This window comes from Anomaloglossus baeobatrachus, chromosome 10 (assembly GCF_048569485.1).
Source record: "Anomaloglossus baeobatrachus isolate aAnoBae1 chromosome 10, aAnoBae1.hap1, whole genome shotgun sequence".
Lineage (NCBI taxonomy): Eukaryota > Metazoa > Chordata > Amphibia > Anura > Aromobatidae > Anomaloglossus > Anomaloglossus baeobatrachus.
The window spans coordinates 25,801,649-25,933,625 of NC_134362.1; the positions used below are offsets into that span (position 1 = coordinate 25,801,649).

The window sequence follows — 131,977 nt, forward strand, 5'->3', positions numbered from 1 at the left end:
TTGAAAAACTACTTCCATATATAAAATCTGCATAATTATAATTTCCGCTGCAGTTTTGGGGCATACTATCTATTTTCATGCAGAAGCTGTAAATGTGACAAACCTTAGGCCACGTTCACACTGAGTATTTGGTGAGGGTTTTTTTTACATCAGTATTTGTAAAGGCAAAAATCAGGAGTGGAAAAAGAGGAAAAGTACAATGCGACTTCTGCATTTATAAGGTTTTTGCATATAAATATGGAGTTAAAAAAATAAATAAAAACCAAATACTCGTGCGCTTGTGGTCTTAGGCTACAGTTCATATTGGCCGCTTTCGCAGATTTATTGCACAGCTGTTGTATCCCAACATTAGTGCCAAAATGCAGCAGAGCTACCACAGTCTGTAGCGTGTAACGTAGAGGACGCCGGCGCCCCCTTATGGAGCTGGGTTAAAGCACCAGGCCCTTAGCATTTTAGTGCACGAGGAGAAAGCATGTCCCCGCAGATCTACACCCACGTTGCAGCGCCCCCTAGGTCCGTGTGCCGCACAGCACATGACACTCTCCGCAGCTGCAGAGACTCAAGGCAGATTGTATAAAGCACTGGATGTGGGGGCACTACAAGTACCACAATCCCTCCAGCACACCCCTGCGGCACAATGCAGTGTATCGCAGAGCGGATCTTGTAGGATTAGCGCACAGCCACGGCTTTATCCATTCATCCTGCACTTTTTGTCTGGAGCCGGATGAATGAGCTCCACTCCCTGGATAACCTCAAGGTACAATTGATGCTCTGTCCTATTCATGACAAAAAAACCAATATTTTCCTCCCCCGGCTCATTACAGACTTTCCTGCAGGTGCAGATTCTGCCATCTTACCTATGGGATCAGCTAGTGATCACTTTAACCCTTGTGTGACCATAGATTGGGTTATGGGGTGCAAGAAAAGAAGATACCTAAAATAATAAAGTTCCCTCCCCTCTATTTACCAGACAATGGGCAACTACCTCTACCAGTCATTACAGGGCCAAGAGGGGCTGTCACCCAGCTTTCCACCTGCCCTGAATGGTATATACAGTGTGTCCACCGCCATTAACTTGAGAACGGCGGCAGCTATAGGCATAAAAGTGGTGTCTAGGTATAGTAAAGCAGCCATGCAATATGCAATGAAACCACCTATAGCGCCAACTGGTGGAAAACAACGGAGTTAGCATTTTTATCTCGAAAACTGAATGAGATAGAGAAAAAAAGTGAATTACAAAGTTGTAGGGCATCATCAATTCAATACGAATCGACACCGTGCATACAGAAATGCTAGGATTAGAATGTGTAAGGCTATGTGCGCACGCTGCGTTTTTTTGACGCTGCGTTTGTGCGTTTTTGGCCGCTAAAAACGCACCTGCGTCAAAAAACGCATAAAAAACGCATGCATTTTTATTGCGATTTGGTGCATTTTGCTGCATTTTTGATCTCTGCGTTTTGCTGCGTTTTTCCAATGCATTGCATGGGCGGAAAACGCAGAAAAACGCAGGAAAGAATTGACATGTTCATTTTTTTTTTTTCCAAGCTCAAAAACGCAGCTTAAAAACACAGTTGTGTGCGGACAGCAAAAATGAAAACTCATAGACTTTGCTGGGGAAGCAAAGTCATGCAGTTTTGAGGCCAAAAACGCACCCGAAAAACGCGCAAAAACGCCGCGAAAAACGCACTGTGCGCACATAGCCTAACACTCACAAGGTTGCGGACGTGAAGCGATACCTCATGGAGACCTTCCTACAAGTCATTGGGTATGGAGCTGTGTGGAGTGGCCTCCGCTCACCTGACCTGACCCCATTGGACTTCTTTCTGTGAGGTCACATCAAACAGCAGGTGTATGCGACCCCTCCACCAACATTGCCTGACCCACGACGACGTATCACAGATGCTTGTGCAAACGTGTCACCTATCATATTGCACAATGTGCAGCAAGATACAGTATGCTGTGCAGAGTCCAGATGTGCATTGCAGCTGACGGGGGCCACTAATGAGCGCCATATGCGTGACCAGCGTTCAATGTTTGGGGGGGTCATGGGTTTCATATCGTAGCATTTCTGTATGCAAGGTGTCGATTCGTATTGAATGGATGATGCCCTGCAACTTGAGAAAAAAAGTGAATTACAATCTCGTTCTGTTTTTGAAATAAAAATGCTAACTCAGTTTTCCACCAGGTGGCGCTATAGGTGGTTTCATTGCTTAGCGCATGGCTGCTTTACTATACCTAGATACCACTTCTATGCCTATAGCTGCCGCCGTTCTCAAGTTAATGGTGGTGGGCAGGATATGGGTGGACACTACATGTATATATAACTGTGCTTGGTTGAATACATATTCTTTTCCATTTCTCTACACACAATTGTATGTGTTGCTTCTTGATATGGAGCCACTATAGACCCCAGAATTACCCCTTTCTGCTACTTTAAACCCCCCCCCCCATTTATTAATATAAAGGGTGCCAGTAGGAACTAACAGAGGAACGATCCGCCAGCGTCTTAGTCATTAGAAGCGCTCTGATTGGCTCAACTGATAACGATGGGAAGGGAGCTGCGGTTTCCAGTAATCACCAGCACACAATGCGGCCAGGAAAGGGCTCCGCCTTGTCCGAAAACAGGATTAAATGAAATGTTATGGTGCGGCCTATTTACATATTGATCTTACAATTACCCGTCTGATGAATTATCGCAAAGCCTTCTGATCAAAAGCGTCCTCCTCCCATCAGTAATATTTATAAAAGGGGGAAACATTATAGCAGTAGATCAGATTGGCGACTGATCACTCGCCCGTCCCCAGGAGCTTACAATCCCTCGAACACTATGCACAGATCTACATCTATGCAGCGCCATCTAGTGTCTACAACGGAAACTGCATGTTTGTGTCTACACATTGCATGGTCAGTGGAAGTGAACCAATTGTAGGGACTTAAAGGGGTGCCATGGTGTATTTTAAAACTCTGACAGTGGGAAGCAATGATGGTAAGGCTGAAGTCACACTTACGAGTAGCGCATCACATCACCCGACACGGGCTGCTGTTCTCCGGCCAGGAGCGGGGTAGCTGGATGCATTTCTATGCAGATGACCTGCTCTTGTTTGGAAACAAGCCATGTTGGGTGATGCGATGAGGGTCCCTCACAAGTGTGATTCAGGCCTAAAAGATTACTGCCCCCTGGAATCTGCTGCAGTGTCTCCTTCAGACTGGAAGCAACGATGTCTCGACAACCAGTCTTCTGATCGTGCAGCCAATTCAGAGGCGAGGAGACCGGTAGTTGTCAGGCCACCATTTCTGCTCCGGCGGAGCAGATTTTAGGATTAACTATCTTATTGTTATATACCCTCATGCCTCTCCTTGTTGCAATGATACAAAGTCTACAGGAATTCTGTAATGAAAGCCACACAAATTTAGAATTTTATTTTTTATTTTTTTTGGGGAGGGGAGGATCCCAGATTTGAAAATTTATCCCATGATGAGCAATGGTGACCAATTTAAAAATTATTTAATTTTTTTTTTTTTTTTTAAATGGTCACCATTGCTTATGCATCATGGGATAATCACTTTAAAATCTTGGTTCCCTATTCCTCCCCAAAAAAAGGGGAAAAAAAAAAAAAGTAATTCCAAATGTGTGGCTTTTATTACAGAATTCCTGTAGAACACATACACATACACAGTGCCTTGCAAAAGTATTCAGCACCCTTGAATTTTTCTCCCTTTTACCACATTTCAGGCTTCAAACAAAGATAAAAATGTTAATGTTCTGGTGAAGAATCAACAAGTGGACACAATTGTGAAGGTGAACAACATTTATTGCTTATTTTAAACTTTTATAAAAAAAGGGAATTTTGTTTACTTACCGTAAATTCCTTTTCTTCTAGCTCCAATTGGGAGACCCAGACAATTGTTTTTACAATTGGGTGTATAGCTATGCCTCCGGAGGCCACACAAAGTATTACACTAAAAGTGTAAAGCCCCTCCCCTTCAGCCTATACACCCCCCGTGCTGCCACGGGCTCCTCAGTTTTGGTGCAAAAGCAAGAAGGAGGAAAAAATTATAAACTGGTTTAAAGTAAATTCAATCCGAAGGAATATCGGAGAACTGAAACCATTCAACGTGAACAACATGTGTATACAAAAACAGGGGCGGGTGCTGGGTCTCCCAATTGGAGCTAGAAGAAAAGGAATTTACGGTAAGTAAACAAAATTCCCTTCTTCTTTGGCGCTCCATTGGGAGACCCAGACAATTGGGACGTCCAAAAGCAGTCCCTGGGTGGGTAAATAATACCTCATAATAGAGCCGTAACGGCTCCGTCCTACAGGTGGGCAACCGCCGCCTGAAGGACTTGCCTACCTAGGCTGGCATCTGCCGAAGCATAGGTATGCACCTGATAGTGTTTCGTGCCAAGATATGTCAGCGATTGGACCGGTGTCAGATTTGACTTTGGAAAATTGATGATCCACCCGAAACTCTGGAGAGTCTCCAGAGTAACGTTGAGGCTGTGTTGGCATGCCTCTTGAGAGGGTGCCTTGACCAGCAGATCGTCTAAGTAAGGTATCACCGAGTGACCCTGAGAGTGGAGGACCGCAACTACTGTAGCCATGACCTTGGTGAAAACCCTTGGGGCTGTCGCCAGGCCGAACGGCAGTGCCGCGAACTGAAGGTGTTCGTCTCCTATGGCGAAGCGCAGGAAGCGCTGATGCTCTGGAGCAATCGGTACGTGGAGATAAGCATCTTTGATATCAATCGATGCTAGGAAATCTCCTTGGGACATTGAGGCGATGACGGAGCGGAGGGATTCCATCCGGAACCGCCTGGTCATTACGTGTTTGTTGAGCAGTTTTAGATCCAAAACAGGACGGAAAGACCCGTCCTTCTTTGGAACCACAAACAGGTTGGAGTAGAAACCGTGACCCTGTTGCTGAAAAGGAACCGGGACCACCACTCCTTCTGCCTTCAGAATGCCCACCGCCTGCAGAAGAGCCTCGGCTCGCTCGGGAGGCGGAGATGTTCTGAAGAATCGAGTCGGAGGACGAGAGCTGAACTCTATCCTGTAACCGTGAGACAAAATGTCTCTCACCCAACGGTCTTTTACTTGTGGCAGCCAGGTGTCGCAAAAGCGGGAGAGCCTGCCACCGACCGAGGATGCGGTGTGAGGAGGCCGTAAGTCATGACGAAGCCGCCTTGGTAGCGGCACCTCCGGCGGTCTTTTTAGGGCGTGATTTGGACCGCCATGCGTCGGAGTTCCTCTGATCCTTCTGAGGCCTTTTGGACGAGGAGAATTGGGACCTGCCCGCCCCCCGAAAGGACCTAAACCTCGACTGTCCCCTCCTCTGTTGGGGTGTTTTTGGTTTGGCCTGGGGTAAGGATCTTTCCTTTCCCTTGGATTGTTTGATGATTTCATCCAATCTCTCACCAAACAAGCGGTCGCCAGAAAATGGCAAACCAGTTAAGCACTTTTTGGAAGCCGAATCTGCCTTCCATTCCCGTAGCCACAAGGCCCTGCGTATTGCCACCGAATTGTCGGCTGCAACCGCCGTACGGCTCGCAGAGTCCAGGACAGCATTAATAGCGTAGGACGCAAATGCCGACGTTTGAGAGGTTATGGACGCCACCTGCGGCGCAGACGTACGTGTGAGTGCGTCAATTTGCGCCTGACCAGCTGAGATAGCTTGGAGTGCCCATACGGCTGCGAATGCTGGAGCAAAAGACGCGCCGATAGCTTCATAGATGGATTTCAACCAGAGCTCCATCTGTCTGTCAGTGGCATCCTTGAGTGAAGCTCCATCTTCCACTGCAACTATGGATCTAGCCGCCAGTCTGGAGATTGGGGGATCCACCTTGGGACACTGAGTCCAGCCCTTGACCACGTCAGGGGGGGAAGGGGTAACGTGTATCCTTAAGGCGCTTGGAAAAACGCTTATCTGGACAAGCTCGGTGTTTCTGGACTGCCTCTCTGAAGTCAGAGTGGTCCAGAAACATACTCATTGTACGCTTAGGAAACCTGAAACGGAATTTCTCCTGCTGAGAAGCTGACTCCTCCACTGGAGGAGCTGAGGGAGAAATATCCAACATTTGATTGATGGACGCAATAAAATCATTCACTATGGCGTCCCCATCAGGAGTATCAAGGTTGAGAGCGGCTTCAGGATCAGAATCCTGATCAGCTACCTCCGCTTCATCATACAGAGAGTCCTCTCGCTGAGACCCTGAACAATGTGATGATGTCGAGGGGATTTCATAGCGAGCTCGCTTAGTCGGTCTGGGACTGCGTTCCATGTCAGAGACCTCACCCTGGGATCCATGAGACACCCCGGGAGGACATTGTTGTTCCAACTGAGGGGAACCAGGGGGCAATGATTCCACAGTGCCCATGGCTTGAGATGCCGGCCTGGACTGCAAGGCTTCTAATATCTTAGCCATAGTCTAATATCTTAGCCATAGTCTCAGAAAGTCTTTCAGTAAAAACTGCAAACTCCGTCCCTGTCACCTGGACAGTGTTAACAGGTGGTTCTCCCTGGGCCACCCTTAGCAGAGGCTCCGGCTGAGAAAGTGCCACAGGGGCCGAGCATTGCACACAATGAGGGTCAGTGGAACCTGCCGGCAGTATAGCCGTACATGCTGCACAGGCAGCATAGTAAGTCTGTGCTTTGGCACCCTTGCTATTTGTGGACGACATGCTGTTGTCTCCTCTGAGCAATACAGGAGAGTATATAGCCAAAAACAACCGTGCACCATACAGTGTAAAGTATAGCCTATAATCATATAATCTATAAGTACACTTCTGCACCAGTGGGGCCAGCACCTAGGTGCTGCTTACCGCCCGCGCAATGCGGTTGTGTGGTCACCAGAATTCCTGCCTGGGTCTCCCTGAGCTTGTCTCCCTTCTCCAGCGTTAGAGCTGACAGGAATGGCTGCCGGCGTCCTGAGGAGAGGAGGGGGCCGTGGGCGTGCCCTAGAAAGTGCGGGAATCTGGTGCCCCACTGTGCACAGTGAGGGGGGTGGAGTATGCAAAGCATGCTCCAGCCTCAGTTGCTGACGTCCTTTACAGCGTCCCGCCCTTCCCCTGACTGGCAGGCCTGGGGGCGGGAAAAGAATGAGACTAGGCCGCAAAAGCCGGGGACTAAAGTTATAAGCGCGGCCGCCGTATAAGCGCGGTCGGCGCGGAAGTCCCCGGCGCACTAACAGTCCCAGCCGCGCCACAGTGATAACAATGGCAGCGGCGGTCAGCGCGGCAGTCCCCATACACTAACACACTCAGCGACGCTGCAGTGTGTAAAGGCACAAACGCAGTCAGCGCCGCGGTCCCCGGTGCACTAGCACACCCAGCAATGCTGGAGTGTTGCTGTGCGCGGTCCCCACGGGGACACAGAGTACCTCAAAGTAGCAGGGCCATGTCCCTGAACGATACTCGGCTCCTATCCAGCAGAGTCCTCAGGAGCTGTGGATGGAGCACGGTCTCATGTGCCTGGAGACCGATAGGATCCCACTTCACCCAGAGCCCCGAGGGGGATGGGGAAGGAAAACAGCATGTGGGCTCCAGCCTCCGTACCCGCAATGGATACCTCAACCTTAACAACACCGCCGACAAGAGTGGGGTGAGAAGGGAGCATGCTGGGGGCCCTGTTATGGGCCCTCTTTTCTTCCATCCGACATAGTCAGCAGCTGCTGCTGACTAAGCTGTGGAGCTATGCGTGGATGTCTGCCTCCTTCGCACAAAGCATAAAAACTGATGAGCCCGTGGCAGCACGGGGGGTGTATAGGTTGAAGGGGAGGGGCTTTACACTTTTAGTGTAATACTTTGTGTGGCCTCCGGAGGCATAGCTATACACCCAATTGTAAAAACAATTGTCTGGGTCTCCCAATGGAGCGCCAAAGAAAATAAAGACTTCAAAGTGGAGAGGGACAAGGGGTTAAACCCGCGCAATCCGCCAGTAATCCAGAAGGAGATGTTGATAAATTTTAACAATCTTTTATTCCATGGGTCCCATGGAATAAAAGATTGTTTAATTTATCAACATCTCCTTCTGGATTACTGGCGGATTGTGCGGGTTTAACCCCTTCTCCCTCTCCACTTTGAAGTCTGAAACACGTGGGGCCGCTGCAGCTGCCATTATCTTATGCTATCTGTGGTGGTTGTGACCTCTCAACCTCAATCGGGGAGTGCATTTACCATTTGCTAACCGTGTGTTTTATCTGGTAAAACCCTATCAGCGCTTCTCTTTTCTAGTTTATATAAAAAAAAAATAAATAAATAACTGAAAATTGGGGCGTGCAATATAATTCATCCCCTTTAAGTTAATACTTTGTCGCACCACCTTTTGCTGCGATTACAGCACAGTCTCTTGAGGTATGTGTCTATCAGTTTTGCACATGGAGAGGGTGAAATTCTCGCCCATTCTTTGTAAACAGCTGGAGCTGAGTGAGGTTGGATGAGGGAGTTTGTGAACAGCAGTTTTCAGCTCTTTCCACAGATTCTCAATTGGGTTCAGGTCTGGACTGTGACTTGGCCATTCTAACACCTGGATACGGTTATTTGTGAACCATTCCATTGTAGATTTTGCTTTATGTTTGGGATCATTGTCTTGTTGGAAGACAAATCTCTGTCCCAGTCTCAGGTCTTTTGCAGACTCCAACAGGTTTTCTTCAAGAATGGTCCTGTATTTGGCTCCATCTTTCTTCCCATCAATTTTAACCATCTTCCCTGTCCCTGTTGAAGAAAAGCAGGCCCACACCATGATGCTGCCACCACGTTTGACAGTGGAAATGGTGTGTTCAGGGTGATGAGCTGTGTTGCTTTTATGCCAAACATATCGTTTGGCATTGTGCCCAAATAGTTATTTTGGTTTCATCTGAGCAGAGCACCTTCTTCCACATGTTTGGTGTCTCCAGGGGCTTGTGGCAAACTTTAAACGCCACTTTTTATGGATCTCTTTGAGAAATGACTTTCCCCTTGCCACTCTTCCATTGATTTGTGCAGTGTACGACTGATTGTTCTCCTATGGACAGACTCTCCCACCTCAGCTGTAGATCTCTGCAGTTCGTCCAGAGGGATCATGGGCCTCTTGGCTGCATCTATGATCAGTCTTCTCCTTGTTTGAGATGATAGTTTGGATGGACGGCCGGGTCTTGGTAGATTTGCAGTGGTATGATTCTCCTTCCATTTCAATAGGATCGCTTGCACAGTGCTTCTTGGGATGTTTAAAGTTGTGAAAATCTTTTGTAACCAAATCCGGCTTTAAACTTCTCCACAACAGTATCACGGACCTGCCTGTTGTGTTCCTTGGTCTTCATGATGCTCTCTGCGCTTTACACAGAACCCTGAGACTATCACAGAGCAGGGGCATTTATACGGAGACTTGATTACACACAGGGGCTTATATTTATCATCATCAGTCATTTAGGACAACATTGGATCATTCAGAGATCCTCAATCAACTTCTGGAGTGAGTTTGCTGCAGTGAAAGTAAAGGGGATGAATAATATTGCACGCCCTGATTTTCAGTTATTTATTTTTTTACACAGTTTAAAATAATCAATAAATATCATATCATTCACAATTGTGTCCCACTTGTTGTTGATTCTTCATCAGAACATTAACATTTTTTCTCTTTATATTTGAAGCCTGAAATGTGGGAAAAGGTTGAAAAATTCAAAGGGGCTGAATACTTTCACAAGGCACTGTATTTTGTTCTCCATTTTTTATATTTTGTGAAAATAAAAGCAAAGACGCACACAATTAAGTCATTTCTGGTTTTGCTTTATTAATATTTTGACATTGTCCTCGAAAAAAAACAAATGTAAGAAACCGACTGATCAATAAATAGTGAAGCCTGCAAAAAAAAAACCAAACAAACGATGAAACTGTGTCCTGGAAGCATCATTTTATAAGGGGCTGAAGACAACGCCCCTCAGTGGAGAAATGACCCACATAAAAGGAGAACCCAACACACAGAATGTATGATGAAGCAGACCCCCGCCCAGAGAAGGAACTCCACAAAATGAAGGAGTTATGGAATAATATCGGTGACCTAAAGCCAATAATCACACGCTGATTGCACTGGATGTGGTGTGATCCATCCCAAAAAAAAACCGCCCCTGCCAGTCCGAGACCGTCAATTGGCACCTAAAGTGGATTAGGGAGTTGTGCTCCTGTTTTAACCCTTTTTAGGCATCCTATAAAAGGCCCAGAAAGAGTTTAGTGTCACTAATTCACAGTCCCTTCTTTCTGCTAGGTCACATAGGACTCCGGCCCAGAGCATAGAGGGGCAAAAAAGGTTGGAGGTCCGCAACGGCCGGCTCAAAGTTGCAGTGGGTTGTAAGTTTTGGATGGACCACTAATTAGGGGGAGAAAAAAAAAACCCCACAACCCCTCACAAATCAATAGAAACCTCCTCCATGTCATTGAGGGGAACAGGTTGCATTGCTTTTCTCACCCGATGCTTCATACAGCACGGACTTTCCTCATGTATATGGAGTTCAATCAGTTTCTCCCGACTGCCCTAAGTTTTATTCCGTCCTGAGCTGCATAAATCTGAATGGGATCTACTTTTCCTGAAACAGCGCCCCCACTGCCTATAGGTTGTGTCTGGTATTGCAACTAAAAGTTTCACTTTGTAAGGCCCCCTTTACAAGTCAGTGATTCTGGTACGCATGTTGCTCTTTTTATACGTACCAGAATCACGGACATACGCCGACCCATTAAAATCAATGGGTCTGCATACACATCAGTGATTTCTCACTGACTTGTTTCTGTGCGGCGCACATGCGTGTCCGTGTGCTCCGTACAGAGACAAGTCCGTTTTTTCCTGGCGCACTATGGTGTGGTATATGAATCGTGTACCAGAAAAATCACGTACATAAAATAAAAAGCTTTTTAAACTCACCCGTCTCCAGCGCTGCTGTCTTCAGCCGCTGCTCTCTCCTGTTTCCAGGCCGGCTAATTATGCTCATACATATGCACTGCACAGCCGACCCGGAAGTAGCTGCAGAGGGGAGACAGCGGCGGCCGGAGACCGCATCACGGGAGACTTCAGTACCAAGGACAAACGAGTATAAGTGCCTGATCTCCATGCATTATCACGGATAGTACACGTGTGCCACAATTACAGCACACGGAGGTACATACGCACCTTTAAAACACATCCGTGAAAAAGGTCTGTTTTTCACGGACGTGTAAAAGACGGCCTAACAGTTGTAATCCCAAACACCTATACAGAAGTGAGGCTGTTTCACAGACAAGTCAACCCCGATCCAAAAATTAAACAAAAAGGCTGCCAGGTAAACCATAACCTGGATAAACTATCATTCTGTAACAGTGACCTAAATATATATCTCCGTATGCGACAGGTTCAGCCATTCCGTTTTTATTGCATCTTAAATACACTATACAAAGTTAAATAAGTAGAATATTTAGAACCTAAACGGTTTCAACCTTAACTTTTTTTTTTTGTCCTAGGTTACCCTCCACGGAGGACGCCATATTGGGGGAAGAGGGGGAAGAATAAGCCACGTGCCGACTCGTTTATGTTCGGCACAGGACTGTACAAGTCATTAATACAGCAGTGAGAGAAGAAGTTGCTTAATTCCCATGAAGGAAGAGTCCAAAAAGTAAACTTTGGCCAAAAGGAAGTACACCCCCACCCTTTGAAGGACCAACGGGACACATGTGTCAAGGGGATACTCCATTGTCATTCACTGTGCACCCAACGTCAATGGTGCCGTTCACTTTACTGATGCAGAAGTGAACGGTTCCGCTGTACCCCTTTAATACCCCACAGTGGCTCATGAGCTCCTGGGTGAGATTAGGACCCTCTCTTGGGATGCAAATGATCGGCGCTTGCTCACAATTGCAGTGAAGCAAATTAGAAGCCGGTCATTTGCAAAGTAAGACTAAAGTCTAGGACATTCAAATCTGCAGATGTGAGAACCAGTGAACACAACAGGAAAGAAGAAATAATCCAAAAACAGGATTTTTTCTTTGGGATATCACTTGGTGAGCACTAAATTAGGCGCCTCCATGTTGCAAAAGGTCAATGGTCTGCAACGTGTTGGGAAAACTACAACTCCCAGCAAGCCCTGACGCTTTACGAAAGAGGCTGAACGGCTGCAGACCAGTGCTGGGAACAAATGAACACCAATGCTGCTTAACTTTGTCTTTTTATATCATTCGGTTAGTTCAGAAGGTAGCTGTGTATCCGAAGGAAAAAAAAACAAAAAAAAACAAAAAAAAACAAAAAAAACCACCGCGTGTAGACACTCAGACTGTGCTTCTGCTCTTCCTGAATCCAAAAAGATCCAAAAGTCCTAAGAAATTATCAGAAGATATCAGGCTAAAAAAAAAAAAAAAAAAAAAAAAAAAAAAAAAAAAAAAAGGTGAGAAGAAAACAAGAGGAAGAGGAAAAAAAAAAAAAAAAAAAAGAAAAAAAAAGTAGAAACCATGCATAAAAAAGTGAAGCCTTGACGTAAAAATATGCTGCAGCACAGTAGAATCCTGAATATTTGGAAAGGTTTCCTCTAGAATTGCATCCGTCTCCGGTCACTGCTGTTTGCACTCGGCAGGCTGGACGGCTTCTTTCTGCCCGGAGGAAAAGGAGAAATATGGACGGCAATTAGATACAAACGTCATATCATAAAGAGCAATCTATAGACACGAGCGGCTCCAGTCACAGTAAAAGGGTGCACCAGCAACACAGGAGGGGATTTGGAAGATAGGACCCCACCCCCTCCTCCCAATAGACTTTGTATAATTAAAAAAAAAAAAAAATTATAAAATTCTCAAATTCTGATTTATTCGATGGCACTTGCACAGTAAATTTTGTATTAATATGTTACATTGAAATATAAAAGGATTGTGTTGGGAAGTCGCAGGTCATGAATTGGCATCATTTGTGAATTTTTGCTGCAGATTTGAAATCTAGTTAAACTCTTTCTCCCTCCTCCCCAAATGGAAGCTTATATAAGGAGGGGGGCAAAAAACAAAACAAAACCACGCAGCACTGATCCTGAGTGCTGTCCTGTATTATACCCCAGAGCTGCACTCACTATTCTGCTGGTGCAGTCACTGTGTACATACATTACTGATCCTGAGTTACCTCCTGTATTATACTCCAGAGCTGCACTCACTATTCTGCTGGTGCAGTCACTGTGTACATACATTACTTATCCTGTACTGATCCTGAGTTACCTCCAGTATTATACTCCAGAGCTGTACTCACTATTCTGCTGGGGGCTCAGCTTTAGGTTGCATTTGAAAAGACTATATTTTACAGTCTATGCTCAGATCACAATATCTGGCTGTACTGCAGGTGTCCTTTGGGCTGTCATTTCCAGGTCAGGAGACCCTCAGTCCGGCCTTGCGGTCACAGCATGGACAGTAAAATACTGTGTGAATACAGCCTTCTATGCAGATTACACTGTGTGCGTGCTGTAACAAGACACAATGAAGCACGGAGAACATAAGCAGAACACGTACAGGGCGTCAGTAAGGGCTGGAGAAATCAGCAGACAAAGCAGTCTGTTACAGCAGATCAAGTAGTAAACTAGTGAGGCCGACAACCCCTTAAGCACGTGTGCACAACTCCTATGTCATGACCTGCTCCTACTGCGCTTAGTGGGGGTCCCGGCCAGGTTACCATGTAGTGTAGATGCTGCATTCTTTCCACTAGAATAGGGTACCATGAAAGAAAAAGAAAAAGAAAAAGAAAAAGAGAAAGAAAAAGAGAAAAAAGAGAAAAAGAAAAAAAGAAAAAAAGAAAAAAAGAAGGGAATTTTGTTACTTACCGTAAATTCCTTTTCTTCTAGCTCCAATTGGGAGACCCAGACGATTGGGTGTATAGCTACTGCCTCCGGAGGCCACACAAAGCATTACACTAAAAAGTGTAAGGCCCCTCCCCTTCTGGCTATACACCCCCCGTGGGATCACGGGCTCCTCAGTTTTAGTGCAAAAGCAAGAAGGAGGAAAGCCAATAACTGGTTTAAAAACAAATTCAATCCGAAGAACATCGGAGAACTGAACCATTTAACATGAACAACATGTGTACCCGGAAAAACAAAAAAACCTAAGACAACAGGGCGGGTGCTGGGTCTCCCAATTGGAGCTAGAAGAAAAGGAATTTACGGTAAGTAACAAAATTCCCTTCTTTATCGCTCCTAATTGGGAGACCCAGACGATTGGGACGTCCAAAAGCAGTCCCTGGGTGGGTAAAATAACACCTCGTGACAGGACCGTAAAAAAACAGTCCCTTCCTACAGGTGGGCAACCGCCGCCTGAAGGACTTGTCTACCTAGGCTGGCGTCCGCCGAAGCGTAGGTATGCACCTGATAATGCTTGGTGAAAGTGTGCAGACTCGACCAGGTAGCCGCCTGGCACACCTGCTGAGCCGTAGCCTGGTGCCGTAATGCCCAGGACGCACCCACGGCTCTGGTAGAATGGGCTTTCAGCCCTGAGGGAACCGGAAGCCCAGCAGAACGGTAGGCATCAAGAATTGGTTCCTTGATCCACCGAGCCAAGGTGGATTTGGAAGCTTGCAACCCTTTACGCTGACCAGCGACAAGGACAAAGTGCATCCGAGCGGCGCAGGGGCGCCGTGCGGGAAATGTAGATTCTGAGTGCTCTCACCAGATCCAACAAATGCAAATCCTTCTCACATTGATGAACTGGATGAGGACACAGAGGGTAAGGAGATATCCTGATTGAGATGAAAGGGGGATACCCCCTTAGGGAGAAACTCCGGAATCGGGCGCAGAACCACCTTGTCCTGGTGAATCACCAGGAAGGGAGATTTGCATGAGAGCGCTGCTAGCTCGGACACTCTCCGAAGCGAGGTGACCGCTACTAGAAAAGTCACCTTCTGTGAAAGTCGAGAAAGGGAAACATCCCTCATAGGCTCGAAAGGCGGCTTCTGGAGAGCAACTAGAACCCTGTTCAGATCCCAGGGCTCTAACGGCCGCTTGTAAGGAGGGATAATATGACAAACCCCTTGCAGGAACGTGCGTACCTGAGGAAGCCGTGCTAGTCGCTTCTGAAAAAATACAGATAGCGCTGAGACTTGGCCTTTAAGGGAGCTGAGCGACAAACCTTTTTCCAAACCGGACTGTAGAAAGGAAAGAAAAGTAGGCAATGCAAATGGCCAGGGAGAAACTCCCTGAGCAGAACACCAAGATAAGAATATCTTCCACGTCCTGTGGTAGATCTTGGCGGAGGTTGGTTTTCTAGCTTGTCTCATGGTGGCAATGACGTCTTGAGATAATCCTGAATACGCTAGGATCCAGGACTCAATGGCCACACAGTCAGGTTCAGGGCAGCAGAATTCCGATGGAAAAACGGCCCTTGAGACAGCAAGTCTGGTCGGTCTGGTAGCGCCCACGGTTGGCCTACCGTGAGATGCCACAGATCCGGGTACCACGACCTCCTCGGCCAGTCTGGAGCGACGAGGATGGCGCGGCGGCAGTCGGACCTGATCTTGCGCAGCACTCTGGGCAACAGTGCCAGAGGTGGGAACACATAAGGGAGCCGGAACTGCGACCAATTTTGAACTAAGGCGTCTGCCGCCAGAGCTCGGTGATCGTGAGACCGCGCCATGAAGACTGGGACCTTGTTGTTGTGTCGGGACGCCATTAGGTCGACGTCCGGCGTCCCCCAGCGGCGACAGATCTCTTGAAACACGTCCGGGTGAAGAGACCATTCCCCTGCGTCCATACCCTGGCGACTGAGGAAGTCTGCTTCCCAGTTGTCCACGCCTGGGATGTGAACTGCTGATATGGTGGATGCCGTGTCTTCCACCCACGTCAGAATTCGCCGGACTTCCTGGAAGGCTTGCCGACTGCGTGTTCCTCCTTGGTGGTTGATGTATGCCACCGCTGTGGAGTTGTCCGACTGAATTCGGATCTGCTTCCCTTCCAGCCACTGCTGGAAGGCTTGTAGGGCAAGATACACTGCTCTGATTTCCAGAACATTGATCTGAAGGGTGGACTCTTGCTGAGTCCACGTACCCTGAGCCCTGTGGTGGAGAAAAACCGCTCCCCACCCTGACAAACTCGCGTCCGTCGTGACCACCGCCCAGGATGGGGGTAGGAAGGACTTTCCCTTTGACAATGAGGTGGGAAGAAGCCACCACTGAAGAGATTCCTTTGCCGCCTGAGAAAGGGAGACGTTCCTGTCGAGGGACGTCGACTTCCCGTCCCATTGGCGTAGAATGTCCCACTGTAGTGGACGCAGATGAAACTGCGCGAAAGGGACTGCCTCCATTGCTGCTACCATCTTCCCTAGGAAGTGCATGAGGCGTCTCAAGGGGTGTGACTGGTCTTGAAGGAGGGATCGCACCCCTGTCTGTAGTGAACGCTGTTTGTCCAGCGGAAGCTTCACTATCGCTGAGAGAGTATGAAACTCCATGCCAAGATATGTCAGCGATTGGGTCGGGGTCAGATTTGACTTGGAAAAGTTGATGACCCACCCGAAACTCTGGAGAGTCTCCAGTGCAACGTCCAGGCTGTGTTGGCATGCCTCTTGAGAGGGAGCCTTGACAAGCAGATCGTCTAAGTAAGGGATCACAGTGTCCCCGAGAGTGCAGGACTGCTACTACTGCTGCCATGACCTTGGTGAAGGCCCGTGGGGCTGTCGCCAGACCGAAAGGCAGAGCTACGAACTGAAGGTGTTCGTCTCCTATAACGAACCGTAGAAAACGCTGATGCTCTGGAGCAATCGGCACGTGGAGATAAGCATCCTTGATGTCTATTGATGCTAGGAAATCTCCTTGAGACATTGAGGCGATGACGGATTGGAGGGATTCCATCCGGAACCGTCTGGTTTTTACGTACTTGTTGAGAAGTTTTAGGTCCAGAACGGGACGGAAGGATCCGTCCTTTTTTGGCACCACAAACAAATTGGAGTAAAAACCGTGACCTTGCTCCTGAAGAGGAACAGGGATCACCACACCTTCTGCCTTTAGAGTGCACACATGCCTGCAGAAGAGCATCGGCTCGGTCGGGAGGCGGAGACGTTCTGAAGAATCGAGTTGGAGGACGAGAACTGAACTCTATCCTGTACCCGTGGGACAGAATGTCTCTCACCCAACGGTCTTGGACCTGTGGCAGCCAAATGTCGCCAAAGCGGGAGAGCCTGCCACCGACCGAGGATGCGGAGAGAGGAGGCCGAACGTCATGAGGAAGCCGCCTTGGTAGCGGGTCTTCCGGCTGTCTTTTTTGGGCGTGACTGAGCCCGCCAAGAATCTGAGTTCCTCTGATCCTTTTGAGTCCTTTTGGACGAGGAGAATCGGGACCTGCCCGAGCCTCGAAAGGACCGAAACCCCGACTGTCCCCTCCTCTGCTGGGGTTTGGTTTGTCTGGGCTGAGGTAAGGATGAATCCTTACCCTTGGACTGTTTAATGATCTCATCCAACCGCTCACCAAACAGTCGGTCACCAGAGAATGGCAAACTGGTTAAGCACTTTTTGGAAGCAGAATCTGCCTTCCATTCCCTTAACCACAAGGCTCTGCGTAAAACCACAGAGTTGGCGGACGCCACCGCCGTACGGCTCGTAGAGTCCAGGACAGCATTAATCGCGTAAGACGCAAATGCAGACATTTGAGAGGTTAAGGATGCCACCTGCGGCACAGATGCCAGTGTGACAGTGTCAACCTGTGTAAGACCAGCTGAAATAGCTTGGAGTGCCCATACGGCAGCGAATGCTGGAGCAAACGACGCGCCGATAGCTTCATAGATGGATTTCAACCAGAGCTCCATCTGTCTGTCAGTGGCATCTTTAAGTGCAGCCCCATCCTCCACTGCAACTATGGATCTAGCCGCAAGCCTGGAGATAGGGGGATCCACCTTGGGACACTGGGTCCAGCCTTTGACCACGTCAGGAGGAAAGGGATAACGTGTGTCCTTAAGCCGTTTGGAGAAACGTTTATCTGGATAAGCGTGATGTTTCTGGACTGACTCTCTAAAGTCAGAGTGGTCCAGAAAAGAACTCAATTTACGCTTGGGATATCTGAAATGGAATTTCTCCTGCTGTGAAGCTGATTCCTCCACCGGAGGAGCTGGGGGAGAAATATCCAGCATTCTATTGATGGACGCTATAAGATCATTCACTATGGCGTCCCCATCCGGCGTATCCAAGTTGAGAGCAGTCTCAGGATCAGAATCCTGATCAGCTACCTCCGCCTCATCACACAGAGAGCCTTCCTGCTGGGACCCTGACCAGTGCGATGAAGTCGAGGGCCGCTCATAGCGAGCTCGCTTAGGCTGTCTGGGACTGTCGTCCGTGTCCGAACCGTCCCACTGGGATGCATGGGACACCCCCGGAGCCCGGGGCTGTTCCAACAGAGGGGGACCAGGGAGCAATGATTGAACAGTGCCCATGGTCTGAGTTACTGGTCTAGACTGCAACGTTTCTAGAATTCTAGTCATAGTCACAGACAATCTATCAGCGAAAGCTGCAAACTCCGTCCCCGTCACCTGGACAGTATTCACAGGTGGTTCTCCCTGGGTCACCTCTAGCAGAGGCCCCGGCCGAGCAGTTGCCACAGGGGCCGAGCACTGCACACAATGGGGGGTCAGTGGAACCTGCCGGTAAAGAAGCCTCACATGCGGTACAAGCAGCATAGAAAGCCTGTGCCTTGGCACCCTTGCTTTTTGCGGATGACATGCTGTTGTCTCCTCTGAGCAATCTAGGAGGGTATATAGCCAGGAAGCACCAGCGACCGTACAGTGCAATGTATAGCTTACAAGCATAAAAATACAAATGTACACTTCGGCACTAGTGGGTTCAGCACCAGAGGCGCCGCTTACCGCCCGCTCAAACGCGGGTGTGTGGTCGCCAGAATCCCGTGTCTGGGTCTCCCAAAACTTGTCTCCCCTCTCCAGCTCAGACTGCACACAGGAATGGCTGCCGGCGTTCTGTGAAGAGGGGCGGACCGTGGGCGTGCCTCAGACAAAGTGCGGGAAACTGGTGTCCCACTGTGCCCAGTGTGAGGGCTGGAGTATGTAAAGTAGACTCCAGCCCTCTGTGCTGACATTCTGCACAGCGTCCCGCCCTTCCCCTGACTGGCAGGCCTGGGGGCGGGAACGAAACTAGGCCGCAAAAGCCGGGGACTCGAGTAATAAGCGCGGCCGTCATACATGCACGGCCAGCGTGGAAGTCCCCGGCGCACCACAAGTCCCAGCCGCGCCGCAGCAAACTGACAGCAGCGGCCGGCGCGGCAGTTCCAAATACATATACTCCTTCAGCAGAGCTGTAGTGAGCAGTGGCACAAGCGTGCGCGCTGTTGTCCCCGGCGCACTAACACACCCAGCAATGCTGCAGTGTGTCTGCGTCTGTGTGGGGACACAGAGTACCTTGATGAAGCAGGGTCCTGTCCCTGACGATACTCAGCTCCATATGCAGCAGATCCTTTCAGGGGCTGTGGATGGAGCACGGTCTCAGTGCCTGGAGACCGGTAAAATCCCACTTCACCCAGAGCCCTAAGGGGGATGGGGAAGGATGCAGCATGTGGGCTCCAGCCTCCGTACCCGCAATGGGTACCTCAACCTTAACAAACACCGCCGACAAAAGTGGGGTGAGAAGGGAGCATGCTGGGGGCCCTATATGGGCCCTCTTTTCTTCCATCCGACAAAGTCAGCAGCTGCTGCTGACTAAACAGTGGAGCTATGCGTGGATGTCTGACCTCCTTCGCACAAAGCATGAAAACTGGAGGAGCCCGTGATCCCACGGGGGGTGTATAGGCAGAAGGGGAGGGGCCTTACACTTTTAAGTGTAGTGCTTTGTGTGGCCTCCGGAGGCAGCAGCTATACACCCAATCGTCTGGGTCTCCCAATTAGGAGCGATAAAGAAAAGAAAAAGAAAAAGAAAAAAAAGAAAAAGAAAAAGAAGAAGAAGGTGGTCACAGCTCTTCTGCGTCAGTGATACTGTAGGCTCAGGTGGGTGGGGGGGGTTTGGAGGGTGTCGCCGCAGTATGTGCCATTGATCTTCCGGCAGACTGCGGGCTCCATTGAATCGCCCGCAGTTGACAAGAAAATAGCTGTGGAGGCAACGTGTGTGCAGATTGGCCTCCACAGCCATTTTCTTGCCGTCTACTGCGTCAATCTGTGCACACGCTGCCTCCACGGCCATTTTCTTGAAGTCCATCGCATCAACTGTGGACGAATCAATGGAGCCTGCAGCCCGCTGCTAGATCAATAGCGCCTGCCGCATTGCCGACCCCCCTCAAATCACTCCAATGCAGTGACACCCCCTCCTCCGAGCAATCAGTATCATCGACCCGGCCTCCTGTGACCCCACTCCACCACAGTCGCTCCAATAAGCTATAACCGAATTATAAAAAAGGTACACCTAGTCTTTTTTGTGTGCTTACCTACACCCCTCTTCCCACTGTGGGCTATTTTTGCATTTTTTTTTTTTCCCTCCACTTTTGCAAAGAGTCATCATTTTTTCTATGTATACATCAGTCATGTGATGGATTGATTATTTTTATTTTTTTTTTGGAACACAGTGTTGCAGTGTTTACCATATAAACTTATTTTATACAGTTGAGCTTTCCAGTTTATTTATATATTGAAGCTTTTTGTAGAGAAAGTTGCAGCTTTTACTGCAGTTCTTTGGGGATGCATACAATTTTTTTTTTTTATTTTTTTTTGAAAGGTGGGGCAACTGAAAGGGGAGGGGGTTAGAGAAAAAAAAAATAAATAAATATTTTCACGCACTCTTACACATTGAGGCTATTGTACCTTATAACTATCACATTATTGCCCATTTAACCTATGCCGCAGGTCTCCATATCATGAACTGGAAACTACACAAATAAAAAAATAAATAAATAAATAAAAACAAAAAACAATGTTTTCCCTTCTCTAGATGTTAACAAGAGTGTTCCCATCCACTGACAGCCAGCAGAGATCTTAAAAATGATAAACAGATATTACACATTACTTTTCTACAAAGCAACAGAAAGCAGCAGGCGTGGAAAAAACAGAAAAGAAAGTTTGTGCCACTAGACCCCAACACAATAGGGGATTAGTGAACATGACCATTAGAGAAAAGAAAGAAATGAGCGATGGAGGGAGGGATGACAGGAATGGCGTCCACCTTACCTAGGATTGTATGAATGACAAACAAGAAAAAAAATTACACCTAAACAGAAAAAAAATGGAAAAGATCAATCAAGGCCAATATGGAATAGAAAAAAAAAAAAAACAAAAAACCCCCAAAACTGATCAGACACGATTCTAGTCACAGGCGTAGATACACTAAAGAAAAAATATACTAATTCAGCAAGTTTACAAACAAATTACATTAGTTTTTTTTTTTTTTTAAATCAGATACTTTATTAACACAGAATACATACAACAGAATAACAAATCGGCATCCAAATTAAATTTATCACATCTATTACCCCTTTAACTCCCCCTCCCGCCCCCCTCCCCCACCCCGGCAGCAACACTTCTCCCTGATACTACATCCCATATAGTACACACTTATAATACCCTCCAACTGTAGTATAGCAACCATCCCGTTGTGCAGGAGGAACAACTAGTAACACAAATAAAACAAAACACACACATCAGAGGTCTCAGACGGCCATCCCCGTCCCATATCAGTTTACTGGTCCATCACTCGTCCTATCCGCATTGCAGCCAAGGAGACCATAGCTTCTCAAACATTTTAACATTCCCCCTTCTTTCATACACTCCCCGTTCCAGCTGAAGAATACACTTCACCCTTTTAATGTACTCTCCCCTGGTCGGGGGGTCTTTTTTAATCCAGGACCTGGCGATTAGCTTTCTTGCCGCATACAGCAGCCTAGCAATGGCAATTTTCATAGTATTTTCCACCCCAAGCTCCTCAACATATCCCAATAGGCAGATCACTGGTTCCCTGGGGAGGACACACCCATATGTTCTTCCTATCTTGTGGATAACCTTAGTCCAAAAGGAGACCAGTCTCGGACAAGACCACATCATGTGAAAAATACCTGCGTCAGATCCCTGACACCTTGGACACTCCGAATTCCTTTTCAACCCCATTTTAAACATCAGTAAGGGAGACCTATATACCCGGTGAATCACGTATAGGTGAGATAGTCTGGCCGGTTCGCTCATGGAAAGTTTAGGGACATACTCTAAGATACTCTCCCGCACCTCCCACACCTCCTCTGTTATCGGCCCAACTTCCTCCTCCCATTTAGATTTAGTTTTAATTGGGTAGTCTAAAAGAAAGGTATGTAGTATATCTTTATAGGTGCCAGAAATGATCCCTTTAGTGCTTCCTCCGCCCTTACACACATACTCCAGTACCAGGTCAGTCTGTATACTCCAGTACCAGGTCAGTCTGTATACTCCAGTACCAGGTCAGTCTGTATGGCCACACTTCGTTTAGCCGCTTGGGCTGCAATCGCATGTTTTAATTGACTGTAGTGGAGCCAGCCGGACGCCGGTAACTGAAACTCACTCTGTAACTGCGGGAACGATTTCAGAATTCCCCCGTCCAATATCTGATGCATGTATATTACACCCTTGCGTCTCCACTCCTCAATATTCCCCATTTTCTGAATCTCCGGGAGATTACTGTTATCCCAGATAGGTGTAAACTTAGTTAACCGGGTCACCCCTCTCACCCTTTTCAGCCTATCCCAGGTCTTATTTATAAGTGCCATTGTAGGAGATGTTCTACCCAGGAGCCCCACCGCACCATCCTCTAGTCCCATTACCAATGGACTTCTACCCACTATGTATTCCAGTACTTCTTTAATGCCCCCATCTTTCTCTCGATCAGACCAACCCCTGAGGTGTTGACATTGCGCCGCTATATAACACAATTCCGGATTTGGGATTGCTAGACCCCCCTCATCCTTCGGCCTTTGTAAAGTCTCTAATCGCACCCTAGGCTGCTTTTTACCCCACACCAGGTCCCTAAACAGCGAGTTTATCCCTTTAAATCTTTTCCTTGAAATACAAACAGGGGCATTGTGCAGTATGTATAGGAGTTTAGGCATTACTACCATCTTTAGTAAATTAACTCTTCCAACAACTGACAAATGTAGCTTGTTCCAGGCATCCACCTTGGCTCTCAATTTTTTAAGGAGAGGCCATAAGTTCACCTGTATGTATTTTTCTACTGGCAGAGATATCTGGATACCTAGATATTTAAATTCGTCCACATTCTTCAATTTGTTAGCCCCAGTATCCTCATTTGTCCAGGCTACTTCCCCATCCACTTTAAAGAGGCTTGATTTAGACCAATTAATGGTCAGTCCCGAAACTTCTCCAAATTTCTCTATTATCTGCATGGCATGATCCAATGAGGCTGATGGATCCCCCAAGAAAAGTAATAAATCGTCAGCATAAAGAGCTATTTTCTCCTCTAAATGCCCATACTTAAATCCATGGATCTCCTTTGATTTCCTAATGGCCGCCGCCAGAGGCTCTATTGCAATAGCAAATAGGAGCGGCGATAGTGGGCAGCCCTGTCAAATTACATTAGTTATCTCGTATTATACTCCAGAGCTGCACTCACTATTCTGCTGGTGCAGTCACTGTGTACATACATTACATTACTGATCCTGTGTTACCTCCTGTATTATACTCCAGAGCTGCACTCACTATTCTGCTGGGGCAGACACCAAATACATTACTGATCCTGTGTTACCTCCTGTATTATACTCCAGATCTACACTCACCATTCTGCTGGGGCAGACACTGTAAATACATTACTGATCCTGAGTTACATGTATTATACTCCAGAGCTGCACTCCCTATTCTACTGGTGCAGTCGCTGTGTAAATAGATTACTGATCCGGAGTTACATCCTGTATTGTACGCTGGAGCTGCACTCACTATTCTGCTGGTGAAGTAGTTACTGTATACATACAATACAGATCCAGAGTTACCTCCTGTATTATACTCCAGAGCTGAACTCCTCCAGCATTCTTTGCCTGCTAAGGGTCTGCGCTGGTGATTTACATTATTGTATAGTGTTTGGATGACCCTTTCCATAAAGGGTCAACTTAAATGTTGTGTGCTGCACAAGATACTTGCTGACAGTTGCTAGAAACAACCAAGATTCTATATGTATCCCTAGAATATAACGTGATGAATGTAAGTAAATGCAACATGTTTGGAAAGTTGTTGTATATGAATTTATAATGAAACATAAATAAATAACATAAATAATGCTGGTGGTTCTGCCAGTTATAATATGCGCTCAGGTCCTCCGTGCACTACACAATCTATACATGGCAACTACATAAATCCTGCAGTGATCAGAAGAGCTGAGCAGTCTCAATATACATATATTTTCTGTGTGTAATTCCGCTCTGACAGATTACAAAATTTTGAGATTTCGGAAATCAGACAGCGCCCCCTTATGGACAAGGGAGTAAACAGCTCATGCAGTACACAGACCACACAGGAGCAGATTAGCCGGATTAGATTAAGACATTTGCAGACACAGTTTGCAACAGACAAATGCAATCGCTGCAGAGACCATCACAAATGTAATCTACATTGCAGTCTGTACATTACGGTCAGGCTATGGAAAATCGTGCTGAGCGCAAGAACCTAAGGTTATTGTTAACTCTGAGCCTCCGTCATTAAGGCCGGAGTGCCACTTGCGTATGACTCGTGCGAGTCTCACACTGCAACACCCGGCACGGCCACAGTGACTCAGCTGCATAGAAATACATGCAGCCGACCCCGCTCCTGTCAGGCGAGCGTGCTGCCGTGCAGAGTGATACCGATGCGAGACTCACACCAGAACACCGGCACGGCCACAGTGACTCAGCTGCATAGAAATACATGCAGCCGACCCGCTCCTGTCAGGCGAGCGTGCTGCCGTGCAGAGTGATACCGATGCGAGACTCACACCAGAACACCGGCACGGCCACAGTGACTCAGCTGCATAGAAATACATGCAGCCGACCCGCTCCTGTCAGGCGAGCGTGCTGCCGCGCCGAGTGATACCGATGCGAGAGTCACACGAGTCACTCGCAAGCGTGACTCCGGCCTAATTTTTGCCTTATCAGTTTGGAATGAAATAATATATTAATGTGGCAAAACCTACTTTATCAGCATTTGGCTCATCATCATCTTCCTCACATTCTTCTTCACCCTCCATTTCCTTTAAGTGAAAAATCAACATTCAGAATAAAAATATATAAATAATTGCTCACAGCTATAAATCACTAATAAGCTTATATATGCCAAGGGGGTAGTGGAGACCTAGCCTTGTATTAATATATCAGGAAGGGTTAACCAATGTCCAACTAAGGGGTCCCACCGCCTTCTTGTTGACTGTTGCAGAACAAGGATGGCCCTGCTACGTGGTCTACATATGGTTTAGGCCAGTCGCATCTATAGGCACTTTGGCTATGAAGGTCATTGTGTTCCTATATGGCAGCATACAAGGTAGATAGGAGTAAGACAATGCTCCAAAGCGCAGCTCAAATGTGTACACCCCAAAACACCGGGTGGGGGATTTTTTTTTTTTTTTAAATATTTCCCCCTGCAATCAGACATTTATAGATTTCAATGGGTGCACAGTAGTTATGCCTTATGCTTGACAAATACCAGCGCATAATTATTCTCTCTAATGTTCTTCAAACCCCGGAGAAACGATGTCTCATCCTACGGCAGAACAGGGGGTTCTCCTTTAAAGTAGAAATACAGTGTGAACTCACCTCCTCTTCTCCTTCCTCTCCTTCTTCAAACTACAAAATAAAAAAAAAAAAAAAAAAAAAAAATCATTTTTAGAGACGCTGTTACAGCACCACGACTTAGGGCCGTTTCACACATCCGGCATTTTGCCGGATCCGGCACGCATGCAGTACAGTAGATTTACAGTGGAAGCGCAACACCATGCGGTTGTGTGCTTCATGCACAACCACATTTGTCCACATGGTGTCGCACTTCCACTGTAAATGAATCTACTCTACAGAATGCGTGCCGGCGAAATGCCGGATGTGTGAAGCGGCCCTTAGGATTCTGGGGTTGGATGCATTCTTAAAAAGGAAGTCATTTCGGATGAGACAACCTCTTTGTAGTACTAAACATTAGGTGCAACAAACGTACACTGTCCTCATCCTCAATGGCTTCTCCTGTGAAGTACAGAACAGCTCGAGGGACTATTCTTTCCCGGAAAAAGTGTCCGAGCTCAAAATCAGCAGCTAAAGAATTCATCTCTTCCTCCTGTAAAGAAAAAAAAGTAAAGAAAAAAACAGTCAAAAAAGGGGAGGGGAAAAAAAAAAAAAAAAAAAAAAAAAAGAAGGACAGCCCTCTTTGACGAGTAGATTACAAAGTATGGTTTTTTTTTTATTGTTTAGGGGAGCAATTAACCCCTTAACGACCGATGACGTACTGGGTACGTCATGGATCGTGTGCCGGTAAGCCCCGCCCCCTGCCACGCAGATATCAGCTGTTATCAACAGCTGACATGTGTGCCTGCTTGCCGCGGGTGGAAATCGCTTCCACCCGCGGCCATTAACCCCTTACATTTCGCTGCCAAAATCTGGCAGAGATATGTATATGGGTGCCGCCATGACAGTCACTTACCCCGCCCCTGCCGGAAGTCACGTGACATGATCACGTGACTTTCGGTGGTTGCCATGGTAGCACAGGGTCATGTGATGACGCCTGTAGCCAACATGACTCACTTCCTCTCAATGCCGGAATACAGCCGGCATTGAAAGTGAAGCAGCAAATCTGCAGTTCTCAGCTCTGTAGCTGAGATCTGCAGATAGAGCGAGCGATCTGATTGCTATAGCCCCCTAGGGGAACTAGTAAAATAAAAAAAAGGTAAAAAAAAAAAACCAAAAAAACCCCTAAAAGTTCAAATCACCCCCCTTTCACCCCATTGAAAATTAAAGGGTTAAAAAAATAAAAAATACACACATTTGGTATCGCCACGTTCAGAAATGCCCGATCAAAATATAAAGAAGGGAATTTTGTTACTTACCGTAAATTCCTTTTCTTCTAGCTCCAATTGGGAGACCCAGACAATTGGGTGTATAGCTACTGCCTCCGGAGGCCGCACAAAGTACTACACTTAAAAGTGTAAGGCCCCTCCCCTTCTGGCTATACACCCCCCCGTGGGAGCACGGGTCCCTCAGTTTTAGTGCAAAAGCAAGAAGGAGGAAAGCCAATAACTGTTTCAAAAACAAATTCAATCCGATAACAATATCGGAGAACGTAACTTATCAACATGAACAACATGTGCACCCGAAAAACAAATACCCTAAGAAAAAACAGGGCGGGTGCTGGGTCTCCCAATTGGAGCTAGAAGAAAAGGAATTTACGGTAAGTAAACAAAATTCCCTTCTTTTTCGCTCCTAATTGGGAGACCCAGACAATTGGGGCGTCCAAAAGCAGTCCCTGGGTGGGTAAAAGAATACCTCGTGATCGGGCTGTCAGGCAGCCCTTTCTTACAGGTGGGCCACCGCCGCCTGCAGGACTTGTCTACCTAGGCTGGCATCCGCCGAAGCGTAGGTATGCACCTGATAATGCTTGGTGAAAGTGTGCAGACTCGAGCAGGTAGCCGCCTGGCACACCTGCTGAGCCGTAGCCTGATGCCGCAATGCCCAGGACGCACCCACGGCTCTGGTAGAATGGGCCTTCAGTCCAGAAGGAGTCGGAAGCCCAGCAGAACGGTAGGCGTGAAGAATTGGTTCCTTGATCCACCGCGCAAGGGTGGATTTGGAAGCTTGCGACCCTTTATGCTGACCAGCGACCAGGATAAAGAGTGCATCCGAACGGCGCAGAGGCGCCGTGCGGGAAATGTAGATCCTGAGTGCTCTCACCAGGTCCAACAGATGCAAACCCTTTTCAAATTGGTGAACTGGATGCGGACACAAAGATGGTAAAGTGATATCCTGATTGAGATGAAAGGAAGATACCACCTTGGGAAGAAACTCTGGAATTGGATGCAGTACTACCTTGTCTTGGTGAAACACCAGGAAGGGAGATTTGCAAGAGAACGCCGCCAGCTCTGACACTCTCCGAAGAGACGTGACCACCACCAGAAAAGCCACTTTCTGTGAAAGCCGAGAAAAGGAAATCTCCTTCATAGGCTCGAAAGGTGGCTTCTGGAGAGCAATGAGAACCTTGTTCAGATCCCAGGGTTCCAATGGCCGCTTGTAAGGGGGAACGATATGACAAACCCCTTGCAGGAACGTGCGTACCTTAGGAAGTCGCGCCAGGCGCTTCTGAAAGAATACGGATAGCGCAGAGACTTGTCCTTTAAGGGAGCTAAGCGACAAACCTTTTTCCAACCCAGACTGCAGGAAGGAAAGAAAAAAAAAGGCAATGCAAATGGCCAGGGAGAAACTCCCTGAGCGGAGCACCAAGATAAGAATATCTTCCACGTTCTGTGGTAGATCTTGGCGGAGGATGGTTTCCTAGCCTGTCTCATGGTGGCAACAACATCATGAGATAAACCTGAGGTCCCTAGGATCCAGGACTCAATGGCCACACAGTCAGTTTCAGGGCCGCAGAATTCAGATGGAAAAACGGCCCTTGAGACAGCAAGTCTGGACGGCCTGGTAGCGCCCACGGTTGTCCTACCGTAAGATGCCACAGATCCAGGTACCACGACCTCCTTGGCCAGTCTGGAGCGACAAGAATGGCGCAACGGCAGTCGGACCTGATTTTGCGGAGCACTCTGGGCAACAATGCCAGAGGTGGAAACACATAAGGTAGTCGGAACTGCGACCAATCCTGAACTAAGGCGTCTGCCGCCAGAGCTCGGTGATCGTGAGACCGTGCCATGAAAACCGGGACCTTGTTGTTGTGCCGTGACGCCATCCGGTCGACGTCCGGCATCCCCCAGCGGCGACAGATCTCCTGAAACACGTCCGGGTGAAGGGACCATTCCCCTGCGTCCATGCCCTGGCGACTGAGAAAGTCTGCTTCCCAGTTTTCCACGCCTGGGATGTGAACTGCGGATATGGTGGATGCTGTGTTTTCCACCCACGTCAGAATCCGCCGGACTTCTTGAAAGGCTTGCCGACTGCGTGTTCCCCCTTGGTGGTTGATGTACGCCACCGCTGTGGAATTGTCCGACTGAATCCGGATCTGCTTGCCCTCCAGCCACTGTTGGAAGGCTCGCAGAGCAAGATAGACTGCTCTGATTTCCAGAACATTGATCTGAAGGGTGGACTCTCTCTGAGTCCACGTACCCTGAGCCCTGTGGTGAAGAAACACTGCTCCCCACCCTGATAGGCTCGCATCTGTCGTGACCACCGCCCAGGATGGGGGTAGGAACGACTTTCCTTTTGACAATGAGGTGGGAAGAAGCCACCATCGGAGAGAGTCCTTGGCTGCCTGAGAGATGGAGACATCCCTGTCGAGGGACGTCGACTTCCCGTCCCATTGGCGGAGAATGTCCCATTGTAGAGGGCGCAGATGAAACTGCGCGAAAGGGACTGCTTCCATTGCTGCCACCATCTTCCCTAGGAAATGCATGAGGCGCCTCAAGGAGTGGGACTGGTTCTGCAGGAGAGATTGCACCCCTGTCTGCAGAGAGCACTGCTTGTCCAGTGGAAGCTTCACTATCGCTGAGAGAGTATGAAACTCCATGCCAAGATATGTTAGTGATTGGGTCGGGGTTAGATTTGACTTTGAAAAGTTGATAATCCACCCGAAACTCTGGAGAGTCTTCAGTGCCACGTCCAGACTGTGTTGGCATGCCTCTTGAGAGGGTGCCTTTATAAGTAGATCGTCCAAATACGGGATCACGGAGTGACCCTGCGAGTGCAGGACAGCTACTACTGCTGCCATGACCTTGGTGAAGACCCGAGGGGCTGTTGCCAGCCCGAAAGGTAACGCTACGAACTGCAGGTGTTCGCTTTCTATAACGAAGCGTAGAAAACGCTGATGCTCTGGCGCAATCGGCACGTGAAGATAAGCATCTTTGATGTCTATTGATGCTAAGAAATCTCCTTGAGACATTGAGGCTATGACGGAGCGTAGAGATTCCATCCGGAACCTCCTGGTTTTTACGTGTTTGTTGAGCAACTTTAGATCCAGGACGGGCCGAAAGGACCCGTCCTTCTTTGGCACCACAAACAGATTGGAGTAAAAACCGTGACCTTGTTCCTGAAGAGGAACGGAAGTCACCACTCCTTCCGCCTTTAGAGCGGCCACCGCCTGCAGCAGAGCATCGGCTCGGTCGGGCGGTGGGGAAGTCCTGAAGAAACGAGTTGGAGGACGAGAGCTGAACTCTATCCTGTACCCGTGAGACAGAATGTCCTTCACCCAACGGTCTTTGACCTGTGATAGCCAAATGTCGCCAAAGCGGGAGAGCCTGCCACCGACCGAGGATGCGGAGAGAGGAGGCTGAAAGTCATGAGGAAGCCGTCTTGGTAACGGTTCTTCCTGCTGTCTCTTTTGGGCGTGACTGAGTCCGCCAAGAATCTGAGCCTCTCTGATCCTTTTGAGTCCTTTTGGACGAGGAGAATTGGGACCTGCCTGAGCCTCGAAAGGACCGAAAACCAGACTGACCCCTCCTTTGTTGGGGCTTGTTTTGTCTGTGTTGAGGTAAGGATGAGTCCTTACCCTTGGAGTGTTTAATGATTTCATCCAAACGCTCCCCAAACAATCGGTCGCGAGAAAAAGGCAAACTGGTTAAGCACTTCTTGGAAGCAGAATCTGCCTTCCATTCTCTCAACCACAGGGCTCTGCGCAAAACCACGGAGTTGGCTGACGCCACCGCCGTACGGCTCGTAGAGTCCAGGACAGCATTAATCGCGTAAGACGCGAATGCAGACATTTGAGAGGTCAATGGTGCCACCTGCGGGGCAGATGTACGTGTGACCGAGTCGACTTGTATAAGCCCAGCTGAAATGGCTTGGAGTGCCCATACGGCTGCAAAAGCTGGCGCCAACGACGCTCCAATAGCTTCATAGATGGATTTCAGGCAGAGCTCCATCTGCCTGTCAGTGGCATCTTTAAGTGCCGCTCCATCTTCTACTGCAACTAAAGATCTAGCTGCAAGCCTGGAGATTGGAGGGTCCACCTTGGGACACTGGGTCCAACCCTTGACCACGTCAGGGGGAAAAGGATAGCGTGTATCTTTAAGCCGTTTAGAAAACCGCTTCTCAGGATAAGCGTGGTGTTTCTGGATTGCATCTCTAAAGTCAGAGTGGTCCAGAAAAGTGCTTAATTTACGCTTGGGATATCTGAAATGGAATTTCTCCTGCTGTGAAGCTGCCTCCTCCGCAGGAAGAGCTGGCGGGGAAATATCTAACATCCTATTGATGGACGCTATAAGATCATTCACTATGGCGTCACCATCCGGTGTATCCAGATTGAGAGCGGTCCCAGGATCAGAATCTTGATCAGTTACATTCGCCTCATCACCCATAGATTCGTCCCGCTGGGATCCTGACCAGTGAGACGAAGTTGAGGGCCCCTCATAACGAGCCCGCTTAGGTTGTCTGGGACTGTCGTCCGAGTCAGAATCGTCACCCTGGGGTGCATGTGACACCCCCGGAGCTTGGAAGTGTTCCAGCTGAGGGGGACCAGAGAGCAATGATGCCACAGTGTCCATGGTCTGAGTTACTGGTCTAGACTGCAATGTTTCAAGAATCTTTGACATGGTCATAGACAATCTGTCAGCAAAAGCTGCAAACTCCGTTCCTGTCACCTGGACAGCATTCACAGGTGGTACACTCTGGGTCACGTCCAGCAGAGGCCCCGGCTGTGCAAGTTGCACAGGGGCCGAGCACTGCACACAATGGGGGTCAGTGGAACCTGCCGGTAGAGCAGCCCCACATGCGGTACAGGCAGCATATAATGTCTGTGCCTTGGCACCCTTGCGTTTTGCGGACGACATGCTGTTGCCTCCTTGTAATCTAGGAGGGTATATAGCCGAGAATCACCAGCGACCGTACAGTACAAAGTATTTGCAAACACAAAATACTCAGTATACAAACGGCACAAGTGGGGGTGAGCCCTTGAGGGCTGCTTACCGCCCGCTGAACAGCGGGTATGAGGCCGTAGAATCCAGTGTCTGGGTCTCCCCGTCTCCCCTCTGCAGCTCAGCGTGCAGGCAGGAATGGCTGCCGGCGTTCAGTGAAGAGGGGCGGACCGTGGGCGTGCCACAAACAAAGTGCGGGAAACTGCGTCCTACTGTGCCTGGTGTGAGGGCTGGAGTATGTAAAAAAGACTCCAGCCCTCAGCGCTGATGCTCTGTACAGCGTCCCGCCCTCCTCCTGACTGGCAGGTGCGGAGGCGGGAACGAACGAACTAGGCCGCAAAAGCCGGGGACTGTAGTAATAAGCGCGGCCGTGATATATGCATGGCCAGCGCGGAAGTCCCCGGCGCACCACAAGTCCCAGCCGTGTCGCAGTCCCAGCGGCCGGCGCGACCGTTCTCCCTGAGTCTACCCACTCAGCTAAGCTGAAGTGAGGAAATGGCACAAGCGCAGCAGCGCTGTTGTCCCCGGCGCACTAACACACCCAGCAATGCTGCGGTGTGCGCGCGTATGCACGGGGACACAGAGTACCTTGACGGAGCAGGGCCATGTCCCTGACGATACTCAGCTCCATATCCAGCGGCTTCTCCAGGGGCTGTGGATGGAGCACGGTCTCAGTGCCTGGAGACCGGTAAAATCCCACTTCGCCCAGAGCCCTAATGGGGATGGGGAAGGAATCAGCATGTGGGCTCCAGCCTCCGTACCCACAATGGGTACCTCAACCTTAACAAGCACCACCGACAGAAAGTGGGGTGAGAAGGGAGCATGCTGGGGACCCTGTATGGGCCCTCTTTTCTTCCATCCGACATAGTCAGCAGCTGCTGCTGACTAAATAGTGGAGCTATGCGTGCGTGTCTGACCTCCTTCGCACAAAGCAAAAACTGAGGGACCCGTGCTCCCACGGGGGGGTGTATAGCCAGAAGGGGAGGGGCCTTACACTTTTAAGTGTAGTACTTTGTGCGGCCTCCGGAGGCAGTAGCTATACACCCAATTGTCTGGGTCTCCCAATTAGGAGCGAAAAAGAAATCAATGAATCTGATCAGTAAACGGCGTAGCGGCAAAAAATTCCAAACGCCAAAATTGCGTTTTTTTGGTCGCCGCAAATTTTGCGCAAAATGCAATAACAGGCGATCAAAACGTAGCATCTGCGCAAAAATGGTACCGTTAAAAACCTCAGGTCGAGACGCAAAAAATAAGCCATCACAGCCTCAGATCCTGAAAAATGAGAATGCTACGGGTTTTGGAAAACGGCGCAAAACGTGCGCCACGTTTTTTGGACAAGCTTGTGAATTTTTTTTAACCCCTTAGATACAAGTAAACCTATACATGTTTGGTGTCTACAAACTAGCTCCGACCTGAGGCATCACATAGATCTCAGTTTTACCATATAGTGAACACCGTGAATAAAATATCCCAAAAACTATTGTACAATCACACTTTTTTTGCAATTTTTCCACACTTGGAATTTTTTTGCCGTTTTCCAGTACACCATATAGTAAAACCTATGGTTTCATTTAAAAGTACAACTCGTCCTGCAAAAAACAAGCCCTCATATGGCAAGATTGATGGAAAAATAAAAAAAAGTTACGCCTCTCGGAAGAAGGGGAGCAAAAAAACAAACGCAAAAACGGAAAGTGCCCGGGGGCTGAAGGGGTTAAAGAAAGCCAATATCTGTATTACACAACAGTTATATCGCTCACTTACCAGCTCTCCTCCGTCTACAGATGCTGAAGGAGAAAAAATAAAAAATAAAAAACAGGATCAACACATGCAGATAATATCTGGTGCAGACATCATACCATAAAGGTAATGCAAGGGGCAAAGATACCAGGGAATCAGATGTACTACAGCTACACATTTATAATGAGGCAATAGTGACAGAATTAAAAAGGGGTTGTTCACTACTAAAACAATCCCTTCTGATTTGCCAGGTTTTCCCTAGGTAAAATAAAGCCTATACTCCCCTCCCTGGCCGGTGTCAGTCCAGCGGGTCTGACGTCATGCGAGCCCCGGGTCCAAATTAGACCTGGTTTCCTTATTCCTGCCCTCGCACCAAATGAGTTAAACAGGAAGCGAGTACTGCGACTGCTCACTTCCTGTTGACCCCAAAGCGGGGAGAAGGAAGCCGGCGCTGATTGGACATGGGGCTCACGTAATGTCACAACCTCACGTGAGCCCCCGACACCACAATCTGGACACTGCTGGAACAGTGCCAGTACAAAAGGGGAGTATAGGCTTCATTATTTTACCTTTGGTGAACATGGGGAGTCAGAAGCGGTTGTCCTAGTAGTGGACAACTCCTGCAACATGTGCGGACACTGCTCCAATAATCCTGCTCCCAGGCCAAGTTATGGCCATATTCCATGTTGTGGATTTTGTCCATAACTCCAGCCAGGGGTGGAGCAGTGCTCCCTCTGAGGTCACTAAGGTAGGAGGGGACCTGGATTTGCCCAGGTTGATAACCCTACTTCGGCCATTTTCCAGTGTTCTTTTGCTCGGGGGCCTGGTTGGGAAAGACCTGTGAGGGAGTTCCTGGAAACCTGGTCTACAGCGCCCCCCTGTGGCCAGACGCACAAGGTAACTGCTGGAACTGTGTATGCCTGTTTGTAACCCATGCTTTGATTGTAACTGTACTCTGACATGTGTATATTCTGTAGATTCCCTATTGTATATATTGTAGTTTCTAGTGTGGCTCTAGGCCGATTAAATTATATAATTAATCTTGGGCTGTTCTGTTATCTCGATCTTGAATCCCACGTCTGTGTGTTCGGCTAATAGTTACCGTGAAGCGGTTGGTGGCAGCGAGTGTGAGGCAAACCCTGGGATATGAAGATGAATTATGACTTCCAGTCATAATCGCTCTCATCACTCCATGGCAGTGCCCCCTCCCTTCTTGTTCTCAGATGTCCAGCATCTGTGAAGGTGTCACATCCTAGCAACACATCCCATGGCCATCTCCTGTGATATGGAGATTAGGTGATGTGGGAACAATGGACACAGGATGACTCCCTGCCGTGACCCTGTAGTAGGGGCTGCTATCTAGTTAGCAAGCTTGGAAGTATCCAGACAGGACGACTCCAGTAAAAAATGGTTCATATCTCGCAAGCCATATTTCCGATAAATATGGCAACCATAAAAATGGTGTCTCCGCATGCGGACGATGCTGGCACACCCTTTTTATGGGAGCAGGACCTGGGGAAATACCCCAGGCGTGATATCAGCCAATGGGGAACTAGTAGACAAGTCATGAGTCCTCTCGTTCTGTAGCTAAATTCATAGCTGTCACAATGAGAGCGTCGGCGTCCGCCTACGACGCTCCCAGGCCAAGTTATGGCCATATTCCATGTTGTGGATTTTGTCCATAACTCCAGCCAGGGGTGGAGCAGTGCTCCCTCTGAGGTCACTAAGGTAGGAGGGGACCTGGATTTGCCCAGGTTGATAACCCTACTTCGGCCATTTTCCAGTGTTCTTTTGCTCGGGGGCCTGGTTGGGAAAGACCTGTGAGGGAGTTCCTGGAAACCTGGTCTACAGCGCCCCCCTGTGGCCAGACGCACAAGGTAACTGCTGGAACTGTGTATGCCTGTTTGTAACCCATGCTTTGATTGTAACTGTACTCTGACATATGTATATTCTGTAGATTCCCTATTGTATATATTGTAGTTTCTAGTGTGGCTTTAGGCCGATTAAATTATATAATTAATCTTGGGCTGTTCTGTTATCTCGATCTTGAATCCCACGTCTGTGTGTTCGGCTAATAGTTACCGTGAAGCGGTTGGTGGCAGCGAGTTGTGCCAAGGATTATTGTGGGGAGGCCAGTGAGATTCGGGGAGGTTTTATATATTCCGCCCGCGGAGGTCGGGGGAATATATACCCTACTCTCACCGGGGACCCTTCAATAATCGGCATAAGTAGTATAGCGGCCTCCTTGCTTATTGTCGGGCAATTCCATAATTGGCCTGACTATAAGAGGGGCGCTAGAGAGCGCGTCACGTGCTCTGTCTGTCGGTCGGGAGGTATAAAGGAGGGGTGACCCCCACTTGTTACCCCCCGATTGTGACGTACTGGTAGCCAGCGCGGGGGATTTCTGAGTGACCCCCCCGGTGGTTCGTGACACCTGCCCTCGCACCAAATGAGTTAAACAGGAAGCGAGTACTGCGACTGCTCACTTCCTGTTGACCCCAAAGCGGGGAGAAGGAAGCCGGCGCTGATTGGACATGGGGCTCACGTAATGTCACAACCTCACGTGAGCCCCCGACACCACAATCTGGACACTGCTGGAACAGTGCCAGTACAAAAGGGGAGTATAGGCTTCATTATTTTACCTTTGGTGAACATGGGGAGTCAGAAGCGGTTGTCCTAGTAGTGGACAACTCCTGCAACATGTGCGGACACTGCTCCAATAATCCTATTGTTCATTTGGTATACGCTAATGTTTCAAAGATTCACTTTATGCTTCTGAACTACTTTATTGGATCCTCTGACCATTCTTGAACCCCCCATAAAATTAGTCAATGGCTTATGCAATTTTGTTAATCCTTAAAATTTTGGGAAACAAATTAATTTTGATCAAAAGACATACTGCAATTTAGGGAGTAGGGACAAAAATCTGCACTACTGAGATGAAGGGAATTTTGTTTACTTACCGTAAATTCCTTTTCTTCTAGCTCCAATTGGGAGACCCAGACAATTGGGTGTATAGGCTATGCCTCCGGAGGCCACACAAAGTATTACACTAAAAGTGTAAAGCCCCTCCCCTTCTACCTATACACCCCCCGTGCTCCCACGGGCTCCTCAGTTTTGGTGCAAAAGCAAGAAGGAGGAAAAAAATTATAAACTGGTTTAATGTAAATTCAATCCGAAGGAATATCGGAGAACTGAAACCATTCAACATGAACAACATGTGTACACAAAAAAACAGGGGCGGGTGCTGGGTCTCCCAATTGGAGCTAGAAGAAAAGGAATTTACGGTAAGTAAACAAAATTCCCTTCTTTGTCGCTCCATTGGGAGACCCAGACAATTGGGACGTCCAAAAGCAGTCCCTGGGTGGGTAAATAATACCTCATAATAGAGCCGTAACGGCTCCGTCCTACAGGTGGGCAACCGCCGCCTGAAGGACTCGCCTACCTAGGCTGGCATCTGCCGAAGCATAGGTATGCACCTGATAGTGTTTCGTGAAAGTGTGCAGGCTCGACCAGGTAGCTGCCTGACACACCTGCTGAGCCGTAGCCTGGTGCCGCAAGGCCCAGGACGCTCCCACGGCCCTGGTAGAATGGGCCTTCAGCCCTGAGGGAACCGGAAGCCCCGAGGAACGATAAGCTTCGAGAATTGGTTCCTTGATCCACCGAGCCAGGGTTGATTTGGAAGCTTGTGTCCCTTTACGCTGGCCAGCGACAAGGACAAAGAGTGCATCCGAGCGGCGCAGGGGCGCCGTACGAGAAATGTAGAGTCTGAGTGCTCTCACCAGATCTAACAAGTGCAAATCCTTTTCACATTGGTGAACTGGATGAGGACAAAAAGAGGGTAAGGAGATATCCTGATTGAGATGAAAGGGGGATACCACCTTAGGGAGAAATTCCGGAACCGGACGCAGAACCACCTTGTCCTGGTGAAACACCAGGAAAGGGGCTTTGCATGACAACGCTGCTAGCTCAGACACTCTCCGAAGTGAAGTGACTGCTACTAGGAAAACCACTTTCTGTGAAAGGCGTGCGAGAGAAATATCCCTCATTGGCTCGAACGGTGGTTTCTGAAGAACCATCAGCACCCTGTTCAGATCCCAGGGTTCTAACGGACGCTTGTAAGGAGGGACGATGTGACAAACCCCCTGCAGGAACGTGCGTACCTGTGGAAGTCTGGTCAGGCGCTTCTGAAAAAACACAGAGAGCGCAGAGACTTGTCCCTTAAGGGAGCCGAGCGACAAACCCTTTTCCAATCCGGATTGAAGAAAGGACAGAAAAGTGGGCAAGGCAAATGGCCAGGGAGAAAAACCCTGAGCAGAGCACCACGACAGGAATATTTTCCACGTCCTGTGGTAGATCTTGGCGGACGTTGGTTTCCTAGCCTGTCTCATAGTGGCAATGACCTCTTGAGATAACCCTGAAGACGCTAAGATCCAGGACTCAATGGCCACACAGTCAGGTTGAGGGCCGCAGAATTCAGATGGAAAAACGGCCCTTGAGACAGCAAGTCTGGTCGGTCTGGTAGTGCCCACGGTTGGCCGACCGTGAGATGCCACAGATCCGGGTACCACGACCTCCTCGGCCAGTCTGGAGCGACGAGGATGGCGCGGCGGCAGTCGGCCCTGATCTTGCGTAACACTCTGGGCAACAGTGCCAGAGGAGGAAACACATAAGGGAGTTGAAACTGCGACCAATCCTGAACTAAGGCGTCTGCCGCCAGAGCTCTGTGATCGTGAGATCGTGCCATGAATGCCGTGACCTTGTTGTTGTGCCGGGACGCCATTAGGTCGACGTCCGGCATCCCCCAGCAGCAACAGATCTCCTGAAACACGTCCGGGTGAAGGGACCATTCCCCTGCGTCCATGCCCTGGCGACTGAGAAAGTCTGCTTCCCAGTTTTCCACGCCCGGGATGTGAACTGCGGAGATTGTGGAAGCAGTGGCTTCCACCCACATCAAAATCCGCCGGACTTCCTGGAAGGCTTGCCGACTGCGTGTTCCGCCTTGGTGGTTGATGTAAGCCACCGCTGTGGAGTTGTCCGACTGAATTCGGATCTGCTTGCCTTCCAGCCACTGCTGGAACGCTTTTAGGGCAAGATACACTGCCCTGATCTCCAGAACATTGATCTGAAGTGAGGACTCTTGCTGAGTCCACGTACCCTGAGCCCTGTGGTGGAGAAAGACTGCTCCCCACCCTGACAGACTCGCGTCCGTCGTGACCACCGCCCAGGATGGGGGTAGGAAGGATTTCCCCTTCGATAAAGAAGTGGGAAGAAGCCACCACCGAAGGGAAGCTTTGGTTGCCTGAGAGAGGGAGACGTTCCTGTCGAGAGACGTCGGCTTCCTGTCCCATTTGCGTAGGATGTCCCATTGAAGAGGACGCAGGTGAAACTGCGCGAAAGGGACTGCCTCCATTGCTGCCACCATCTTCCCCAGGAAGTGCATGAGGCGCCTCAAGGGGTGTGACTGACCTTGAAGGAGAGATTGCAACCCTGTCTGCAGTGACCGCTGTTTGTTCAGAGGAAGCATCACCATCGCTGAGAGGGTATGAAACTCCATGCCAAGATATGTCAGCGATTGGACCGGTGTCAGATTTGACTTTGGAAAATTGATGATCCACCCGAAACTCTGGAGAGTCTCCAGAGTAGCGTTGAGGCTGTGTTGGCATGCCTCTTGAGAGGGTGCCTTGACCAGCAGATCGTCTAAGTAAGGGATCACCGAGTGACCCTGAGAGTGGAGGACCGCAACTACTGTAGCCATGACCTTGGTGAAAACCCGTGGGGCTGTCGCCAGGCCGAACGGCAGTGCCGCGAACTGAAGGTGTTCGTCTCCTATGGCGAAGCGCAGGAAGCGCTGATGCTCTGGAGCAATCGGTACGTGGAGATAAGCATCTTTGATATCGATCGATGCAAGGAAATCTCCTTGGGACATTGAGGCGATGACGGAGCGGAGCGATTCCATCCGGAACCGCCTGGTCTTTACGTGTTTGTTGAGCAGTTTTAGGTCCAGGACAGGACGGAAAGACCCGTCCTTCTTTGGAACCACAAACAGGTTGGAGTAAAAACCATGACCCTGTTGCTGACGAGGAACCGGGACCACCACTCCTTCTGCCTTCAGAGTGCCCACCGCCTGCAGAAGAGCATCGGCTCGCTCGGGAGGCGGAGATGTTCTGAAGAATCGAGTCGGAGGACGAGAGCTGAACTCTATCCTGTAACCGTGAGACAAAATGTCTCTCACCCAACGGTCTTTTACCTGTGGCAGCCAGGTGCCGCAAAAGCGGGAGAGCCTGCCACCGACAGAGGATGCGGTGTGAGGAGGCCGTAAGTCATGAGGAAGCCGCCTTGGTAGCGGCGCCTCCGGCGGTCTTTTTAGGGCGTGACTTAGACCGCCATGAATCGGAGTTCCTCTGATCCTTCTGAGGCCTTTTGGACGAGGAGAATTGGGACCTGCCCGCACCCCGAAAGGACCGAAACCTCGACTGTCCCCTCCTCTGTTGGGGTATGTTTGGTTTGGCCTGGGGTAAGGATGTTTCCTTTCCCTTGGACTGTTTGATGATTTCATCCAGCCTCTCACCAAACCAAGCGGTCGCCAGAAAATGGCAAACCGGTTAAGCACTTTTTGGAAGCAGAATCTGCCTTCCATTCCCGTAGCCACAAGGCCCTGCGTATTGCCACCGAATTGTCGGCTGCAACCGCCGTACGGCTCGCAGAGTCCAGGACAGCATTAATAGCGTAGGACGCAAATGCCGACGTTTGAGAGGTTATGGACGCCACTTGCGGCGCAGACGTACGTGTGAGTGCGTCAATTTGCGCTTGACCCGCTGAGATAGCTTGGAGTGCCCATACGGCTGCGAATGCTGGAGCAAAAGACGCGCCGATAGCTTCATAGATGGATTTCAACCAGAGCTCCATCTGTCTGTCAGTGGCATCCTTGAGTGAAGCCCCATCTTCAACTGCAACTATGGATCTAGCCGCCAGTCTGGAGATTGGAGGATCCACCTTGGGACACTGAGTCCAGCCCTTGACCACGTCAGGGGGGAAGGGATAACATGTATCCTTAAGGCGCTTGGAAAAACGCTTATCTGGACAAGCTCTGTGTTTCTGGACTGCCTCTCTGAAGTCAGAGTGGTCCAGAAACACTCGTACGCTTAGGAAACCTGAAACGGAATTTCTCCTGCTGAGAAGCTGACTCCTCTACTGGAGGAGCTGAGGGAGAAATATCCAACATTTGATTGATGGACGCGATAAGATCATTCACTATGGCGTCCCCATCAGGAGTATCAAGGTTGAGAGCGGCCTCAGGATCAGAATCCTGATCAGCTACCTCCGCTTCATCATACAGAGAGTCCTCCCGCTGAGACCCTGAACAATGTGATGATGTCGAGGGAATTTCCCAGCGAGCTCGCTTAGGCGGTCTGGGGCTGCGGTCTGTGTCAGAGACCTCACCCTGGGATCTATGAGACACCCCGGGAGGACATTGTTGTTCCAACTGAGGGGAACCAGGGAGCAATGATTCCACAGTGCCCATGGTCTGAGATACCGGTCTGGACTGCAAAGCTTCTAGTATCTTAGCCATAGTCTCAGAAAGTCTTTCAGTAAAAACTGCAAACTCCGTCCCTGTCACCTGGACAGTGTTAGCAGGTGGTTCCCCCTGGGCCACCCTTAGCAGAGGCTCCGGCTGAGTAAGTGCCACAGGGGCCGAGCATTGCACACAATGAGGGTCAGTGGAACCTGCCGGTAGTATAGCCGTACATGCGGCGCAGGCAGCATAGTAAGCCTGTGCTTTGGCACCCTTGCTTCTTGTGGACGCCATGCTGTTGTCTCCCCTGAGCAATCCAGGAGGCTATATAGCCAAAAATCAACCGTGCACCATACAGTGTAAAGTATAGCCTATAATCATAGAATCTATAAGTACACTTCTGCACAAGTTGGGCCAGCACCTCAGGTGCTGCTTACCGCCCGCTCAAAGCGGTTGTGTGGTCACCAGAATCCCTGCCTGGGTCTCCCCGAGCTTGTCTCCCCTCTCCAGCGTCAGAAGAGCTGACAGGAATGGCTGCCGGCGTCCTGAGGAGAGGAGGGAGCCGTGGGCGTGACCCAGAAAGTGCGGGAATCTGGTGCCCCACTGTGCACAGTGAGGGGGGTGGAATATGCAAAGCATGTTCCAGCCCTCAGTGCTGACTTCTCGTACAGCGTCCCGCCCTTCCCCTGACTGGCAGGCCTGGGGGCGGGAAAAGAGTGAGACTAGGCCGCAAAAGCCGGGGACTAAAGTTATAAGCACGGCCGGCGTATAAGCCCGGTCGGCGCGGTAGTCCCCGGCGCACTAACAGTCCCAGCCGCGCCGCAGTGTAAAAATGGCAGCGGCGGTCAGCGCGGTAGTCCCCATAAACTAACACACCCAGCCACGCTGCAGTGTGTGATGGCACAAGCGCGGTCAGCGCTGCGGTCCCCGGCGCACTAACACACCCAGCAATGCTGGAGTACCTTAAAGTAGCAGGGCCTTGTCCCTGACGATACTCGGCTCCTTATCCAGCAGAGTCCCCAGGAGCTGTGGATGGAGCACGGTCTCAGTGCCTGGAGACCGATTAGGATCCCACTTCACCCAGAGCCCTAAAGGGGATGGGGAAGGAAAACAGCATGTGGGCTCCAGCCTCCGTACCCGCAATGGATACCTCAACCTTAACAACACCGCCGACAAGAGTGGGGTGAGAAGGGAGCATGCTGGGGGCCCTGTTATGGGCCCTCTTTTCTTCCATCCGACATAGTCAGCAGCTGCTGCTGACTAAGCTGTGGAGCTATGCGTGCATGTCTGCCTCCTTCACACAAAGCATGAAAACTGAGGAGCCCGTGGGAGCACGGGGGGTGTATAGGCAGAAGGGGAGGGGCTTTACACTTAGTGTAATACTTTGTGTGGCCTCCGGAGGCATAGCTATACACCCCAATTGTCTGGGTCTCCCAATGGAGCGACAAAGAAATCCGATTTCTGGCAGTTTCTACTGCCAAACCAAGTGGGTCAAGCTGAGGACACCAGCAGATTTCAGGTAATGGGACTTTGTGATTTACCTTTGATTGGACCGAAGAAGTTGAAGAAAGACTCATTGGGAATTTGTTTGGTTATAGTCCGTACGGTGCCGCGTCCCTTGTGCTTCTGCTTCTTTTTTATGGTTTTAACTGTAACATTCTTGCCTTTTTTCCAGTCGATAGTGCATCTGTTATCAGAACAAAATATATATTCTCATGGATGAAAACTATCAGATTGATCCTGTGCTGAAACATCTCCCACACTCCCTTTAAAATGGATCCATCAGGTGTCTTAAGACAATCTGCAGGTGGTGTTAAAGAAAGCGGAGATGCTGAGCTCAGGATGCATCATTTTTAGGTTGCCCACTACTTTTGCATTGATGGCTTATGCCTAGGATAGGTCATAGTCAATGTCTGATCGGTCGGGGTCCGGACCCCTACTGTACAGCTGTCTTTGGCGCTCGCAGCTGGAAATGCTCAGCTCCGGATCTGCTCAGTCTTCTGATAGTGGTCGGGTACAGCACATCCACCTCCTATTGATTTGAATGGGAGGCATATGTGCAGCAACCCAGCCGCTATCAGTTGACGGGGCAGCTCTAGAATGGAGTATTTCCAGCTGCCGCTGAAAACAGTCAATTAGTGGGGGTGTCAGTTGTCGGACCCCAGCCAATCAGACATTGACCTATTCTTAGGATAGGGAATCAATGTAAAAGTAGTGGACAACCTCTATGTATTTTATTTGAAATGCTGACAGTATTAACAAGCAAGAGTCAAGAATTGCTCCTCTCACCCAATTTGGGAAGTTGAAAGCAGGACTTTCAGGCCCCCTGTGTATACACAGGTAGTAGACAATATAAATCAGTGGCCTCAAACAACCTTACCCATCACAATCCACAATTTCAGGGCCTTCAAATGAAAAGGGATCTGCAGAGTCCGGCTCAGACTTCATCTTGTAAGTTTTAGTCAGTACATCGTTAGTGAAATACTCATTTGGGTCAAAGTGGAACTCTAATGTGAAAGACTGCAAAATAAAGAAAAAAAAAAAAAAGTATTAATCATATATAATAATATAATATATAACATACTTAAGTGTATTATTAATCATTTAGACTTCTAGAAATTTGTGACTGAGCTGTAACCGCACATGGGTGATCTAAGCACAAGCAACATATGTATTTTGTATGTAACCCCCGTCTCATGTACAGCACCATGGAATTAATGGTGCATAATAATAATAATAATAAATAATAATAATAAAAATAATAAATAATAAATAGCTGACATTACCGGCATTATCAATGGCCTATACACTAGAAATCAGCCGAGTAAAATCCCAAAGTACTCACCATCGGCTGCCCTGGCTCAGAGAACTTCACTTTTACATCCTGCAAGTGCTTTAATATTGGCTCATCGTATTCCTGAAAAAAAAAAAAAAAAAAAAAAAAAAGAAGAATACGTTAACACAGAAGTCAAAGAGTTAAAAGGACTTAATGTTTCCCATCACATGGACAAGAAGTCAACCATCATTACCAAGATAGTCCATGTGTCATAAGCCTTCAGTGATAAACACCCATAAACAGTAAAAGCAAAAGATGTGTATGTGCGCGCGCACACACACACTTATTTTTCGTATTCTGAAACGCGCCAGATTATGACGCTCCCAATATTTAGACATGGAGGTTGCTAAAAAAAAAACAAAAAAAACAAAAAAATAAAAAAATAAAAATTGAGTCAGTCTTATACTCCGCAGTGGTGTCTTATATCTTACCGGAGGCAGCAACAGAGCAGGAAGGGGTGGGTGAGGGGGGGAGGAGATCTCGACTAGGGCGATTCTTCAGGTGCTGTGGTAGGGCAGAGTGATGCAGAGAGTGTCCCAGGTGCTGTCTGTCGGCGGTGCGGGCTTCAAAGAAATGGCGCCCAGAGGCAGCGTGTGCACAGATGAGATCTTGAGCCCCATCTAAGCAGGCGCCGACTCCGGGCGCCATTATTTGAAGCTAGAGCATCTGGGACACTTGCTGCCCGCATAGCCCCCACCACCGCGCCCACTCTCTACCTCCCAGTAAGCTACATTGGATTTTAAGACGAACCCCCTAATTTTACTCCCAAACTTTTGGGAGGAAAAGTGCGTCTTATAATCCGAAAAATCCGGCATATTAGAAATAATTCTATATTGTTCCAAAGAAGGGAAATTTGTTTACTTACCGTAAATTCCTTTTCTTCTAGCTCCTATTGGGAGACCCAGACAATTGGGTGTATAGCTTCTGCCTCCGGAGGCCACACAAAAGTGTAACCCCTCCCCTCTGCCTATACACCCTCCCGTGGACCACGGGCTCCTCAGTTTTGGTGCAAAAGCAGGAAGGAGGAAACTTATAAATTGGTCTAAGGTAAATTCAATCCGAAGGATGTTCGGAGAACTGAAAACCATGAACCAAAAGAACAATTCAACATGAACAACATGTGTACACAAAAGAACAACAGCCCGAAGGGCACAGGGGCGGGTGCTGGGTCTCCCAATAGGAGCTAGAAGAAAAGGAATTTACGGTAAGTAAACAAAATTCCCTTCTTTGTCGCTCCATTGGGAGACCGAGACAATTGGGACGTCCAAAAGCAGTCCCTGGGTGGGTAAAAGAATACCTCGATAAAAAGAGCCGACACGACTCCCTCCTACAGGTGGGCCACCGCCGCCTGAAGGACTCGCCTACCTAGACTGGCGTCTGCCGAAGCATAGCTATGCACTTGATAGTGTTTCGTGAAAGTGTGCAGACTAGACCAGGTAGCTGCCTGACACACCTGCTGAGCCGTAGCCCGGTGCCGCAATGCCCAGGACGCACCCACGGCTCTGGTAGAATGGGCTTTCAGCCCCAAAGGAAGCGGAAGCCCAGAAGAACGGTAGGCTTCGAGAATTGGTTCCTTGATCCACCGAGCCAAGGTTGACTTGGAAGCCTTCGAGCCCTTACGCTGGCCAGCGACAAGGACAAAGAGCGCATCTGAACGACGCAGGGGCGCCGTGCAAGACACGTAGAGCCGGAGTGCTCTCACAAGATCCAAAGAGTGCAAATCCTTTTCACACTGGTGAATTGGATTAGGGCAAAAGGAAGGCAAGGAGATATCCTGATTGAGATGAAAAGGGGATACCACCTTAGGGAGAAATTCCGACACAGGACGCAGAACCACCTTATCCTGGTGAAAAACCAGGAAGGGAGCTTTGCATGACAGCGCTGCAAGCTCAGACACTCTCCGGAGTGATGTGACTGCCACTAGAAAGGCCACCTTCTGCGAAAGACGTGAGAGAGAGACATCCCTCAGCGGCTCGAAAGGTGGTTTCTGAAGAGCCATTAGCACCCTGTTAAGATCCCAGGGATCCAGCGGACGCTTGTAAGGTGGGACTATGTGGCAAACTCCCTGCAGGAACGTGCGGACCTGCGGAAGCCTGGCTAGGCGCTTTTGAAAAAACACGGAGAGCGCCGATACTTGGCCCTTGAGAGAGCCAAGTGACAAACCCTTGTCCATTCCGGATTGAAGGAATGAAAGAAAAGTGGGTAAGGCAAACGGCCATGGAGTAAAACAGTTATTAGCGCACCAGGATGAAGGGAATTTTGTATACTTACCGTAAATTCCTTTTCTTCTAGCTCCAATTGGGAGACCCAGACAATTGGTGTATAGCTACTGCCTCCGGAGGCCACACAAAGTATTACACTCAAAAGTGTAAGGCCCCTCCCCTTCTGGCTATACACCCCCAGTGGGATCACTGGCTCACCAGTTTAGTGCAAAAGCAAGAAGGAGGAAAGCCAATAACTGGTTTAAAGACCAATTCAATCCGAAGAAACATCGGAGAACTGCAACCATTCACATGAACAACATGTGTACCGAAAAAAACCCTAAGAAAACAGGGCGGGCGCTGGGTCTCCCAATTGGAGCTAGAAGAAAAGGAATTTACGGTAAGTATACAAAATTCCCTTCTTTGTCGCTCCATTGGGAGACCCAGACAATTGGGATGTCCAAAAGCAGTCCCTGGGTGGGTAAAAGAATACCTCGTGGTAGGGCTGTCAAACAGCCCTTTCGTACAGGTGGGCAACCGCCGCCTGAAGGACTTGTCTACCTAGGCTGGCGTCTGCCGAAGCGTAGGTATGCACCTGATAATGCTTGGTAAAAGTGTGCAGACTCGACCAGGTAGGTGCCTGGCACACCTGCTGAGCCGTAGCCTGGTGCCGTAATGCCCAGGACTCACCCACGGCTCTGGTAGAATGGGCATTCAGCCCTGAGGGAACCGGGAGCCTAGCAGAACGGTAGGTTTCAAGAATTGGTTCCTTGAGCCACCGAGTCAGGGTGGATCTGGAAGCTTGCGACCCCTTACGCTGACCAGCGACAAGGACAAAGAGTGCATCCGGGCGGCACAGGAGCGCCGTGCGGGAATGTAGATCCTGAGTGCTCTCACCAGATCCAACAGATGCAAATCCTTTTCAAATTGATGGACTGGATGAGGACACAAAGAAGGTAAGGAGATATCTTGATTGAGATGAAAGTGGGATACCACCTTAGGGAGAAAGTCCGGAATCGGACGCCGAACCCCCTTGTCCTGGTCAAGACCAGGAATGGAGATTTGCATGACAGCGCTGCTAGCTCGGACACTCTCTGAAGAGACGTGACCGCTACTAGAAAGGCCACTTTCTGTGAAATACGGAAAGGGAAACAACTTTCAAAAGCTCGAAAGGCGGCTTCAAGAGAGTCATTAGAACCTTGTTCAGACTCCAGAGCTCTAATGGCCGCTTGTACGGAGTGATGAGAAGACAAACTCCCTGCAGGAACGTGCATACCTGCGGAAGTCGGCTAGGCGTTTCTGAAAAAATACAGATAGCGCTGAGACTTGTCCTTTAAGGGAGCTGAGCGACCAACTATTTTCCAACCAAGATTGTAGGAAGGAAGGAAAAATAGGCGATGCAAATGGCCAGGGAGAAACTCCTTGAGCAGAGCACCAAGATAAGAATATCTTCCACGATCTGTGGTAGATCTTGGCGGACGTTGGCTTCTTGGCCTGCGTCATGGTGACAACCACTCCTGAGATAATCCTGAAGACGCTAGGATCCAGGACTCAATGGCTACACCGTCATGTTCAGGGCCGCAGAGTTCAGATGGAAAAAAGGGCCCTTGAAACAGCAAGTCTGGTCGGTCTGGTAGTGGCCACGGTTGGCCTACCGTGAGGTACCACAGATCCGGGAACCCCGACCTCCTCGGCCAATCTGCGACCAATGTTGAACTGAGGTGTCCGCCGCCAGAGCTCGATGATCGTGAGACTGTGCTATGAAGCCGGAACAAAGTTGTTGTGCCGTGACGCCATTATGTCGACGTCCGGCATCCCGCAGCGGCGACAGATCTCCTGAAACCCGTCCGGGTGAAGAAACCAGTCCCCTGCGTCCATACCCTGGCGACTGAGGAAGTCTGCTTCCTAGTTTACCACGCCTGGGATGTGAACTGCGGATATGGTGGATGCCGTGTCTTCTACCCACGTTAGAATCCGCCGGACTTCCTGGAAGGCTTGCCGGCTGCGTGTTCTTCCGTGGTGGTTGATGTATGCCACCGCTGTGGAGATATCCGACTGAATTCGGATGTGCTTGCTTTTCAGCCACTGCTGGAAGGCTTGTAGGACAAGATACACTGCTCTGATTTCCAGAACATTGAGCTGAAGGGTGGACTCTTGCTGAATCCACGTACCTTGAGCCCTGTGGCGGAGAAAAAACTGCTCCCCACTCTGATAGACTCGTGCCTGTCGTAACTACCGCCCAGGATGGGGGTAGGAAGGACCTTTTTTCTGACCATGAGGTGGGAAGAAGCCACCACCGTAGAGATTCTTTGGCCGCCTGAGAAAGGGAGACGTCTCTGTCGATGGGCGTCGACTTCCCGTCTCATCGGCGGGGAATGTCCCATTGTAGTGGACGCAGATGAAAATGCGCGAAAGGGACTGCCGCCATTGCTACCATCTTACGTGAGAAGTGCATGAGGCGTCTCAATGTGTGCGACTGATCCTAAGGAGAGATTGCAGCCTTGTCTGTAGTGAACGCTGTTTGTCTAGCGGAAGCTTCACTATCGCTGAGAGAGTATGAAACTCCATGCCTAGATATGTTAGTGATTGGCCCGGGGTCGGATCTGACTTTGAAAAGTTGATGATCCACCCGAAACTCTGGAGAGTCTCCAGCGCAACGTTCGGCTGTGTTGGCATGTTCCTTAAGAGGGTGCCTTGACAAGTAGATCTCCCAAACACGGGATCACAGAGTGACCTTGAGATTGCAGGACTGGTACTACTGCTGGCATGACCTTAGCGAAGACCCGTGGGGCTATCGCCAGCCAGAAGGCAGGGTTACGAACTGAAGGTGTTCGCGTCTTATAACAAAGCGTAGAAACGCTGGAGCTCTGGATCAATCGGCACGTGGGGATAAGCATCCTTGACGTCTATCGATGTTAGGAAATTTCCTTGAAACATTGAGGCGATGACGGAGCGGGGGATTACATCCGGAACCGCCTGTGTTCACGAGCTGGTTGAGCCGTGTTAGATCCAGAACGGGACGGAAATACTCGTCCTTTCTTGGCATCGCAAATAATTCGGAGTAAAAACCGTGACCTTGTTCCTGAAGGGGAACGGGGGTCACCACTCGTTGTGCCTTTAGAGTGCCCACCGCCTGCAGAAGAGCGTCGGCTCGGTCGGGAGGTGGAGAAGTTCTGAAGAATTGAGTTGGAGGACGAGAACTGAACTCTATCCTGTACCCGTGAGACAGAATGTCTCTCACCCAACGGTCTTTGACCTGAGACAGCTAAATATCGCCAAGGCGGGAGAGCCTGCTACCGACCGAGGATGCGGAGAGAGGAGGCCGCAAGTCATGAGGAAGCCTCTTGGAAGTGGGTTTTCAGGCTGTCGTTTTTGGGCGTGACTGAGCCCGCCAAGAAACTGAGCTCCTCTGATCCTTTTGAGTCCTCTTTGGACGAGGAGAAATGGGACCTGCCCGAGCCTTGAAAAGACCGAAAACCCCGACTGTCCCTTGGTATGTTGGGGTTTGTTTTGTCTGGGCTGAGGTAAGGAAGAATCCTTAAGGCCCCGTCACACTAAGCAACATCGCTAGCAACATCGCTGGTAACGAACAACTTTTGTGACGTTGCTAGCGATGTTGCTGTGTGTGACATCCAGCAACAACCTGGCCCCTGCTGTGAGGTCGTTGGTTGTTGCTGAATGTCCTGGGCCATTTTTTAGTTGTTGCTGTCCTGCTGTGAAGCACAGATCGCTGTGTGTGACAGCGAGACAGCAACAACTAAATGTGCAGGCAGCAGGAGCCGGCTTCTGCAGAGGCTGGTAACCAATGTAAACATCGGGTAACCAAGAAGCCCTGTCCTTGGTTACCCGATATTTACCTATGATACCAGCCTCCTCCGCTCTCACTGTCAGTGCCGGCTCCTGCTCTGTGCACATTTAGCTGCAGCACACATCAGGTAATTAACCCGATGTGTGCTGTAACTAGGAGAGCAAGGAGCCAGCGCTAAGCATTGTGCGCTGCTCCCTGCTCTGTGCACATTTAGCTGCAGCACACATCGGGTTAATTAACCTGTGTGCTGTAACTAGGAGACTGGGGGCTTGTCACTGGTTGCTGGTGAGCTCACCAGCAACTCGTGTAGCCACGCTCCAGCGATCCCTGCCAGGTCAGGTTGCTGGTGGGATCGCTGGAGCGTCGCAGTGTGACATCTCACCAGCAACCTCCTAGCAACTTACCAGCGATCCCTATCGTTGTTGGGATCGCTGGTAAGTTGCTTAGTGTGACTGGACCTTTACTCTTGAACTGTTTAATGATTACATCTCACGCACACTAAACAGTCGGTCAGCAGAACAAGGCAAACTGGTTAAGCCCTTTTTTGGAAGCAGAATCTGCCTTCCATTCAGTTAACACCCAGGCCCTGCGTAAAACCACGGAGTGAGCGGACGCCACTGCCGTACGGGTCGTAGAGTCCAGGACAGCATTAATCGCATAAGACGCAAATGCAGACATTTGAGCGGTTAAGGATGACACTTGCGGAACAGATGTACGTGTGACCGTGTCCATCTGTGTAAGACAAGCTGAAGTAGCTTGGGGTGCCTCTACGGCTGCTGGAGCTAACAGCGCGCCGATAGCCTCATAGATGGATTTCGACCAGAGATCCCTCTGTCAGTCAGTGGCATCTTTAAGTGCAGCCCCATCCTCCACTGCAACTATGGATCTAGCTGCAAGCTGGAGATTGGAGGATGCCCCTTGGGACACTGGGTCCAGCCATTGCCAACGTCAGGGGGTAGGGATAACGTGTATCCTCAGCCGTTTGGGGAAGCGCTTAACTGGATAAGCGTGGTGTTCCTGGACTGCCTGTGTAAAGTCAGGGTGGTCAAGGAAAGTATTTAATTTACGCTTGGGATACGTGAATGGAATTTCTCCTGCTATGAAGCTGACTCTTCCACTGGAGGAGCTGGGGGAGAAATAACTAACATTCTATTGATGGACGCTATGAGATTATTGACTATGGCGTCACCATCAGGTGTATCCAGATTGAGAGCGGTCTCAGGATTAGATCTTGAGCAGCTACCTCCGCCACATCACACAGAGAGTCCGCTTGCTGGGACCCTGACTAGTGTGATGAAGTCGATGGCCGCTCATAGTGAGCCTCTCAGACTGTCTGGGACTGTCGTCCGTGTCAGAGCCGTCACTCTGGGAAGCACATGACCCCTCGGAGCTCAAAGTTGTTCCCACTGAGGGGGACCATGGATAATGATGAACAGTGGCCATGGATTTGAGAGACTTGTCTGGACTGCAAGGCTTCTAGTATCATAGCCATAGTCTCAGAAAATCTGTCAGTAAATACTGCAGGCACCGTCCCCATGTCCTGGACGGTTAGCAGAGACTCCGTAGTATACAATGGGGGTCTATGTACACTGCCGGCCATATAGCCATACATGCTGTACCGGCTGCATAGAAAACATGTGCTTCTGCACCTCTGTTTTACACAGACAATATGCTGTTATGTCCTCCGCACAATCAAGGAGGGTATATACAAAAATGCAGCTAAATAGTGCAATGCATAGTGAATAAGCATATATGTATATGTGCACTTCGGCACTAGTGGAGTCAGCCCCACAGGTGCTGTTTAACGCCTGGTCACAGCGGTTGTGTGACTATCCGAATCCCTGCCAGGGATTCCCAAACTTGTCTCTTCTGTCGCTACAGAAAACACTGACAAGAATGGCTGCCGGCGTCCTGTGTAGAGGAGGAAGCCGTGGGCGTGCCTGAGAAAATGCGGGAATCCGGCTTCACAGCGTACACAGTGAGAGGGGTGGAGTATGCAAAGCATACTCCAGCTCTCAGCGCTGCCGGATTCACCGTGCACACAGTGAGAGGGGTGGAGTATGCAAAGCATACTCCAGCTCTCAGCGCTGCCGTGCTGTGCAGCGTCACGCCCCTACCCTGACTGGCAGGTCTGTGGGCGGAAACGAAGTGAGACTAGGCCGCGCAAGCCGGGGACTCGAGTGATAAGCGCGGCCGGCATATAAGCCTTGGTCGGCGCGGAAGTCCCCGGCGCACCACAAGTCCCAGCCGCGCCCGAAATAAAAATGGCAACGGCGGTTAGCGCGGTAGTCCCCTAAGACACTAACACACCCAGCAAGCTGTAGCGTGCGATGGCACTAGTGCGGGCAGCGCCGCCGTCCCTGGCGCACTAACACACCCAGCAATGCTGCCGTGTGTCCGTGCGCGGTCCCCACAGGGACACAGAGTACCTTAACGTAGCAGGGCCATGTCCCTGAGGATACTCCGCTCCATGTCCAGCAGATTCCCAGGAGCTGTGGATGGAGCACGGCCTCAGTGCCTGGAGACCGATAAGATCCCACTTCACCCAGAGCCCTAAGGGGATGGGGAAGGAAAGCAGCATGTGGGCTCCAGCCTCCGTACCCACAATGGGTACCTCAACCTTAACAAACACCTCCGACAAGAGTGGGGTGAGAAGGGAGCATGCTGGGGGCCCTTTAGTATGGGCCCTCTTTTCTTCCATCCGATATAGTCAGCAGCTACTGCTGACTAAACAGTGGAGCTATGCGTGGATGTCTGACCTCCTTCGCACAAAGCACAAAACTGGTGAGCCAGTGATCCCACTGGGGGTGTATAGCCAGAAGGGGAGGGGCCTTACACTTTTGAGTGTAATACTTTGTGTGGCCTCCGGAGGCAGTAGCTATACACCAATTGTCTGGGTCTCCCAATGGAGCGACAAAGAAAGGAATATTTGCCAAGACCTATAATAGATCTTGGCGGACGTAGGCTTCCTGGCCTGTCTCATGGTGGCAATGACATCCTGAGATAACCCCGAGGACGCTAGGAGCCAGGACTCAATGGCCACACAGTCAGGTTCAGGGCCGCAGAATTCAGATGGAAAAACGGCCCTTGAGATAGCAAGTCTGGTCGGTCTGGTAGTGCCCACGGTTGGCCGACCGTGAGATGCCACAGATCCGGGTACCACGACCGCCTCGGCCAGTCTGGAGCGACGAGAATGGCGCGACGGCAGTCAGACCTGATCTTGCGTAACACTCTGGGCAGCATCGCCAGAGGAGGAAACGCATAAGGCAGTCGAAACTGCGACCAATCCTGAACTAACGCGTCCGCCGCCAGAGCTCTGTGATCCTGAGACCGTGCCATGAAGGCCGGGACCTTGTTGTTGTGCCGTGACGCCATGAGATCGACGTCCGGCGTTCCCCAGCGGCGACAGATCTCTCGAAACACGTCTGGGTGAAGAGACCATTCCCCCGCGTCCATGCCCTGACGACTGAGAAAATCTGCTTCCCAGTTTTCTACGCCCGAGATGTGAACTGCGGAGATGGTGGAGGCTGTGGCTTCCACCCACTGCAGAATCCGCCGGACTTCCTGGAAGGCTTGACGACTGCGAGTGCCGCCTTTGTGGTTGATGTATGCGACGGCAGTGGCGTTGTCCGACTGGATACGGATCTGCCTGCCCTCCAGCCACCGATGAAAAGCCAATAGGGCTAGATACACTGCCCTTATCTCCAGAATATTGATCTGAAGGGAAGACTATCGGAGTCCAGGTTCCCTGAGCCCTGTGGTGGAGAAAAACAGCTCCCCACCCTGACAGGCTCGCGTCCGTGGTGACCACAGCCCAGGTTGGGGGTAGGAAGGATTTTCCCTGCGACAGAGAGTTGGGAAGGAGCCACCACTGAAGTGACGTCTTGGTTGCAAGGGAAAGAGACGTTCCTGTCGAGGGAAGCCGAACTCCTGTCCCATTTGCGGAGAATGTCCCATTGGAGTGTCCGAAGATGGAATTGCGCAAACGGGACTGCCACTATAGCTGCCACCATCTTCCCCAGGAAGTGCATGAGGCGCCTTAAGGGGTGTGACTGACTCCGAAGAAGGGATTGCACCCCTGCCTGCAGAGAAAGCTGTTTGTCTCTCGGAAGCTTGACTAACGCTTGCTGGGTATGAAACTCCATCCCAAGGTACGTCAGTGATTGGGTCGGTGTCAACTTGGATTTCGGGAAGTTGATGACGAAGAGGATTGGGACTTGGTGGAGGGACGAAAGGACCGAAATCTCGATTGAACCTTTCTCTGTTGAGGTCTCTTAGGTGTGGCCTGGGGTAAGGAGGAATCCTTTCCTTTGGATTCCTTAATAATCTCATCCAATCGTTCGCCAAAGAAGGGAATTTTGTTTACTTACCGTAAATTCCTTTTCTTCTAGCTCTAATTGGGAGACCCAGACAATTGGGTGTATAGGCTATGCCTCCGGAGGCCGCACAAAGTATTACACTTAAAAGTGTTAAGCCCCTCCTCTTCTGCCTATACACCCCCCGTGCTCCCACGGGCTCCTCAGTTTTGGTGCAAAAGCAAGAAGGAGGAAAAAGAATTATAAACTGGTTTAAAGTAACTTCAATCCGAAGGAATATCGGAGAACTGAAACCATTCAACATGAACAACATGTGTACACAAAAAAACAGGGGCGGGTGCTGGGTCTCCCAATTGGAGCTAGAAGAAAAGGAATTTACGGTAAGTAAACAAAATTCCCTTCTTTGTCGCTCTATTGGGAGACCCAGACAATTGGGACGTCCAAAAGCAGTCCCTGGGTGGGTAAAATAATACCTCGTAAGAGAGCCGTAAAACGGCCTCTTCCTACAGGTGGACAACCGCCGCCTGAAGGACTCGTCTACCTAGGCTGGCATCCACCGAAGCATAGGTATGCACCTGATAGTGCTTCGTGAAAGTGTGCAGGCTCGACCAGGTAGCCGCCTGACACACCTGCTGAGCCGTAGCCTGGTGCCTCAAAGCCCAGGACGCGCCCACGGCTCTGGTAGAATGGGCCTTCAGCCCTGAGGGAACCGGAAGCCCAGCTGAACGGTGAGCTTCGATAATTGGCTCCTTGATCCACCGAGCCAGGGTTGATTTGGAAGCTTGTGTCCCTTTACGCTGGCCAGCGACAAGGACAAAGAGTGCATCCGAGCGGCGCAGGGGCGCCGTACGAGAAATGTAGAGTCTGAGTGCTCTCACCAGATCTAACAAGTGCAAATCCTTTTCACATTGGTGAACTGGATGAGGACAAAAAGAAGGTAAGGAGATATCCTGATTGAGATGAAAGGGGGATACCACCTTAGGGAGGAATTCCGGAACCGGACGCAGAACCACCTTGTCCTGGTGAAACACCAGGAAAGGGGCTTTGCACGACAACGCTGCTAGCTCAGACACTCTGCGAAGTGAAGTGACTGCTACTAGAAAAACCACTTTCTGCGAAAGGCGTGAGAGAGAAATATCCCTCATTGGCTCGAATGGTGGTTTCTGAAGAACCATCAGCACCCTGTTCAGATCCCAGGGTTCTAACGCCCGCTTGTAAGGAGGGACGATGTGACAAACCCCCTGCAGGAACGTGCGTACCTGTGGAAGTCTGGCTAGGCGCTTCTGGAAAAACACAGAGCGCTGAGACTTGTCCCTTAAGGGAGCCGAGCGACAAACCCTTTTCCAGTCCAGATTGAAGGAAGGACAGAAAAGTGGGCAAGGCAAAAGGCCAGGGAGAAATACCCTGAGCAGAGCACCACGACAGGAAAATTTTCCACGTCCTGTGGTAGATCTTGGCGGACGTTGGTTTCCTAGCTTGTCTCATAGTGGCAATGACGTCTTGAGATAACCCTGAGGACGCTAGGAGCCAGGACTCAATGGCCACACAGTCAGGTTGAGGGCCGCAGAATTCAGATGGAAAAACGGCCCTTGAGATAGCAAGTCTGGTCGGTCTGGTAGTGCCCACGGTTGGCCGACCGTGAGATGCCACAGATCTGGGTACCACGACCGCCTCGGCCAGTCTGGAGCGACGAGGATGACGCGGCGGCAGTCGGCCCTGATCTTGCGTAACACTCTGGGCAACAGTGCCAGCGGAGGAAACACATAAGGAAGCTGAAACTGCGACCAATCCTGAACTAAGGCGTCTGCCGCCAGAGCTCTGGGATCTTGAGACCGTGCCATGAACGCCGGTACCTTGTTGTTGTGCCGGGACGCCATGAGGTCGACGTCCGGCACCCCCCAGCGGCAACAGATCTCCTGAAACACGTCCGGGTGAAGGGACCATTCCCCTGCGTCCATGCCCTGGCGACTGAGATAATCTGCTTCCCAGTTTTCCACGCCTGGAATGTGAACTGCAGAGATGGTGGAGGCCGTGGCTTCCACCCACATCAAAATCCGCCGGACTTCCTGGAAGGCTTGCCGACTGCGTGTGCCGCCTTGGTGGTTGATGTATGCCACCGCTGTGGAATTGTCCGACTGAATTCTGATCTGCTTGCCTTCCAGCCACTGCTGGAACGCTTTCAGGGCAAGATACACTGCCCGTATTTCCAGAACATTGATGTGAAGCGAGGACTCTTGCTGGGTCCACGTACCCTGAGCCCTGTGGTGGAGAAAAACCGCTCCCCACCCTGACAGACTCGCGTCCGTCGTGACCACCTCCCAGGATGGGGGTAGGAAGGATTTCCCTTTCGATAATGAAGTGGGAAGAAGCCACCACCGAAGGGAAGCTTTGGTCGCCTGCGAGAGGGAGACGTTCCTGTCGAGGGACGTCGGCTTCCTGTCCCATTTGCGTAGGATGTCCCATTGAAGAGGACGCAGGTGAAACTGCGCGAAAGGAACTGCCTCCATTGCTGCCACCATCTTCCCCAGGAAGTGCATGAGGCGCCTCAAGGTGTGTGACCGACCTTGAAGGAGAGATTGTACCCCTGTCTGTAGTGACCGCTGCTTGATCAGCGGAAGCTTCACTATCGCTGAGAGGGTATGAAACTCCATGCCAAGGTATGTCAGCGATTGGGCCGGTGTCAGATTTGACTTTGGAAAATTGATGATCCACCCGAAACTCTGGAGAGTCTCCAGGGTAGCGTCGAGGCTGTGTTGGCATGCCTCTAGAGAGGGTGCCTTGATCAACAGATCGTCCAAGTACGGGATCACCGAGTGACCCTGAGAGTGGAGGACCGCTACTACAGTAGCCATAACCTTGGTGAAAACCCGTGGGGCTGTTGCCAGGCCGAACGGCAGTGCCACGAACTGCAGGTGTTCGTTTCCTATGGCGAAGCGCAAGAAGCGCTGGTGCTCTGGAGCAATCGGTACGTGGAGATAAGCATCTTTGATATCGATCGATGCAAGGAAATCTCCCTGGGACATTGAGGCGATGACGGAGCGGAGGGATTCCATCCGGAACCGCCTGGTCTTTACGTGTTTGTTGAGAAGTTTCAGGTCCAGGACAGGTCGGAAAGACCCGTCCTTCTTTGGGACCACAAACAAGTTGGAGTAAAAACCGTGGCCCTGTTGCTGAAGAGGAACAGGGACCACCACTCCTTCTGCCTTCAGAATGCCCAGCGCCTGCAGAAGAGCCTCGGCTCGCTCGGGAGGCGGGGATGACCTGAAGAATCGAGTCGGAGGACGAGAGGTGAACTCTATCTTGTAACCGTGAGACAGAATGTCTCTCACCCAACGGTCTTTTACCCGTGGCAGCCAGGTGCCGCAAAAGCGGGAGAGCCTGCCACCGACCGAGGATGCGGAGTGAGGATGCCGAAAGTCATGAGGAAGCCGCTTTGGTAGCGGCACCTCCGGTGGTCTTTTTAGGACGTGACTTAGACCGCCATGAATCGGAGTTCCTCTGATCCTTCTGAGGCCTTTTGGACGAGGAGAATTGGGACCTGCGCGCGCCCCGAAAGGACCGAAACCTCGACTGCCCCTTCCTCTGTTGGGGTATGTTCGGTTTGGGCTGGGGTAAGGATGTATCCTTTCCCTTGGATTGTTTGATGATTTCATCCAAACGCTCGCCAAACAATCGGTCGCCAGAAATTGGCAAACTGGTTAAGCGCTTTTTGGAAACAGAATCTGCCTTCCATTCCCGTAGCCACAAGGCCCTGCGGAGTACCACCGAATTGGCGGCTGCAACCGCCGTACGGCTCGCAGAGTCCAGGACAGCATTAATAGCGTAAGACGCAAATGCCGACGTCTGAGAGGTTATGGACGCCACCTGTGGCGCGGACGTGCGTGTGGCTGCGTCAATTTGCGCTTGACCTGCTGAGATAGCTTGTAGCGCCCATACGGCTGCGAATGCTGGGGCAAAAGAAGCGCCGATAGCTTCATAGATGGATTTCAGCCAGAGCTCCATCTGCCTGTCAGTGGCATCTTTGAGTGAAGCCCCATCTTCCACTGCAAGTATGGATCTAGCTGCCAGTCTGGAGATTGGAGGATCCACTTTGGGACACTGAGCCCAACTTTTGACCACGTCAGGGGGAAAGGGATAACGTGTATCCTTAAGGCGCTTAGAAAAACGCTTATCTGGACAAGCATGGTGATTCTGGACTGCCTCTCTGAAATCAGAGTGGTCCAGAAACATACTCTGTGTACGCTTGGGAAACCTGAAACGGAATTTCTCCTGCTGGGAAGCTGACTCCTCCACCGGAGGAGCTGAGGGAGAAATATCCAACATACGATTGATGGACGCAATAAGGTCGTTCACTATGGCGTCCCCGTCCGGAGTATCAAGATTGAGAGCGGCCTCAGGATCAGAATCCTGATCAGCTGTCTCCGCATCATCAACCAGAGCTTCCCCCCTCTGAGACCCTGCACAATATGATGATGTCGAGGGAAAATCTAAGCGAGCTCGCTTAGTCGGTCTGGGGCTGGGGTCTGTGTCAGAACCCTCAGCTTGGGATCCATGAGATACCCCGGGAGGACATTGTTGGTCCAGCTGAGGTGGGCCAGGGAACAAAGATTCAACAGAGTCCCTGTGCTGAGATACCGGCCTGGACTGCAAGGCTTCTAGTATCTTAGCCATAGTCTCAGAGAGTTTTGCAAACTCCGTCCCTGTCACCTGAACAGTGTTAGCAGGTGGCTCCCCCTGGGCCCCCCCTAGCAGAGGCTCTGGCTGAGCAAGAGCCACAGGGGCCGAACAGTGCACACAATGAGGGTCAGTGGAACCTGCCGGTAGCGGGGTCGTACATGCGGCGCAGGCAACATAATAAGCCTGTGTTTTGGCACCCCTGCCTTTCGTGGACGCCATGCTATTATCCTCCCTGAGCAACACAATAGGGTATATAGCCAGAAATCAACTGTGCACTACACAGTGTAAAATATATATACCATAAACATAATGTTACACTACTGCACAATGGGGCTAGCACCACAGGTGCTGCTTACCACCCGCTTAAAGCGGTTGTGAGGCCACCAGAGTCCCTGCCTGGGTCTCCCAGACTTTGTCCCCCTCTGCAGCGTCCGAGGAGCTGACAGGAATGCGTCCTGAGGAGAGGAGGGAGCCGTGGGCGTGACCTAGAAAGAGCGGGAACTGGTGCCTGCACTGTGCACAGTGAGGGGAGTGGAGTATGCAAAGCATGCTCCAGCCCTCAGTGCTGCTCGTTCTGAGCAGCGTCCCGCCCTTCCCCTGCCTGTCAGGGCTGTGGGCGGGAGGAAAGGAACTAGGCCGCAAAAAGCCGGGGACTCTAGTAATAAACGCGGCCGCCGTAAAAGCGCGGCCGGCGTGGAAGTCCCCGGCGCACTACAAGTCCCAGCCGCGCCGCAGTGTTTCCGTGGCCGCGGCGGTCAGTGCGGCAGTCCCTATACATAAACACACTCAGCAACGCTGAGTGTGTAATGGCACATATTAACCCGGTCAGCGCCGCGGTCCCCGGTGCACTAGCACACCCTGCAAAGCTGGAGTGTTGCTGTGCGCGGTCCCCACCGGGATACAGAGTACCTCCAAGTAGCAGGGCCATGTCCCTGAACGATACCCAGCTCCTATCCAGCAGGCTCCACAGGAGTTGTGGATGAAGCACGGTCTCAGTGCCTGGAGACCGATAGGATCCCACTTCCACCAGAGCCCTGAGGGGGATGGGGAAGGAAAACAGCATGTGGGCTCCAGCCTCCGTACCCGCAATGGATACCTCAACCTTACAACACCGCCGACAAGAGTGGGGTGAGAAGGGAGCATGCTGGGGGCTCTATATGGGCCCACTTTTCTTCCATCCGACATGGTCAGCAGCTGCTGCTGACCAATCTGTGGAGCTGTGCGTGCGTGTCTGACCTCCTTCGCACAAAGCAAAAAACTGAGGAGCCCGTGGGAGCACGGGGGGTGTATAGGCAGAAGGGGAGGGGCTTAACACTTTTGAGTGTAATACTTTGTGCGGCCTCCGGAGGCATAGCCTATACACCCAATTGTCTGGGTCTCCCAATAGAGCGACAAAGAAACAAACGGTCGCCAGAAAACGGCAAACCGGTTAAGAACCTCTTGGAAACCGAATCTGCCTTCCATTCGCGCAGCCACATGGCCCTGCGGACTGCCACAGAGTTAGCGGATGCTACAGCTGTACGGCTAGCAGAGTCCAGGACGGCGTTCATGGCGTAGGATGAAAAGGCTGACGCCTGAGAGGTGAAAGACGCAACTTGCGGAGCAGAATTACGTGTGACAGCATTAATCTCAGTCAGACAAGCAGAGATACCTTGGAGTGCCCACACGGCTGCAAAGGCCGGGGCAAAAGACGCGCCCGTGGCTTCATAGATGGATTTCACCAGGAGCTCTATCTGCCTGTTAGTGGCATCCTTTAGGGATGAGCCATCTGCAACCGACACCACAGATCTAGCCGCCAATCTTGAGACTGGAGGATCCACCTTGGGACAGTGAGCCCAACCCTTAACGACTTCAGAGGGGAAGGGGTAACGTGTGTCAGTAAGGCGCTTAGTAAAGCGCTTGTCCGGGACCGCTCTGGGCTTCTGGACAGCGTCCCTGAAGTTAGAGTGATCAAAAAACGTATTGCGAGTACGTTTGGGGAACCGAAACTGGTGTTTCTCCTGCTGAGACACCGACTCCTCTACAGGAGGAGGCGGGGGAGAGAGATCTAACACCTGGTTGATGGACGAGATAAGATCATTTACTAAGGCGTCCCCTTCAGGTGTATCAAGGTTAAGGGCGACGTCCGGGTCAGAGCCCTGAGCTGTGACGTCCGCCTCGTCCTCCAGAGAGTCCTCAAGCTGGGATCCCGAGCAGCGAGAGGAAGTCGGGGAAGAGTCCCAGCGAGGCCGCTTAGCCGGTCTAGGACTACGGTTCGGGCAGGAGTCTTCCACCTGAGACTGAGGGGCCAACCTATGAGCGCGCTGTGGCGCGGACTGAGAGGGGCCTGGAGGCGACGAGCCAACAGGGGCAGGGGCCTGTGAAGGGTCCGGTCTGGACTGCAAAGCCTCTAGCAGCTTAGAAGACCATTTGTCCATAGACTGTAATGGATTGAGAAAGTGACTCAGAGTTTCTCAGCAAAAGAGGCGAACTCTGTCCCTGCAGCCTGGTCAGGGGGAGCAGGGGGGGGGTCTACATGAGCCGAGGGGCCCACCAGTGTCCGAGGCTCCGGCTGAGCAAGCGAAACAGGGGTCGAGCATCGCTCACAGTGAGGGTAGGTGGAACCCGCAGGTAACATAGCCCCACAAGAGGTACAGGTCGCAAAAAAACCCTGTGCCTTAGCAGCTTTGCTCCTTGTGGACGACATGCTGTTGTCTCCTAGGAGAGTGATCACTGAGGGTATATGGGAAAGGGGTATACAGCCCACCGAACAGATAGATATAGATATATACGTATCTAATCCGGCACCCTAGGGGGACCAGCACCGGGTGACCGGTGTGGCTTACCGACCGCTAACGCGGAGTGTGTGTCCTCCAGATTCCCTGCCTTGGATCCCCCGGAGCTGCAGAGCTGTTCACTGAGAATCCTCCACCGGCAGAATGCCAAAAAATGGCTGCCGGAGCTCTCGGGGGAGGAGTGGAGCCGTGGGCGGCGCCAGCAAAGTGCGGGAATCTGGGGTCCCCACAGTGATCAGTGAGGGGGGAGGAAACATGCAGGATGCTCCAGCCCTCACATCCGACGTCAGGCTGGTAATCCCGCCCTTACCCCTGACAGGCAGGCCCGGGGGCGGGATTTTTGCGACTAGGCCGCGATGAAGCCGGGGACTAAATTTGAGACCGCGCCCGACAAGCAGGCACGGTCGGCGCGGAAGTCCACCGGCCTCCTGAATTCAGCAGCCGCCGCGGCTTCCGGGAAGAAGGTGCGCTCCCTGCACAGTCCCCGATGGGGACACAGAGTACCTTTGAGTTGCAGGGCCCGGTCCCTGAGGTTGAAGAGGCTCCGGTCCGGCAGGTTCCCACAGGGGCTGCGGATGGAGCACGGTCCCAGTAAATGGATGACCGCTTAGGATCCCACTTCTCCCAGAGCCGCTTAAGGGATGGTGAAGGAGACGGCATGTGGCTCCAGCCTCTGTACCCGCAATGGGTACCTCAACAACACCGCCGACGTAGTGGGGTGAGAAGGGAACATGCCGAGGGCCCCGTGGGGGCCCTCTTTTCTTCCAACCGACATAACTAAGTTGAGAATGCATGAGTGGATGTGCGCCTCCTTCCACACAAAGCATAAAACTGAGGAGCCCGTGATCCACGGGAGGGTGTAGAGGCAGAGGGGAGGGGTTACACTTTTTAAAGTGTAATACTTTGTGTGGCCTCCGGAGGCAGAAGCTATACACCCAATTGTCTGGGTCTCCCAATGGAGCGACAAAGAAGAAGGGAATTTTGTTTACTTACCGTAAATTCCTTTTCTTCTAGCTCCTATTGGGAGACCCAGACAATTGGGTGTATAGCTTCTGCCTCCGGAGGACACACAAAGTACTACACTCAAACGTGTAGCTCCTCCCTCCTAGCATATACACCCCCTGGTAGCCAGTCCTAGCCAGTTTAGTGCAAAAGCTGAAGGAGGACATCCACCCACAAGTAGAGACAGAGCAAAACCCGGAACAACCGGAACCTCTGTCTACAACAACAACAGCCGGTGAAAACACACGGAACAAGAAACCTGCCAACAGGCAATAGGGAGGGTGCTGGGTCTCCCATGTCGGAACTATAAGAAAGAGAATTTACGGTAAGTAACAAAATTCTCTTTTTCTTCATCGTTCCTTATGGGAGACCCAGACCATGGGACGTTCTAAAGCAGTCCATGGGTGGGAATAAACAGAAAAACTGAGAAGTAGGCGAAACCTAACTTCACAAATGGGCGACAGCCGCCTGAAAAGGATGCGTCTGCCCAAGCTCGCATCTGCCGAAGCATGAGCATGCACTTGGTAGTGCTTCGAAAAAGTATGCAGACTAATCCAAGTGGCAGTCTGACAGACCTGCTGAGCCGCAGCCTGGGCGTGAAGCCTAAGAGGCACCGACAGCTCTGGTCAAGTGTGCTTTGATCCCCGGCGGGGGAGGCACTTGAATACACTGGTAGGTATCGGAAATGGCCGACCTAATCCAACGAGCCAGGGACGGCTTAGATGCCGAGAGGCCCTTACGCTGACCAGTGGTCAGCACAAAAGAGAGGTGCACCGCCTAAGAACAGCGGTGCGAAACACAGATCCGGAGCGGCCGCACCAGATCCAGAGTATGCAACGCCTTTTCAAAGCGATGAACAGGAGCCGGACAAAAGGAAGGCAGGGAAAATGCCCCGGTTAAGGTGGAAGCAGCAACCACCTTAGGGAGAAAGTCCGGAGTCGGACGGAGAACCACCTTGTCTTGATGAAAAACCAAAAAAGGGGGTGACTCCGAAGAGAGTGCAGCCAAAACAGAGACTCTCTTGAGGGAAATTATGGCCACTAGAAAGGCCGCTTTCTGTGAAAGACGAAACAAAGAAACCTCCCTAAGAGGCTCAAAGGGGGGGTTTCCGGAAGCCGTGAGGACCGGATTAAGGTCCCAGGGCTCCAAAGGCCGCCGGTAAGGCGGAATGATGTGAGATGCGCCCTGGATGAAGGAGTGCACCTGAGCCAGCCGGGCGATACGCCGCTGGCACAACACTGACAGAGCAGAGACCTGTCCCTTAAGGGAATTGAGGGATAGTCCTAGCTGCAGACCGGACTGTAGAAGGGACAGGAGGGTCGGCAAGGCCAAAAAGGCCAAAGGATACTTCGGAGCTCGAGTCATAGTGGAGATGACTTCAGGAGGGATACCAGAAGTCGTCAAGATCCAGGACTCAAAAGCCACGCCGTCAATCTGAGAGCCGCAGGATTCTGGCGGAAAGACGGACCTCGTGAGAGAAGGTCTGGACAGTCCGGGAGATGCCATGGCACCTCTACGGAAAGATGGAGCAGGTCAGGGTACCAAGCTTGCCTGGGTCAGTCTGGAGTATGAGAATGACCCGACGGCCCTCCTTTCTGATCTTGCGCAGGACTCTGGGCAAGAGCTAGAGGGTGAAACACGCAAGACAGACGAAGCTGGGACCAAACTTGAACCAGTGCGTCTGCCGCAGAAACCTGAGGATCGTGGAGCCACGGTTTGACGGCTGAGATAATCTGCCTCAGTTTTCCACGTCTGGGATGTGGGCTCCGAATATGGTGGACTAGGAGTCCTTTGTCCACTGAAGAATGCGTTGAGCCTCCAACATTGCCAGGCGGCTGAGTGTCCCGCCCTGGAAGTTGATGTAGGCAAACGCTGTCGCGTTGTCTGACTGGACTCAAATGTGCCTGGCCGCCAACAGATGTGAAAGGCTTAGAGAGCTAGAAACACAGCTCTGATTACCAGCACATTGATCCAGAGGGCTGATTCGGACAGAGTCCAAGTGCCCTGCACTCCATGGTGGAGATATACTGCTCCCCAGCCGGATAGACTAGCATCCTGGTGAGGATCACCCGGGACGGGGCCAGGAAGGAGCGTCCCTGAGACAGAGGGGCCGAAGCCACCACTGAAACGAGCCCCTGTTCTGTGGCGAAGCCACCACCCCGTGAAGGGAGGAAGTCCGCTTGTTCCAACAGCGGAAAATATCCAGCCGCAGAGGACGCAGGTGGAACTGGGCAAGGGAATCGCTTCCATTGACGCCACCATCTGATCCAGCACCTGTATTAGGTGCCTGATGGAACGACGTCGACCGCCAGCGGAGGGACTGCTGTTTGACTAAGGGCAGCTTCACAAGTGCCGACAGAGTCTCGAATTGCGTCCCTGGGTATGTGAACTTCTGGGTCGAAGTTAGAGTGGACTTGGACAGAAGGACAAGCCACCCGAATAGGTTAGAGTGGCGAGAGTGAGCGAGGCACTCCGCCAACAGTCTGCACTGGATGAAGCCCAGACTAGAAGGCCGTCCAGGGCAAAAGGATCACTGCCAACCCCTAGAGGTGCAGGACCGCAATCACAGCTGCCCCGACCTTGAGAATACTCGAGGGGCCGTGGCTAACCTCAAGGGAAGAGCCACGAATTGGACCACTCCGATTGTAAAACGTAGCCAATGCTGGTGTGAAACTACGATTGGCACATGCAGATAGGCATCTCCGATATCGATGGATGCTAGGGAATCTCCTTGGGTCATTGATTGATCGCCGAGACTCCATGCGAAAATGCCGCACCTGAACATGCTTGAGAAGCTTGAGATCCAGGTCGGAAGGCACCGCCCTCTTCGGGGACTAGGAATAGATTTAAGCAGAAATCTCAGAACCGTTCCCAGTCGGGAACTGGTACAATTACTCCATTGGCCTGCATGCAAGAATGCCACGGCCTGTGAGAAGGCGGCGGCCTTGGAGCAGGGGGGAGTTGACAGAAAAAAAATCTGTTTGGCGGGCTGGATAGAATTCTATCCTGTAGCCGTGGGAGATGGTATCCCGCACCCACTGATCGGAGACGTGTTAAAACCATACGTCGCCAAAGTGGGAGAGCCTGCCACCGACCAAGGACGTTGCTGGCGTGGCCAGATAGCCCGGAGGAGGCTGACTTAGTGGCAGCATCCCCTGCGGTTTCTGAAGACGCGGCTTCGTGCGCCATTTGGGTTTACGATCCTTGGCTGAGCTAGTGGACGAGGCCGAGGGCTTAGAGAACGATCAGATGGAGGAACGAAAAGAACGAAACCTCGACTGATTCCTGCCCTGGACAGGTTTCCTGGTTTAGGTTTGTGGCATGGAAGAACTCTTCCCGCCAAGAGCTTCCTTAATAATTTCATCCAGTTGTTCCCGAATAGTCTGGTCCCAACAAAAGGGAGTCCAGCAAGGAACTTCTTTAGAAGCATCTGCCTTCCACTTCCGAAGCCACAGGAGCCTGCGGATAGCGAGGAAATTAGCCGAGGCCACCGCAGTGCGGTGAGAGTCTCCAGCATGGCAGACATGGCATAGGATGAAAAGACTGAAGTCTGGAAGATAAGGCAACCATTTCGGGCATAGAGTCCCTGTGAGGGATTGCATCTCCTCTAGAGAAGCAGAGATGGCTTTGAAAGCCCGCACTGCTGCAAAAGCTGAGGAGAACGAGGCTCCTGCCGCCTCCATACAGATTTGGCCAGAGAGGCCAACCTGGCGGACAGCAAAACCTTAAGTGAGAAACCATCAGCCACTGATACAACGGTCCGGGCTGAGCCACCATTGGTGAATGAGCCCACTCCTTGACCACCACTGGTGGAAAGGGAAAACTGTCATCAGAACCACGCTTTGGGAAGCGTTTGTCAGAGCAGACCCTGGGCTTGGTCACAGTGGCCTGAAAACTGGAGTGGTTAAGGAACACACTCCTTGTTCTCTTAGGCAAGGTAAACTCTGGCGGATTGAGGTCCAGTACAGAATTAATGTACAGTGGGATCCTTAGAGAGGTGCCGTCAGCCACTGATACAACTATCCGGGCTGAAAGACTAGACACCGGAGGGTCCACCCTTGGTGAATGAGCCCACTCCTTGACCACCTCTGGTGGAAGGGGAAAACAGTCATCAGAACCACGCTTTGGGAGCGTCTGTCAGTACAGGCTCTGGGCTTGGTCACAGTGGGCTGAAAACTGGAGTGGTTAAGGAACACACTCCTTGTTCTCTTAAGGTATACTGATGCCTTTCTGCCAGAGGGGGATGCTCCCCTGATACCGGCGGATGGAGGTCCAGTACAAATATAATGGACGCAATCAAATCATTAGCATCTGCATCACCTTCGGACAGATCAATGGTACATGAAGTAGTGTCCGAGCCCCTAATAAAGACATCCTCCCCGTCTAGAGAGTAAGCTCGTGAATCAGAGCTGCGGGACGGGGAAGGACAGGGGTCTGTGTGAGCTTTGCTGAGCGAGCCGTAGCAGCAGAAGCGCCCTGAGAAGGGGGCTAATGCATGCTCAGCAGAGTCCGGGACAGCTGTCCCCTGGAAAGAGCGGATTCTACCCAAACCGGGGGTTCAGCCACCGGAGCCGGAGCCACTGGAGAGACCACTGATGAGCTTCCAGGCTGAGGGACCACTATGTTAGAGCAAGCATCACAATGTGGTTATGTGCTCGGTACAGGCAGTACGAGTCTACATGCAGTTTATAATAAGAACAGCCTTGCAGCCTTGCTCTGATGTGAGACATGCTGCAGAAGTGGGGGCTCTGTCCAGAATGACCCCCAGCAGAGTATATAAACAGAGAATATAAGCAGCTGCACAACCGGAGGTTGTGGCTTGCCAGACCGTTTAACATAGGGACATCTCTGTGCCCTCCAGTCCCCCAGCCCAGGCCCCCATTTGTCACAATGTGGTATCTCTGTGCCTATGCAGGCACAGAGAACGCTGAGAAAATGGCGACCGGAGCGAGGAGAGGGGGGCGGGGCCTACTCTGAGAGCGGGTAAATGATGTAGACAGGGGAGGGAATCTTTCCTCAGTGAGGAGTATCCGTTCCCTGTGCTGAACAGCCGCTGGGCGGAGCCGCACTGTCCCTCTGCATGACTGACATGTAGGGGCAGTGAAAACCGAAACTAGGCCTCAGGCGAAGCCGGGGCCTAGATTTAAACATGCGGCCAGCGTGCAGGCACCATCGGCGCGGTTCTCCAGTGAAAACTGGAGAACCGGCCGGAAATGTTACCACAATCATAAAACACACTCTCCCCAATAAATAAAGTACAAGGGACCCCTGGAAAGACCACCTTCTGTGGTAAAAACGTCTCAGTACTTAGCTTGTGAGACGCAGGTGCCAGGTCCCTGGGAGGTGAGCGCTCCGTCCGGCAGAATCCTGAAAGGGCTGCGGATGGAGACCGGTCTCCTGCAAAGCAGTGAGAACAGAGATGGCTCCCACTTCAAGCCAGAGCCCCAGGGGATGGTGAAGGAGCGCGGCATGTGAAGGCTCCAGCCTTGGAAAATCAACCTTAAGAGCACCACCGACACAGTGGGGTGAGAAGGGACATGCCGGGAGTCCAGACTGGACCCGCTTTTCTTCCAAATCTTTGAAATCCAAAAAAATCAAAAATCAGAGAATGCATGTGTGTGTGTGACCTCCTGAACACAAAGCATTGAAACTGGCTAGGACTGGCTACCAGGGGGTGTATATGCTAGGAGGGAGGAGCTACACGTTTAAATGTAGTACTTTGTGTGTCCTCCGGAGGCAGAAGCTATACACCCATGGTCTGGGTCTCCCATAAGGAACGATGAAGAAACTTAATTTTAAGTGTCAGATTGACATCTTTAGTCCATGAACTTCAACCACGAAAATCCAAAACAAGGAATATCACTGCTACGTGCTAAAGAGCACAAAACGTTCCACCATACAAGGAAAAAAAAAATTAAAATAAATCTGCAACAATATCCTATACCTATAGTGTTCTCATAGCGCCCCCTAGTGTTGCTACTCCTGCACTTCCAGTGCACATTGTATCTAACCCAATAGAGAACATTGCCATAACTTTATTAAGGTTCATAGCTCTATGAATTCCTAACTACTCACCTGCAAAAATATATTAATCATATCTATATTCTTAAATATTGTAAGCCAGAAGTCCGGGATCCCCTTGGCATCTTCTGTATTTGGTGCATCTGAAATGGTCATTTTCTTCTTTACATCTTCCTAAAATTAAAAAGGATACAGATGGAGTAGAGCCATTTACACCTTCTATAATATAATTTTATATCAGTTATTCCATGGTGCTGTACATGCAAAAACAGCGTTAAGTGTTTAGATACTTTTCTGTACTGTTAAGTGATAGACTGAGTAGAAGAACATAGAGGGTTTTAAGGGGCCAGAGATGTAAATGTCAGTGTCTTTGGTATAGAAGTGGTGCTGAAAGCTGCGAGACTCAATGTGCGGTCTGTGGCCAAAAGGTATGGATGCAGAAGAGTCGGGGGTCCCAGGACAGAGCCCGGAGGGACATGAACAGAAAGGAGCTGTGAGGGGAATCCGGAGAGAGGACGATAAATTCTGATATTCAGTCATGTCAGTCAGCCCTCCTGATGTCACCCCCCCCCCTCCCTTCTCACACAGAGATCCTGCTCAGATGCCCAGCATTTGGAAAGGTGTCAAATCCAACTACACAGCGAGAGGCAATCTCCTATGATATGGAGATTAGCTGAGCTGTTAGCCCTGGGAAGCATCAAAAGACCCCCTTCCCCTCAGTGACAGTGTGGTAAAAGTTTGTATCTACCTAGCAGGCTTTGAAGTCTCCAGACAGCCAGGCTCCAGTAGAATATGTGTAATATTTCATGAACCGTGCTTCCTATAAATATGGCAGGCAGCAATATGGCATCAGGACCGGCTGACGAGTTCAGCCCATATTTTATATAGTTGTGAGACCTTGGGAAGTACCCCAAACGTGATATAGGCCAGTGGGGAACCAGCAGACCAGCCACGCGTCCTACCATTTTGAAGCTAAAATCATAACTGTCAAAATGAGAGCATTGGCGTCCGCCTACGACGTTCCCAGGCAAGGTTAGGGCCAAAAATCCCTTTGGAATATTACCTTGACTCAAGACAGGGGAGGGGCAGTGCTCCCTGTGAGGTCACTAAGGTAGGAGGGGACAGGGATTGAGCTTGTTTGATAACCTCAGTGCAGCCAGTTTCAGCTGGTCCTTTGCTCGGGGGTCTGTCTGAGAGCACGTGTGAGGAAGTTCCTGGAAACCAGGTCGAACAGCGCCCCCCTGTGGCCAGATGCATAAGGTAACTGCTTGAACTGTTTGCCTGTTTGTAAACCATACTTTATTGTAAGTGTACTCTGACATATGTATATTCTGTAGATTCCATATTGTAGTTTCTAGTGTGCCTTAGGCTGATTAAAATATATAATAATCTTGGGCTGTTCCATTATCTTGATCCTGAACTCCACGTCTGTGTGTTCGGCTAATAGTTACCGTAAATCGGTTGGTGGCAGCGAGTTTATGCCAAGAATCATTGTGGGGCGGCCAGTGAGATTTGGGGAGGTTTTTATATATTCCGTCCGCTGAGTTCTGGGGAATATATACCCTACTCTCACCGGGAGCCCTTTAAGCATCGGCATAAGTAGAAGAGTGGCCTCCTTGCTTATTGTCGGGCAATTCCATAATTGGCCTGACTATAAGAGGGGTGCTAGAGAGCACGTCACGTGCTCTCTGTCGGTCGGGTGGTAGAAAGGAAGGACGTAATTCCTGCTTCCTACCCCCCTTTCGTGACATACTACTGACATATTGCTGGCAACGGTGAGATTTCTGAGTGACTCCCCCGGCTGTTCATGACAGGAGCGCTAATGCCATCTTGGTTACTTACCGATAGCTTGTCCTTGTCGTCCTCCTCACCACCGCTGTGCCATTCACACTCCGCATCTGTTGGCTCTTCTGCTCCTGAAACAACTTGTCTCCTCTGCAAATAAAAATTTACAAGGTCAGCCAAACAGGAAAGTCTGCCATGCTTTTTAGATCCTCAGACTTTTTTTTTTTAATGCATATTAAAACCAGATTCACACATCTGTGTTGCAACCCGAGTACAGACCACAATGCACAAACTGGCAGTGGGGGGGTGCTCCTGACACAAACTTGACAGCCTATTAAATGCATAGAAGGTTGTTGGGATAGGAAAAGGAGGCACGGGGCCAATCCATGTGTAAAGAAGGGAATTTTGTTTACTTACCGTAAATTCCTTTTCTTCTAGCTCTAATTGGGAGACCCAGACAATTGGGTGTATAGCTACTGCCTCCGGAGGCCACACAAAGTATTACACTTAAAAGTGTAAGGCCCCTCCCCTACTGCCTATACACCCCCCGTGGGATCACGGGTTCCTCAGTTTTAGTGCAAAAGCAAGAAGGAGGAAAGCCAATAAACTGGTTTAAGTAAATTCAATCCGAAGGAATATCGGAGAACTGAAACCATTCAACCTGAACATGTGTATACAAAAAAACAGGGGCGGGTGCTGGGTCTCCCAATTAGAGCTAGAAGAAAAGGAATTTACGGTAAGTAAACAAAATTCCCTTCTTCTTTGTCGCTCTATTGGGAGACCCAGACAATTGGGATGTCCAAAAGCAATCCCTGGGTGGGTAAAATAATACCTCATGATAGGGCCGTAAAAACGACCCTTTTCTACAGGTGGGCAATCGCCGCCTGAAGGACTTGTCTACCTAGGCTGGCGTCCGCCGAAGCATAGGTATGCACCTGATAATGCTTGGTAAAAGTGTGCAGACTTGACCAGGTAGCCGCCTGGCACACCTGCTGAGCCGTAGCCTGGTGCCGTAATGCCCAGGAGGCACCCACGGCTCTGGTAGAATGGGCTCTTAGCCCTGAGGGAACCGGAAGCCCCGCAGAACGGTAGGCTTCAAGAATTGGTTCCTTGATCCACCGAGCCAGGGTGGATTTGGAAGCTTGCGACCCTTTACGCTGGCCAGCGACAAGGACAAAGAGTGCATCCGAGCGGCGCAGAGGAGCCGTGCGGGAAATGTAGATTCTGAGTGCTCTCACCAGATCCAACATATGCAAATCCTTTTCACATTGATGAACTGGACGAGGACACAAAGAAGGTAAGGAGATATCCTGATTGAGATGAAAAGGGGATACCACTTTAGGGAGAAACTCCGGAATCGGGCGCAGCACCACCTTATCCTGGTGAAATACCAGGAAGGGAGATTTGCATGACAGCGCTGCTAGCTCGGACACTCTCCGAAGAGACGTGACCGCTACTAGAAAAGCCACTTTCTGAGAAAGGCGAGACAGGGAAACATCCCTCATAGGTTCGAAAGGCGGCTTCTGAAGAGCAATTAGAACCTTGTTCAGATCCCAGGGCTCTAACGGCCGCTTGTAAGGAGGGACGATATGACAAACCCCCTGCAGGAACGTGCGTACCTGAGGAAGTCGTGCTATGCGCTTCTGAAAAAATACAGATAGCGCAGAGACTTGTCCCTTAAGGGAGCCGAGCGACAAACCTTTTTCCAACCCGGATTGCAGGAAGGAAAGAAAAGTAGGCAAAGCAAATGGCCAGGGAGAAACTTCCTGAGCAGAGCACCAAGATAAGAATATCTTCCACGTCCTGTGGTTGATCTTGGCAGAGGTTAGGTTCCTAGCCTGTCTCATGGTGGCAATGACCTCTTGAGATAATCCTGAAGACGCTAGGATCCAGGATTCAATGGCCACACAGTCAGGCTCAGGGCCGCAGAATTCTGATTGAAAAACGGCCCTTGAGACAGCAAGTCTGGCTGGTCTGGTAGTGCCCACGGTTGTCCTACCGTGAGATGCCACAGATCCGGGAACCACGATCTCCTTGGCCAGTCTGGAGCGACGAGGATGGCGCGGCGGCAGTCGGACCTGATCTTGCGTAGCACTCTGGGCAACAGTGCCAGAGGTGGGAACACATAAGGTAGCCGGAACTGCGATCAATCTTGAACTAAGGCGTCCGCCGCCAGAGCTCTGAGATCGTGAGACCGTGCCATGAAGGCCGGGACCTTGTTGTTGTGCCGGGACGCCATTAGATCGACGTCCGGCATTCCCCAGCGGCGACAAATTTCCTGAAACACGTCCGGGTGAAGAGACCATTCCCCTACGTCCATACCCTGGCGACTGAGGAAGTCTGCTTCCCAGTTTTCTACGCCCGGGATGTGAACTGCGGATATGGTGGATGCCGTGTCTTCCACCCCCGTCAGAATCCGCCGGACTTCCTGGAAGGCTTGCCGACTGCGTGTCCCTCCTTGGTGGTTGATGTATGCCACCGCTGTGGAGTTGTCCGACTGAATTCGGATCTGCTTGCCTTCCAGCCACTGCTGGAAGGCTTGTAGGGCAAGGTACACTGCTCTGATTTCCAGAACATTGATCTGAAGGGTGGACTCTTGCTGAGTCCACGTACCTTGAGCCCTGTGGTGGAGAAAAACTGCTCCCCACCCTGATAGACTCGCGTCCGTTGTGACCACCGCCCAAGATGGGGGTAGGAAAGACTTTCCTATTGACAATGAGGTGGGAAGAAGCCACCAATGAAGAGAATCCTTGGTCGCCTGAGAAAGGGAGACGTTCCTGTCTAGGGACGTCGACTTCCCGTCCCATTGGCGGAGAATGTCCCATTGTAGTGGACGCAGATGAAACTGCGCGAAAGGGACTGCCTCCATTGCTGCTACCATCTTCCCCAAGAAGTGCATGAGGCGTCTCAAGGGGTGCGACTGGCCCTGAAGGAGAGATTGCACCCCTGTCTGTAGTGAACGCTGTTTGTCCAGCGGAAGCATCACTATCGCTGAGAGAGTATGAAACTCCATGCCAAGGTATGTTATCGATTGGGTCGGGGTGAGATTTGACTTTGAAAAGTTGATGATCCACCCGAAACTCTGGAGAGTCTCCAGCGCAACGTTCAGGCTGTGTTGGCATGCCTCTTGAGAGGGTGCCTTGACAAGTAGATCGTCCAAGTAAGGGATCACAGAGTGACCCTGAGAGTGCAGGACTGCTACTACTGCTGCCATGACTTTGGTGAAGACCCTTGGGGCTGTCGCCAAACCGAAAGGCAGGGCTACGAACTGAAGGTGTTCGTCTCCTATAACGAAGCGTAGAAAACGCTGGTGCTCTGGAGCAATCGGCACGTGGAGATAAGCATCTTTGATGTCTATTGATGCTAGGAAATCTCCTTGAGACATTGAGGCGATGACGGAGCGGAGGGATTCCATCCGGAACCGCCTGGTTTTCACATGCTTGTTGAGCAGTTTTAGGTCCAGAACAGGACGGAAAGACCCGTCCTTTTTTGGCACCACAAACAAATTGGAGTAAAAGCCGTGACCTTGCTCCTGAAGAGGAACAGGGATCACCACTCCTTCTGCCTTTAAAGAGCACACCGCCTGCAGAAGAGCATCGACTCGGCCGGGAGGCGGAGAAGTTCTGAAGAATCGAGTTGGAGGACGAGAACTGAACTCTATCCTGTACCCGTGAGACAGAATGTCTCTCACCCAACGGTCTTTGACATGTGGCAGCCAAATGTCGCCAAAGCGGGAGAGCCTGCCACCGACCGAGGATGCGGAGAGAGGAGGCCGAAAGTCATGAGGAAGCCGCCTTGGTAGCGGTTCCTCCGGCTGCTTTCTTTGGGCGTGACTGAGCCCGCCAAGAATCTGAGCTCCTCTGATCCTTTTGAGACCTTTTGGACGAGGAGAATTGGGACCTGCCCGAGCCTCGAAAGGACCGGAACCTCGACTGTCCCTTTCTCTGTTGGGGTTTATTTGGTCTGGGCTGAGGTAAGGATGAGTCCTTACCCTTGGACTGTTTAATGATTTCATCCAATCTTTCACCAAACAGTCTGTCACCAGAAAATGGCAAACTGGTTAAGCACTTCTTGGAAGCAGAATCTGCCTTCCATTCCCTTAACCACAAGGCTCTGCGTAAAACCACGGAGTTGGCGGACGCCACTGCCGTACGGCTCGTAGAGTCTAGGACAGCATTAATAGCGTAAGACGCAAATGCAGACATTTGGGAGGTTAAGGACGCTACTTGCGGACCAGATGTACGTGTGACCGTGTCAACCTGCGCAAGACCAGCTGAAATAGCTTGGAGTGCCCATACGGCTGCGAATGCTGGAGCAAACGACGCGCCGATAGCTTCATAGATGGATTTCAACCAGAGTTCCATCTGTCTGTCAGTGGCATCTTTAAGTGAAGCCCCATCTTCCACTGCCACTATGGATCTAGCCGCAAGCCTGGAGATTGGGGGATCCACCTTGGGACACTGGGTCCAGCTCTTGACCACCTCAGGGGGAAAGGGATAACGTGTATCCTTAAGACGTTTGGAGAAACGCTTATCCGGATAAGCGTGGTGTTTCTGGACTGACTCTCTAAAGTCAGAGTGGTCCAGAAAAGTACTCAATTTACGCTTGAGATACTGAAATGGAATTTCTCCTGCTGTGAAGCTGACTCCTCCACTGGAGGAGCTGTGGGAGAAATATCCAACATGTTATTGATGGACGCTATGAGATCATTCACTATTGCGTCCCCATCAGGTGTATCCAGATTGAGAGCGGTCTCAGGGTCAGACTCCTGATCAGCTACCTCTGCCTCATCATATAGAGAGTCCTCTTGCTGGGACCCTGACAAGTGAGATGAAGTCGAGGGTCGCTCGTAGCGAGCTCGCTTAGGCTGTCTGGGACTGTCGTCCGTGTCAGAGCCATCACCCCGGGATGCATGGGACCCCCCCGGAGCACGGATTTGTTCCAAATGAGGGGGGCCAGGGAGCATTGAATCAACAGTGCCCATGGTCTGATGTACCGGTCTGGACTGCAAAGTCTCAAGGATTTTAGTCATAGTCACAGACAATCTATCAGCAAAAACTGCAAATTCCGTCCCTGTCACCTGGACAGTGTTCACAGGTGGTTCTCCTTGGGCCACCTCTAGCCGAGGCTCCGGCTGAGCAAGTGCCACAGGGGCCGAACATTGCACACAATGGGGGTCAGTGGCACCAGCCGGTAGAACAGCCGCACATATGGTACAGGTAGCATAGAAAGCCTGTGTCTTGGCCCCCTTGCCTTTTGCGGACGACATGTTGTCTAGCAACCTAGGAGGGTATATAGCCAAGAATAGCGACCGTACAGGGCAATGTATAGAATACAAGCATATACAAATGAACACTTCGGCACAAGTGGTGTCAGCACCCGAGGTGCCGCTTACCGCCCGCTCCAAGCGGGTGTGTGGTCGCCAGAATCTCGTGTCTGGGTCTCCCAGAGCTCGTCTCCCTTCTCCACTGAGACTGCAAACAGGAATGGCTGCCAGCGTCCTGTGAAGAGGGGCGGGCCGTGGGCGTGCCCCAGACAAAGTGCGGGAAACTGGCGTCCCACTGTGACCAGTGAGGGGGGTTGGAGTATGCTAAGCAGACTCCAACCCTCGGCGCTGAAGTTCAGCACAGCTTCCCGCCCTTCCCCTGACTGGCAGGCCTGGGGGCGGGAACAAAACGGAACTAGGCCGCAAAAGCCGGGGACTCGATTTATAAGCGCGGCCGCCGTATAAGCGCGGCCAGCGCGGAAGTCCCCGGCGCACCACAAGTCCCAGCCGCGTCGCAGCGCTGCTGTAAAAACCGCCATCAGCGGTCGGCGCGGTAGTTCCTAACACAAACTCACTCAGCAAGCTGTAGTGAGTATAGCACGAGCGCGCTGCGCTGCTGCCCCCGGCGCACTAACACACCCAGCAATGCTGGTGTGTGTGTGCGCGCGATTTGTACGGGGACACAGAGTACCTTAATGTAGCAGGGCCTTGTCCCTGACGATACTCAGCTCCACGTCCAGCAGATTCCCAGGGGCTGTGGACGGAGCACGGTCTCCTGTGCCTGAAGACCGATAGGGCTCTGGGTGAAGTGGGATCCTAAGGGGATGGGGAAGGAAAGCAGCATGTGGGCTCCAGCCTCCGTACCCGCAATGGGTACCTCAACCTTAACAAACACCTCCGACAAAAGTGGGGTGAGAAGGGAGCATGCTGGGGGCCCCATATGGGCCCTCTTTTCTTCCATCCGACAAAGTCAGCAGCTGCTGCTGACTAAACAGTGGAGCTATGCGTGGATGTTAGCCTCCTTCGCACAAAGCATGAAAACTGAGGAACCCGTGATCCCACGGGGGGTGTATAGGCAGTAGGGGAGGGGCCTTACACTTTTAAGTGTAATACTTTGTGTGGCCTCCGGAGGCAGTAGCTATACACCCAATTGTCTGGGTCTCCCAATAGAGCGACAAAGAAATGCACCATACGACTTTAGGGAAGCGGACTGTGCACAAAGAACCCCGCCTCACCTATTATCATCGGTCAGTTACATCAGTATAGCTGCCTGACATCATTAGCTGGTTCTAGCAGAGCTCCACTCTCCTGCACTTGATTACAACAGAGCGTGTGATTTTTAGGCAGTTCAGAGCGGAGCTGTTGGTTGCCTGTTTGAGAGATCGCGCGTTACGGCGGCTCAGTGGTTAGCACTGCAGTCTTGCAGCGCTGGGGTCCTGGGTTCAAATCCCACCAAGGACACCATCTGCAAGGAGTTTGTATGTTCTCCCCGTATTTGCGTGGGTTTCCTCCCACATTGCAAAGACATACTGATAGGGAATTTAGATTGTGAGCCCCAATGGGGACAGTGTTGCCAATGTATGTAAAGCGCTGTGGAATTAGTAGCGTTATATAAAAGAATAATAATAAATAATAATAATAATAATAATAATAATAATAATAATAATAATAATTATTATATCAGTGATGTGAAACTAGAAATGTGCTCAGTTAATCACATGACAAAGGATCTTATGCACCAAAGCATTGACAGGGCAACATTTGCAGTTTTACACTGATCTTTCAGCAAGATGCAACAAACCATTCAAAGCCCCTCAGTATACAGCACGTCACTCCTCTCAGCCCCTCAGTATACAGCACGTCACTCCTCTCAGCCCCTCAGACAGCACGTCACTCCTCTCAGTTCCTTTATATACTACAGGATGGGACTGTGTATAGAGGGGCTGAAAAAGCATGATGTACTGCTAATGAGGCTGAGTGATATACTGCAGCATGGTGCCGTTTATCACTCCGCTTAGCCTAATCACACCCTTCAGCTCCTCTAAACACAGCCTCATCCTGCAGTACACTCCTAAGACCCTCCATATCAGGGGTCAGGAACCTATGGCTCACAAGCCAGATGAGGCCCTTTTGATGGCTGCATCTGGCTCACAGACCAAAAAAGAAGGGAATTTTGTTTACTTACCGTAAATTCCTTTTCTTCTAGCTCCTATTGGGAGAACCAGACAATTGGGTGTATAGCTTCTGCCTCCGGAGGCCACACAAAGTATTACACTTTAAAAAGTGTAACCCCTCCCCTCTGCCTATACACCCTCCCGTGGATCACGGGCTCCTCAGTTTTGGTGCAAAAGCAGGAAGGAGAAAACTTATAAATTGGTCTAGGGTAAATTCAATCCGAAGGATGTTCGGAGAACTGAAGACCATGAACCAAAAGAACAATTCAACATGAACAACATGTGTACACAAAAGAACAACCAGCCCGAAGGGTACAGGGGCGGGTGCTGGGTCTCCCAATAGGAGCTAGAAGAAAAGGAATTTACGGTAAGTAACAAAATTCCCTTCTTTGTCGCTCCATTGGGAGACCCAGACAATTGGGACGTCCAAGAGCAGTCCCTGGGTGGGTAAAAGAATACCTCAATAAAAAGAGCCGAAACGGCCCCCTCTTACAGGTGGGCAACCGCCGCCTGAAGGACTCGCCTACCAAGACTGGCGTCTGCCGAAGCATAGGTATGCACTTGATAGTGTTTTGTGAAAGTGTGCAGACTAGACCAGGTAGCTGCCTGACACAACTGCTGAGCCGTAGCCTGGTGCCGCAATGCCCAGGACGCACCCACGGCTCTGGTAGAATGGGCTTTCAGCCCTGAAGGAAGCGGAAGCCCAGAAGAACGGTAGGCCTCGAGAATCTGTTCCTTGATCCACCGAGCCAAGGTTGACTTGGAAGCCTGCGAGCCCTTACGCTGGCCAGCGACAAGGACAAAGAGCGCATCTGAACGACGCAGGGGCGCCGTGCGAGACACGTAGAACCGGAGTGCTCTCACCAGATCCAAAGAGTGCAAATCCTTTTCACATTGGTGAATTGGATTAGGGCAAAATGAAGGCAAGGAGATATCCTGATTGAGATGAAAAGGAGATACCACCTTAGGGAGAAATTCCGGGACAGGACGCAGAACCACCTTATCCTGGTGAAACACCAGGAAGGGGGCTTTGCATGACAGCGCTGCAAGCTCAGACACTCTCCGGAGTGATGTAACTGCCACTAGAAATGCCACCTTCTGCGAAAGACGTGATAAAGAGACATCCCGCAGCGGCTCGAAAGGTGGTTTCTGAAGAGCCGTTAGCACCCTGTTTAGATCCCAGGGTTCCAGCGGCCTCTTGTAAGGTGGGACTATGTGGAAAACTCCCTGCAGGAACGTGCGGACCTGCGGAAGCCTGGCTAGGCGCTTTTGAAAAAAATACGGAGAGCGCCAATACTTGGCCCTTGAGAGAGCCGAGTGACAAACCCTTGTCCATTCCGGATTGAAGGAATGAAAGAAAAGTGGGTAAGGCAAACGGCCATGGAGGAAAACCGTTATCAGAGCACCAGGATAAGAAGATTTGCCAAGACCTGTAACAGATCTTGGCGGACGTTGGCTTCCTGGCCTGTCTCATGGTGGCAATGACATCCTGAGATAACCCTGAAGACGCTAGGAGCCAGGACTCAATGGCCACACAGTCAGGTTGAGGGCCACAGAATTCAGATGGAAAAATGGGCCTTGTGACAGCAAGTCTGGGCGGTCTGGAAGCACCCACGGTTGACCCACCGTGAGATGCCACAGATCCGGGTACCACAACCGCCTCGGCCAGTCTGGAGCGACGAGAATGGCGCAACGGCAGTCGGACCTGATCTTGCGTAACACTCTGGGCAGCATCGCCAGAGGAGGAAACACATAAGGCAGTCGAAACTGCGACCAATCCTGAACTAACGCGTCCGCCGCCAGAGCTCTGTGATCCTGAGACCGTGCCATGAATGCCGGGACCTTGTTGTTGTGCCGTGACGCCATGAGATCGACGTCCGGCGTTCCCCAGCGGCGACAGATCTCTCGAAACACGTCTGGGTGAAGAGACCATTCCCCCGCATCCATGCCCTGACTGAGAAAATCTGCTTCCCAGTTTTCTACGCCCGGGATGTGAACTGCGGAGATGGTGGAGCCTGTGGCTTCCACCCACTGCAGAATCCGCCGGACTTCCTGGAAGGCTTGACGACTGCGTGTGCCGCCTTGGTGGTTGATGTATGCGACGGCAGTGGCGTTGTCCGACTGGATACGGATCTGCCTGCCCTCCAGCCACCGATGGAAAGCCAATAGGGCTAGATACACTGCCCTTATCTCCAGAACATTGATCTGAAGGGATGACTATCGGAGTCCAGGTTCCCTGAGCCCTGTGGTGGAGAAAAACAGCTCCCCACCCTGACAGGCTCGGGTTCGTGGTGACCACAGCCCAGGTTGGGGGTAGGAAGGATTTTCCCTGCGATAGAGAATTGGGAAGGAGCCACCACTGAAGTGACGTCTTGGTTGCAAGGGAAAGAGAGACGTTCCTGTCGAGGGAAGCCGACCTCCTGTCCCATTTGCGGAAAATGTCCCATTGGAGTGGCCGTAGATGGAATTGCGCGAACGGCACTGCCTCCATCGCTGCCACCATCTTCCCCAGGAAGTGCATGAGGCGCCTTAAGGGGTGTGACTGACTCCGAACAAGTAATTGCACCCCTGCCTGCAGAGAAAGCTGTTTGTCCTGCGGTAGCTTGACTAACGCTGGCTGGGTATGAAACTCCATCCCGAAGTAAGTCAGTGATTGGGTCAGTGTCAACTTTGATTTCGGGAAGTTGATGATCCACCCGAACTGCTGGAGAGTCGCCAGAGCGACGGTAAGGCTGTGTTGACATGCCACCCGAGAAGGGGCCCTGACTAGGAGATCGTCTAAGTAGGGAATCACCGAGTAGCCCTGAGAGTGTAGGACCGCCACAACGGATGCCATGACTTTGGTGAAAACCCGTGGGGCTGTCGCCAGGCCGAAAGGCAATGCCACGAACTGAAGGTGTTCGTCCCCGATGGCAAAACGCAAGAAGCGTTGATGTTCGGGTGCGATCGGCACGTGGAGATAAGCATCTTTGATGTCGATCGATGCTAGGAAGTCTCCTTGTGACATCGAGGCGATGACCGAGCGGAGAGATTCCATCCGAAACAGTCTGGTTCTCACATGTCTGTTGAGCAGCTTGAGGTCCAGAACGGGACGGAATGATACGTCCTTTTTTGGCACCACGAACAAGTTGGAGTAAAAGCCGCGACCACGTTCCTGAAGGGGAACGAGGGTCACAACTCCTTCTGTCTTCAGAGCGTCCACTGCCTGAAAGTGCGTCGGCCTGAGCGGGGGGCGGAGAGGTTCTGAAGAAACGAGCCGGAGGACGAGAGCTGAACTCTATCCTGTAACCATGAGACAGAATGTCTCTCACCCATCGGTCTTGAACATGTGGCCACCAGGCGTCGCCAAAGCGGGAGAGCCTGCCACCGACCGAGGATGCGGCTAGGGGATGCCGAGAGTCATGAGGAGGCTGCCTTGGAGGCAGTGCCTCCTGCGGCCTTTTGGGGGCGTGACTTGGACCGCCACGCATAGGAGTTCCTCTGGCCTTTCTCCGGCCTGCTGGACGAAGAGGATTGGGGCTTGGCGGAGGGACGAAAGGACCGAAACCTCGATTGTATTTTCCGTTGCTGAGGTCTCTTAGGTTTGGACTGGGGTAAGGAGGAGTCCTTTCCCTTGGATTCCTTAATAATCTCATCCAATCGCTCGCCAAACAAGCGTTCGCCAGAAAACGGCAAACCGGTTAAGAACCTCTTGGAGGCCGAGTCTGCCTTCCATTCGCGCAGCCACATGGCCCTGCTGACTGCCACAGAGTTAGCGGATGCCACAGCTGTACGGCTAGCAGAGTCTAGGACTGCGTTCATGGCGTAGGACGAAAAAGCTGATAAGATCATTCACTAAGGCGTCCCCTTCAGGTGTATCAAGGTTAAGGGCGACGTCAGGGTCAGAGCCCTGAGCTGCGATGTCCGCCTCGTCCTCTATAGAGTCCTCAAGCTGGGAACCCGAGCAGCGTGAAGAAGTCGGGGAAGATTCCCAGCGAGCCCGCTTAGCCGGTCTAGGACTGTGGTCCGGGCAGGAGTCCTCCACGTGGGACCTAGGGTCCAACCTGGGAGCGCGCTGCGGCGCGGACCGAGAGGGGCCTGGAGGCGACGATCCAACAGGGTCGGGGGCCTGTGTAAGGACCGGTCTGGACTGCAAAGCTTCTAGCAGCTTGGCAGACCATTTGTCCATAGACTGAGCCATGGATTGTGAAAGTGACTCAGCAAAAGAGGCGAACTCTGTCCCTGCCGCCTGGACAGGGAGAGCAAGGGGGGGTCTACATGAGCCGAGGGGCCCACTAGTGACCGAGGCTCCGGCTGAGCAAGCGAAACAGGGGTCGAGCATTGATTACAGTGAGGGTAGGTGGAACCCGCAGGTAACATAGCCCCACAAGAGGTACAGGCCGCAAAAAAACCCTGTGCCTTAACAGCTTTGCTCCTTGTGGACGACATGCTGTTGTCTCCTCGGAGAATGATCACTGAGGGTATATGGGCAAAGAAGGGAATTTTGTTGACTTACCGTAAATTCCTTTTCTTCTAGCTCCTATTGGGAGACCCAGACAATTGGGTGTATAGCTTCTGCCTCCGGAGGCCACACAAAGTATTACACTTTAAAAAGTGTAACCCCTCCCCTCTGCCTATATACCCCCCCCGTGCATCACGGGCTCCTCAGTTTTGGTGCAAAAGCAGGAAGGAGGAAACTTATAAATTGGTTTAAGGTAAATTCAATCCGAAGGATGTTCGGAGAACTGAAAACCATGAAACAATTGAACATGAACAACATGTGTACACAAAAGAACAACCAGCCCGAAGGGAACAGGGGCGGGTGCTGGGTCTCCCAATAGGAGCTAGAAGAAAAGGAATTTACGGTAAGTAAACAAAATTCCCTTCTTTGTCGCTCCATTGGGAGACCCAGACAATTGGGACGTCCAAAAGCAGTCCCTGGGTGGGTAAAAGAATACCTCGATAACAAGAGCCGACACGACTCCCTCTTACAGGTGGGCCACCGCCGCCTGAAGGACCTGCCTACCTAGACTGGCATCTGCCGAAGCATAAGCATGCACTTGATAGTGCTTTGTGAAAGTGTGCAGACTAGACCACGTAGCTGCCTGAGACACCTGCTGAGCCGTCGCCCGGTGCCGCAATGCCCAGGACGCCCCTACGGCTCTGGTAGAATGGGCTTTCAGCCCCGAAGGAATCTGAAGCCCCGAAGAACGGTAAGCTTCAAGAATCGGTTCCTTGATCCACCGAGCCAAGGTTGACCTGGAAGCTTGCGAACCCTTACGCTGACCAGCCACAAGGACAAAAAGCGCATCTGAACGACGCAGGGGCGCTGTGCGAGACACGTAGAAACGGAGTGCTCTCACTAAATCTAATGAGTGCAAATCCTTTTCAAAGCGGTGAATTGGATTAGGGCAAAATGAAGGTAAGGTGATATCCTGATTGAGATGAAAAGGCGATACCACCTTAGGGAGAAATTCCGGAACAGGACGGAGAACCACCTTATCCTGGTGAAAAACCAGGAAGGGGGCTTTGCATGACAGTGCTGCAAGCTCCGACACTCTACGGAGAGAAGTAACTGCGACTAGGAATGCCACTTTCTGCGAAAGACGTGATAAGGAGACATCATGCAGCGGCTCAAAAGGCGGTTTCTGAAGAGCCGTTAGCACCCTGTTAAGGTCCCAGGGTTCCAGCGGCCTCTTGTAAGGTGGGACTATGTGGCAAACTCCCTGCAGGAACATGCGGACCTGCGGAAGCTTGGCCAGGCGCTTTTGAAAGAATATTGAGAGTGCCGATACTTGCCCTTTGAGAGAACTAAGTGACAACCCCTTATCCATTCCGGATTGAAGGAAGGAAAGAAAAGTGGGTAAGGCAAAAGGCCAGGGAGTAAAACCTTTATCAGAACACCAGGACAAGACAATCCGCCAAGTCCTGTGATAGATCTTGGCGGACGTCGGTTTCCTGGCCTGTCTCATAGTGGCAATGACATCCTGAGACAGCCCTGAAGACGCTAGGAGCCAGGACTCAATGGCCACACAGTCAGGTTGAGGGCCGCAGAATTCAGATGGAAAAACGGCCCTTGCGACAGCAAGTCTGGGCGGTCTGGCAGCGCCCACGGCTGACCCACCGTGAGATGCCACAGATCCGGGTACCATGACAGTCTCGGCCAGTCTGGAGCGACGAGAATGGCGCGACGACAGTCGGACCTGATCTTGCGTAGTACTCTGGGCAGCATCGCCAGAGGAGGAAATACATAAGGCAGTCGAAACTGCGACCAATCCTGAACTAATGCGTCCGCCGCCAGAGCTCTGTGATCTTGAGATCGTGCCATGAAGGCCGGGACCTTGTTGTTGTGCCGTGACGCCATGAGATCGACGTCCGGCGTTCCTCAGCGGCGACAGATCTCTCGAAACACCTCTGGGTGCAGGGACCATTCCCCCGCATCCATGCCCTGACGACTGAGAAAATCTGCTACCCAGTTTTCTACGCCCGGGATGTGAACTGCGGAGATGGTGGATGCTGTGGCTTCCACCCACTGCAGAATCCGCCGGACTTCCTGGAAGGCTTGACGACTCCGCGTGCCGCCTTGGTGGTTGATGTATGCGACGGCAGTGGCGTTGTCCGACTGGATACGGATCTGCCTGCCCTCCAGCAACTGCTGGAAAGCCACTAGGGCCAGATACACTGCCCTTATCTCCAGGACATTGATCTGAAGGGAAGACTATCGGAGTCCAGGTTCCCTGAGCCCTGTGATGGAGGAACACCGCTCCCCACCCTGACAGGCTCGCGTCCGTGGTGACCACAGCCCAGGTTGGGGGCAGGAAGGATTTTCCCTGTGATAGAGAAGTGGGAAGAAGCCACCACTGAAGGGACGTCTTTGTTGCAAGGGAAAGAGACGTTCCTGTCGAGGGAAGTCGACCTCCTGTCCCATTTGCGGAGAATGTCCCACTGGAGTGGCCGCAGATGGAATTGCGCGAAGGGCACTGCCTCCATCGCTGCTACCATCTTCCCCAGGAAGTGCATGAGGCGTCTCAAGGGGTGAGACTGAGTCTGAATCAGAGACTGCACCCCTGCCTGCAGTGACAGCTGTTTGTCTAGTGGTAGCTTGACTACCGCTGACTGTGTATGAAACTCCATCCCTAGATAGGTCAGAGATTGGGTCGGTGTCAACTTGGATTTTGGGAAGTTGATGAGCCACCCGAACTGCTGGAGGGTCTCCAGAGCGACGGTAAGGCTGTGTTGACACGCCGCCCGAGAAGGTGCCCTGACTAGGAGATCGTCCAAGTAGGGAATCACCGAGTGCCCCTGAGAATGCAGGACTGCCACAACGGATGCCATGACTTTGGTGAAAACCCGTGGGGCTGTCGCCAGGCCGAAGGGCAATGCCACGAACTGAAGGTGTTCGTCCCCTATGGCGAAACGCAAAAAGCGTTGATGTTCTGGTGCGATCGGCACATGGAGATAGGCATCCTTGATGTCGATCGATGCGAGGAAGTCTCCTTGTGACATCGAGGCGATGACCGAGCGGAGAGATTCCATCCGGAATCGTCTGGTGCTCACGTGTTTGTTGAGCAATTTGAGGTCCAGAACGGGACGGAATGATCCGTCTTTCTTTGGTACCACGAATAAGTTGGAGTAAAATCCGCGACCCTGTTCCTGAGTGGGAACGGGGGTCACGACACCTTTTTTCAGAGCGTCCACTGCTTGAAAAAGTGCGTCTGCTCGCGCGGGGGGGCGGGGAGGTTCTGAAGAAACGAGTCGGAGGACGAGAGCTGAACTCTATCCTGTAACCGTGAGACAGGATGTCTCTCACCCATTGGTCTTGAACATGTGGCCACCAGGCGTCGCAAAAGCGGGAGAGCCTGCCACCGACCGAGGATGCGGATCGGGGATGCTGTGAGTCATGAGGAAGCCGCCTTGGAGGCAGTGCCTCCGGCGGTCTTTTGGGGGCGTGACTTAGACCGCCACGCATAGGAGTTCCTCTGGCCTTTGTCCTGTCTATTGGACGAAGAGGACTGTGGCTTGGCGGGGGGACGAAAGGACCGAAATCTCGATTGTATTTTTCGTTGCTGAGGTCTCTTAGGTTTGGACTGGGGCAAGGAGGAGTCCTTTCCCTTGGATTCCTTAATAATCTCATCCAATCGTTCGCCAAACAATCTCTCGCCAGAAAACGGCAAACCGGTTAAGAACCTCTTGGAAGCCGAGTCTGCCTTCCAATCGCGCAGCCACATGGCCCTGCGGACTGCAACAGAATTAGCGGATGCCACCGCTGTACGGCTAGCAGAGTCTAGGACTGCGTTCATGGCGTAGGAAGAAAACGCAGACGCCTGAGAGGTTAAAGATGCAACCTGCGGGGCAGACGTACGTGTGACCGCATTAATCTCAGCCAGACAAGCTGAGATAGCTTGGAGTGCCCACACGGCTGCAAAAGCCGGGGCAAAAGACGCTCCCGTGGCCTCATAGATGGATTTCACCAGGAGTTCTATCTGCCTGTCAGTGGCATCTTTTAGTGATGAGCCATCTGCAACCGAAACCACGGATCTAGCCGCCAATCTGGAGACTGGGGGATCTACCTTAGGACATTGAGCCCAACCCTTAACTACGTCAGCGGGGAAGGGGTAACGTGTGTCAGTAAGGCGCTTAGTAAAGCGCTTGTCCGGAACCGCTCTGGTCTTCTGGACAGCATCTCTGAAGTTAGAGTGATCAAAAAATGCACTCCGTGTACGTTTGGGAAACCGAAACTGGTGTTTCTCCTGCTGAGAGGCCGACTCCTCTACAGGTGGAGGCGGGGGAGAGAGATCCAACACCTGGTTGATGGACGAGATAAGATCATTTACTAAGGCGTCCCCTTCAGGTGTATCAAGATTGAGAGCAACGTCAGGTTCAGAGCCCTGAGCTGCGACCTCCGCCTCGTCCTCCAGAGAGTCCTCAAGCTGGGAACCCGAGCAGCGTGAAAAAGTCGGGGAAGATTCCCAGCGGGCCCGCTTAGCTGGTCTGGGACTGTGGTCCGTGGAGGAGTCCTCCACGTGAGACCTAGGGCCCACCCCGGCCGGGGTGTACCCAGAGGGACCTGGAGGTGCCGATCTAACCGGGTCCGGGGCCTGTGTAAGGACCGGTCTGGACTGCAGTGCTTCCAGCAACTTGGCAGACCATTTGTCCATAGACTGAGCCATGGATTGTGAGAGTGACTCAGAGCTTGTCAGCAAAAACTGCAAACTCTGTCGCTGCCGCCTGGACAGTAGAAACAGGGGGGGTCTGCCTGAGCCGAGGGGCCCACTAGTGACCGAGGCTCCGGCTGAGCAAGCGTAACAGGGGTCGAGCATTGCTCACAGTGAGGGTAGGTGGAACCCGCAGGTAATATGGCCCTACAAGAGGTACATGTCGCAAAAGAAGGGAATTTTGTTACTTACCGTAAATTCCTTTTCTTCTAGCTCCTATTGGGAGACCCAGACGATTGGGGTGTATAGCACTGCCTCCGGAGGCCACACAAAGCAATTACACTAAAAAGTGTAAGGCCCCTCCCCTTCTGGCTATACACCCCCAGTGGGATCACTGGCTCACCAGTTTTAGTGCAAAAGCAAGAAGGAGGAAAGCCAATAACTGGTTTAAACAAATTCACTCCGAAGTAACGTCTGAGAACTGAAAACCATTCAACATGAACAACATGTGTACCCGAAAAACAACCAAAAATCCCGAAGGACAACAGGGCGGGTGCTGGGTCTCCCAATAGGAGCTAGAAGAAAAGGAATTTACGGTAAGTAACAAAATTCCCTTCTTCTTCGGCGCTCCATTGGGAGACCCAGACGATTGGGACGTCCAAAAGCTGTCCCTGGGTGGGTAAAGAAATACCTCATGTTAGAGCTGCAAAGACAGCCCTCCCCTACGGGGAGGCAACTGCCGCCTGCAGGACTCTTCTACCTAGGCTGGCGTCCGCCGAAGCATAGGTATGCACCTGATAATGTTTGGTGAAAGTGTGCAGACTCGACCAGGTAGCTGCCTGGCACACCTGTTGAGCCGTAGCCTGGTGTCGTAATGCCCAGGACGCACCCACGGCTCTGGTAGAATGGGCCTTCAGCCCTGATGGAACCGGAAGCCCAGCAGAACGGTAGGCTTCAAGAATTGGTTCTTTGATCCATCGAGCCAGGGTGGCTTTGGAAGCCTGCGACCCTTTGCGCTTACCAGCGACAAGGACAAAGAGTGCATCCGAGCGGCGCAGGGGCGCCGTGCGGGAAATGTAGATTCTGAGTGCTCTCACCAGATCCAACAAATGTAAATCCTTTTCATACCGATGAACTGCATGCGGATAAAAGGAAGGCAAGGAGATATCCTGATTAAGATGAAAAGAGGATACCACCTTAGGGAGAAACTCCTGAATGGGGCGCAGCACTACCTTGTCCTGGTGGAACACCAGGAAAGGAGCCTTGGATGACAGCGCTGCTAGTTCGGACACTCTCCGAAGAGACGTGACCGCTACCAGAAAGGCCACTTTCTGTGAGAGTCGAGAAAGTGACACATCCCTCAGAGGCTCGAAGGGCGGCTTCTGGAGAGCAACAAGGACCTTGTTTAGATCCCACGGATCTAACGGCCGCCTGTACGGAGGTACGATATGACAAACCCCCTGCAGGAACGTGCGCACCTGAGAAAGTCGTGCTAGCCGCTTCTGAAAAAACACGGATAGTGCCGAGACTTGCCCTTTAAGGGAGCCGAGCGACAAGCCCTTTTCCAACCCAGATTGCAGGAAGGAAAGAAAGACAGGTAACGCGAATGGCCAGGGAGATACTCCTTGTGCAGAGCACCAGGATAAGAAAATCTTCCACGTTCTGTGGTAGATCTTAGCAGAAGTGGACTTCCTAGCCTGTCTCATGGTGGCCACGACCCCTTGGGATAATCCTGAAGACGCTAGGATCCAGGACTCAATGGCCACACAGTCAGGTTCAGGGCCGCAGAATTCCGATGGAAAAACGGCCCTTGGGACAGTAAGTCTGGTCGGTCTGGTAGTGCCCACGGTTGGCCGACCGTGAGATGCCACAGATCCGGGTACCACGACCTCCTCGGCCAGTCTGGAGCGACGAGTATGACGCGGCCGCAATCGGATTTGATCTTGCGTAACACTCTGGGCAAGAGTGCCAGAGGTGGAAACACATAAGGGAGCCGGAACTGCGACCAATCTTGCACTAAGGCGTCTGCCGCCAGAGCTCTTTGATCGCGAGACCGCGCTATGAAGGTCGGGACCTTGTTGTTGTGCCGAGACGCCATTAGGTCGACGTCCGGCACCCCCCAGCGGCGGCAGATTTCCTGAAACACGTCCGGGTGAAGGGACCATTCCCCTGCGTCCATGCCCTGGCGACTGAGGAAGTCTGCTTCCCAGTTTTCTACGCCCGGGATGTGAACTGCTGATATGGTGGATGCTCTTTCCTCCACCCACATCAGAATCCGCCTGACTTCCTGGAAGGCTTGCCGACTGCGTGTCCCTCCTTGGTGGTTGATGTATGCCACCGCTGTGGAGTTGTCCGACTGAATTCGGATCTGTTTTCCTTCCAGCCACTGCTGGAAGGCTAATAGGGCAAGATACACCGCCCTGATCTCCAGAACATTGATCTGAAGGGTGGACTCCTGCTGAGTCCACGTCCCTTGAGCCCTGTGGTGGAGAAAAACTGCTCCCCACCCTGACAGACTCGCGTCTGTCGTGACCACTGCCCAGGATGGGGGTAGGAATGATCTTCCCTGCGATAATGAGGTGGGAAGAAGCCACCATAGCAGAGAATCCTTGGCCGTCTGAGAAAGGGAGACTTTCCTGTCTAGGGAAGTTGTCTTCCCGTCCCATTGGCGGAGAATGTCCCATTGAAGTGGACGCAGATGAAACTGCGCGAACGGGACTGCCTCCATTGCTGCCACCATCTTCCCTAGGAAGTGCATGAGGCGCCTTAAGGGGTGCGACTGACACTGAAGGAGAGACTGCACCCCTGTCTGTAGAGACCGCTGCTTGTCCAGCGGAAGCTTCACTATCGCTGAGAGAGTATGAAACTCCATGCCAAGATACGTTAGTGATTGAGTCGGTGCCAGGTTTGACTTTGAAAAGTTGATGATCCACCCGAAAGTCTGGAGAGTCTCCAGCGCAACATTCAGGCTGTGTTGGCATGCCTCTTGAGAGGGTGCTTTGACAAGTAGATCGTCCAAGTAAGGGATCACCGAGTGTCCCTGAGAATGCAAGACTGCTACCACTGCCGCCATGACCTTGGTGAAAACCCGTGGGGCTGTCGCCAGACCAAATGGCAGAGCTACGAACTGGAGATGGTCGTCTCCTATCACGAAACGTAAAAAACGTTGGTGCTCTGTAGCAATCGGCACGTGGAGATAAGCATCTTTGATGTCTATTGATGCAAGGAAATCTCCTTGAGACATTGAGGCAATGACAGAGCGGAGGGATTCCATCCGGAACCGCCTGGTGTTCACATGCTTGTTGAGCAGCTTTAGGTCCAGAACAGGACGGAACGAGCCGTCCTTTTTTGGAACCACGAAGAGATTGGAGTAAAAACCTTGCCCTTGTTCCTGCAGAGGAACAGGGATCACCACTCCTTCTGCTCTTAGTGAGCACACCGCCTGCAGAAGGGCATTTGCTCGGTCGGGATGTGGGGAGGTTCTGAAGAACCGAGGGGGAGGATGAGAACTGAATTCTATCCTGTACCCGTGAGACAAAATGTCTGCTACCCACCGGTCTTTGACCTGTGGCAGCCAAATGTCGCAAAAGCGGGAGAGCCTGCCACCGACCGAGGATGCGGAGGGATGAGGCCGAAAGTCATGAGGCAGCCGCCTTGGAAGCGGTTCCTCCGGTTGTTTTCTTGGGGCGTGAATGAGCCCGCCAGGAATCTGAGTTCCTTTGCTCCTTCTGAGTCCCTTTGGACGAGGAGAATTGGGTCTTGCTGGAGCCTCGAAAGGACCGAAACCTCGACTGCCACTTCCTCTGTTGAGGTTTGCTCGATCTGGGCTGGGGTAAGGAGGAGTCCTTACCCTTGGACTGTTTAATGATCTCAGCCAATTGCTCACCAAACAGTCTGTCTCCAGATAGTGGCAAGCTGGTTAAACATTTCTTGGAAGCAGAATCTGCTTTCCATTCCTTTAACCACAAGGCTCTGCGCAAAACCACAGAGTTGGCAGACGCCATTGAGGTACGGCTCGTAGAGTCCAGGACAGCGTTGATAGCGTAAGTCGCAAACGCAGACATTTGCGAGGTTAGGGACGCTACTCGCGGCACTGCTGGACGTATGATAGAGTCCACCTGTGCCAGGCCAGCTGAAATAGCTTGGAGCGCCCACACGGCCGCGAATGCTGGAGCAAACGACGCGCCGATAGCTTCATAGACAGACTTTAACCAAAGGTCCATCTGTCTGTCATTGGCATCTTTAAGTGAAGCCCCATCTTCCACTGCAACTATGGATCTAGCCGCAAGCCTGGAGATTGGGGGGTCCACCTTTGGACACTGGGTCCAGCGTTTGACCACGTCAGGGGGAAAGGGATAACGTGTATCCTTAAGACGTTTGGAGAAACGCTTATCTGGATAAGCATGATGTTTCTGGACTGATTCTCTGAAGTCAGAGTGGTCCAGAAAAGTACTCAATTTACGCTTAGGATACCGGAAATGGAACTTCTCCTGCTGTGCAGCTGCCTCCTCTGCTGAAGGGGCTGGGGGAGAAATATCCAACAGTCTATTGATGGCCGCTATAAGGTCATTTACCATAGCGTCACCATCAGGGGTATCTAGATTGAGAGCGGTGTCAGGATTAGATTCCTGATCACCCACCTCTGTCTCCTCATACAGAGCCTCGTCTCGCTGAGACCCTGACCAGTGTGATGACGGCGAGGGTCTTTCCCAGCGAGCCCGCTTAGGCTGCCTGGGACTGTCATCCGAGTCAGAGTCTTCAGCCTGTGATGCCTGGGACCCCCTTGAAGTACGGATTAGTTCCAACTGAGGGGGACCGGGGAGCATAGACACAGCAGTGTCCATGGTCTGAGAAACTGGCCTGGACTGCAAGGTTTCCAGGATTTTTGTCATAGTCACAGACATCTTATCAGCAAAAACTGCAAATTCTGTCCCCGTCACCGGGGCAGGGTTCACAGGCGTCTCTGCCTGGGCCACTACTACCATAGACTCTGGCTGACGAAGTGGCACAGGGACCGAACATTGCACACAATGGGGGTCATTGGAACCTGCCGGTAGATTAGCCCCACATGCGGCACAAGCAGTGCGTACCGCCTGTGCCTTGGCACCCTTGCGTTTTGCGGATGACATGTTGTCTCCTCAGAGCAATGAGGGTATAAGCCAAGAAGCGACTGTACAGTGCAATATAAATATATATGGTACAGGGAAAAAGTGCACCAAATAACACTGTGGCACTAGTGGGGCCAGCACTTATGTGCAGCTTACCGCCCGCATAAACGCGGGTGTGTGGTCGCCAGAGTCCCTTGTCTGAGTCCCCCAGAGCCTGTGTCCGTTCTCCAGCCAGACTGCATGCAGGAATGGCTGCCGGCGTCCTGTGGAGAGGGGCGGGCCCTGGGCGTGTTGAGACCAAGAGCGGGAAACTTGCGTCCCCACTGTGCCCAGTGAGAGGGCTGGAGCATGTAAATAAGGCTCCAGCCCTCGGCGCTGAATAAACGTACAGCGTCTCTCCCTTGCCCTGATTGACAGGGTGGGGGCGGGAACGAAGCAGAGCTAGGCCGCAAAAGCCGGGGACTAGATTTATGAGCGCTGCCGCCGTAAAAGCGCGGGCAGCGCGAGTCCCCGGCGCACTACAAGTCCCAGCGGCGCCGCCGCTCCCGGAGCGGCCGGCGCGGTAGTTCCCAAGACATAAAATCACTCAGCTAAGCTGCAGTGACTCTAACCCGAGCGCGCAGCGCTAGTGCCCCCGGCGCACTAGCACACCCAGCAAGCCTGGAGTGTGCGTGGCCTGTCTGTGCGGGGACACAGAGTACCTGAACGTTGCAGGGCCTTGTCCCTGACTGTACTCAGCTCCTCCAGCAGGGTCTCTGGGTCTGTGGATGGAGCTCGGCCTCAGGGTTTGGGGGCCGGTAAGATCCCACTTCCACAGAGCCCCTCAGGGGGATGGGGAAGGAAAACAGCATGTGGGCTCCAGCCTCCGTACCCGCAATGGGTACCTCAACCTTACAAACCGCAAGTGGGGTGAGAAGGGAGCATGCTGGGGGCCCTAGTATGGGCCCTCTTTTCTTCCATCCGATAGAGTCAGCAGCTACTGCTGACTAAACAGTGGAGCTATGCGTGGATGTCTGACCTCCTTCGCACAAAGCAGAAAACTGGTGAGCCAGTGATCCCACTGGGGGTGTATAGCCAGAAGGGGAGGGGCCTTACACTTTTTAGTGTAATTGCTTTGTGTGGCCTCCGGAGGCAGTGCTATACACCCCAATCGTCTGGGTCTCCCAATGGAGCGCCGAAGAAAAACCCTGTGCTTTAGTGCCCTTGCTCCTTGTGACCGACATGCTGTTGTGTCCTAGGAGCGTGATCACTGAGGGTATACAGTAAAAAGGGTATACAGCCCAGCCGAACAGAAAGGTGTATATATATATATACGTATCTATACCGGCACCCAAGGGGACCAACACCGAGTGACCGGTGCGGCTTACCGACCGCTAAAAAGCGGGGTGTGTGCGCTCCAGATTCCCTGCCTGGTCTCCCAGAGCTGCAGAGCTGTTCTGTGTGATTCTCCACCGGCAGACTGTCTAAAGATGGCTGCCGGAGCTCTCAGGGGAGGGGTGGGCAGCGTTAGGAAAAGTGCGGGAATCTGGGGTCCCCGCAGTGATTAGTGAGGGGGGAGGGAGCACACAGGATGCCCCGGCCCTCACATCCGACGTCAGGTCGGCTGTCCCGCCCCCATCTCTGATAGACAGGCCCGGGGGCGGGAGTTTGCCACTAGGCCGCGATGAAGCCGGGGACTAAATTTAATACCGCGGCCGACAAGCAGGCGCGGTAGTCCCCGGTCTTCACAATTCAGCAGTCAGTTGCGGCGTCCGGAAACCAGGCGCTCCATACCCAGTCCCCATGGGGACACAGTACCTCGTGGATGCAGGGCCCTGTCCCTGAAGATAGATAAGCTCCTGTCCAGCAGATTCCCTCAGGGGCTGCGGAGGGAGCACGGTCCCAGAACCTGGATGACCGCTTCGGATCCCACTTCTACCAGAGCCCTCAGGGATGGAGAAGGAAACACGGCATGAGGCTCCGGCCGTCGTACCCGCAATGGGTACCTCAACCTTAACAGCACCGCCGACTTAGTGGGGTGAGAAGGGAGCATGCCGGGGGCCCCGTGGGGGCCCTCTTTTCTTCCAACCGATACAATCAGCAGCTGCTGCTGACTAAAATGGAGATGTGTGAGTGGATGTGTGCCTCCTTCTACACAAAGCATAAAACTGAGGAGCCCGTGATGCACGGGAGGGTGTATAGGCAGAGGGGAGGGTTTACACTTTTTAAAGTGTAATACTTTGTGTGGCCTCCGGAGGCAGAAGCTATACACCCAATTGTCTGGGACTCCCAATGGAGCGACAAAGAAAAAGGGTATACAGCCCGACCGAACAGAAATATATATATATAAATATGTATCTATTCCGGCACCCTAGGGGGACCAGCACCGGGTGACCGGTGTGGCTTACCGACCGCTAACAAGCGGCGTGTGTGTGTCCTCCAGATTCCCTGCCTTAGGTCCCCCGGAGCTGCAGAGCTGTTCCTGAGAATCCTCCACCGGCAGAATGCCCAAAAAATGACTGCCGGAGCTCTCAGGGGAGGAGTGGAGCCGTGGGCGGCGCCAGGAAAGTGCGGGAATCTGGGGTCCCCACAGTGATCAGTGAGGGGGGAGGAAACATGCAGGATGCTCCAGCCCTCACATCCGACGTCAGGTCGGCAGTCCCGCCCTTACCCCTGACAGGCAGGCCCGGGGGCGGGATTTTTGCGACTAGGCCGCGATGAAGCCGGGGACTAAATTTGAGACCGCGCCCGACAAGCAGGCACGGTCGGCGCGGAAGTCCGCCGGCCTTCTCAATTCAGCAGCTGCCGCAGCGTCCGGGAAGAAGGTGCGCTCCCTGCACAGTCCCCAATGGGGACATAGAGTACCTTAGAGTTGCAGGGCCCGGTCCCTGAGGTTGAATAGACTCCGGTCCGGCAGATTCCCACAGGGGCTGCGGAGGGAGCACGGTCCCAGTAAATGGATGACCGCTCAGGATCCCACTTCTCCCAGAGCCGCTAAGGGATGGTGAAGGAGACGGCATGAGGCTCCGGCCTTTGTACCCACAATGGGTACCTCAACCTTAACAGCACCGCCGACATAGTGGGGTGAGAAGGGAACATGCCGGGGGCCCCGTGGGGGCCCTCTTCTTCCAACCGACATAACCAATATGAGAATGCATGAGTGGATGTGTGCCTCCTTCCACACAAAGCATAAAACTGAGGAGCCCGTGATCCACGGGAGGGTGTATAGGCAGAGGGGAGGGGTTACACTTTTTAAAGTGTAATACTTTGTGTGGCCTCCGGAGGCAGAAGCTATACACCCAATTGTCTGGGTCTCCCAATGGAGCGACAAAGAAAAATAAAATGTATTTTCCAGTTTGTAAGACGCACTTTTGTTTCCCCTCCCAAAACTGGGGGTGCGTCTTACAAACCGCATATGGCTTACCAAGGCGGCAGTGGTGGCGCAAGGTCAGCGATACTACGGGCTCATGTGGTGTCGCGGCGGACTGCTTGGAATCTCCCACAGCTGACGAGATAGACTTCAAGAAAAATGGCTGCGGAGGCCACGTGTGCACGCATCGCCTTCGCGGCCATTTTCTTGAAGTCGATCTCGTCAACTGCGGGAGATTCAAAGCAGCCCGCCGGCAGATAAATTGCGCCCGCCACCGTGACACCATCATGAGCCCGCAGCAGTATTCCCAACCCTCTGCACACTGACCCTCTTGAGCAGCAACAACCCCTCCTCTGTGCCCGCAGCATCGCCTACCCTGCCTCTTGGACCTTCTGAGCAGCTCCACCACCGCCGCTCCACCTGGCGAGTATGGCTCTCACAGAATTACATTTTAAAATGTGGCGTTCATAGCTCTGCCAAAAAAAAAAAAAAAAAGTTCCCGACCCCTGCTTTATATTAAGCTCTATTCTTTCAGCCCCTCTGTACAAAGCCCCATCCGACAGTACATCGCTCATCAGCCCCCTTATATAGAGCCCCATCCTGCAATAAATACATCACTTGTCAGCTACATTGCCATTTTGAAAATTACCCATTGAGACCTAGAAAGCCTTTACACACCTTTGTGACAAAGTTTTCACACATTCGTTATCCTGACATTTCCTAAAGGCACTTGGCAAGATAAAAGCAACAAAGAAGGGAATTTTGTTTACTTACCGTAAATTCCTTTTCTTCTAGCTCTAATTGGGAGACCCAGACAATTGGGTGTATAGGCTATGCCTCCGGAGGCCGCACAAAGTATTACACTAAAAGTGTTAAGCCCCTCCCCTTCTGCCTATACACCCCCCGTGCTCCCACGGGCTCCTCAGTTTTGGTGCAAAAGCAAGAAGGAGGAAAAAGAATTATAAACTGGTTTAAAGTAACTTCAATCCGAAGGAATATCGGAGAACTGAAACCATTCAACATGAACAACATGTGTACACAAAAAAACAGGGGCGGGCGCTGGGTCTCCCAATTAGAGCTAGAAGAAAAGGAATTTACGGTAAGTAAACAAAATTCCCTTCTTTGTCGCTCTATTGGGAGACCCAGACAATTGGGACGTCCAAAAGCAGTCCCTGGGTGGGTAAAATAATACCTCGTAAGAGAGCCGTAAAACGGCCCTTTCCTACAGGTGGGCAACCGCCGCCTGAAGGACTCGTCTACCTAGGCTGGCATCCGCCGAAGCATAGGTATGCACCTGATAGTGTTTCGTGAAAGTGCAGGCTCGACCAGGTAGCCGCCTGACACACCTGCTGAGCCGCAGCCTGGTGCCTCAAAGCCCAGGACGCGCCCACGGCTCTGGTAGAATGGGCCCTCAGCCCTGATGGAACCGGAAGCCCAGCCGAACGGTAAGCTTCGATAATTGGCTCCTTGATCCACCGAGCCAGGGTTGATTTGGAAACCTGTGACCCTTTACGCTGGCCAGCGACAAGGACAAAGAGTGCATCCGAGCGGCGCAGGGGCGCCGTACGAGAAATGTAGAGTCTGAGTGCTCTCACCAAATCTAACAAGTGCAAATCCTTTTCACATTGGTGAACTGGATGAGGATAAAAAGAAGGTAAGGAGATATCCTGATTGAGATGAAAGGAGGATACCACCTGTGAGGCAAACCCTGGGATATGAAGATGAATTATGACTTCCAGTCATAATCGCTCTCATCACTCCATGGCAGTGCCCCCTCCCTTCTTGTTCTCAGATGTCCAGCATCTGTGAAAGTGTCACATCCTAGCAACACGTCCCATGGCCATCTCCTGTGATATGGAGATTAGGTGATGTGGGAACAATGGACACAGGATGACTCCCTGCCGTGACCCTGTAGTAGGGGCTGCTATCTAGTTAGCAAGCTTGGAAGTATCCAGACAGGACGACTCCAGTAAAAAATGGTTCATATCTCGCAAGCCATATTTCCGATAAATATGGCAACCATAAAAATGGTGTCTCCGCATGCGGACGATGTTGGCACACCCTTTTTATGGGAGCAGGACCTGGGGAAATACCCCAGGCGTGATATCAGCCAATGGGGAACTAGTAGACAAGTCATGAGTCCTCTCGTTCTGTAGCTAAATTCATAGCTGTCACAATGAGAGCGTTGGCGTCCGCCTACGACGCTCCCAGGCAAAGTTATGGCCCATATTCCATGTGTGGGTATTGTCCATAACTCCAGCCAGGGGTGGAGCCGTGCTCCCTCTGAGGTCACTAAGGTAGGAGGGGACCTGGATTTGCCCAGGTTGATAACCCTACTTCGGCCATTTTCCAGTGTTCTTCTGCTCGGGGGCCTGGTTGGGAAAGACCTGTGAGGGAGTTCCTGGAAACCTGGTCTACAGCGCCCCCCTGTGGCCAGACGCACAAGGTAACTGCTGGAACTGTGTATGCCTGTTTGTAACCCATGCTTTGATTGTAACTGTACTCTGACCTATGTATATTCTGTAGATTCCCTATTGTATATATTGTAGTTTCTAGTGTGGCTTTAGGCCGATTAAATTATATAATTAATCTTGGGCTGTTCTGTTATCTCGATCTTGAATCCCACGTCTGTGTGTTCGGCTAATAGTTACCGTGAAGCGGTTGGTGGCAGCGAGTTGTGCCAAGGATTATTGTGGGGAGGCCAGTGAGATTCGGGGAGGTTTTATATATTCCGCCCGCGGAGGTCGGGGGAATATATACCCTACTCTCACCGGGGACCCTTCAATAATCGGCATAAGTAGTATAGCGGCCTCCTTGCTTATTGTCGGGCAATTCCATAATTGGCCTGACTATAAGAGGGGCGCTAGAGAGCGCGTCACGTGCTCTGTCTGTCGGTCGGGAGGTATAAAGGAGGGGTGACCCCCACTTGTTACCCCCCGATTGTGACGTACTGGTAGCCAGCGCGGGGGATTTATGAGTGACCCCCCCCGGTGGTTCGTGACACCACCTTAGGGAGAAAATCCGGAACCGGACGTAGAACCACCTTGTCCTGGTGAAACACCAGGAAAGGGGCTTTGCACGACAATGCTGCTAGCTCAGACACTCTCTGAAGAGAAGTGACTGCTACTAGAAAAAAACACTTTCTGCGAAAGTTGTGAGAGGGAAATATCTCTCATTGGCTCGAATGGTGGTTTCTGAAGAACCATCAGAACCCTGTTTAGATCCCAGGGTTCTAACCGCCTCTTGTAAGGTGGAACGATGTGACAAACCCCCTGCAGGAACGTGCGTACATGTGGAAGTCTGGCTAGGCGCTTCTGGAAAAACACAGAGAGCGCTGAGACTTGTCCCTTAAGGGAGCCGAGCGACAAACCCTTTTCCAGTCCAGATTGAAAGAAGGTTAGAAAAGTGGGCAAGGCAAAAGGCCAGGGAGAAAAAACCCTGAGCAGAGCACCACGACAGGAAAATTTTCCACGTCCTGTGGTAGATCTTGGCGGACGTTGGTTTCCTAGCCTGTCTCATAGTGGCAAAGACGTCTTGAGATAACCCTGAAGACGCTAGGGTCCAGGACTCAATGGCCACACAGTCAGGTTGAGGGCCGCAGAATTCAGATGGAAAAAACGGCCCTCGAGATAGCAAGTCTGTTTGGTCTGGTAGTGTCCACGGTCGGCCGACCGTGAGATGCCACAGATCCGGGTACCACGACCACCTTGGCCAGTCTGGAGCGATGAGGATGGCGTGGCGGCAGTCGGTCCTGATCTTGCGTAACACTCTGGGCAACAGTGCCAGCGGAGGAAACACATAAGGGAGCTGAAACTGCGACCAATCCTGAACTAAGGCGTCTGCCGCCAGAGCTCTGGGATCTTGAGACCGTGCCATGAACGCCGGTACCTTGTTGTTGTGCCGGGACGCCATGAGGTCGACGTCCGGCACCCCCCAGCAGCAACAGATCTCCTGAAACACGTCCGGGTGAAGGGACCATTCCCCTGCGTCCATGCCCTGGCAACTGAAATAATCTGCTTCCCAGTTTTCCACGCCTGGGATGTGAACTGCGGATATGGTGGATGCCGTGGCTTCCACCCACATCAAAATCCGCCGGACTTCCTGGAAGGCTTGCCGGCTGCGTGTGTCGCCTTGGTGGTTGAAGTATGCCACCGCTGTGGAATTGTCCGACTGAATTCGGATCTGCTTGCCCTCCAGCCACTGCTGGAACGCTTTCTGGGCAAGATACACTGCCCGTATGTCCAGAACGTTGATCTGAAGCGAGGACTCTTGCTGGGTCCACGTACCCTGAGCCCTGTGGTGGAGAAAAACCGCTCCCCACCCTGACAGACTCGCGTCTGTCGTGACTACTTCCCAGGATGGGGGTAGGAAGGATATCCCCTTCGATAATGAAGTGGGAAGAAGCCACCACCGAAGGGAAGCTTTGGTCGCCTGAGAGAGGGAGACGGTCCTGTCGAGGGACGTCGGCTTCCTGTCCCATTTGCGTAGGATGTCCCATTGAAGGGGACGCAGGTGAAACTGCGCGAAAGGGACTGCCTCCATTGCTGCCACCATCTTCCCCAGGAAGTGCATGAGGCGCCTCAAGGGGTGTGACTGGCCTTGAAGGAGAGATTGTACCCCTGTCTGTAGTGACCGCTGCTTGATCAGCGGAAGCTTCACTATCGCTGAGAGGGTATGAAACTACATGCCAAGATATGTCAGCGATTGGGCCGGTGTCAGATTTGACTTTGTAAAATTGAGGATCCACCCGACACCCTGGAGAGTCTCCAGGGAAGCGTCGAGGCTGTGTTGGCATGCCTCTTGAGAGGGTGCCTTGATCAGTATCCAAGTACGGGATCACCGAGTGACCCTGAGAGTGGAGGACCGATACTACAGTAGCCATAACCTTGGTAAAAACCTGTGGGGCTGTTGCCAGGCCGAACGGCCGTGCCACGAATTGCAGGTGTCCATTTCCTATGGCGAAGCGCAAGAAGCGCTGGTGCTCTGGAGCAATCGGTACGTGGAGATAAGCATCTTTGATATCGATCGACGCAAGGAAATCTCCTTGGGACATTGAGGCGATGACGGAGCGGGGGGATTCCATCCTGAACCGTCTGGTTTTTACATGTTTGTTGAGCAGTTTCAGGTCCAGGACCGGGCGGAAAGACCCGTCCTCCTTTGGGACCACAAACAAGTTGGAGTAAAAACCGTGGCTCAGTTGCTGAAGAGGAACCGGGATCACCACTCCTTCTGCCTTCAGAGTGCGCAGCGCCTGCAGAAGAGCCTCGGCTCGCTAGTGAGGCGGGGATGACCTGAAGAATCGAGTCGGGGAACGAGAGGTGAACTCAATCTTGTAACCGTGAGACAGAATGTCTCTCACCCAGCGGTCTTTTATTTGTGGCAGCCAGGTGTCGCAAAAGCGGGAAAGCCTGCCACCGACCGAGGATGCTACTAGAGGAGGTCGAAAGTCATGAGGAAGCCGCTTTGTTAGCGGCGCCTCCGGTGGCCTTTTAAGGACGTGACTTAGACCGCCATGCATCAGAGTTCCTTTGTACTTTCTGAGACCTTTTGGACGAGGAGAATTGGGACCTGCCCGCGCCCTGAAAGGACCGAAACCTCGACTGCCCTCTCCTCTGTTGGGGTATGTCCTGTTTGGACTGGGGTAAGGATGTATCCTTTCCCTTGGATTGTTTGATGAGTTCATCCAGACGCTCGCCAAACAGCCTGTCGCCAGAAATTGGCAAACTGGTTAAGCGCTTTTTTGGAAGCAGAATATGCCTTCCATTCCCGTAGCCACAAGGCCCTGCGGAGTACCACCGAATTGTCGGCCGCGACCGCCGTACGGCTCGCAGAGTCCAGGACAGCAATAATAGCGTAAGACGCAATTGCCGAGGTCTGGGTGGTAATGGATGCCACTTGTGGCGCGGCCGTGCATGTGGCTGCTTCAATTTGCGCTTGACCTGCTGAGATAGCTTGTAGCGCCCATACAGCTGCGAATGCTGGGGCAAAAGAAGCTCCGATAGCTTCATAGATGGATTTCAACCAGAGCTCCATCTGCCTGTCAGTGGCATCCTTGAGCGAGGCCCCCTCGTCCACTGCAAGTATGGATCTAGCCGCCAGTCTGGAGATTGGAGGATCCACTTTGGGACACGGAGTCCAACCTTTAACCACGTCAGGGGGAAAAGGATAACGTGTATCCTTAAGGCGCTTAGAAAAAACGCTTATCTGGACAAGCATGATGATTCTGGATTGCCTCTCTGAAATCAGAGTGGTCTAGAAACACACTCTGTGTAAGAGAAGCTGACTCCTCCGCCGGAGGAGCTGAGGGAGAAATATCCAGCATTTGATCGATGGACGCAATAAGAACGTTCAGTATGGCGTCCCCGTCTGGAGTATTAAGATTGAGAGCGCCCTCAGGATCAGAATCCTGATCAGCTGTCTCCGTATCATCAATCAGATATTCCCCCCGCTGAGACCCTGAACAATATGATGTCGAGGGAAATTCTAAGCGAGCCCGCTTAGTCGGTCTGGGGCTGGGGTCTGTGTCAGAACCCTCAGCTTGGGATCCATGAGATACCCCGGGAGGACATTGTTGGTCCAACTGAGGGGGGCCAGGGAACAATGATTCAACAGAGTCCCTTTGCTGAGATACCGGCCTGGACTGCAAGGCTTCTAGTATCTTAGCCATAGTCTCAGAGAGTTTTGCAAACTCCGTCCCCGTCACTAGGACAGTGTCAACAGGTGGCTCCCCCTGGGCCCCTCTTAGCAGAGGCCCTGGCTAAAGAAGTGTCACCGGGGCCGAACATTGCACACAATGAGGGTCAATGGAACCTGCCGGCAGCTGGGCCGTACAAGCGCCGCAGGCAGCATAATAAGCCTGTGTTTTTGGCACCCCTGCCTTTTGTGGGCGCCATGCTATTGTTTTCCCTGAGTAACACACTAGGGTATATAGCCAGAATGAACTGTGCTCATACAGTGTAAAATATATACTAAAAACAAATAATGTATCAGTACACTACAGCACCATGAGGCTAGCACCACAGGTGCTGCTTACCATCCGCCTAAAGCGGTTATGAGGCCACCAGAGACCGTGTCTGGGTCTCTCAGGGTTTGTCCCTCTCTGCAGCGTCGTAGGAGCTGACAGGAAATGGCTGCGGCGTCCTGACGAGAGGAGGGAGCCGTGGGCGTAGCCGAGGTGCTCACACTGTGCACAGTGAGGGGGGTGGAGTATGGAAATCATATTCCAGCCCTCAGTGCTGCTCTTCCGTGCAGCGTCCCACCCTTCCCCTGCCTGTCAGGGCTGAGGGCGGGAGAAAAGGGAAACTAGGCCGCAAGCCAAGCCGGGGACTCGAGTATAAGCGTGGCCGCCGTAAAAGCGCGGCCAACGCCGAAGTCCCCGGCGAACTACAAGTCCCAGCCGCGCCGCAGTTTCCCATGGCAGCGGCGGTTAGCGCGGTAGCCCCTACATATAAACACACTCAGCGACGCTGAGTGTGTAATGGCACAGTTTAACCCGGTCCCCCGGTGCACTAGCACACCCAGCAAAGCTGAGGTGTTGCCGTGCGCGGTCCCCACAGGGATACAGAGTACCTTCACGTAGCAGGGCCATGTCCCTGAACGGTACCCGGCTCCTATCCAGCAGTCTCCACAGGAGTTGTGGATGAAGCACGGTCTCAGTGCCTGGAGACCGATAGGATCCCACTTCACCCAGAGCCCTGAGGGGGATGGGGAAGGAAAGCAGCATGTGGGCTCCAGCCTCTGTACCCGCAATGGATACCTCAACCTTAACTACACCGCCGACAAGAGTGGGGTGAGAAGGGAGCATGCTGGGGGCCCTATATGGGCCCACTTTTCTTCCAACCGACATAGTCAGCAGCTGCTGCTGACCAATCTGTGGAGCTGTGCTGTGCGTGTCTGACCTTCGCACAAAGCAAAAAACTGAGGAGCCCGTGGGAGCACGGGGGGTGTATAGGCAGAAGGGGAGGGGCTTAACACTTTTGAGTGTAATACTTTGTGCGGCCTCCGGAGGCATAGCCTATACACCCAATTGTCTGGGTCTCCCAATAGAGCGACAAAGAAATTTACTAGTTGACCAGAAATAGTCTTTAAACACCTGAATTTGCCATGATAGCCTAATAATGTGCATTGGCTAGCGCTGATCATCATGTAACGACTAGATACTGTATTTTACATGCAAATGTGAAGGCGGCCTGAGCGAACAGCGGGGCTGCAGCAGCCCCTCCGGTACATGATACGGGCACGTCATACCTTCTCAAACAGGGGATAGTACAGGGCGGCATATTTTCTTTCCAGCTCATGCACCTCTTCATAGAATTTCGCTTCTATGTGTGCACATTTCTCCTGAAGTTGCTTCAGCGCATTGATTCTCCTCTTCACAGCTTTGGGTAAACTGTTTGGGAAAGAGGGGAGGGGGGGGGGGGGGGAACAAAAAAAAAAAAAAACACACCCAGTTATATTTGACCATTTCACAATCACCACCCTACCCCAAATCATGCCATGGAGCCCTTATGTGAAGGGTTTTGAGAAGCTTAGGGAGGGGGGGGGGGGCAGGGAGACAAATCACAGCTGCAATAAAAAAAAAAAAAAAAAAAAAAAAAAAAAAAAAAACACACACGACTAAAAGCCACTACAGTATTTATGACATCGGCGCAAATTCTGTTGACAAGATTTGTAAAAGGGTCTTGAAACAAGTGTCAATTGACAATACAAATCCATGGGTGATCATTCTAGCAGGCGGTTTGGCTGTGTTAGGGTATGTGCGCACGTTGCGTACTAGCCCAGCACCGTAAAAGGTGCGCTTCAGAGCGCAGCTGAAAAGCTCCGTTCTGAGGCGCATGGTGCCGGCGAGAACGTGCGCTCTGCCTGCAGCTCCTGCCATAGACAGAGCAGGAACTGCCGGCAAAGCGCACGGAAGAAGTGACATGTCACTTCTTTTTACGCAGCACTTCGGCAGTAGCCGAAGCGCTGCGTTGTAATATGCCACGTGCGCACGGCCCCTGCACAATCTCCATAGATTGTGCAGGGGACGCAGGACGCATGCAGTTACGCTGCGCTACAAAGCGCAGCGTAAATGCATGAATTTACGCAACGTGCGCACATAGCCTAAATCTGCTTTCACACATCCGTTTTTCACCGTGCGGCACAATCCGAAAAAAACCCGGAAAGAACGGATCCGGTGTGTATTGCCACTGGATCCGTTCTTTCCCCCATAGACTTGTATTAGCACCGGATTGTGCCGCATGGCCTTGTGTTGCATCCGGCTTTTGCCGGATCCGGCTTAAATAGCCGATCCGGCGGCCAGATTGAACGCTGCTTGCAGCGTTTTTTTGTCTCTCGCAAAAAAAACGTACGGCGCCGGATCCGGTGCCATGCAGCGCAAGTTACAATGAAAGCCTATGGGCGCCGGATCAGTCATCATCCGGCATATGACAGACTCCAACGACTGTTCCAGTAGCACAATGGATCCATCAAAAAACGGAAGGAACGCATGGAAAAACCTGATGCAACTGATCCGTTTTTTCGCTGGATCCGTTGCATCAGTTTTTTTGCCGGATTGTGCCGCACGGCAAAAAAACAAAAAAACGGATCTGTGAAAGCAGCCTTAGGCAAATCTGGAGATACCCTTGTTTGCCAGAAGTATATAAAAGTGATCCCTGTGGCTCCTAAGCCTTGTCAAGGTGTGCTGGGAGCTGTAGTTCTGCAGTGGATGACGACCAGCATAACTATAGTATATCTATACCTGGGATGACAGTTCAAATCTGATTAAAAGGCTCGCACACTGACGAGTCCCGGCGTTAAAGGTACTCAATATCCGACAGACACCAAGCACCTTCATGGAACAGCTGTTATTAAATATTAACATTGAATGGAGCTAAACGGCCCAGTGTAAATGTGTAGCTACCACAGATTGCAGATCAGCTGCTTTATCACAGAAGCCGATCTGCAGGTCTCCGCTGTTAGGCTACTTTCACACATCAGTTTTCTGTATTCAGGCACAGTCCTTTTTTTTCCTGATCCAACGGATCCTGAAAAAAAAAGTGAAAACCGTATCCACCGGATCCGTTTTTTAACGGATCCGTTAAAAAACGGATTCGGTGGATACGGTTTGCATCCGTTTTTGCATCCTTTTCGTCCGTTTTTTGGCTGGATCCGTTTTGTTAATTACATTGGAGCATGCTCAGTTTAGAAAAACGGATCCGGCGGCCGCATCCGTTTTTTACCGCATTACGCCGGATCCGGCGTCCATAGGCTTCTATTGTAAAACACGCCGTATCGCGCCGGATCCGGCGCGATGCGGTTTTTTTTGCCGGACAAAAAAACGTTGCAAGCTACGTTGCCTCCGGCCGCCGCTTTAACTAATTTTGCCGCATCCGGAAAAAAACGGATGCAACGCAAAGCCATCCGGTACAATCCGGTAACAATGCAAGTCTATGGGGAAAAAACGGATGCGGTACCGGATCCGTTTTACCCGTTTTTTTTCCGGATTGAACCTGATGGCAAAAAACTGATGTGTGAAAGTAGCCTAACATGCAGAATGGAGCTGTGACGTACCTCCATTAAATGCCTGATCGGTGGGGGTGGTGGATCCCCAGAGATCTGATAGATCAATATTATATGCCAAGATAACTGCTTTAAACTAAGCACTTTGCATGGAGGCGATTAGTGTACAGCGCTCTGCAATACATGGGTGCTATAAATGGAATATACACGAGCGGAAACCTTACGATGATCGTTTGTCAACTGTGTTCCTCTTATGTTGACATTTAGCTGCTGACCTGAAAAATGTTACTCACAGTCCCAGGGTCACTTACGTTTCGATGTAGCTGGACGGTGTCTGAGAGACGCTGTCGAGCCTTTCCTGAAGGGCAGCGAGAACCTGAGGATTCTGCATTATCTGATCGGCCAGTTTTTCTGTTGACAAACAATAGAAATATCAGCCATGGATCAGTACAGTGATAACGTCTCCCTCTCGTGTTATATCGCTCCGTCCACCTAATAGAGGAGGATCGCGTCCTTTTGCTCTCTGACAGGTTTGTATACCCTTTTATCTTGATACCTCCTTTTATAAGCTCAGTCCCAAAAATGTATTAGAAAAAGGAGTCAAGACTGCCCTTTTGGAAATCCAGTCCCATGAACTCCAAAAATCCATCAGCAAACAATAGAAATGGTGCGTGAAGAATCCGTGCATTACCAGTGTAACGTCAGATGAATGGAGACACAGGAGAGGGCGATGTACACAACTGCTACCGTGCATATAATGCTAATAGCCACAGGCCTGTATTACCCTGCATAGTGCCCTTGTGACACAATGTGTGCCCCCCCCCCCTAGGAAACTACTGTATATACTAGAGTATTAGCCAATCCAAATCTAAGCCAAGGCCCCTAATGTTACTACAAAAGACTGGGAAGACTTATTGACTCGAGTATAAGCCTAGGGTGGTAAATGCAGCAGCTACTGGTGAATTTCAAGAATAAAAATATATACCGGTAAAATGTAATATTCTCCATAGTAATGTGCCCTGCAGTAATGTGCCCATCCTTTAGTAATGTTCTCATTCCGGTTCCCTTCTTGTCCCCTATGATACAAGTGTGTGACACACACACACACACACACACACACACACACACACACACACACACACACACACACACACACACACACACACACACACACACACACACACACACACACACACACACACACACACACACACACACACACACACACACACACACACACACACACACACACACACACACACACACACACAGCGGTGTGCTTACCTGCTCCTTGTAGTCTGCAGGCACACAGACCCCTCCGTGATAGTGTCCGGTGAATGGAGCCGCTGCAGCCATGGTTTTACCAAAACCATGACGGCAGCGTCTCCATGCACCAGACACGATCATCGAGGGGCGTTTCTTGCAGTCCGCAGGCACATAGTCCCCTCGGTGGTCTCATCCAGCGCACGGGGCCACTGCTGGAGGCTGCAGTCATAGCTTTACTGCAGTTCAATGCTTTGCAGCACCGTAAAGCATTCAACTGCAGTAAAGCCTGACAGCGGCGGAGGGCCCGTGCACCAGCCGTGATCAAGGGGTGCTTCTTGCAGTCCGCAGGCACATAGACCCCTTGATGATTTCATCCCATGCACAGAGCTGCCGCTGCTGTCAATCCTTTACTGCAGTTGAATGCTTTACTGCGCAAAGCATTCAACCGCAGTAAAGCCCTGACGGCAGTGGTGGCTCTGCACGGGACAAGATCACCTAGGGGGTCTGTGTGCCTACAAGCTGCAAGAAGCAGCTAAGGACACCATAGGAACGGAGGATAGGAGAGTAATTTTTTTTTTATGTGGGAACCACACTCAAGGGGGGGCATTTTCAGCATAAAAAAAAAAAACAAAAAAAAAAAACACACCACTGGGCTGGAAATCTTGACTTAGGCTCACATCAGTGGTATTTTGTCGCAAAACCGGATCCGTTACAACTGCGTTTCAGTTCAATTCATTTCCAATGGAATCTCGGCAACATGTGGTCACATGAAGTTGTGTGTGACGCTCGCAACCTCATCTTGCCACGATTGCATTGGAAATGAATTGAAAAGCATTTGTAATGGATTCGGTTTTGCGGCAAAATACCGCTGATGTGAAGTGGGCCTTATACTAGAATATATACCGTATGTTCCAAAGGGTTCAAGAAAAACCCTCCAAATAAAATATTGCCAATGGGTGTGGTATCACTGGTCTAGGTAATACAAGAAAAGGGAATTTTGTTACTTACCGTAAATTCCTTTTCTTCTAGCTCTTATTGGGAGACCCAGACGATTGGGTGTATAGCACTGCCTCCGGAGGCCACACAAAGCAACTACACCAAAAAGTGTAAGGCCCCTCCCCTTCTGGCTATACACCCCCAGTGGGATCACTGGCTCACCAGTTTTAGTGCAAAAGCAAGAAGGAGGAAAGCCAATAACTGGTTTAAACAAATTCACTCCGAGTAACATCGGAGAACTGAAAACCGTTCAACATGAACAACATGTGTACCCGCAAACAAACCAACAATCCCGAAGGACAACAGGGCGGGTGCTGGGTCTCCCAATAAGAGCTAGAAGAAAAGGAATTTACGGTAAGTAACAAAATTCCCTTCTTCTTCGGCGCTCTATTGGGAGACCCAGACGATTGGGACGTCCAAAAGCTGTCCCTGGGTGGGTAAAGAAATACCTCATGTTAGAGCTGCAAGACAGCCCTCCCCTACGGGGAGGCAACTGCCGCCTGCAGGACTCTTCTACCTAGGCTGGCGTCCGCCGAAGCATAGGTATGCACCTGATAATGTTTGGTGAAAGTGTGCAGACTCGACCAGGTGGCTGCCTGGCACACCTGTTGAGCCGTAGCCTGGTGTCGCAATGCCCAGGACGCACCCACGGCTCTGGTAGAATGGGCCTTCAGCCCTGATGGAACCTGAAGCCCCGCAGAACGGTAGGCTTCAAGAATTGGTTCTTTGATCCATCGAGCCAGGGTGGCCTTAGAAGCCTGCGACCCTTTGCGCTTACCAGCGACAAGGACAAAGAGTGCATCCGAACGGCGCAGGGGCGCTGTGCGGGAAATGTAGATTCTGAGTGCTCTCACCAGATCTAACAAATGTAAATCCTTCTCATACCGATGAACTGCATGAGGACAAAACGAAGGCAAAAAGATATCCTGATTAAGATGAAAAGAGGATACCACCTTCGGGAGAAACTCCTGAATGGGGCGCAGCACTACCTTGTCCTGGTGGAAGACCAGGAAGGGAGCCTTGGAAGACAACGCTGCTAGCTCAGACACTCTCCGAAGAGATGTGATCGCTACCAGAAAAGCCACTTTCTGTGAAAGTCTAGAAAGTGAAACCTCCTTCAGAGGCTCGAAGGGCGGCTTCTGGAGGGCAACTAGTACCCTGTTCAGATCCCATGGATCTAACGGCCGCTTGTACGGGGGAACTATATGGCAAACCCCCTGTAGGAACGTGCGCACCTTAGAAAGTCGTGCTAGACGCTTCTGAAAAAAGACGGATAGCGCCGAGACTTGCCCTTTAAGGGAGCCGAGCGACAAACCTTTTTCTAACCCAGATTGGAGGAAAGAAAGAAGGGTAGGTAATGCAAATAGCCAGGGAGACACTCCCTGAGCAGAGCACCAGGATAAGAATATCCTCCACGTTCTGTGGTAGATCTTAGCAGACGTGGGCTTCCTAGCCTGTCTCATGGTGGCAACGACCCCTTGGGATAAGCCTGAAGACGCTAGGATCCAGGACTCAATGGCCACGCAGTCAGGTTGAGGGCCGCAGAATTCCGATGGAAAAACGGCCCTTGGGACAGTAAGTCTGGTCGGTCTGGTAGTGCCCACGGTTGGCCGACCGTGAGATGCCACAGATCCGGATACCACGCCCTCCTCGGCCAGTCTGGAGCGACGAGTATGACGCGGCTGCAGTCGGATCTGATCTTGCGTAGCACTCTGGGCAAGAGTGCCAGAGGTGGAAACACATAAGGGAGCCGGAACTGCGACCAATCTTGCACTAGGGCGTCTGCTGCTAGAGCTCTTTGATCGCGAGACCGTGCCATGAATGTTGGGACCTTGTTGTTGTGCCGGGACGCCATTAGGTCGACGTCCGGCCTTCCCCATCGGCGACAGATTTCCTGAAACACGTCCGGGTGAAGGGACCATTCCCCTGCGTCCATGCCCTGGCGACTGAGGAAGTCTGCCTCCCAGTTTTCTACGCCGGGGATGTGAACTGCGGATATGGTGGAGGCCGTGGCTTCCACCCACATCATAATGCGCCGGACTTCCTGGAAGGCTTGCCGACTGCGAGTCCCTCCTTGGTGATTGATGTATGCCACCGCTGTGGAGTTGTCCGATTGAATTCGGATCTGCTTCCCTTCCAGCCACTGCTGGAAGGCTAGTAGGGCAAGAAACACTGCTCTGATTTCCAGAACATTGATCTGAAGGGTGGACTCCTGCTGAGTCCACGTACCCTGAGCCCTGTGGTGGAGAAACACTGCTCCCCACCCTGACAGACTTGCGTCTGTCGTGACCACCGCCCAGGACGGTGGTAGGAAGGATCTTCCCTGTGATAATGAGGTGGACAGGAGCCACCACTGCAGAGAGTCCTTGGTCGTCTGGGAAAGGAAGACTTTCCTGTCCAGGGATGTCGACTTCCCGTCCCATTGGCGGAGAATGTCCCATTGAAGTGGACGCAGATGAAACTGCGCAAACGGAACCGCCTCTATTGCCGCCACCATCTTCCCGAGGAAGTGCATGAGGCGTCTTAAGGAGTGCGACTGACCCTGAAGGAGAGCCTGCACCCCTGTCTGTAGTGACCGCTGCTTGCTCAGCGGAAGCTTCACTATCGCTGAGAGAGTATGAAACTCCATGCCAAGATACGTTAGTGATTGGGTCGGTGACAGATTTGACTTTGGGAAGTTGATGATCCACCCGAACGCCTGGAGAGTCTCCAGTGCAAAATTCAGGCTGAGTTGGCATGCCTCCTGAGAGGGTGCCTTGACTAGTAGATCGTCCAAGTAAGGGATCACAGAGTGTCCGTGAGAGTGCAAGACTGCTACCACTGCCGCCATGATCTTGGTGAACACCCGGGGGGCTGTCGCCAGACCAAATGGCAGAGCCACGAACTGAAGATGTTCGTCTCCTATGACGAAGCGCAGAAAGCGTTGGTGTTCCGTAGCAATCGGCACGTGGAGATAAGCATCTTTGATGTCTATTGATGCTAGGAAATCTCCTTGGGACATTGAGGCAATGACTGAGCGGAGGGATTCCATCCGGAACCGCCTGGCGTTCACATGCTTGTTGAGCAGTTTTAGGTCCAGAACAGGACGGAAGGAGCCGTCCTTTTTTGGAACCACAAAGAGATTGGAGTAAAATCCTCGCCCCCGTTCTAGAGGGGGGACAGGGATCACGACTCCTTCTGCTCTTAGAGAGTCCACCGCCTGCAGCAGGGCATCTGCTCGGTTGGGGTGTGGGGAGGTTCTGAAGAACCGAAGTGGAGGCCGAGAACTGAACTCGATTCTGTACCCGCGAGACAAAATGTCTGTCACCCACCGGTCTTTGACCTGAGACAGCCAAATGTCGCAAAAGCGGGAGAGCCTGCCACCGACCGAGGATGCGGAGGGAGGAGGCCGAAAGTCATGAGGTAGCCGCCTTGGAAGCGGTTCCTCCATTTGCTTTCCTGGGGCGTGAGTGAGCCCGCCAGGAATCTGAGCTCCCTTGTCCTTTGAGTCCCTTTGGACGAGGAGAATTGGGGCTTGCCCGAGCCTCGAAAGGACCGAAACCTCGACTGCCACTTTTTCTGTTGAGGTTTACTTGCTCTGGGCTGTGGTAAGGAAGAGTCCTTACCCTTGGACTGTTTTATGATTTCAGCCAATGGCTCACCAAACAGTCTGTCTCTAGATAATGGCAAGCTGGTTAAGCATTTTTTGGAACTAGCATCTGCTTTCCAGTCCTTTAACCATAAGGCTCTGCGCAAAACCACAGAATTGGCGGCCGCCATAGAGGTACGGCTCGTAGATTCTAGGACAGCATTGATAGCATAAGTCGCAAACGCAGACATTTGCGAAGTTAGGGACGCCACCTGTGGCACTGCTGGATGTATGAAAGCATCCACCTGTGCTAAACCAGCTGAAATAGCTTGGAGTGCCCACACGGCCGCGAATGCTGGAGCAAACGACGCGCCGATAGCTTCATAGACAGATTTCAACCAAAGGTCCATCTGTCTGTCGTTGGCATCTTTAAGTGAAGCGCCATCCTCTACTGCGACTATGGATCTAGCCGCAAGCTTGGAAATTGGGGGGGGATCAACCTTTGGGCACTGGGTCCAGCGTTTGGCCACTTCAGCGGGAAAAGGATAACGGGTATCCTTAGAACGTTTAGAGAAACGCTTGTCTGGATGAGCGTCGTGCTTCTGGATAGATTCTCTGAAGTCAGAGTGGTCCAAAAAAGCACTTAATTTACGCTTGGGATATAGGAAATGGAACTTCTCCTGCTGTGCAGCTGCCTCCTCTGCTGAAGGAGCTGGGGGAGAAATATCCAACAGTATTAATCGCCGATATAAGGTCATTAACCATGGCGTCACCCTCAGGGGCATCCAGATTGAGAGGGGCCTCAGGATTAGAATCCTGATCACCGTCCTCAGTCTCATCACAGAGAGATTCTTCTCGCTGAGACCCTGAGCAGTGTGATGACGTGGAGGGTCTTTCCCAGCGAGCTCGCTTAGGCTGCCTGGGACTGTCATCTGAGTCAGACTTCAGCTTGTGATGCTTGAGACCCCCTTGAAGTACGGATTAGTTCCAACTGAGGGGGACCAGAGAGCATAGCCACAGCAGTGTCCATGGTCTGAGGAACTGGCCTGGCCTGCAAGGTCTCCAGGATTTTTGTCATAGTCACAGACATTTTATCAGCAAACACTGCAAAGTCTGTCCCCGTCACCGGGGCAGGGCTCACAGGCGTCTCTGCCTGGGCTACCACCACAATAGGCTCTGGCTGACGAAGTGCCACTGGGACTGAACATTGCACACAATGTGAATCATTGGAGCCTGCCGGTAGATCAGCCCCACATGCAGCACAAACAGTGCACACAGCCCGTGCCTTGGCAGCCTTGCGTTTTGCGGATGACATGTTGCTGCCTCCTCAGAGCAGTACAGGGTGTCCAGCCAAGAAGCGACCTACAGTGCAACTATATATATATATATATATATATATATATATATATATATATATATATATATATATATATATATATATATATATATATATATATATATATATATATATATATATATATATATATATATATATATATATATATATATATATATATATATGGTACCGAGATAAAAGTACACTAATATATCACTGAGGCACTAGTGGGGCCAGCACTACTGTGCAGCTTACCGCCCGCTTAGGAGCGGTGTGTGGTCGCCAGAAATCCCTCTAGTCTGGGTCTCCCAGAGCCTGCTGCCTCTCTCCAGCCAGATCGCATGTGTAATGGCTGCCGGCGTCCTTGTGGAGAGGTGGGGCGGGCCCTGGGCGTACACCGACGAAGAGCGGGAAGTCTGCTTCCCCTTGTGCCTAGTGAGAGGGCTGGAGCATGTAAATAAGGCTCCAGCCCTCGGCGCTGCCTATTGAGCAGCGTCTCTCCCCTACCCTGATTGACAGGGTGGGGGCGGGAACGAAGCGGCGCTAGGCCGCAGAAGCCGGGGGCTAAAGTTAGAAGCGCCGCCGCCGTAAAAGCGCGGTCGGCGCAAAGCCCCCGGCGCACCACAAGTCGCAGCTGCGCCGCCGCTCCAGGAGCGGTCGGCGCAGTAGTTCCCAATACACAACGTCACTCAGCAAAGCTGCAGTGACCTAACCCCCAGCGTACCGCGCCACTGTCCCCGGCGCACTACAACGCTCAGCAAGCCCTGAGAGTGTCCGTGCCTGCCGGGGACACAGAGTACCTGAAAGTTGCAGGGCCTTGTCCCTGAACGGCACTCCAGCTCCACATCCAGCAGGTTCTATGGGTCTGTGGATGGAGCCCGGCCCCAGGGCTTGGGGGCCGGCAAGATCCCACTTCCACAGAGCCCTAAGGGGATGTGGAAGGAAAACAGCATGTGGGCTCCAGCCTCCGTACCAGCAATAGGTACCTCAACCTTACAAGCACCAACCGCGGGTGAGAAGGGAGCATGCTGGGGGCCCCATATGGGCCCTCTTTTCTTCCATCCGATAGAGCCAGCAGCTACTGCTGACTACAAACAGTGGAGCTATGCGTGGATGTCTGACCTCCTTCGCACAAAGCAGAAAACTGGTGAGCCAGTGATCCCACTGGGGGTGTATAGCCAGAAGGGGAGGGGCCTTACACTTTTTGGTGTAGTTGCTTTGTGTGGCCTCCGGAGGCAGTGCTATACACCCAATCGTCTGGGTCTCCCAATAGAGCGCCGAAGAAAATGATAATTTGCCTTAAGCCAGAATGATAAAGTATCTCACCCCTCCCTCCAATATCCCTGTATTTGTCACGTGCAATCTACATAGGACCGCTGCAGCCAATCACTGGCTACAGTAGTAAAATCAACATAGAAGGCACAAGATCGATGGGAGCAGTAGGGAGCACCGCAGAGGTGCTAGAGTCAAAAGGCTCATCTTATAAGTGATGCAAGTTTTGAGATATTATGGCAGTCACCCTTATTTTGTCATCAAGCAAGTTTGCATTGTGCCTGGAAATCCTTTTAAAAAAGGGTTTTGTTTTCCACCAGAATTGCAAGTTATCCCCCCCACGCCCCCCTCTGCACTTTACTGACTGATGGGACCTCCAGAGAGTGTGGTGCAGAAGCCCCTGTTAATGGACCAGAGAAGGCAATGCTTAACCTTTCCTCAACTCATTATCTAAGGGACTGCTCCCAAGAGCACATCGGATCAGGATATAAGGAGGCTCCAGCAGTCACTATTCCATTGTAAAACTTGCAATTCTGGGAATACTACTTTAATGCCACACACTGAATTATAATGCAATGATATTAAATATGTTGATAGTGTATGGTATTTCCTAGCAGCGCCTCACCTTTCTTATCACCTGCATGTTTATTCCCTTCCATGGGCGCTCCAGCAGTTGTCAGCTTTGCTGCAGAAGAAAACAGAAAAGGTTCAGTCGATACTTCTCATACGTAAGAGAGCCTTTACCACCACTCAGGTCCAGCGCTACACCCCCCCCCCTCCCCACAAGATATCCCCCTCTCCCCCCATTAACCACATCTCAGGGAACATGGTGACTCAGTGGTTAGCACTGCAGTCTTGTGGTGACTCAGTGGTTAGCACTGCAGTCTTGTGGTGGCTCAGTGGTTAGCACTGCAGCCTTGCAGCACTAGGGTCCTGGGTTCAAATCCCACCAAGGACACCATCTGCAAGGAGTTTGTATGTTCTCACCGTGTTTGCGTGGGTTTCCTCCGGTTTCCTCCCACACTCCAATAACATACAGATAGGGACTCTAAATTGTGAGCCCCAATGGGGACAGAGTTGCCAATGTATGTAAAGCGCTGTGGAATTAATAGTGCTATATAAATTAATAAAATTATTATTATTATCTCAGCACATAGAGCCCAAGGTTAGGGGGTCAGAGAGGCCACAAATCATTAGAATGCAGAGTTCCTCCATGTGCTGAGATCTATGGGCAGGATATATAGTCCAAACGTCTCTGAAAGGTCTTGGCTCCTGTGAGAGGGGTACAGGCCTTTAATTCTAGTGCTTGGTACAGGTCACAGCTTGTAGGAGGCCATTCATTTTTAGAGGTCATTGTAAGACTGCAGCGACTATTAAAGGTGCTCATTTGATTAACAAAATGTTACGAGACGCGTCTCCTCCCAAGTGATAATCTGCTGCATAAAAGACGTGTAGGAGATTGAAATGGAGCAGATCAGCCCTGTGTGGAGCAATGCACACAGGACACAGACCGGTCCTACCAGTTTAGGATCCACTTCAGGGTTCATGTGCTACAGCCATGACCTGGGACGTGCCCAGCACCGCAGAGACACCAGGACAGGTCTTAAAAAGGGAACCTGTCCGGTCCAATATGCACCCAGAGCCACGCGCAGTTCTAGGTGCATATTGCTAATCCCTGCCTAACCGTCCCTGTATACAAGAGATCTGTATATAAAGAGATCTTATATCGTATGCTAATGAGCGTGGGGACTAGTCGGCCAGATTAGCATGTTAGTACCCCCCTGTGGGTGTACTAGTATGCTAATGAATGCGCAGCGTCACAGGATGATCTCACTCACCCCTCCACCGCCATCGCGCGCCCAACACTGGATTTCAGCTCAGTGCACATGACCCCGGAGGTTCGGTCATGCGCACTACTTCAGTTTGAAGCTAGGACGTGTACACCCGGCTTCATAGTGCGCATGCCCCAAACTTCGGGGTCATGCACACTGAGCCGAAATCCAGTGTCAGACGCAATGGCGGCGGAGAGGTGAGCAAGATCATCCTCTGACACATTCATCAGCATGTTAATACCCCTTGTAGGTGTACTAACATGCTAATGGGGACGACTAGCCAGGGGAACTAACGCCCAGGGGACTAGTCCCCGAGATCATTAGCAAAGGTAAAAGATCTTAAGAAACCTTTCCTATAGATCTCTTTATCTATGCTAGTGTATACAGGGACGGTTAGGCCAGGATTAGCAATATACACCCAGAACTGCTCGTGGTACTGGGTGCATATTGCACCTGACAGGTTCCCTTTAAATTATAAATATGAAGGGGCTTCAAAGTAAATTTTCATTTCAATGCATCCAAAATAAAACATGACTAATAACCTTGATTCTATTTAATAAATATCTTATACTTTTTAGTGCACACAGCTCCCCATACGAGCCATGTGTCTCCATGGTTACACAATATAAACAAACTGCTACAGGAAGATTTTAATCATTCATCGGGCAGATCCCGGCCTGTTTAGGTGTGCCGATAAATCGGAAAAGAGCATTTCTAGTCTTCTATACTCTTGACGATTAGGCAGCTGGTTGGGTTTGCCGAAGCACTCAAGCTAGGTTTATAGAAAACCGGGACTTTTCAGGTACTGAAGTGGTGAGCCGACATCGCCCGCTGTCCTGATGAGGGTTCATCCACCACCCCCCCATAAAGCTCAGAGGCTATCTGCAAATGAGCAATGTTATCCTGAAGGAAAAAGCCGTCTGCGGAGAGGGGTCTGCATGAGACAACACTACAAGTATGAAGGGGGATGCGGAGAAGAACTAGAGATGCTGCACCAAGATATTAAATGGCTGATAACAGGGAACAACCGATTGCATTCAAGTCTGAAGAGGCCGACTTTATTTCACATGGCAGAGGCGGCTGCCCAGCTGTCCGGGAGGCTGCAAACTCCCAATACAGGAATGCGCTAACATTAGGGACAAAGGCTCCTTTCTTCAATGGCCGCACGATTTTCGGTAGTGGCAATGATTTGCCCTCGGCCTGCAATATTATTATTATTATTATTATTATTATTATTATTTATTATTATAGCGCCATTTATTCCATGGCGCTTTACAAGTGAAAGAGGGTATACGTACAACAATCATTAACAGTACAAGACAGACTGGTATAGGAGGAGAGAGATCCGATTCCCACGCACAACATTAAAGTTGTATTTGTACTTTGGACATTAGATATAAATACCATGAACATGTGCCCGGGCCATGTGTGCCCGCTGTGCCAGTCCTGGCCTATTAATAACTTCACACACTTTGCCCTGCAGCACATGTGCCGCACGTGTAGGATTACAGGGGTCGCTCACATGACAGCTGCCACCACTAATGTGGCAAGTACAGCAATACAAGAGGGAACTGGGCCCTTTAAATTAGGATGGCTGTGCCCTGACTGGGCATTACCAAGGTGGGGACTTCATGCCACATAATGCTGGCACAGTACAGTGCTACAGCAAAGAGACCATGAAAACTGCTCTGCGGGTAGGTATGGAGAGGGCCCATACCAGCCTCCATAAAGAGAGCCATGTGCAACTATACACAGCACCCACTGCAGGAAGTGTGTGTGTATGGGGGTGCACAGGTCAGGGTGGCAGGAGGCCTCAATGGTGGCTGTGGGCACATGTTGGAGAGGGGAGGGGGCATTACAAGGCCATCTGTAACAAATTTTGCAGGGAGGGTGGGGGTTTAGGGCGATAGGAGGCCAGCTGTGGGCACACGGCGGTGCGGCAGGAGGCCCTGATGCTAGCACATGTCTGGTGTGCGGGGCAGGAGTTGTCAGCAAAGTAGGAGGTCTGTTGTGGGCACATCAGGGCAGCAGGAGGCCCCCGCTGCCAGCATATGGGAGGGGCGGGGTGGGGTGGCAGGAGGCCAGCTATGGGCACATCAGGGCACAAGGAGGCCCCACTGCCAGCATATGTCAGGGGTGGGGTGGAAGGAGGCCCTGCTGCTGGCACATGCCCGGAGTGGTGGGCCTCACTGCCAGCACATGACAAGGGTGGGGGGCAGCAGGAGGCCAGCTGTGGGCACATCGGGCAATAGAAGGCCCTGCTGCTGGCACATCTGGGGTGGGGGGCAGCAGGCCAGCTGTGGGCACATCGGGCGGTAGGAGGCCCTGGTGGCGGCTGTAGACCCAGGTCAGGGCGGCAGGATGCCCCACTGCTAGCACATGTCGGAGGGAGGACGGCACGAGTTGTCAGGACGGAGGTAGGCCCCGCTGTGGGTGACAGGAGGCAGTGTGTGGGCACACGGGTGGGGGATGGGGCAGCAGACCGGCTGGGGGCACATGTCGGAGGGGGGCTGGCTACGGGCAAGTCAGGGCAGCTGGGGGCACATGTCGTCACGGGTCGGCAGGAGGCCACACTGACAGCACATGTCCGGGGTGCCGGGCAGGAGTTGGCATGGCAGCTGTAGGCCGGCTGTGGGCACATGTCGGGGCTCAGCACGGGTGAGTGTCCGGTCACTGTGAGGGGCAGTCAGTGGGGCGCACGGTGCGGAGCTGTCAGGAGTTCAGGTGGTGCCCGGCTCCGGCCTACACCCGGCGCCGCCATTATTCCTCACACAGCCCCCTCCCGTCACGCCCGCTCTCTCGGCCCCGCACACGTCCCCCGCCACATCCTCGCTGCCGGTCGCACCCGCTTACCAGCCGCCTCAGATCTCCGCACTCTGTTGCTCAGCGCCTGCCAGGCACGGCTCAAACACGGTGGCAATAATTGGTTGGGGCGGAATGACGCAAATACGTAACCTGGCGCTGATTGGTGGACGCAATGTCACTCCTGCAGTCACGTGATCATCAGGCGCTGCAGCTGCCGCTCATATAGTGTCCATGCTGCCTGCGGTACTAATGGCAGATACATCGCCACTATATATTACTTATATACTGCCCCCTGTATTACATATATAAATACCGCCCCCTATATTACATATATACCGCCCCCTATACTACATATATACCGCCCCCTATACTACATATATACCGCCCCCCTATATTACATATACACCGCCCCCTATATTACATATATACCGCCCCCTATATTACATATATACCGCCCCTATACTACATATATACCGCCCCCCTATATTACATATACACCGCCCCCTATATTACATATACACCGCCCACTGTACTATATATACAATGTACACATATATACCGCCCACTGTACTATATATACAATGTACACATATATACCGCCCACTGTACTATATATACAATGTACACATATATACCGCCCCCTATACTACATATATACCGCCCCCTATACTACATATATACCGCCCCTATACTACATATATACCGCCCCCTATATTACATATACACCGCCCCCTATATTACATATATACCGCCCCCTATACTACATATATACCGCCCCTATACTACATATATACCGCCCCCCTATATTACATATACACCGCCCCCTATATTACATATATACCGCCCCCTATATTACATATATACCGCCCCTATACTACATATATACCGCCCCCTATATTACATATACACCGCCCCTATATTACATATACACCGCCCACTGTACTATATATACAATGTACACATATATACCGCCCACTGTACTATATATACAATGTACACATATATACTGCCCACTGTACTATATATACAATGTTCACATATATACCGCCCACTGTACTATATATACAATGTACACATATATACCGCCCACTGTACTATATATACAATGTACACATATATACCGCCCACTGTACTATATATACAATGTACACATATATACCGCCCACTGTACTATATATACAATGTTCACATACATACCGCCCACTGTACTATATATACAATGTTCACATACATACCGCCCACTGTACTATATATACAATGTACACATGTATACCGCCCACTGTACTATATATACAATGTACACATGTATACCGCCCACTGTACTATATATACAATGTACACATATATACCGCCCACTGTACTATATATACAATATTCACATATATACCGCCCACTGTACTATATATACAATGTACACATATATACCGCCCACTGTACTATATATACAATGTACACATATATACCGCCCACTGTACTATATATACAATGTACACATATATACCGCCCACTGTACTATATATACAATGTTCACATACATACCGCCCACTGTACTATATATACAATGTACACATGTATACCGCCCACTGTACTATATATACAATGTACACATGTATACCGCCCACTGTACTATATATACAATGTACACATGTATACCGCCCACTGTATTATATATACAATGTACACATATATACCGCCCACTGTACTATATATACAATGTACACATATATACCACCCATTGTAATATATATATACAATGTACATATATATACTGCCCACTGTACTATATATACAATGTACACATATATACCGCCCACTGTACTATATATACAATGTACACATATATACCGCCCACTGTACTATATATACAATGTACACATATATACCGCCCACTGTAATATATATATACAATGTACATATATATACTGCCCACTGTACTATATATACAATGTACACATATATACCACCCACTGTACTATATATATATATATATATATACAATGTACACATATATACCGCCCACTGTACTATATATACAATGTACACATATATACCGCCCACTTTAACATATATACAATGTACACATATATACTGCCCACTGTACTATATATACAATGTACACATATATACCGCCCACTGTACTATATATACAATGTACACATATATACCGCCCACTGTAATATATACAATGTACACATATATACTGCCCACTGTACTATATATACAATGTACACATATATACCGCCCACTGTACTATAGATACAATGTACACATATATACCGCCCACTATATTACATATACTATGTACATATATAAGTGTGTGTATACATAAACATACCACTAACTGTACTATAGATAATGTGTACACGTACACACACATACTGTATATATACAGTATATATATTGCCCACTGTACTATGTATACTGTGTACATGTGCAGTATATATACACTACCCACTATAATATATATACAGTGTGTGACACATCTGCTGTTTTTTCCCTCCACTCTCTATACAGACACATCTGCAGGTTTTTACCTCCGCTCTCTATACAGACACATCTGCATGTTTTTTCCTCCACCCTTTATACAGACATATCTGCATGTTTTTCCCTTCCCTCGCTATACAAACACATCTGCATGTTTTTCCCTCCACTCTCTATAAAGACACATCTGCAGGTTTTTCCCTCCGCCCTCTATACAAACACATCTGCAGGTTTTCCCCTCCGCCCTCTATACAGACACATCTGCAGGTTTTTCCCTCCGCCCTCTATACAGACACATCTGCAGGATTTCCCTCCACTCTCTATACAGACAAATCTGCAGGTTTTTCCCTCCGCTCTCTATACAGACACATCTGCAGGTTTTTCCCTCCGCTCTCAATAAAGACACATCTACAGGTTTTTCCCTCCGCTCTCTATACAGACACATCTGCAGGTTTTCCCTCAGCTCTCTATACAGACACATCTGCAGGATTTCCCTCCGCTCTCTATGCAGACACATCTGCAGGTTTTTCCCTCCGCTCTCTATACAGACACATCTGCATGTTTTTCCCTCCGCTCTCTATACAGACACATCTGCAGGTTTTTCCCTCCGCTTTCTATAAAGACACATCTGCAGGTTTTTCTCATTATCTGACATGAAATCAGAATAAACCTTTCCCGTTTTAAGTCAATTAGGAACCAGAATTATTTCTATTTGCCAAATAACAGAATAATGAGAGAGAGAGAATGTTTTCAGGCATTTTTATTCCTTTCTGCACAGTGAAGTTCCCTCCATGTCATTAGTATTTGGTGGCATTGCCCTTACACTGTGTGATTTAGGGGACACATTTTGGATCATTCCAGAAGCTTCTCACAATAGTTGGTGGAATTTGGGTCGATTCCTCCTGACAGATCTGGTGTAGCTGAGCCATGTTTGTAGGTCGCCGCTCGCACCGGCCTTTTCAGCTTCGCCCATAAATTTTCAATAGGATTGAGATCAGGGCTTTGTGATGGCCACTCCAAAACATTGACTTTGTTAAAGGGTTATTCCCATCTCCAAGATCCTATCCCAATATGTAGTAGGTGTAATAATATTAGAAAATGCCTCCAATTAGAAATGTAGTATAGTTCTTCTGATTCACTATGTCTCTTACCTCATGTGCAGGGCATTGCAGGACCTTAGGTAGCGATGGTTATGACCACGCATATAGTCAGATAGTTGATTGTGGTCACAATCATGGATACCTAAGGTCCTGCAATGCCCTGCGCATGAGGTAAGCGACATACTGAATCAGAACGATACATCTCTAAATGGAGACACTTGCTAATATTATTATTACACCCACTACATATTGGGATAGGATCTTGGAGATGGGAATAACCCTTTAACCTTAAGCCACTTTGTAGGCAGTTTGGCAGTAGCTTCGGGTCATTGTCCATTTGGAAGACCCATTTCCGCCCAAGCTTTAAGTTCCTGGCTGATGTCTTGAGATGTTCTTCAGTATTGCCACATATTCTTCTTTCTTCATGCATGATGCCATCTATTTTGTGAATTCACCAGTCCCTCCTGCAGCAAAACAACCCCACAACATGACGCTGCCGCCCCCGTGTGTCAGTTGGGATGATGCTCTTAAGCCTGCTTTACACGGTACGACCGATTGTGCGATTTCACAATCGATCGTACCCGCCCCCGTCCTTTTTGCGTCACGGGCAAATCGCTGCCCGTGTCGCACAAAGTTAGTAACCCCCGTCACACATACTTACCTCTCGTGCGACCTCGCTGTGGGCGGCGAACGTCCACTTCCTGGAGTGGGAGGGACGTTCGGCGTCACAGCGACGTCACACGGCCGCCGGCCAATAGAAGCGGAGGGGCGGAGATGAGCGGGATGTAAACATCCCGCCCACCTCCTTCCTTCCACATAGAGACGGCGGCGGCCGCGGGAGGCAGGTGAGCTGCTCATCGTTCCCGTGGTGTCACACGGAGCGACGTGTGCTACCACGGAAACGATGGTCAACTAAAGTAAACGATATTATGGAACCTAACGAGCAGTACCCGACTCACGATTTGTGAGCGATACTGCGTCGCTAGGAGGTGTCACACAGGCCGGCATCGCCAGCGATGCCGGATGTGCGTCACAAAAACCGTGACCCCGACGATCTATCGCACGATAGATTGCCTGGTGTAAAGCACCCTTTAGACTTCCCTTTTGCTTCCAAACGTAACAATGGTCATTATGGCCAAACAGTTCAATTTTAGTTTCGTCAGACCCCAGGACATCTCCAGAAATTAAGGTCTTTGTTCCTGTGTGCATTTGTAAACATTAATCTGGCTTTTTAATGTTTCTTTTGAAGTAATGGCTTCTCCCTGGCAGAGTGGACCTTCAGCCCATGTTGATACAGGACTCCTTTCACTGTGGATAATGACACAATGTTACCAGCTTCCGCCAGCATCTTCACAAGGTCTTCTGCTTTTGTTCTTGGGTTGATCTGCACATGTCTAACCAAAGCACGTTCATCTCTGGTATACAGAACCCGTCTCCTTCCTGAGCGGTATGATGGCTGGACATTCCCATCTTGTTTGTACTTGCGTATAATTGTTTGTACAGATGGATGAGGCACCTTCAGTTATCTGCAAAATTGCTCCCAAGGATGAACCAGACATGTACAAGTCCACAATTCTCTTCCTGAGATCTTGGCTGATTTATTTTGACACTGAGGCTTATTGCCAGTACATAGAAAAGTAGAATATCAATACATAGACTATATACAGGGGAGCGGTGTATAAAATATTTAGTGTGGAGTTGTGCCAATGTATATAATTTGTGGTGGAAAATCAACACTATATACTGTATTACAAAACATAGTATACAGCTGTGTTTAGACAATATAGTAGAGATGTGGCTGTGTATAGTGTGAGGTCCACTATATATGTTATATACACAGCAGTGTATTATACACATTTATATACAAACAGCACCTTACTATATACTATGTATACAGATCTATACTACCGTATATACTAAATTATGCTGTATAAATCACAGAAGACATTTATACTAGTGTATATACATCATATAGGAGAAACGGAGGCCGACGTATATACACCACATAGGATACACTAAGGCTGGTGTTTATACATAAAATAGGATACACAAGGGTTGATGTATACACACCACATAGGATAAACTGGGGCTGATGTATATACACCAATTAAGATACTCTGAGACTGGTTTATATACACATCACATACAATATGTTGAGGCTGATATATATGTACCATAAAGGATACACTGGGGCTGGTGTATAGACATCATATAGGACACACTGGGGCTGGTGTATGTACACCAAGTAAGATACTCTGAGGATTGTGTATATACATCACATAGGATACACTGTGGCTGATGTATATACATCATATGGGAGATGCTTTGGCTGATGTATATACACCAGCCTCAGTGTATCCTGTGTGGTGTATGCACATCAAGATCTCCTATATGATGTGTATATTCACCAGCCCCAGCATATCCTACACCGTGTGTGTGTGTTTGTGTGTGTGTGTGTGTGTGTGTGTATATAACACACACACACACACATACATATATATACACATATATATATGTGTATATATATATGTATGTGTATATATATATTATATATATATATATATATATATATATATATAATGTGTATATATATGACACCATTACCTGTATCATGTATATGCATCAGCCTCAGTGTATCCTATATGGTGTATGCAAATCAGCCTCAGCATCTCCTATATGATATGTATATTCACCAGCCCCAGCATATACTACATGGTGTGTATATATATAGATCAGCCTCACCATCACCTATATCATGTATATACACCAGCCCCAGTGTATCCTATATGGTGTATATACAGTACATCATTTACAAGATGCTAAGGCTGATGTATATACACCACATAGGATACACTGTGGTTGTTGTATATACATCATATAGCAGGGGCATTGCTAGAGTCAGGAAAGATCACGAGCTCAAGACATTTTATACCCCACGTCTTAAAAAAATTCAAAAACAACCCCCCCCCCCCAAAAAAAAACAACAACCCACAGATAAGAGTGCTGACTCTCTTAGAACCGCAGGTGACATCTACTACACTATTTGTACTCAGAGTGATCACTGTTATCTGTGGTGTTACATAGGACTGCAGGTGACATGTATCACATTATCTGTACTCAGAGTTAATATGGTGTTATCTGTAGTGTTACATAGGACTGCAGGTGACATCTACTACATTATGTATACAGAGACCTATCACTGTGTAATCTGTGGTGTGACATTTACTGCATTATCTGTACTGAGAGATCTCACTTTGTGATCTGTGGTGTTACATAGGACTGCAGGTAAAATCTCCCACATTATCTGTACTCTAAAGGGCACTTTAGACGCAGCGCTATCGCTTTCGATATCGCTAGCGAGTGTACCTGCCCCTGACGGTTGTGGGACACGGGCAAATCGCTGCCCGTGGCGCACAACACCGTTTACACCCGTCACACGCACTTACCTGCCTAGCGACGTTGCTGTGACCGGTGAACTGCCTCTTTTCTAAGGGGGCGGTTCGTGCGGCGTCACAGCAACGTCACTAAGCGGCCGGCCAATAGAAGCGGAGGGGCGGAGATGAGCGGCCGTAACATCCCGCCCACCTCCTTCCTTCCGCATTGCCGGTGGACGCAGGAAGGAGATGTTCCTCGTTCCTGCGGTGTCACACATAGCGATGTATGCTGCCGCAGGAACGAGGAACAACCAGCGGCAAGCACCAGCAACGATATTAGGAAAAGGAGCGACGTGTCAACGATCAACGATTTTTGACGTTTTTGCGATCGTTGATCGTCGATCCTAGCGGTCACACGCTGCGATGTCGCTAACGAGGCCGGATGTGCGTCACTAACGACGTGACCCCGACGATGTATCGTTAGCGATGTCGCAGCGTGTAAAGCACCCTTTAGAGTTGATACGGTGTTATCTGTGGTGTTACATAGGACTGCAGGTGACATCACTACATTATCAGTACTTAGGGAGATATCACTGTTATCTGTGGTGTTACATAGGACTGCAGGTGACATCTACTACATTATCTGTACTCAAGAGAGTTATTACTGTTTTATCTGTGGTGTTACATAGGACTGCAGGTGACAGCCACTACATTATCTGTACTCTCTTCCTGAATGGCAATCACTTCTCTAAAGAAGAGGACAGCAGCAATCACCACTCCGATCCTCGCATCCTGCAGAAGAAGCTCCAGCAATGTCTGTACAGACGCCGCTCTGCAGAGGCGGGAAGAGGGGAGCAGAAGACTGATGGTGATTGGCCAAGAAGAAGAGGACGAGCCGGGAGGACAAGCAGCGGCGAGCATGGCCTGTAGGACGACCCATCAACATGTATGGTATTTGAATAAAATAAGCTTTATTGAAAATTGAAAAGCAGCATTAGAGAGCTGAGGCTTTGCACTTACATGGTGGGGCCTGTGCCTAAAGTATAAGAGATGCTGAGGCTGGTCACATCCAGAGCCTGGAGGAGCGTAGAGAAAGGGGTGGCTACCATGCATAGAAATACAGTACAGACCAAAAGTTTGGACACACCTTCTCATTCAAAGAGTTCTCTTTATTTTCAGGACTCTGAAAATTGTAGATTCACATTGAAGGCATCAAACTATGAATTAACCCATGTGGAATGAAATACTTAACAAAAAAGTGTGAAACAACTGAAAATATGTCTTATATTCCAGGTTCTTCAGAGTAGGCCCCTGTTGCTTTGATTACTGCTTTGCACACTCTTGGCATTCTCTTGATGAGCTTCAAGAGGTAGTCACCAGAAATAGTTTTCCAACAGTCTTGAAGGAGTTCCCAGAGATGCTTAGCACTTGTTGGCCCTTTTGCCTTCACTCTGCGGTCCAGCTCACCCCAAACCATCTCGATTGGGTTCAGGTCTGGTGACTGTGGAGGTCAGGTCATCTGGCGCAGCACCCCATCACTCTCCTTCTTAGTCAAATAGCCCTTACACAGCCTGGAGGTGTGTTTGGGGTCATTGTCCTGTTGAAAAATAAATGATGGTCCAACTAAACACAAACCGGATGGAATAGCACGCCGCTGCAAGATGCTGTGATAGCCATGATGGTTCAGTATGCCTTCAATTTTGAATAAATCCCCAACAGTGTCACCAGCAAAGCACCCCCACACCATTACACCTCCTCCTCCATGCTTCACGGTGGGAACCAGCCATGTAGAGTCCATCCGTTCACCTTTTCTACAAAGACACGGTGGTTGGATTCAAAGATCTCAAATTTGGACTCATCAGACCAAAGCACAGATTTCCACTGGTCTAATGTCCATTCCTTGTGTTCTTTAGCCCAAACAAGTCTCTTCTGCTTGTTGCCTGTCCTTAGCAGTGGTTTCCTAGCAGCTATTTTACCATGAAGGCTGCTGCACAAAGTCTCCTCTTAACAGTTGTTCTAGAGATGAGAAGGTGTGTCCAAACGTTTGGTCTGTACTGATATATATATCTATAGCTATCTATGAGGTCCTATTGTCATTAATTTCTCACCAGATGTCAATAACAACCCATCCAATCCAAATGGGCAAAGAAGTCATACCATAGATGTCCTTAAATTGTGTAATGAGAAATGACACAGGGAAAAAAGTATTGAACAGACACAGAAAGAGGTGCAAAAGGCCATAGAAAGTAATGACACCAGCTGAAATCTATCAGTAATTAGAAAACAATTCTGCCATTTAGTGCAAAAATATCAGGTGACTCAACTGATGGTCTGGGCGGCACAGTGTCTCAGTGGTTAGCACTGCAATCTTGCAGCGCTGGGGTCCTGGGTTCAAATCCCACCAAGGACAACATCTGCAAAAAGTCTGTATGTTTGCGTGAGTTTCCTCCGGGTTCTCCGGTTTCCTCCCACACTCAAAAAACATACTGATAGGGAATTTAGATTGTGAGCCCCATTGGGGACAGTGTTACTGATGTATGTAAAGCGCTGTGGAATTAATAGGGCAATATAAATGAATAGAAGGGAATTTTGTTTACTTACCGTAAATTCCTTTTCTTCTAGCTCCAATTGGGAGACCCAGACAATTGGGTGTATAGCTTCTGCCTCCGGAGGCCACACAAAGTATTACACTTAAAAGTGTAAAGCCCCTCCCCTTCTGCCTATACACCCCCCGTGTATCACGGGTTCCTCAGTTTTAGTGCAAAAGCAAGAAGGAGGAAAGCAAATAAATTGGTTTAAAGTAACTTCAATCCGAAGAATTTTCGGAGAACTGAAACCATTCAACATGAACAACATGTGTACACAAAAAAACAACAGCCCGAAGGGAACAGGGCGGGTGCTGGGTCTCCCAATTGGAGCTAGAAGAAAAGGAATTTACGGTAAGTAAACAAAATTCCCTTCTTCTTTGTCGCTCCATTGGGAGACCCAGACAATTGGGACGTCCAAAAGCTGTCCCTGGGTGGGTAAAATAATACCTCGTAATAGAGCCGTAAAACGGCCCGTTCCTACAGGTGGGCAACCGCCGCCTGAAGGACTCGTCTACCTAGGCTGGCATCCGCCGCAGCATAGGTATGCACCTGATAGTGTTTGGTGAAAGTGTGCAGGCTCGACCAGGTAGCCGCCTGGCACACCTGTTGAGCCGTAGCCTGGTGCCGTAAAGCCCAGGACGCACCCACGGCTCTGGTAGAATGGGCCTTTAGCCCTGAGGGAACCGGAAGTCCAGAAGAACGGTAGGCTTCGAGTATTGGTTCCTTGATCCACCGAGCCAGGGTGGATTTGGAAGCCTGTGACCCCTTACGCTGACCAGCGACAAGGACAAAGAGTGCCTCCGAGCGGCGCAGGGGCGCCGTACGGGAAATGTAGATTCTGAGCGCTCTCACCAGATCTAACAAATGCAAATCCTTTTCACATTGATGAACTGGATGAGGACAAAAAGAAGGTAAGGATATATCCTGATTGAGATGAAAGGTGGATACCACCTTAGGAAGGAATTCCGGAACCGGACGCAGCACCACCTTGTCCTGTTGAAACACCAGGAAAGGAGCCTTGCATGACAACGCTGCTAGCTCAGACACTCTCCGAAGTGATGTGACTGCTACTAGGAAGACCACCTTCTGCGAAAGGCGAGAAAGAGAAATATCCTTCAAAGGCTCAAAAGGTGCCTTCTGAAGGGCCATCAGAACCCTGTTCAGATCCCAGGGTTCTAACGGCCGCCTGTAAGGAGGGACAATGTGACAAACCCCCTGCAGGAACGTGCGTACCTGAGAAAGCCTGGCAAGACGCTTCTGAAAGAACACAGAGAGCGCTGAGACTTGTCCCTTAAGGGAGCCGAGCGACAAACCTTTTTCCAATCCTGATTGAAGAAAGGAAAGAAAAGTGGGCAATGCAAATGGCCAGGGAGAAAATCCCTGATCAGAGCACCAAGATAGGAATATCTTCCACGTCCTGTGGTAGATCTTGGCAGACGTTGGTTTCCTGGCCTGTCTCATAGTGGCAATGACCTCTTGAGATAACCCTGAAGACGCTAGGATCCAGGACTCAATGGCTACGCAGTCAGGTTGAGGGCCGCAGAATTCAGATGGAAAAACGGCCCTTGAGACAGCAAGTCTGGACGGTCTGGTAGTGCCCACGGTTTGGCCCACCGTGAGATGCCACAGATCCGGGTACCACGACCTCCTCGGCCAGTCTGGAGCGACGAGAATGGCGCGGCGGCAGTCTGACCTGATCTTGCGTAACACTCTGGGCAACAGTGCCAGAGGTGGAAACACATAAGGGAGTTGAAACTGCGACCAATCCTGAACTAAGGCGTCTGCCGCCAGAGCTCTGTGATCGTGAGATCGAGCCATGAATGCCGTGACCTTGTTGTTGTGCCGGGACGCCATTAGGTCGACGTCCGGCAACCCCCAGCGGCAACAGATCTCCTGAAACACGTCCGGGTGAAGGGACCATTCCCCTGCGTCCATGCCCTGGCGACTGAGAAAGTCTGCTTCCCAGTTTTCTACGCCCGGGATGTGAACTGCGGATATGGTGGAGGCCGTGGCTTCCACCCACATCAAAATTCGCCGGACTTCCTGGAAGGCTTGCCGACTGCGTGTTCCGCCTTGGTGGTTGATGTAAGCCACCGCTGTGGAGTTGTCCGACTGAATTCGGATCTGCTTGCCTTCCAGCCACTGCTGGAACGCTTTTAGGGCAAGATACACTGCCCTGATCTCCAGAACATTGATCTGAAGGGAGGACTCCTGCTGAGTCCACGTACCCTGAGCCCTGTGGTGGAGAAAGACTGCTCCCCACCCTGACAGACTCGCGTCCGTCGTGACCACCGCCCAGGATGGGGGTAGGAAGGATTTCCCCTTCGACAATGAAGTGGGAAGAAGCCACCACCGAAGGGAAGCTTTGGCTGCCTGAGAGAGGGAGACGTTCCTGTCGAGGGACGTCGACTTCCTGTCCCATTTGCGTAGGATGTCCCATTGAAGAGGACGCAGGTGAAACTGCGCGAAAGGGACTGCCTCCATTGCTGCCACCATCTTCCCTAGGAAGTGCATGAGGCGCCTCAAGGGGTGTGACTGACCTTGAAGGAGAGATTGCAACCCTGTCTGCAGCGACCGCTGTTTGTTCAGCGGGAGCATCACCATCGCTGAGAGGGTATGAAACTCCATGCCAAGATATGTCAGCGATTGGGCCGGTGTCAGATTTGACTTTGGAAAATTGATGATCCACCCGAAACTCTGGAGAGTCTCCAGAGTAGCGTTGAGGCTGTGTTGGCATGCCTCTTGAGAGGGTGCCTTGACCAGCAGATCGTCTAAGTAAGGGATCACCGAGTGACCCTGAGAGTGGAGGACCGCAACTACTGTAGCCATGACCTTGGTGAAAACCCGTGGGGCTGTCGCCAGGCCGAACGGCAGTGCCGCGAACTGAAGGTGTTCGTCTCCTATGGCGAAGCGCAGGAAGCGCTGATGCTCTGGAGCAATCGGTACGTGGAGAAAAGCATCTTTGATATCGATCGATGCAAGGAAATCTCCTTGGGACATTGAGGCGATGACGGAGCGGAGGGATTCCATCCGGAACCGCCTGGTCTTTACGTGTTTGTTGAGCAGTTTTAGGTCCAGGACAGGACGGAAAGACCCGTCCTTCTTTGGAACCACAAACAGGTTGGAGTAAAAACCGTGACCCTGTTGCTGAAGAGGAACCGGGACCACCACTCCTTCTGCCTTCAGAGTGCCCACCGCCTGCAGAAGAGCATCGGCTCGCTCGGGAGGCGGAGATGTTCTGAAGAATC

At 50.9% G+C, this 131,977-nt stretch overlaps 1 protein-coding gene across 3 annotated transcripts; it reads right to left on the reverse strand.

Moving 5' to 3' along the window:
- Window positions 1-9,744: 9,744 nt before the first annotated feature.
- Window positions 9,745-119,324, reverse strand: NAP1L4 (nucleosome assembly protein 1 like 4). Of its 3 annotated transcripts, XM_075326572.1 has the most exons (15): window positions 119,235-119,314; window positions 115,175-115,234; window positions 106,423-106,522; window positions 103,859-104,000; window positions 70,638-70,730; window positions 68,850-68,969; window positions 44,006-44,077; window positions 43,541-43,680; window positions 42,702-42,847; window positions 33,669-33,691; window positions 26,066-26,182; window positions 25,675-25,704; window positions 25,059-25,115; window positions 21,092-21,131; window positions 9,745-12,577 (listed from the first exon to the last, which is right to left on the reverse strand). In XM_075326572.1, the coding sequence occupies exons 2-14, from the start codon at window positions 115,206-115,208 to the stop codon at window positions 21,126-21,128; spliced, it is 1,080 nt and encodes a 359-aa protein (XP_075182687.1). In that variant the 5' UTR covers window positions 115,209-115,234; window positions 119,235-119,314; the 3' UTR covers window positions 9,745-12,577; window positions 21,092-21,125. The 3 variants fall into 3 exon arrangements, with proteins under 3 accessions (XP_075182687.1, XP_075182688.1, XP_075182686.1); XM_075326573.1 differs by lacking the exon at window positions 21,092-21,131 and having other exon boundaries at window positions 119,235-119,324; XM_075326571.1 differs by lacking the exon at window positions 21,092-21,131 and having other exon boundaries at window positions 115,187-115,234.
- Window positions 119,325-131,977: the final 12,653 nt, after the last annotated feature.

Excerpts from the sequence above, each read along its gene's own strand:
- NAP1L4 (XM_075326573.1), bottom strand. The coding sequence starts at position 115,208 with ATGGAAGGGAATAAACATGCAGGTGATAAGAAAG. Across the intron at positions 70,731-103,858 it reads ACTATCCCCTGTTTGAGAAG|AGGAGACAAGTTGTTTCAGG; the intron begins GTATGACGTGCC and ends TTTTATTTGCAG. Across the intron at positions 26,183-33,668 it reads CTGTAGACGGAGGAGAGCTG|GAGGAAGAGATGAATTCTTT; the intron begins GTAAGTGAGCGA and ends TTTTCTTTACAG.